This window comes from Salmo salar, chromosome 13 (assembly GCF_965601325.2).
Source record: "Salmo salar chromosome 13, fSalSal1, whole genome shotgun sequence".
Lineage (NCBI taxonomy): Eukaryota > Metazoa > Chordata > Actinopteri > Salmoniformes > Salmonidae > Salmo > Salmo salar.
The window spans coordinates 34,812,743-34,956,921 of NC_138303.1; the positions used below are offsets into that span (position 1 = coordinate 34,812,743).

At 42.6% G+C, this 144,179-nt stretch overlaps 4 protein-coding genes and 1 long non-coding RNA gene across 13 annotated transcripts in view; 4 read left to right on the forward strand and 1 right to left on the reverse strand.

Moving 5' to 3' along the window:
* The first annotated feature begins 8,283 nt into the window (after nucleotides 1-8,283).
* Nucleotides 8,284-38,375, forward strand: LOC106566907 (disks large-associated protein 4). 2 transcript variants are annotated; one of them, XM_014135485.3, is made up of 10 exons: nucleotides 8,284-9,493; nucleotides 9,796-10,037; nucleotides 11,245-11,410; nucleotides 13,459-13,675; nucleotides 31,167-31,600; nucleotides 31,731-31,822; nucleotides 33,306-33,745; nucleotides 34,582-34,673; nucleotides 35,160-35,303; nucleotides 35,400-38,375. In XM_014135485.3, the coding sequence occupies exons 1-10, from the start codon at nucleotides 8,294-8,296 to the stop codon at nucleotides 35,640-35,642; spliced, it is 3,270 nt and encodes a 1,089-aa protein (XP_013990960.1). In that variant the 5' UTR covers nucleotides 8,284-8,293; the 3' UTR covers nucleotides 35,643-38,375. The 2 variants fall into 2 exon arrangements, with proteins under 2 accessions (XP_013990960.1, XP_045549106.1); XM_045693150.2 differs by having other exon boundaries at nucleotides 35,418-38,375.
* LOC123726209 (uncharacterized) lies at nucleotides 12,299-17,640 on the reverse strand. Its single transcript, XR_006758554.2, has 2 exons — nucleotides 17,527-17,640; nucleotides 12,299-14,197 (listed from the first exon to the last, which is right to left on the reverse strand). It is a non-coding gene; the product is annotated as an uncharacterized LOC123726209 (long non-coding RNA).
* Nucleotides 38,376-51,315: 12,940 nt separating the features above from the next.
* On the forward strand, nucleotides 51,316-75,295 carry LOC106566908 (6-phosphofructo-2-kinase/fructose-2,6-bisphosphatase 2-like). Of its 2 annotated transcripts, none has more exons than XM_014135486.3 (16): nucleotides 51,316-51,449; nucleotides 51,860-52,091; nucleotides 58,940-59,065; nucleotides 59,398-59,494; nucleotides 63,055-63,121; nucleotides 63,239-63,313; nucleotides 63,431-63,487; nucleotides 63,617-63,741; nucleotides 68,271-68,478; nucleotides 68,660-68,806; nucleotides 68,914-69,018; nucleotides 69,105-69,234; nucleotides 71,047-71,109; nucleotides 71,238-71,302; nucleotides 71,984-72,184; nucleotides 73,747-75,295. In XM_014135486.3, exons 2-16 carry the CDS (start codon nucleotides 51,995-51,997, stop codon nucleotides 73,798-73,800), a joined length of 1,617 nt encoding a protein of 538 aa, XP_013990961.1. In that variant the 5' UTR covers nucleotides 51,316-51,449; nucleotides 51,860-51,994; the 3' UTR covers nucleotides 73,801-75,295. The 2 variants fall into 2 exon arrangements, with proteins under 2 accessions (XP_013990961.1, XP_013990963.1); XM_014135488.3 differs by having other exon boundaries at nucleotides 51,324-51,449; nucleotides 51,991-52,091.
* A 10,435-nt stretch (nucleotides 75,296-85,730) lies between these two features.
* si:ch73-217n20.1 (complement receptor type 2) lies at nucleotides 85,731-93,779 on the forward strand. 4 transcript variants are annotated; one of them, XM_014135489.3, is made up of 14 exons: nucleotides 85,731-85,891; nucleotides 86,039-86,242; nucleotides 86,595-86,691; nucleotides 86,762-86,850; nucleotides 89,067-89,288; nucleotides 89,631-89,810; nucleotides 89,913-90,086; nucleotides 90,276-90,542; nucleotides 90,632-90,817; nucleotides 92,517-92,613; nucleotides 92,736-92,809; nucleotides 92,993-93,172; nucleotides 93,362-93,541; nucleotides 93,649-93,779. In XM_014135489.3, the coding sequence occupies exons 1-14, from the start codon at nucleotides 85,837-85,839 to the stop codon at nucleotides 93,654-93,656; spliced, it is 2,013 nt and encodes a 670-aa protein (XP_013990964.2). In that variant the 5' UTR covers nucleotides 85,731-85,836; the 3' UTR covers nucleotides 93,657-93,779. The 4 variants fall into 4 exon arrangements, with proteins under 4 accessions (XP_013990964.2, XP_013990966.2, XP_013990965.2 ...); XM_014135491.3 differs by having other exon boundaries at nucleotides 90,276-90,521; XM_014135490.3 differs by having other exon boundaries at nucleotides 86,762-86,835.
* A 21,097-nt stretch (nucleotides 93,780-114,876) lies between these two features.
* Nucleotides 114,877-144,179, forward strand: part of LOC106566910 (signal peptide, CUB and EGF-like domain-containing protein 3) — a 103,492-nt gene continuing 74,189 nt past the window's right edge. For all 4 annotated transcript variants that reach the window (XM_014135494.3, XM_014135495.3, XM_014135496.3 and 1 more), the window contains exons 1-3: nucleotides 114,877-115,346; nucleotides 138,339-138,461; nucleotides 143,180-143,305. In XM_014135494.3, coding sequence (XP_013990969.1) covers nucleotides 115,241-115,346; nucleotides 138,339-138,461; nucleotides 143,180-143,305 — 355 coding nt within the window. In that variant the 5' untranslated portion in view covers nucleotides 114,877-115,240. The remainder of the gene's footprint in view (nucleotides 115,347-138,338; nucleotides 138,462-143,179; nucleotides 143,306-144,179) is intronic.

Below are 144,179 nucleotides of genomic sequence, written 5' to 3' on the forward strand. Positions count from 1 at the left end.
CGATAGTATGTCAAATTGGAAGGCCTGTTGTCCGGACCTCTGGCAGTCTCTATGGGGGTGCCACAGTGTTCAATTCTCGGGCCGACTCTCTTCACTGTATACATCAATGATGTCGCTCTTGCTGCTGGTGATTCTTCGATCCACCTCTACGCAGACGACACCATTCTGTATACCTCTGGCCCTTCTTTGGATACTGCGTTAACTAACCTCCAGATGAGCTTCAATGCCAAATGCAAGTAAAACTAAATGCATGCTCTTCAACCGATCGCTGCCCTCACCTGCCCGTCCGTCCAGCATCACTTCTCTGGATGGTTCTAACTTAGAATATGTGGACAACTACAAATACCTAGGTGTCTGGTTAGACTGTAAACTCTCCTTCCAGACTCACATTAAACATCTCCAATCCAAAATTAAATCTAGAATCGGCTTCCTATTTCGCAACAAAGCATCCTTCACTCATGCTGCCAAACATACCCTCGTAAAACTGACCATCCTACCGATGTCGGTGATGTCATTTACAAAATAGCCTCCAACACTCTACTCAACAACTTGGATGCAGTCTATCACAGTGCCATCCGTTTTGTCACCAAAGCCCCATATACTACCCATCACTGCGACCTGTATGCTCTCGTTGGCTGGCCCTCGCTTCATACTCGTCGCCAAACCCACTGGCTCCAGGTCATCTACAGGTCTCTGCAGGTAAAGCCCTGCCTTATCTCAGCTCACTGGTCACCATAGCAGCACCCACCCGTAGCACGCGCTCCAGCAGGTATATCTCACTGGTCACCCCCAAAGCCAATTCTTCCTTTGGCCGCCTCTCCTTCCAGTTCTCTGCTGCCATTGACTGGAACGAACTGCAAAAATCTCTGAAACTGGAGACTCTTACCTCTCTCACTAGCTTTAAGCACCAGCTGTCAGAGCAGCTCACAGATCACTGCACCTGTACATAGCTCATCTGTAAATAGCCCATCCAATCTACCTCATCCCCATACTGTATTTATTTATTTATTTATCTTGCTCTTTTGCACCCCAGTATCTCAACTTGCACATTCACCTTCTGCACATCCTACCATTCCAGTGTTTAATTGCTATATTGTAATTAATTTGCCATCATAGCCTATTTATTGCCTTACCTCTCTTATCTTACCTCATTTGCACTCACTGTATATAGATTTTTCTACTGTATTATTGATTGTATGTTTGTTTATTCCATGTGTAACTCTGTGTTGTTGTATGTGTCGAACTGCTTTGCTTTATCTTGGCCAGGTCGCAGTTGCAAATGAGAACTTGTTCTCAACTAGCTTACCTGGTTAAATAAAGGTGAAATAAAATAAAATAAATAAAAATAAATGTATGGGCAATGGAGTGCTATGCTGGGTAAGGCAGGCATGCAGTATTAGGCTGTCATACAACGATGCTCTCACTACAATCACCGTGTCAGAGCCAGACTGCGTCAAGTTTGTAACCCTTTTTATTTTCGATTAGTCACATCAACCTGTACATAGCTCTCTCTCAGTGGTGGTTAAGATGTCGGTGAAACACAACACATTGCTTGTTTTGGACACAATGCTTCCTGAGGGTGGAAACGGGATGTTGTTATATAACTCAGTGTCGTTACGTGCCATTTCCATCACCAGCAGCAGCCAGCGACCCTGCCCACGGCCCATTCAGTGACACACAAACAGAAAGAGGCTAGCTTATTTTTTTTCTTGTATCAAATAATGCAGACTCTGTGGAAGATAAACAAGCAAGATTTGACTACAACTTCAGTCTCAGATTCGTCCTTTTCTAACCATAATCATATCTGAGCTAGAAATGGGGCTCTTGAATAAAGAACACAATGCTAATGGTTCGCCTCTTATTAGCCCTGTCATCCTTAGCCTTATCTGGGTCTCTGCCAGTCCCAGGGCATACAGCTGGGACAGGCTCTAACAAAAGGAGGCAGTTGTGACATAACGTTTTTACAGAAACAAGTGACTGGGAGCTACTTGCCTAACAATGGGACTAATGGCGTGTGTGCTCGTATGTAAAGTGTCAATCCTGTGTGAATAGGGGTTTAGTTAATTTTGGAAGGATTATGGATTTTGAAGTGAAATGTGAATGTGTGAATATATTAATGTGTGAATGTGTTAATCCTTCTGATTTGCTATCTTTGAGACCCAAATCTTGGCCAGGAATCGCCTTACAATAAATGACTGATTCACTCGACATAAACAACAATTAGACCACACAATCACAATCCATTAGACCACACGTGACACAATTCCAAAGTATTTGGGTGATTTATATACAAACTTGAAGCCAAGGTCTGAGTGAGAGGGAGCGGATAAGAGTGAGAGAAGGAAAGAGAAAGGGAGGTGATTATTTTGGGAGTGTTTTCTAAAGCCGATGCCCAGCAGGCAGCTGTATATTCACCTCTGAACAAAGACTGTTGCTGGATCAATACCTCTGTCCTCACCAAAGGCTGAAAGGGAAGTGCACTGCCACTGAGCAAATTCATTAAAGGCCTGGTTAGTGGCACAACACAGTGGGGTTTGGCTGGGTAGCCAGTCTCCACTGGCTGACAGGTTCAGGTCTGGAAAATAAAGTTCCCTTTAGACAAATATACTGCTTTGAAAGGATTTGTGTTGATTGAGCTGTGTACTGTATGAACTTGAATAAAACTTGAAAACCAGAGCAAGATTAAATCTTCAGAATGATTAATAAGATAAAAAATCCCATGGTCCTTTTAGTCTGTCACGAGATGTAAGGACCCAATAAGAACTCCAAGGAGAGCAGAGTCTCCACACAGTCAAAACCAGTCCAATGGCCAGTTAGCAGTCTGCTAACCCTGAAGAACTGGTTCTGTTGTTCAGCGCCTACCTTTTATTAGCGTCTCGCTAATAGGCCTAGTTAGTGTGCCTATTTTACAGAGCTAAACTAAGCAGGCTGCTCTGCAGCTGGAAGAATAAACCCACTCTGACTCTTTTGTACTCCTCAGATCAGACGCTTCATCAAAGAAGTCCTACGCTAAGTTTGTTCATTTTTCGCCAACCTGTTCCCGCTCTCTCATCTTATTTGCGCCTAATGAACTCAGTGTGATGCATATTAAAGCTCTTTAATGCCACGCAGAGAGGCAGTCAACAAAAAATGTGCTTCCAAACTAAGCCTTTACAGAATATATGTTGTTTGCTGCAAAGCTTGAATTGTGTAGTGATCAGGCTCAGATTGGGTTTGAAAAGACAGTGTTTGTGTGTGTGTGTGTATGCGTCAATGCGTGTTTAAATGTGTGCGTGTGGCCTTTTCTTAAAATAATCTCCTCCATGCGCTGTCTGTCCATGATTAGTAACAGTCACACTATTCTCAGCCTGCTGAAGGACTAAAGTTACTTGAAATTCAGTGGTCAGAGTTAGAATCTTTTGGACAAAGGAAATCATTTTAAATCTTGTGTGCCTCTGCCTCGTAAACATTAGACTCCAAAATTGCAATGTTGGAATCCATATCAATTCCTATGGACTACATTTCTACCAGATTATAATTTTTCATCAAAGAGTAAATAATAATAATGAATATCTTGATCAGTGACAGGTGTGCAACGTGATTCTGTCAGAGATGGTGGTGGGCAGACCATCAAAGGCCCCTCTGATTGAACTGTCACTTTGACCTGGTTAAATAATTATCGAGGACGTTGAGTCAATGTCGAACTTCAAACAGTGCTAGGCTATATGCAGGAATGTGAATAAAAAGAGATCTCTGTCTCTTTGATTTCATATGTCTCTGTAGATGATGTGGGAGCACACTGCACAGTAGTAATATCATGTCTGAATGCTTTTCTATAGTACATCATATCAATTTGTTATGCCCTTGGTTTACACCACACACTAGTAGTTCACAAACCTGCTGAATTTCAGTCTCCAAACAGCCATAAATGAACCATTACACAATGCATCGACTCCATGTTATACACCAAGAGAAAATATTACATTCTCAGGTGTATCCACTGATGCCACATAGTACTACAGCATGTAGAAGCTTAGTTCAAACTCTTGTCATGTTCAAACTCTTGTCATGGCACCATAGAAGGTAGACATAAGCAGAAGTGTGATGTTCTCTCAGGGTAGAATGGTAAAAACAGTGGTTGACACTGGGTGTCTACTAACAAAAGTAAATGTCAGCCATGTGTTGGTTGAAGGCTGCTGATTAGGCTTGGTGCTGTCTCTGTGCTCTACTCATCATTGGAAACCGCACCAATGAATAGGGCTACATAGGGCTACATAGGGCTGTATACCGACTGAATAGTGATACTCCCCCTACCAATCATTTTCCTCCTCACACACAAGCAGTTCACGTAGTACACTAACAAATATACATGTTTACATATGCACACACACACACACAGGTGAACTGCTGCTGAAATACACCCAGCAGTCCTGTCACTCAGGGGAAGTGTTACATCTCTTTTACCGTTGCAGGCCGGCCACAGCTCCCATGACACTTACGCTAAGCCTGTGCTTCCCCACTGTGTGTGAGAACTGGTGATGGGCATTTAAAGCAGCCTGAGCCCAGGGGGATCTTCCGTCTACTTGATAATTATCTCTGCGCCTGTGGTCCAGGTTCCATACACAGCCAGCCTGACCCTGGGACGGAGATGCACGGGGCTGCAGCACTTCTCACCATCTTTACATAGAGCCTAGAGTGCTGTGATATGTGTGTGTGCGTGCGTGCACATGCTTGTGTGGGTCTGCACATGCATTCACACTGTGTGTGTGTGTGTGTGTGTGTGTGTGTGTGTGTGTGTGTGTGTGTGTGTGTGTGTGTGTGTGTGTGTGTGTGTGTGTGTGTGTGTGTGTGTGTGTGTGTGTGTGTGTGTACGTGTGTGTGTGTACGTGTGTGTGCCTGTGCGTCCGCGTGGCTAAGGCAGATGAATTACAGCAGCCTACAGTATATTGCTGTGAAGCCGGCTGTATTTGTCTAGGCGTTGTTCTGTTTCAGCAAAGAGACAGACTGACATAAGTGAGAGCTCTCATACAGCAGAGGGGGTGTATGAGGTTAGATAAAGGAAACAAACCCCAAACTAATGTTGTGGTAATTAAATGTGAGCAGTACATGCTCAACTCCCAGGCAGGATTTCCAACTGTGCTGTCAGAGGGAGATGCTGAATGACCGTGCAGTTAAGCTGTGTTCAATGACACAATTCCCACTGGGCACACACTGGTTGAATCAACGTTTCCACATAATTTCAATGAAATTACGCTGAACTAACTTGGAATAGACGTTGAATTGATGTCTGTGCCCAGTGGGTTACTACTCCTCTATGCAGCAGCCTGCTTGATAAGCATTAATCTCACATAAATATGGTATTTCTATACTTTTTAATGTCATGTTTACAGGTCTTTCAGAAAGAGCAGGTTAATCTGAAAAAAATGACACTTAAAGCTCAGGCTACAACTAGTTTTCCTGTGCCCACAAAACAGTTCCATTATCAATTTCCTCAGCATGATTTAGGCTTCCAGCTGCATGCGCGTGAGTCATTATGCCAGAGCCTTGTTTGCCAGGTAGGTCTGTGACGTCAGAGGCATCAGGAAGAGAGAACCAATAAACAGACAGACTTGTCTAGACTGACTAGTCTAGCCAGCACTGACTGTTGCTGTGGAAACCGCTATCCGTATTGACAGACAATTCCATGGCAGGAGAATATGGCCATCATTCATCAGCGCTGTGGGACCCCCTGTCTCCTGTCTCAGAGAGGTGATGTCACAACAGCCAACCAGCAGAGAGAGAGGACCCATCAGCTCTGCTTTACACTAATCCCTGATTCCCTGAGCGCTCTACTATCACCTCTGTCTATGGTCAGGTTACGACAGCCAGGAGAGATGACTGAGGTCAGGATACAGAATATCACATCTGCTCCTCTGTTCGTCCCCATTTCAGACACTGTAATAGCTTTGAAGTACTTCAATGGGGTGACAACCTGTGTCTGCCTTACGTCGGTGTTTGTTCTATTCCCCATCTTAACCTCTGTGAGTGTCTGATTCTACTTGTAGTTTACCTTAAATTAGTACAAGGTGATTGTTGCAGCAGAGGCCTATGCACCAAACCCAGTACATCTGGGCAGACAGCCTACACAGTGGAAGACAGGGTTGCATTCTCTGCAGTAAAATGCACAGTTTATATTTGCATTGCTAAATAACCTTAATAAAATCATAAGTTAATAGCCTTTAAAGTTCAGTCAGACAGTCATTTGGTGCTTTAATATGCAGTGACCTTTAAAAGACATACAAGATTAAGCACAGATGGTCAATTTACATTTCTCACTTCATTTAGTCATATAAAGAGAATCATGTCATTTTGATGAGCAGAGCATATACCAGTGTGTACTAAATAATTCTACACCCTGAGCTCAGTTGGGAAGCACTGATGCTTTCAAATCTCTGGCCTAGCCTGTATGCCGTTGGTCTGTTCTGTAGCTCCCCCTGGTGGTTAGTTGGAAAACCGTGCTGACATGGTGATGTGTGTTACAGGAGAAGATAAGTTATGGTCCCCTTCATCTGCTGGTAGAGGGCAACTCCTCTGTCTTTTGCAGTGCAGTTTGGTCTAGCTATATCAATAACATCGCTGTAGAAGTGCTGTGTGACACACAATGTATTTTTAGTTAGTGCTTCACAACAGCATTTAAAAGATCTAAGGACACATTGAAAATACTTAATGAGCTCCAACTCTGTGTTAATTTGCTTAAAAGTGTCTTCAGAAAGTATTCACACTCCTTGACTTTTTCCACATTTTGTTGTGTTACAAGGTGGAATTAAGATGGATTGAATTGTTTTTTTTGTCAACGATCTACACAAAACTGTACTGTCAAAGTGGAAGAAATATTCTAGCATTTGTAAAAGATATATTGAAAAATAAAGCACTAATATGTCTTTATTAGATAAGTATTCATTCCCCTGAGTCAGTACCAGTGGCGGTCGGTGACGTTTAAGATGAGGGAGGACAAAAAATGTTTTATGAGCATGGCCTTATTTCTATTACAGGATATTGGATGACTGTCATTTATATTCCATTCACCCAGCTCAATGTAACAGCGATAGGTTTAGGCTACTTACTACATGATACTCAAATTTTCCCTATACCCAACATGAGATTGCTGCAACCTAGCCTATGAATGAAAGTTTACATCGTAGGTGCACAGGTCGAGAGAAATTTGAGTAATCAAGGTGACAGACATTGACACATTCAATACCACCTTGCACAATCTTGCCTGCATCTAGCTCATCTAGGGTGTAATCATTAGTCCAACAGTTGCAAAGGAGAGTTTCTATTGGAGAAATTCAGTTATGTTTATGTTTTTCAACAGAATCAGCGGAATGAATACACCCCTGATCACACGCAAACAGTTCACTTTCATAGCAGCCAGATCGTTGTATAATTCCTTCTTGCATCTACGTGCATCTTACCTTTTCCCTTCGCTTGTGGACTTCAGTGCACAACACATCAGCAGTCAGTGACCAGGTGAAATAACCTTTCCAAGCCAAACCTTCATATCATTACACACAGTCTACATCATTGTCACCATATTAGCTAATGTCAAGTCAACAACATAGCTAATAGAACTAACGCATTAGTAAACCCACTACAATCATACAGTACAGTTAGCAAGCAGTTTAGCAGTTACGGTGGCAATAAATTAATAAAACCAAATGCTTACCTTGACTTGGAAGAGTTCCAGTGTTGAATAGCCATAGCCAGCTAGGTAACATAGCATCCCTCTCTGTTTTAGGTTATTGTTTGGTGGAAAGCACACTGAACCAGTTTTTCTTACCTTATAGATAATTGTATTTTATGGAGGTACAGAGATGAGGTAGTCATTCAAAAATCATGTTAAACACTATTATTGCACACAGACCGAGTCCATGCAACTTATGTGACTTGTTAAGCACAGTCCTACTCCTGAGGCTTGCCATAAAAATGGGGTTGAATACTTATTGACTCAACACATTTCAACTTTTAATTTTGTATTAATTTGTCCAAAAAAACAACAACAAAAAACATAATTCCAATTTGACATTATGGGGGCTTTGTGTGTAGGCCAGTGACAAAACATCTCAATTTAATCCATTTTAATGAGAAGCAATAAAACTCTTATCAGCCCACTGACTCAAACTCTTACGTTAACTATTGCCTCCTCTTTCTCATACTGTATATTCTAAAAGATATCATATTCCTCTCTGTTCCAGGATGAGCCCTCCAGGGCTGTAAACGCGCCCCAGTTGGAGATATGTTCTAAGGGCAGCAGCAGACCTGCGCTGTGACAACCATGAAAGGGTTAGGAGCCAATCGCAGCCGTCACCTGTCAGACTCCTGTGAGCCATCGGGGGCCCCAAAGAAGCCCCTGTACCCCTTGACCTCTGACGCCCACGGCCCCTTCCTTCTGAGCCCCACCATGAACCACTACGGCACCCTGGACCCCCACCAACTCTACCAGGGCCCCAACCCCCAATCCCTGCCTTCGGAGTGCCTGCTGCCCCTCAACCAGATGTCCAACAGCAGCACCTTCCCCCGCCTCCACTTCACCTCCCAACAAGAGCAGGCTGACTACTCCCCGGACTACTCCCAGGGCTACATGGTCCCTGCCGGAGGTGGGCCTGTGGGCAGCCGGGCGGGCACCCTGTCCACCTCCATGTCCATGGGCCTGGGTCTTAGAGGGGCTCCCATGATCACCAGTGGATCAGTTACCATCTCCTCTGCAGCAGCGGCCAAGATGAACCGGCTGCCATCTAACCTGTTGGACCAGCTGGAGAAGCACCTACCTCTGCAAAGGGATGGCTTCAGTACCCTCCAGTTCCACCGGGGTAGGGTGGCCAAGCAGCGCAGCGAGAGTCCCGGACGCATCCGTCACATCATGCACTCTGTCCAGAAGCTCTTTAACAAGTCCCAGTCCCTGGAGGGCTCGGTGGTCAAGGGCAACATGAACAGCACTACAGGGGGAGGTGAAGAGGGGACCAGGCAGACCCGCAGGAGTAAGAGTAAAGACAGGGCTAAGACTGAGACGCTGAAGCAGCAACCTAGCAGGCCGAATGCACTGGGACTCTGGAGCTCAGACAATGCCCTGGAGAGTGACACCACCACCAAAGCTGGCACTATCGCCGTGGGCTACCGTAACCCACTTAGCATGATGACGTTAGGCAGGGCGGTGTCGGACAGCCAGGCCCCTCCAAGGCACCTCCCACAGGGCTACAACACCATCTCTGCTCACACACTCAAGGCCTCCAAGAGCAGCAGCGACCTCAAGTACCTGGCCTGCCCGCAAGCGCTGGCAGGGACCAGGGGAGGGGAGCTGGTGGGAGGAGGCAGCAGGGAGAGCACCCTGGTGAAGAGAGGCTCCTGGTCCACACTGACCCTCAACCAGGCCAGGCAGGTGCTCCAGAAGGGCTCAGCCACAGTTAACAGGACGCTGCTCAAAACCAAGTCGTGTCACCAGGACCTGACCTGTCAGTACCTCCAGGTAGGAGGCCAAGTGAGTATTATGCAGGCACTAGCATCCACTGCACCCCCTAATTCCCCTCACAGCTTTACTGTTCCCTGAAATTAGGAGATTTGTTTTAAAACCTAATTCATTTGAATCCCTTTCTAGCTACTGCATCTTGACATTTACAGTCTATAATCCCATTATTCAAATACTTTCATTTCAAATACACACACAGTACATTCACATGAAATGACCCATTCAAGGTTTCTCTCATTAAGCTAGTTGAAAGACTGTCTGATAAAGTGGAGTTGAAGGTTTGGTGACTCATTGTGGCCCCATGCTGTCTATAGATTCCCCTGGGGGACTGGAGCGCTACGCTGGGGGGCCGGGGCCGGCCCGGGGGTCTGGAGATCCCCTGCCGGAGAATGCGTAGTGGCAGCTACGTCAAGGCCATGGGGGACGTGGACCACGACAGCGAGGAGTCGGAGGGAAGCCCCAAACCCTCACCCAAAACAGCTGCCCGCCGCCAGAGCTACTTGAAGGCCACCCATCAGTCCCTGAGCGAGCAGCAGCCTCCACCACCTCTGCACAAGTGAGTGAAACAGCCTCAGGAGGAAATATGCATGTAGATCATACTGTAGTTAATACTGTTTAGATATGTCTCGAGTGAGGGGTTTGTTTCTCCTTATCAATCTATGTCATGACAGAACAGATAACATGGGATGTCCGAGGGAACGTATTATTTTATAGAGAAGTAGCTACAGACAACCTGCATGGAAACCTGCCTGCTCTAAAAGAGAGTTGAATATAACAATACAATTCAATTAAAGTGGCTACCACAAATGGACAGCAGGGGGCAGAATCCTGACACTGATGTGGAACAGTTTCTACAGTATATGCAAGGTAAAACCTGCAGGCTGCAACAGACCCTTGTTCATTAGGAGTACATATCAGCTTAACATGTTCTTAGGGGATGTTCATTTATAGGAAAAGGAAATCACCTACCAGCAACAGGTAACCAAAAGTTTCCATTTGAGGTCAAAAAGGTGAAATGTTTTGTCATGTTCCCCACCACCCAAACCGGCAGGCCTCGCTGCTACGCTCTCATGCTGAAGGATAATGGGGTACTGTGGTCTCCGCTACAGAGTGCATGCTCAATGCAGCATTTGGCCAGGTCAGTGTCTTATGGAGGGGGGCAGCACGGCCCTCCACTCACACATGCCCACCGCTGCTGCCGCTTCTCTCTAACCACCCCAGTGCTTTGTGTCGTGCCCCTTCCCACGCCCCATCTATTACCAAGTGCTCCGAGTGGTGTGTTAGTATCCCAGCCACAGCCAATCCAGTCATGTCTCTCATTATAAACCACTGATCCCCCATACAAACCCCTTCCACCCTCACCCCGGCACACACATTCCCACTAACAGGTGCCTTCTTACAGACAAGTCAGAACAGAGGAAACGATCTCCGTCTCAGCAGATTCCATTAATGATTACAAAGCAAAAAATAACTCAAATTTGCTCCCTTTTGTTTTGATGTTTACTGACGACTCAATGTTTCCTCTGTGCTGTCATTTTGATACCCAGCTACACCCCAATATCCTCTCATCTCACTGGTATTTAATCTCACAAAATCACAAGAGGTTTGGAGAAGGTTCAAAGCATCCACTGAAAATGGATGCTCCAGCACCAGCAGTTCTCATCAACCCAAGACGTCACGTTTCCTCCCCACCCTTCATCCAAGTATTTTCCTTACTGTTGAGGGGTAATTTCAGCAGCTAATTCTCCCCCCTTTCCCTGTAGCTGTCTCCCCTCCCTGAGAGAGCTCTCCACCAATCGGAGCCTGGACAACCTGGACTGCTTGGTGAGCCCAGGAGAGCCCCCGATGGCCATGCGGCACTGGGACGATGGCAAAGACTTCCACCAGAGCTACGCTACCCTGGGCAGGAGCATGATGAGCAGTGGGCAGGTATGTAAGTCCACTCTCTCTATTACACAGGACACTCTTCATCAGGGTCTAAAACAGGCCTGTCAGTTTGTGTGGGAATAATACCCCCATACAGCAAATACAACAGAAGTGTGACAGATGTAGGTACTACTGAATAAAATGAATTATTCATAAAGAATGCCCTCAGTCAGTGCAAAGACCTTCAGTGTGGACAAGCTTCAAGCCTGAAACAACAACCAGAAATTAATAGGATGTTGACAGCATGGTGCATTGCAGAGCCAGCAGAATCCTCTGTCTGTGACTGCAGGCAGGGATAGAATATTTCAGATTATGTGTGTGGTGAGATGCTGGTTGGTTAAACATTCAGTAAGCCAGAAGAGACAGGAATAGGAATGATGTTTGAAAGTAATTTTTAGACATGAGCCTAGGTTTTTATCAAGACCACCAGACTACTTTCAGATGGAAGACCCGACGCCACATATGCTCATGGAGTTAAAATAGCATCATATTACAGATGACAGCAGTTAAATTACCCTCTACCTCTTACAGGAATCTTTTGTTATTGTCAAATCATATTTGATTCATTGAATTTGGGAGATGACAAGAAAATCTCTTTGGGATAAAAGCAAGTTTTTTTATGAATGAACTGCAGCGTTTTATCGGGATTGATACCTGATGGATTACAATGGCTGCCTTAGCAGGAGAAGAGGCTTCAAAGGATCTGCATTGTTGTTCATGGCTGTAACTGTGCATAAAATCGAATACAGGAGAGGTTGTAATACATCGATGCCTTTCCATCAAGGCTTTTCATTGGGTAGAAAAAGGAGTACAGACAATATCAGCTTGCGTGCTAAAATTATAGACCATAAAGATGGTTTCAAGATGGTAATAATCATTCCAAAACCATGGTTAAAAGTATTGCAAGATTCTAATGGATCAAATAACAGATAAGCAGCAACCAAGGAAAAATGTGTAAATATCATGAAATGGTGTGAAGTTTCATCATTTGATTTGAATACTGAGCATCCCTGTTTACATCTCCTTTCTTTCTTGGGGGATACAATGATGACCATGTGCCAACTCTGGCACCAGCATCCTCCTCACACTGCAAAAGCAGGACGAACAAACACGGACTCCACCTGCTACCAACATCATTAAAACCTTGAACATCACAGCAGCCTGGTATAGAAGTCTGGGGCGTAATAGGCTATCATTGTTCCTCCTCCTCCACTCTGGCACTGTTTGAACAGTGAAACGAGCCCTTATCGCAGGGTGGACAGGTGAAGTTGACTCAGCTGGTCGGTCTCTCTACAATACCTACTTCCTGTCCAGTCTATACAGTTGTATTATGATATATTTCTGCTGGTGAATCTGCTGTTGTGGAAAAGTGTCATGTTGTCAACGCCAGAGCCTATAGTAAATGTGCTACACAAATAAACAAGTCCTGTAGATCAATAGCGTCGCTGAGCTGAGCAAAATCAGACACCACCACAACCACTACGACTATGATGTGGAGAGAGTGGACAGCTTGTAGTGGGAGGCTGTTGATGCCTCAGTCACAGTGATTGCATTAGCTCCAGGGAAGAGGAAAGGGAAATCTGACGCCGCTGGCTTGTCATCACTGATTAAACATTTTATGTGGTATTTCACAGATGGAATCTGTGTACTCACTGTATTGTATCAGTGAACACAAAGCTCAAACAGAATATTGATATAATGGGATATCTTCAACATGGTTATTGAATTAGCTTACTTTTGATCAATCCGTTTCATTAAGTACAATTTTGACTGTGCATGATAACTCCTGTGCCCATTTTCCTCTGGAGATAGTGATACTGTCCTTAATCAGTGCATGAGTTTCTTTGGTAAATCTAACAGTCCTTTTGATTGGGCTCTTGTGAGCTGAGGGAAACAGGATCCTTCCCACTCTCTCACCATACACCACTACCTTACTCCGAAGCATGCCCTGCCACCCGAGACTTGCACTGCTTTCGCCTCACAGGCGGTGGCGGGCTAGCAGTCGCCTAAGTCCCCGCCCCCAACGTGTCAACCTGCACGTGTCCTTTCAGGTGTGTGGGCAGGGCTGCGGGCGCTCGCTGTACTGCGAGGGGGAGTCCCAGGCGGTGGAGGCTCTGAACCTGCCCACACCGACGTGCTTTCGCTCCCGCAGCCACAGCTACCTGCGGGCTATCCAGGCCGGCTGCTCCCAGGATGAGGACACCGCCTCAGTGGACTCTGATTCATCTCCACCCACCACCACCGGCTGCACCTACACCTCCAGCCCCAGTGAGTGTACTGTAATGCTTAGGATGGGGGGGGTGGGCTGGGCCCTGGGCTCAGGAAGGAGTTGGGCTGGGCGTATGAGGGGGATGGGCCCTGGGCTCAATTCATGAATAATTTAGTATCTGCAAGATAAGGACTATGATGTAAAATTCCCACATGCATTGATGTATATTTTCAAATCCAGCAGAAGGGAAATTAATATGAAGGATGTGAGGGACTGTACTTCTTCCGTTGTAAAGGGTATGTACTCAGTAACGCATGCACTTACACACAAACAGGGTGTGACAGATTCTGTCTCTGGCTGGTGGCACTGAATGGCCTACCAGCCCAGTGTGAAAGTAGACAGTGAGCAGGGGACATATGATGTCTGGTGATTTCACAACATTTCTCCTCTTTAGCCATCCTTATCAAATCATCACTCCATATCAAGCCATTTCAAAGTTTTAGAGGAATTACATGACATGAAGCAATTCATCCATTGCAGCTGTGGGTGGTCTCAGATAGTGGTCTGTCGACTGCTGGAGCCTGTGAACATAAGAACAGATCAAAACATTATTTGATCCCTCAAAAACATGAAGCCCAAAGCACAACAATCGTGTTGAGTATGAATAAAAACACATCAAGGTCTACTTTTCATTGCAATTGTTTCCTCCAAACAATCTCTGTTTACATTCCTGAATCTGATGTATTTCTGTGGCTCAGCTCAGGGCCTTTGATGTCTGTTACCACATCAAGGCCTATGAAAGGGGCACTCAGACAGAGCTTACAGGGGGTGAAAAGTTTATAGGGGTAGAGTCTGAGCAGCATTGAAATCAGCATGGAAATCAAATGTGCCATGCAGTCTCTTTGGAGCACAACAGCGACGCTTGTCCAGATGAACTTTGCCTCAGGGCAGACTGTAGTGGGCTTAGAGCAGGGGCAGTGAAGTTGGTCTAGCTAGGCCTGCTTTGTGCTCTCTTGGTGAATCATCTTGGGTATTTGAAACAGATGCTGAAACAAGGCCTTTACAAGGGCAGGGCACCCCATAATTGACATGTTAGAGACTATTGCTGTTTCCATTAAATTTTTTGGGTACAGACTTAGCTATAGCCAAATATGAAAATTCAAAGTGTCAATCTGAACATTAGACCATAGTGTATAATTTGACTCATAGTTTTCAGCCAATCGAAGTAGCATGTTCCATCAAACATACTGTATCTTGCACTCTCACACATGTGTCTTTTCTTACAAGCACTGATTTTGCTGATAGCTGCTTTATTGAGGAAGGTTTTACTTGCAATGACTGTGTGAAATGTGGTTGTCTTACCTAAGTTGAAAGCAACACTGCAGCGCTCACACAGCCAGCCCAATTTTGATCTTTTTTCCACTAGTTGGTCTTTTGACCAAACATCTTTTTCACAGAACCGATTGGTCAAAAGACCAATTAGTGAAAAAAATATCAGAATTGGTCTACCTGTCTATGGCTGCACAGGCAGACAGATTCTGATATTTTTACACAGGCAGCCAAAATATCTGATGTGATTATTCAAAAGACCAATTAGTGGGGAAAAGATCTGAATTGCGCAGCCTAAATGCAGCCTGACTCCCCTGGATATTGCTGCATTCATAACCCAAGTGTGAAGGTGGCAATTATCAGTTGTGAAGTCGTAAATATCAGTTGAATGCATGCATTCATTCACATGCTTTGAACTCATTGAGAAACGCCGATTGGCCAATGGCCAACAATCTGCTTCAACCATAAACTAAAAGTACAGATATTATGCCTGTAAACAAATTTTAGTAATAAAAAACATATTAATATATAGATTGCTTTTTATAAATAATGTTTTGTTACGTTTAACTGCTTAAAATGCTGTTGTTGAGGTCATTTCCTTAGTAGGTGACATCAGAGGTCAGCATGTGGGAGAATTCAGAGCTCAGGGATTATAGATGAGTTTTCCACTTGTAATTACCAGTTGGAAATACCATTTCCGTAAATAACAAGTGTAGACTAACAGTGAAATGCTTTCTTACAGGTTTTTTTCCCCCAACAACGCAGTGTCAAAGACAAAGATTTAAAAAAATGAACATACAAATAGTGACACAAGGAATAAATACACAAAGAATAACGAATAACAATAACGAGTAAAAATAATATGGCTATATACAGGGAGTACTAGTAATTGAGGTAGCTGTCTACATATAGTAGGGCCGGGGTAAAGTGACTAGGCAACATGATCGATAATAGACAGTAGCAGTGTTGTGTGTTTGGCGTCAGTATGCATGTGTGTATGTACGTATTGTGTGCGTGTGTTGGGGTGTCAGTGTGAATGTGTGGGTAGAGTCCAGTGTGTGTGCATAGGGACGTTCAAGTGGATTTTTCCCAGTCATATGTGGTAAATATACCATCTTCCCAATTGGTTATGAATGCAGGGCAGTTTTTCATTCACCTGATGATACAAGATGTGAAAATGTGTTTTTTTGTTAAAGTATGATTGGGGTCCATGGGAGGGTGTCCATGGGCAAAAAAAGCTTGCCTGTGCGAAAAAATGATAAAACATTTACATTTACAGGCGGGAACGAAGGCTACCAGGGCGGGGGAAAAACGTACCCACAAAAACAGACAGAGATATTATCCAATGGGCGTTTAGAAATCCTCTATCGTATACCAAAACGTCGGGAAAATGTGACGCACTTAGCTGAACCAATCCTGTTCGTCTACGCTAAGATTGATGACCAATGACATCCAATGGTGTTGTAGTGGTCTGTCTTGAAAAGTGGACTCCAAGCCCCATCTTCAAGGGCGTGTCCTATTCGAATCCTTTCTTTAAGGAAAGTACGTTGTGAACAATCAAATGCCACCGTAGCGTATGCCTCTCTCACTATTAAAACAACCATGAATGAATGAACAGAAAATACGGATTTATTGACTCACCTTTATCAAAGTAAGATTCAGTATTTTATAAAGTACTCCTGCCTGCACAGAGTTTTGAACCGATTGGTATTAAACGTCGTAAGCCTAGCTAGCTAACGTTACCTAGCTGGTTAACGTGGATGATGAATCGCCCTGATTCTGGTAACCACGTAGCTAGCCAGCTTGCTAGTAATGGTAGCTAGGCAGCTACATCGCACAGATGCTTGTTTCATTCCACTGCTAACGTTACTAACAGTCATTTGTCACGCTAATACGTGAGCTATTATTATTAGCAGGTGACAGTTTGTGGCGAAAATTAGCTAGCTAGCAGCAATGTATTTGTATTGTTCTTTAGCTCGTTTAGCTAGGCAATGTTAGCGAAAGCAACCGTATTGTTAACCAGCTAGCTGCCAGCACGCCATCGTGATAAAACGGGAAACTAGCTAACGTTAGCTATCAACGCTGTCAACCACTGGTTGAATTATCAAACCAGTTAACTAGATTCCTATTTTGGTGAGTTTGAAGTGAGACATGTAAAATTCAATGACAAGTTCCATGTCATACATTTTCCCACCATGACATTGATGATCATATGATCCAGCTAACGTTAGATCCCGTTGCTAGATCATCCAGCCAAGTTAGCTAAAAAGCTTGTTTAACCATTTTGACATTCTTGTGTTATTGTTTATTCTGCTTCGTCTTAGTTGCACGTTAAAAGGTGTGCGTGTGGTAAGTTAAGTAGTAACACCGCATCCTTGCCAAGGATCTAGCTGCCTCCTTGCCAAATGCTTTAATAATGCATGTATTTGTTTGGTTTTACTGCTATGGTCAAAGCAAATGGATAGCTGACGATTTGTGAGCCAAACAGAAATTAAGCAGGTATTGATTGCTAACAATACTATTTCAAAACATACTGTTATGAATTTATCACTCAGGTCAACTGATGTTCGTTGGAGTTTACCTTGCTTAGAAGTCAGTTGAAGGCCAGTAGCTATTTCAGTAGCAATCCCCTGTCGCTTGCCTTTTTATTGCCTTATAGTCAAAGGCCTTTTATAGTCTGATTAGAGAGTACTGCATATACAATCAATAATTGAGCAGCTTCTGGCACCGTGCTCACTGAAGTGCTTTGCAGTTAGACAGCTGGGCCTTTTCAGAGGGGATTTGATCAGTGCTCTGTGTACCAGGGACCAGCATAGAACCCCTGACTCAAAGTTTTAGCCTGAAAGTTGTTGTAGGGCTGGGATCAGATGGCCGTTCATTCATAGGCTTCGGATAACACATGCTTAGCACACAAATACACAGACATTGAGTTGCATGCGCTGGCTATACACCCACACTGACAACAGACATACTCATTGGTGAGTCAGTGAGTGGTTTGAGAAGTCACTTTTAATGCCTGAAATATGGTACATTTCAGATCAACCTAAAGAATAAAGTAGTAGAGTAGTATGAGTAGTAAAATGACTCATTGGTTGGTTGTGCTAAAGAAAAATTTATCAAAGTAGCACAATGATGCAATCCCGGCCAGGGAGTCTGCAAGCCCCTCCTATTAGGTTTGGCTGAATCTGAATCCCTGTCCAATTGAAGTGACCAATCTGTCAGAATTGGGTCACAAGGAGGATTTCCTGCATCCATGGTGTCATAATTCAATCTCAAAGGCTCAGTCTGAGGAAGTGGGACGGTGTACCACTTGTGTAGCTGGTCACTACACACACTGCTCTAAAAAGAGGGTCGCCCAATCCTACGATATGTGTTGAACACAAGATTACAAGGGGTTGAAAGGGGTTTGAAGTGTGCGTGTGTGTGTGTGTGTGTGTGTGTGTGTGTGTGTGTGTGTGTGTGCGTGCTTGCATGAGCAAAATGGTGTCTGGTCTGTCTGGATTTGGCTTGCTGTAGTAGTCCCTGTCCAGCTTGTCTGCTGCTTTCTCTCATCAGCCCTTTCCGTCCCCTCTGGGTTTGGGCAACCAGCCTAGTTCTCCAGCAGACAGCCAGTCTGCATGTCACCCTGCCACTATAATGCTGTTAATCTGGGGCTAATCCAACCGCCGGCTGTGCCTTGTGCAGATTGGGAACACTCACAGGAGCACCTATTAAAGGTTTCCCAGGCAGCACTAGTCCAACACACAGTGAGGGCATGGATGTTTAGTGTTGCAGACAGGAAGGAATGCAGGAATCAGCTCAGGAGTCACCAGACCACCAAGGTCCCATTCAATGGGTTGCAATGGCAGACATGTTGTAGAATGTTCAGAGAAAGAACATACATGCTGCTTTTTCTATCTGCAGCGTTTAGAACTGTGTTCCCTCAAGGTTTTGAAAACGACCAAATTAGCACTGTCTCATCTCTCCCCGCTGAAGCTAGTTTGCATAATTAACACACATCTCAACTGGCAGGATGAGGAGTGCACAAAAATAAACCCAACAGTAATTAAACTGTCAAAATCCCACAGCAATCTCCAGACACTTGACATCCCAAGAGAGCAGAGAACTAGGGCTGTCCCCGACAACAATTATTGGTTGACCAAGAGTCAGTCGTCTGTTCTTTCACTAATCGATTGGTAGAAATGTTCAAACGTGTATTTTTCCATATATAGACACATCCTATGTGTTTTAATCAAATCAACCATATGCACTGAGCTTGTCTAATGGTTTAAGCACACTGTTTGATGAAATAATTAAGACACAAATGATTAAAGGCAGTCGGATTGCAACTGATTTGGTTGTGCCGGACTAACTTAGACTTATTGCGCTGTGTTGAAAAAAATGACAGTGACACTGACTTGCACCCATTCACTCTCCTCCCTGCTGCAGCGACCACCACAGAACATGTTTATCGCGCTGTCCGTGTTGCTGAAGCTGCAACATAATTACAGCCATTTCTGACCCGAAAAGTTCTGTTATCGAAATCCCTAATTTGTTTAGGAAACACATTCCCTGTTCCCTCAACCCTTGCTCTCTTTACGTGACACGTGGGCATCGCATGCACGTGACCAATAGGGCCTGCCCTATAGCATATCATAATCACATCAATAAATTGGCTATAACAAACTCTGAACACAATAACAGCAAAATGGATGCAGAGGACATGACAAACTCGAAATGGGAATGTTTACTGGTTGCTCAGGAGGTAAAGGGGAAGTCAGATGTGTGGAATAAATTTGACTAGTTGCGGAAAATACTGGAGTTCAAGAAAAAGGTAAGGATAATGTATTCAGCCTTTAAATAAATGTACCAGAGCGTGTTGTAAGTCTTTATTACAGCAAAGACTAAAAACAGTTACATTCATTGGTGAATGCAATTTCCAAAATGGAACGGTTTTATTGTTTATGCTAATTATTCAAGGGACGCTTTATTTTAAAACTAAAATGCTTGATTGCGTTTAAAGTCAGGAATGACTCCTATGCTGTGTGGTGACTTGAATAAATTATTGATTGACACAGTAGCCTATATAAGTATTGAAATATAGTCCTAAGTTAGTTTTGGTATTAAGACTAAACAGGATGTGCTCTTAGGCTTTCAGCTCGATGGTGGTTATACAAGGCTGCTATACTAAGCCTACTACTGATAAAGACATTACTTATTATGAGGATAATGATAATGAGATCAAGAAAAAGGAGGCTTATAGTTTTTCGGACAATTTGGAACAGTGTAAACAACAGTAAATTAATTCTAAAACGAGAGACCTAATTAAGTTGGTTTCCTCTCACTTTTCTTAGACAAGGCAAGGGCTGTTTTTTTTCTTCATCTCATTCTGCTGCTGCCTCCGCCGCATTGTTCTCAACACCATTATGCTGATTAACTTTGCTATTATGCACATAGCAACATGGTCTAGGAAAAGGCGCCAATTCAACAGCGCACTGATGTGTTTCAGAACCGCAGATAGCGACCACTATCCAATGAGGAAGAAAGTGCATTTTTATTAATGTTGCACTGTTGTTCTGACATAATATAACCTTATAGAATTTCAGTAGCACATCTCAGAGTGATGGACTGTGCCATCCCCACGGCCTCCACAATGGATTAGTCCACTCAGACAGGCGTGAATCAGACAGTTGTTTTATGGTGTCTTGCTATTGCTCGACTAAAATCTTGGTCGACCAAAAGCCTATCGACCAAACAATCGATCGATCGACTAAATGGGGTCAGCCCTAAAGAGAACAGAACTGATTTTAAATCTGCGGGTAAAAACGATGAATACAGAGGGTGAAATGAAACTGGGTCACGTCAGTGTAATTTATCTGGTCTTTAACTGTCTGCCGATCCGTTACTGGATATCAGATACGTCTCTCACACGTGCTGGTAGAGCTAGTATTTCCTGGAGCCTTAACTGCAATGCTTTTAACAAGCAATCCAATTTAGGTTAACCAAAATCACCAACTTGTGATGATCCCCAACATGTTGACAGTGCTGTTATGGATGTTAAGTGCTTTCCGAGCAGAAGAAACCCCATGAGCCCCACAGAGAAACAGCCTTTTGCCTACTCTCCTAACACCTTTCCCTTTGATCAGTGCATGATAGACCACTCCCCATCAGTTATAATCAACAACACTGACAGTAAAACAACTTTAGTGCTGATCAAATTCCAGTTCCGTAATCAACTCATGCCTTGTGTATGAACATACAGTAGCTTGGGCAAGACAGGTTTATCCTTGAATGCAAAGTAAAGGTGTGATTCACCGACACATTCACTACTCATGTTATCAGATATCCAAGTGCTCAGTGTTTTTGGAGGTGAACAGGGTACATGTTTTTCTCTACTAGTATCAGATACTTAGGGCTGGCATTATCTGTGGAACCAGTGGTTGAGTAGTAGCATAGCTGGTTGGCACTGCCCCCACAGGAGCAGAGGTTCAAGGCCGCTTAGTTTATCTACCCCATAATCACCTCTGGGCGGGCAGCCCATGATCATGTAGTAGAAGAGGGCAGAGCAAGTGTAGTACAAATCACAGCAGGACTGGACAGAGAGCATTTCTGACAACAGTATGAATAATATGTAGTACTACAGCTTTAGTGAGTGCTTATTTCTGTCATTAGTGTTACTGATGGAATATTACTTTTTTTCTATGACATTTGTTTGAGGGAGTAGGCTCTCTGTCAGTCTGGGCATTATACATGTTTGTGTGTACTGTGTATGGTCCACGCTAGCCTCATAGACATGGGTATCAAGAGGCTTGTGGTACTTAGAACGTGACAACACGTTACATTAATTCACTCGTTTAGTCTTGTCTATGCTGGGCATTTGAGGAATCTGTCTCGTTCTCAGGGAGTAAATGTCCCTTTGTCCTCGGCTGGCGCTGGGCCCAGAGCCGAGGCTGTTGCTGCTATTACAGCAATGTGTGAGACAGCGTTTCTCTCTGTGGCCTCTGGATTCCACAGCCCTGTTTGTGTGCATTGGTGACATTTTAATGATGGATTAAATGGAGCAGCCTGGCGTTTGTTGATGACAGATCTCATGTCTACACTACCCTGTTGATTTAAACAAAGGTTTTTGAAGGAAGTTTGGTCACACCAACATTAGCCTATATAGGACAGGCGTTTCCCTTTGTAACAGTGAATCGACTGTGAAACAGGCCTAGGCAAACCCATGTAATTACCCTGCCCTTGTTTCATTATTTTTTTAACCTTTATTTAACTAGGCAAGTCAGTTAAGAACAAATTCTTATTTGCGCCTCCCTATGGCACTCCCAATCACGGCTGGTTGTGATACAGCCTGGAATCGAACCTGTGTCTGTAGTGACGCCTCTAGCACTGAGATGCAGTGCCTTAGACTGCTGTACCACTCGGGAGCCCTTGTAGTAGTCAAGTATGTAGGTTATTCCCTACAGTTACCGGTAATAGTGCTACCAACATTGTTTTCATTCAGCCTGTGACTGTGTGTGTAGTCATGTGTGGGAGTAGACTTGGAGCCCATATGACTTGGTGAATGTGGTAACTGGACTAGAGGTCAACCGACTATGATTGTTCAACACCGATACCGATTTATTGCAGGACCAAAAAAAGTCGATAACGATTAATCGTCTTTTTTTTCTTCTTTTACAGTTGAAGTCGGAAGTTTACATTCACTTAGGTTGGAGTCATTAAAACTCGTTTTTCAACCACTCCACACATTTCTTGTTAACAAACTGTAGTTTTTGCAAATTGGTTAGGAAATCTACATTGTGCATGACACAAGTAATTTTTCCAACAATTGTTTACAGACAGATTATTTCACTTAGAATTCACTGTATCACAATTCCAGTGGGTCAGAAGTTTACATACACTAAGTTGACTGTGCCTTTAAACAGCTTGAAAAATTACAGAAAATTATGTCATGGCTTTAGAAGATTCTGATAGGCTAATTGACATCATTTGAGTCAATTGGAGGTGTACCTGTGGATGTATTTCAAGGCCTACCTTCAAACTCAGTGCGTCTTTGCTTAACATCAAAAGAAATCGGACAAGACCTCCGAAAATAAATTGTAGACTTCCACAAGTCTGGTTCATCCAATTTCCAAACACCTGAAGGTACCACGTTCATCTGTACAAACAATAGTACGCAAGTATAAACACAATGGGACCACACAGCTGTCATACGGCTCAGGAAGGAGATGTGTTCTGTCTCCTAGAGGTGAACGTACTTTGGTGCGAAAAGTGCAAATCAATCCCAGAACAAAAGCAAAGGACCTTGTGAAGATGTTGGAGGAAACAGGTACAAAAGTATCTATATCCACAGTAAAACGAGTCCTATATCGACATAACCTGAAAGGCCGCTCAGCAAGGAAGAAGCCACTGCTCCAAAACCGCCCAAAAAACCCAGACTATGGTTTGCAACTGCACATGGGGACAAAGATTGTACTTTTTGGAGAAATGTCCTCTGGTCTGATGAAACAAATATAGAACTGTTTGGCCATAAAGACCATTGTTATGTTTGGAGGGAAAAGGGGGAGGTTTGCAAGCCCGAAGAACACCATCTCAACCGTGAAGCACGGGGGTGACAGCATCATGTTGTGGGGGTGCTTTGCTGCAGGAGGGACTGGTGCACATCAAAAAATAGCACCATGAGGGAGGACAATTACGTGGATATATTGAAGCAACATCTCAATACATCAGTCAGGAAGTTAAAGCTTGGTCGCAAATGGGTCTTCCAAATGGACAATGACCCCAAGCATACTTCCAAAGTTGTGGCAAAATGGCTTAAGGACAACAAAGTCAAGGTATTGGAGTGGCCATCACAAAGCCCTGACATCAATCCTATAGAAAATGTGTGGGCAGAACTGAAAAAGCGTGTGTGAGCAAGGAGCCCAACAAACCTGACTCAGTTACATTAGCTCTGTCAGGAGGAATGGGCCAAAATTCACCCAACTTATTGTGGGAAGCTTGTGAAAGGCTACCTGAAACGTTTGACCCAAGTAAACAATTTAAAGGCAATGCTATCAAATACTAATTGAGTGTATGTAAACCCCTGACCCACTGGGAATGTGATGAAAGAAATAGAAGCTGAAATAAATCATTCTCTATTATTATTCTGACATTTCACATTCTTAAAATACAGTGGTGATCCTAACTGAACTAAGACAGGGAATTATTACTAGGATTAAATGTCAAGAATTGTGAAACTAAGTTTAAATCTATTTGGCTAATGTGTACGTAAACTTCTGACTTCAACTGTATATATATTTGTAATAATGACAATTAACACAATACTGAATTAACACTTTTATTTTAACTAAATATAGTACATAAATCTATTTAGTCTCAAATAAATAATGAAACATGCTCAATTTGGTTTAAATAATGCAAAACACAGTGTTGGAGAAAAAAGTAAAAGTGCAATATGTGCCATGTAAAAAAGCTAACGTTTAAGTTCCTTGCCCAGAACATAAGAAAGCTGGTGGTTCAATATTCCCAGTTCTTCAATATTCCAAGTTAAGAAGTTTTAGTTTGTAGTTATTATACCATTTGTATTTCATATACCTTTGACTATTGGCTGTTCTAATAGGCACTTTAGTATTGCCAGCCTAATCTCAGGAGTTGATAGGCTTGAAGTCAAAAACAGCGCTGTGATCAAGCATTGCTAAGAGCTGCTAGCAAATGCAGGAAAGTACTGTTTGAATGAATGCTTATGAGCCCGCTGCTGCCTACCACCGCTCAGTCAGTCTGCTCTATCAAATATCAAATCATAGACTTAATTATAATATAATAAACACAGAAATACAAGCCTTTGGTCATTAATATGGTCAAATCCGGAAACTATCATTTCGAAAACAAAATGTTTATTCTTTCAGTGAAATACGGAACCGTTCCGTATTTTATCCAAGGGGTGGCATCCCTAAGTCTAAATATTGCTGTTACATTGCACAACCTTCAATGTTATGTAATAATTATGTAAAATTCTGGCAAATTAGTTAGTTCACAACGAACCAGGCGGCCCAAACTGTTGCATATACCCTGACTCTGCTTGCACTGAACGCAAGAGAAGTGACACAATTTCCCTAGTTAATATTGCCTGCTAATATGAATTTCTTCACTAAATATGCAGGTTTAAAAATATTTACTTCTGTATTGATTTTAAGAAAGGCATTGATGTTTATGGTTAGGTACATTTGTGCAAAGATTGTGCTTTTTTCAGCAATGCGCTTCTGTTAAATCATCACCCGTTTGGCGAAGTTGAAGTAGGCTGTGATTCGATGATAATCAATGCAGTGGCTGTTAATTTATATGCAATGAAGAACAAGCTAGTTAACCTAGTAATATCATCAACCATGTGTAGTTAACTAGTGATTATGTGAAGATTGATTGTTTTTTTATAAGGTAAGTTTGATGCTAGCTTGCAACTTACCTTGGCTCCTTGCTGCACTCACGTAACAGGTGGTCAGCCTGCCACGCAATTTCCTCGTGGATTGCAATGTAATCGGCCATAATCGGTGTCCAAAAATGCTGTTTACCGATTATGAAAACTTGAAATCGGCCCTAATTAATTGGCAGCTGTTTAAATAGCTAGCCAGCTATGTACAGTGCCTTGCAAAAGTATTCACCCCTTTAGCATTTTGTTGCCTTACAACATGGAATTAAAATTGATTTTTGGGGGAGTTTGTATCATTTGATTTACACAACATGCCTACCACTTTGAAGATGCAAAATATTTTTTCTTGTGAAACAAACAAGAAATAAGACAAAAAAACTGAACTTGAGCGTGCCTAACTATTCACCCCCCCCCCCCCCCCCCCCCCCAAGTCAATACTTTGTAGAGCCACCTGCAATTACAGCTGCAAGTCTTTTGGGATATGTCTCTATAAGCTTGGCACATCTATCCCTTAAACCACTCAAGTGTTGCTTTAGCAGTGTGCTTAGGGTCATTGTCCTGCTGGAAGGTGAACCTCCGTCCCAGTCTCAAATCTCTGGAAGACTGAAACAGGTTTCCCTCAAGAATGTCCCTGTATTTAGCGCCATCCTTCAATTCTGACCAGTTTCCAAGTCCCTGCCAATGAAAAACATCCCCACAGCATGATGCTGCCACCACCATGCTTCACTGTGTGGATGGTGTTCTCGGGGTGATGAGAGTTGTTGGGTTTGTGCCAGACAGGATTTTCCTTGATGGCCAAAAAGCTCAATTTTAGTCTCATCTGACCAGAGTACCTTCTTCCATATGTTTGGGGAGTCTCCCACATGCCTTTTGACGAACACCAAACGTGTTTGCTTATTTCTTTCTTTAAGCAATGGCCACTCTTCCGTATAGCCCAGCTCTGTGGAGTGTACGGCTTAAAGTGGTCCTATTGACAGATACTCCAATCTCCGCTGTGGAGCTGTGCAGCTATCTTTGGTCTCTTTGTTGCCTCTCTGATTAATGCCCTCCTTGCCTGGTCTGAGTTTTGGTGGGCGGCCCTCTCTTGGCAGGTTTGTTGTTGTGCCATATTCTTTCCATTTTTTTAATGGTGCTCTGTGGGATGTTCAAAGTTTCGGATATTTTTTTATAACCCAACCCTCATCTGTACTTCTCCACAACTTTGTTCCTGACCTGTTTGGAGAGCTCATTGGTCTTCATGGTGCCGCTTGCTTGGTGGTGCCCCTTGCTTAATGGTGTTGCAGATTCTGTGGCCTTTCAGAACAGGTGTGTGTATGTATGCATGTATATATATATACTGAGATCATGTGACACTTAGATTGCACACAGGTGTACTTCATTTAATTATGTGACTTCTGAAGGTAATTGGTTGCACCAGATCTTATTTAGGGGCTTCATAGCAAAGGGGTTGAATACATATGCACGCACCACTTTTCCGTTTTTAATTTTTTTACATTTTCTGAAACAAGTCATTTTTTTTCATTTCACTTCATCAATTTGGACTATTTTATGTATGTCCATTACATGAAATTCAAATAAAAATTCATTTAAATTACAGGTTGTAATGCAACAAAATAGGAAAAACGGCAAGCGGGCTGAATACTTTTGCAAGGCACTGTAGTTGGGCGCCATCTTGCCAGCAAGATAGTTAGCAAGCTAGGCTATCTGTGCTACTTAAGTGCAATACTGGACTGGTGCCATAGTGAACACTCGTCCTTGATACAAAAAGAACACAGCTAGTCTGGGCCTATTAGTGGACTTATTTAGTCAGTTTTCCTAAATATGCCATCTGCAAAAAGCAATCTATCATTCAGGCCATGGGCTTGCATTCATGATGAGATTGTTAGCTAGCTAAATTAGAACAAGTGTGACTAAAACCAGTGTGGCAAATGTTTTCAGTCACCAGCGCATGCCATTTTGCAGAAATATATAGCCAATAAATGTTGTATTGAATAACAGTGTAATTTACATTATGGTTTCAGTAAGAAAACAGTAACTGCTAGTGTGTGGTTGTCACACAAGTGTGATAACCACTGAGGTATAATAAGAAATGGAGATGTCCGCCCGTTATTTGTATTTTTTTTACCCCCTTTTCTCCCAATTTTGTGGTATCCAATTGGTAGTGTCTACTGTCTTGTCTCATCGCTGCAACTCCCATACGGACTCGGGAGAGGCGAAGGTCGAGAGCCATGCGTCCGCCGAAATACAACCCAACCTAGCCGCGCTGCTTCTTGACACAACGCACATCCAACCCGGAAGCCAGCCGCACCAATGTATCGGAGGAAACACCGTACACCTAGCGACCTGGTCAGGTTGCACTGCGCCCGGCCCGCCACAGGAGTCGCTAGTGCGCGATGAGACAAGGATATCCCTGCCGGCCAAACCCTCCCTAACCCAGACGATGCTGGGCCAATTGTGCGCCGCCTCACGGTCGGCTGCGGCAGAGCCTGGGCTCGAACCCAGAATCTCTGGTGGCACAGCTAGCACTGCGATGCAGTGCCTTAGACCACTGCGCCACCCGGGAGGCCCCGCCCGTTGTTTTCGCGGTAATTTACTGCGTAAAGGTGTTGACTAAAGTGTCTTATTAGGAATTTTCAAATCTGACTTCTCTGTGGCCATCCATGAACATTTTTCTTTCTGAGTCAGGCATCAATTAAACTGCGGTACCGAAGCAAAACTGTAGGAGCACTCAAACCCGTGCTTCTAGACCGGAACCTTAGCCCCTGGAGCAGGTTGAGCGCTTCAAGTTCCTTGGTGTCCACATCACCAACAAACTAACATGGTCCAAGCACACCAAGACAGTTGTGAAGAGGGCACGACAAAACCTATTCCCCCTCAGGAGACTGAAAAGATTTGGCATTGGTCCTCAGAAGGTTCTACAGCTGCACCATCGAGAGTATCCTGACTGGTTGCATCATTGCCTGGTATGGCAACTGCTCGGCCTCCGACCGCAAGGCACTACAGAGGGTAGTGCATACGGCCCAGTACATCACTGGGGCCAAGCTTCCTGCCATCTAGGACCTCTATACCAGGCGGTGTCAGATGAAGGCCCTAAAAATTGTCAGACTTCAGCCACCCCTGTCATGGACTGTTCTCTCTGCTACCTCACGGCAACCGGTACCGGAGCACCAAGTCTACCCCCAAGCCATAAGACTCCTGAACACCTAATCAAATGGCTACACCCCCACCCCTCTCTCTTTTACACCTTTGCTACTCTGTTATCATCTATGCAAAGGTTTGGGGTCACTTAGAAATGTCCTTGTTTTTGAAAGAAAAGCAACAACAAAAAAATCGATTTAAAATAACATCAAATTAATCAGAAATACAGTGTAGACATTGTTAATATTGCATAGACTGATGAGTTTCAGAAGGTCTTTGTTTCTGCTCATTTTGAGCCTGTAATCAAACCCACAAATTCTGATGCTCCAGATACTCAACTAGTCTAAAGGTCAGTTTTATTGCTTATTTAATCATTACAACAGATTTCAGCTGTGCCAACATAATTGCAAAAGGGTTTTCTAATGATCAATTAGCCTTTTAAAATGATACACTTGGATTTTCTAACACAACGTGCCATTGGAACACAGGAGTGATGGTTGCTGATAATGGGCCTCTGTACGCCTATGTAGATATTCCATATAAAATCAGCCGCTTCCAGCTACAATAGTCATTTACAACATTAACAATGTTTACACTGTATTTCTGATCAATTTGATGTTATTTTAATGGACACCTTATTTTCCCCTAAGTGACCCCAAACGTTTGAACATTAGTGTATGTAAATAAAGTATTTCTGTTTATTTTATACATTTGCAAACATTTCTTAACCTGTCATTACGGGGTATTGTGTATAGGTTGGGAGTGAAAATGTTGTTTAATCAATTTTAGAGTATGGCTAACGTAACAAAGTGGAAAAAGTAATGGGGTCTGAATACTTTCCGAATGCACTGTACATTGGAATTATCGAACGTATGCGTCAAACTGTAGGCGATGACTGCTTAACAGAAATAGTTAATGATGATGATGCTGCGTACCTTTTTGCGCAATGACACTAAGTGTGATCGAGGCGTTATCTACTTCATGTAGCTAACATATTCATGCTTCGCCTATTCATATTTTGATTTGAAAGATGCTGTTGCACAAATGACATGCTAATTTAGTCCTACACCATCACTGTTATCAGGCTGTATAGCTAGCTACATTATCCTGACTCTACATTTATTAGCTAGCGATTAGCATTAGCGGCTAACACAACTTAGCCACAACTTGCTAAGAAAAGACAAACTAGCTCTTTGCAGATGTAAGAAACACAAACTAATAGTAGAACGCTTGTGGATTTATATTAAGAAGTGGAAACTGCATCGTAGTCATCAACATTGTTGCATGTGTGGACGCAAGTGTCTCGTGGTCGAGCAAATGCGCTCCTTTAGTGGTGGGGCTAGGTCTGTGGAAAGCAGCATAATGCGAGAGAGCAGAGAGGGATGACTCAGGTAATGGAGTAAACTATAAAAATGGACGTTACAGACGGCGTGTCACATGAACAAATATTCAAATACCATTTATAGAAGGTAAAGTAAAAACCCAAACCGGTCCGTGCATCAATACTAGTGTTTTTGCACCAAACAAAAATATGAATGCAACATGTAAAGTGCTGATCCCATCTTTCATGAGATGAAATAAAAGATCCCAGAAATGTTCCATATGCACAAAAAGCACAAAGGTTTGTCACGCAACACAATGCCAGAGATGTCTCAGGTCTTTGAGGGAGCGTGCAATTGGCATGCTGACTGTAGGAATACCAACCAGCACTGTTTCCAGAGAATCGAATGTTCAATTCAGTACCATAAGCCACCTCCAATGTCGTTTTAGAGAATTTGGCCATTCGTCCAACCGGCCTCACAACCGCAGACCACGCGTAACCATGCCATCCCTGGACCTCCACATCTGGCTTCACCTGTGGGATCGTCAGAAGGGGGAGGGCGGGGTGCTGAGAAGTGTTTCTGTCTGTAATAAAGGCCTTTTGTGGGGGAAAAACTCATTCTGATTGGCTGGGCCTGGCTCCCCAGTGGGTGGGCTTTGCTCCCAAGTGGGTGGGCCTATGCCCTCACAGGCCCACCTATGGCTGCGCCCCTGCGCAGTAATGTGAAATCCATAGATTTAGGGCCAAATGAATTTATTTCAATTGACTGATTTGTCAGTAAAATCTTAGAAATTGTTACATGTTGCGTTCTACTTTTTGTTCAGTGTAGTAAAATAGTTTACCGCCCAGCCCTAAATTCTCATTGTTCAAATGTATTTGTTTTCAATAAACATTTTGAGAAAAAATATGGTTTACAGGTAGTCAACAATCCTAAGCCAACCCCGTCTGTTTTGCCCCATAGTTGCGCAGTTGACGGTTTTGTTGCTAAACAACCACCCCGTCTATAGTCCCATGAGAATTAACATTATTTGGTAGCTAGGCAGGTAAGGGACTCCCATAGGTATAGACTGACGTCAATGGAACTGAAACAGCAGGATGACAGGAAACATGGAGGGGTGTGTGTTAGGCATAGGAAAATATGTTTAGGAAAATTGGGACAGTTTTTTTTTTTGTTTTTTTTTAACCTTTGAGCATGCTGCTCTTTTTGCAGTGGTTTGACTTCAGCGATAACCCTCTACTCAGGACGCCTTTCTTTTACAGCTCCATGCAGCTGGTGTGGTGGCTCAGTTGGCACTACTGGAACTTCCTGCTTTGTCCTGGTTCAGGTTTCACATAATGGTCCTTCTGTCCCTTCTCTTCCCAGCACTGCCGACGTGTGTAAGCAGCTCCTGTAAGAAGGCTCCCCCGCCGGTCCCTCCACGCACCACCTCCAAGCCCTACATCTCTGTGACGGTGCAGAGCAGCACTGAGTCGGCCCAGGACACATACCTGGACCAACAGGACCACCGCAGCGAGGCCAACAGCCAATCAGGACGCAGCAGCAACTCTTCCGACAGCCTCTGCAGCCTGCGTACAGGCAGCCTGGCCAAGGGCTCAAAGCCCCCAGCCCCCGTCGCCGCCCCTGTCCCTGCCCCGAGGGACTCCCACCCACCACCCTCCTCCACCACCCAGTCTTTGCCCCAGGTCCAGCCCCAGAATGACACTCTAAACCCTGGCCCCAGCCTCACCCCAGACCAGTCCCTGACCCTACCAGAGCCTGTTCCCACCAAAAGGAAGCTTTCATCTATCGGCATCCAGGTGAGCCCAGGAATCAATTTTCTAAATTGGCAAGACCTGGGTATTCGGTTTGAATGTCTGACTTACTGTAATGTGCTGCTACACAGAGGATGTGTAGAATGACTCATTCATTGTAATGGTTGACTTATAGGTGGATTGCGTTCAGCCAATCCAGAGAGAGGATCAACCGCCTCCCTCGACCAAGTTCCAGTCTATTGGAGTGCAGGTGGAGAACGGCAGGCCGTAAGTCAAATCCTTATCAACACAAGATTGTTGCTGTTTAGCTATTATCTCAATCAGCTGTTAAGAGCCACTTAGGTAAGTCATTTATCATTTTCAAATTGGAGACCTTGACTTTTGTTAGTTATATTTCCCGCATAATCTCTAAATTTAGCTACTACACATTTTGTGTTTGCATCTCCTGCTGTATCAGCCATTACTTATCCATCCATCCACACCCTCTGTAATCCCTGTTTCCTCCATCCCTCCTCCTGCCATCCCTCCCTCCTGGCATGGTTTCAGCCTGTTTGCTCCAGGCAGTTGCCAAGGTCACTTAGCGAGCTAGCGCTGGCAGCATTAGTGTAGCGTCTCTTTCTGATTGATGGCCTGTTTCTCCTATTTTGGCCACAGTGGAGGAGGCAGAGGGCTGTGAAGAACTGGCCATTTAAACAGCCTAGTGCAGAGTAATTCCCCATAATCACATGTAAGTCGCTCTGGATAAGAGTGTCTACTAAATGACTGAAATATAAATGTAATTGGTTGGACTTGGCTGTTCTTCTCCCTATCCCTTAAAGCTGTAATCCATCTGCCTTTTCTTGTCTTCTCTCGATCACTCTCTCTCTGCCCTCATCCATCTCTCGCATTTTCTCACACGTCTTGCCATTTCTGCATTTACTGGAAAGGCAAAGAGACGGCAATGTGCTTTGAGCTCCTCTCAGTTTTATTTAGTTTATTTAACTAGGCAAGTCAGTTAAGAACAAATTCATATTTACAATGACGGCCTAGGAACAGTGGGTTAACTGCCTTGTTCAGGGGCAGAACAACAGATTTTTACCTTGTCAGCACGGGGATTCGATCCAGCAACCTTTCGGTTACTGGCCCAACGCTCTAACCACTAGGTTAACCACTAGGCTACCTGCCGCCCCTCATGTCCTATACCTGTCAGTCAAACTCCACTTCATAATGATGGCTTACTGTGTATGCCTGTCATTGGGAGAGGAAGTCTGACCTAGGTATAGGCTTCATAACTGTCCGTGGTCTATTTATTTGGGATACAGAGGAACAGCCTGTTAAATTGTGTGCGTGTGTGACTGAGACCTAGATTCAATGACATCAAGCATTAACAGGCGATAGCCGGCACCCGCATGGCTGATGTTCTGGCGCTGTCGGAGGTGTAACTGCATTGGAGCTGTCAAATTGACGAGCAGCTGCTCTTGTGATCATTGTCACGAAGCCACGTCCAGTAAGAGGTTCAGAAGCAGAAAGTGTAGGCCGCATAGAAATATAGTTCCACCTCAGACACCGGCAAAACAACCACTATGCCAATGTCGGTTAGTGCAGATCTAGTAGAATCAAGCCCTCAGTGTTCCAGTATTCTCTGGAACACCGTGCGGACAGAGGTGGTGCAGTGATGTGTTGGTCGTCAGGCCCCAAGGTCGACCTTTTCTACATCCACAGTGAATGATCTCCGACCTGCACCAATACTAATCCGTGTGTGTCCGTCCAGACTCAGCCGGGCCAGCAGCATGGCCTCCAGACAGGAGACAGAGACAGAGCCTCAAGAATCTAAACAAGACGCCCCTACCTCAGAAAACAACAGTACAGTCCACTGCAACAGCCAGCCGCTAGACCCCGACCCCGCTGCTTCCAACGGTAAGGAGTGTGCGGTGGTGCGGCAGCCCCCTAAACATCCCTCTTTCCCGGCTAGAGCATCCGCCTCCCTCCCAGAGAGCCTGGACCCGACCTTGGATCCCTCCTTCCTGCCCCCTCCGGACCCTAGCTTGGTTAGTGGAAACGGCAGTGCCCAGGGAGATGCGGCCGCACCCAGCACCTGCCTCCGGGACGGCAACTGGTTTCTCAAACTTCTACAGGCTGAGACGGCACGCATGGAAGGCTGGTGTCAACAGATGGAGCAGGAGACCAAAGACAAGGACATCTCAGAGGAGGGTACGATACACACAGTACACCATACTCACTCTAACTAGCTAAATGTATACGAGACATACTATACTCACTCTGATAGGAATACAGGGGCTTTCGGAGAGTAAGAGACAGTCAATCATACGCACTGTATACAGTAGACCAAATCAGTTCAATAGCAGTATTTGACTAAAGGAAATTAGAGAGAATCTATCAGTTCTCTAACGTGGATTTGGCATTGAAAATATGTCCTCCTCGTCTCTGAAACCCTAAGACAACAGACAGTCATTATCAGCTGCTGTTAGCGATTGGAGATGCCAGGGCAGGACATGCTAATGGTTAGCAGCTAACGCTGCTCATTATCTAGTGGATCGGAGCTTCCCTTCAGCATTCTAGAGCTACTGTAGACATTAATTGAATCTCTTTGATCTTCCTATGATCTGTCTCAGGCAGGCAGATAATATTCCTCCACCTGTATTGCAGGGATTTAATGATTGTGTAATGAACACGATTGACTCCCACATCAGATTGTTCATCAGCTCTTTTCTCACTGGACCTGTACTGTATAGACTTACTTTATTATGCAAATGTTAAGACTGAAGTTTAACAGTGTATAAGGTCCTTTAAAAAAGGATGAAGTGTGTCACCAGCAATGTAAATTCCACACTGTAATGCAAATGGTAGCTGAGGACCAGGATTCATGTCAAATGAAGATCACATAACCATACCATTTTAACAGCTTTTTCCTTATCCTCATAACTAGATGAATTCACTAAATATTGGTGTCTTTGCCCATTTGAATAATGTTTAACTACCTGCATGTTGTTGAGGTTGTGATGGCTGACTGGTTGTTATCTGTGTAGTGATGGGCACGGTCCGCAGTGCAGTGGGCAGTGCCCAACTCCTCATAGCCCAGAAGTTCCAGCAGTTCAGAGGACTCTGTGACGAGAACCTTGTGAGTGGCACTAACCCTTCAAAATCCCTAATCTGGCACATTTCAATACGCTGTTTTGAGTGTCGGCATGTAGATGTTGATTTTAAGAGCTCTCCCTGGTGTCACAATACATGCATACCAAAGGGAGGCATTTTTCTGCTAAGCAATGAGGCAACACACCCATCTCTGTAACAAATTACTCATTGGTGCTAAATCTTCCTGAAAGTGAAAAATGTTATGATTCATTTTATATTATTTATTTGTCATACACCTACTGGTGCCTAGCCCACATGTGCTTGCAAGACACCATACCATTTTCCTTGTACTCAAAATATATATTTTTACAAATGATACGCACATACAATGATTATGGAAAGTACAGATACCATCTAGCCACACTACACAAGCGGTACATTTCTCCTCCTGTTATGTAATGTCACTGTGTCTAGACAAGCCAATCAGCCCTTCACATTTTAAACCTGCGCTGTCCTTCTTCCTGTCTGTTAGAATGTGAATGCCAACCCTCAGCCCACAGCTCAGGACCTGGCGGGGTTCTGGGACCTGCTGCAGCTCTCTGTAGAGGACATCAGTGTCAAGTTTGATGAGCTCTGGCAACTCAAGGCCAACAACTGGCAGCTGCCGGAGAAGAAGGTATTGGAATCACACCACATATCACCTCAATAGATCCTGTTTACATCCTAACAGATATTCTTAATGGGTTTGCTTTGCAACATCTCTTCATCCTAGTCTCTCTCTCATCGTCAGGAAGAGAAGAAGCCTGCACCCCCCGTTGTGCCAAAGAAGACATCCAAGCCCAAGCTGAGCCCTGGGAAGGACCGGAGCATAGATTCGGCAGTGGACAAGCAGCGGCAGGAGGCCAGGAAACGCCTGATGGCGGCTAAACGTGCGGCGTCCGTACGACAGAACTCTGCCACGGAAAGCTCAGACAGCATTGAGATCTACGTCCCCGAGGCCCAGACACGCCTCTGAGAATGTACCACCATTGGCACCCTGCTCCCCCCCCCCCATTAAGGAACAGCCACACACACACACCTTGCTCCCCATGAAGGAACAGCCTCAAACACAGTAGAGAAACACCCAGGGGCGCAGAGGTCGATCCCCTAATTGCAGCGCAGCGTCCGATAGGAGGAGAGCACAGGACCTCAAAAAATGCAGATCAATGCAAAACTTTTTCCTTCCTGGCTGCCATGGAGACAGAGACCTGAACAGACATTTAGTACTATTGTTATTAATATTATATTAAGTATTGTTTTCTCCTAAAATATATCAAGACTGTCTTAAATGTGCAAGTATCTCAGATAAAAGGACATCCTTGTGAGCTGAAGAATCTCGGTATCCCAGAAGTTTACTCTCTTCTCACCCCCTCACTGCTTCTGAGTCTGCGAGCTGGGCTGGGCTCTCTCGTTTACGAGCTACGTACCACCACACTCAGGATACACACAGGTGTACTCACTCACGGTCCACACACACAGTCTTCCTCTTCTCACTTTGTATTAGGCTGCCACTGCATTGCTTGTGGACGCTAGGCTTTACTGTGTATGGAATGAAATCTATATGAGATGATGGGGTTGTTGTGTACAGAGGTAGAACACAGTCAGAAGACCAGAGGAGGACCGTAGCATTAGATCTATCTCATACTCTGGTTATTAGTAGGATGGGTCTTTTTTTTAAATGTTCTTTACCAGATTGTTAGACAAGGTCCAGTGTTCAGTACTAAGTTATTTTTTTTTTATAGAACAGGTACATGTACTGTCATGATGATATTTGCACGTGATGCCATCATTAACTCTCACTCATAAACACACACTGTGCTGTCTGTCAGTGTCTGTGCAGACTCATGTTTTAAGTCTTATATGCCCTTTTAGGGAAGAAGAGAGATTACTATGGCCAGTTGATGTGGGCTACAGTAGGAATGTAAAATACATTGAAAATAACTTGATGACTGCACCTTCCACTCCAACTGTTTACCCCAGATCAAGTCAGTGCCCTTCTGTTTCCCTGTTTATTCTGGCTACTTATTTGGTGCAGGGGACCATGTGCATCTCTATTTATTACATTCCCAGTTTCCCATTCAACCTCCTTTACAAGGACTCCAAGCAGCATCGCTCCAATTTGAATCAGAAAGGGGAATCGACTATAAGCTCCCTGTCTTCCCTGATTACAAAGACTGATTTATTTTCACCTGCATAGGCCAGAGCTCTGCAAGTGGTTTCGGGAGACAACTAGTATAATTAAAATGGGACATTTGAGATGGCAACGTAAAAATGATTCTGATGTCCAGTCCAAAAGAACAAACCCTAGCCTCTAAACGTTCCGTTTTTTTTTTTTTCAGATCTGAAGCGATAGGTAATAGCCAAACGATATGTAATGAGTGTACCTAGTCATGCAATGTGCTGTGAGGAGCTTCCACGATACTGCTTCCTCCAGTCTAATTCTTAGACTAAGGGTTGTTTTCTGACTGGGTGGAGTTTTCTCAGGGTGAGCGCTCAGTCACTTAACACAAACAGTCAAACCATAACAGCACTTTGCTCATCATACCCCATTAATAACCACTACTTGATTGGTCAAAGCCTTAACTCAAACTGTCTGAAATGAATAATGATCCAAAAGAATGAATACATACCATATATTATAAAGAAATGTATTTGCATAAGTATCACCCATCTGTGCATTCAAAAGGGGTGAATCAAAGTATTGGTGTCTAGTCAAGTACTACTCCTGTTTGGTTGACGTGTTTCAGACTATGTTCCAGCTGAATTGTTGCAGTCATATTAGTGTCTGGCAGCTTGACACTTCATTCCTGTATACAGAAAAATGCACATTGAGGAGATTCAGGGACTAGGGTACATTATTTTTAAGCATTTTTATTTTGTATGAGACATTTCAGGTGACCTGTTTTGAATTTATGTTTGACCTGTGCCACAATGGTTATTGGTATTTTTCTGGGTTTGGAGAGTTGATGGTGCTGCACAGGATTGACCAGTGTACTGAGATGGTGTGGAATGAAATGCCTTTTCAAGAGAAACATTTCAACATCACTGAAAAACAGGCTTATTCCCACTATCGCAGGACTATAACATGCATGTAAATGAGCTTTCAGCTTTGCATTTCTCGTAACGTGAAAGTTAATTTTCGCAAATGAATCTTAACGTTCCACTCATTCTCTGAATTCCAAATCAAGCCCCTAACCAAGGTACTCCTGTAGATCTGAAACTATTGGACAGGTTGTAGGCCGTCATTGTAAATAAGAATTTGTTCTTAACTGACTTGCCTAGTTAAATAAAAATAAATAAAGCAATATGGTGCAAGAAATTCCACCCAGTCTAACCGAAGCAAATAACCTCTGATCAAAGATAATGTGACGTTATGCATAAACCTATGTGATGGATTGATTTGGAATTTTGAAATGGATCATCTGCAAAATCAGGATCTCAGTACGACTTGTCCCCTTGAAGAGCTGGCTCTCCCCCCAATATGGTCAACACTTTTGTCACATGGCTGCCCCCAATGTGCTGATCTGATCCACAGTCAGTTTTGTATTATTAGCTCATAATGTCAAAGAATAGAGAGAATTAGAAGAACTGGGATAGCAGCTGATGCAGTACCAGGATGTTAATTATTTTGTTTATTTGTAATACATCAACTACGGACATGTACATTTCATTGTCCAAAGAAATCATTAAACATCCCTTTGTTACAGTACATTTCCTTGTCACCATCATTATACTGTTCTATTATACTCATTTCTATATGTAATATTAGCTCAGATGTTAATATTACAGATGATCGCTGTCGTCAACAATAGTTAGCTATATGTTATACCCTAAACGCATGAACCATACCTCTTTGAATGGCCATCCTCATAGGTCAGAGTCATGCAAAGATCCTATTGAGATCACAGTACCAATCACAATCTGTTTTCTGTCGGGATGGAGATGGCTATATTCTGTCTCGTGTCATTCAGGGTTGGTGAATTGGTCTTAGTCAATTGCAAAGATCTTTAACACATGTCACTATATTGATTGGAGATATAAGTGGAAGGGAAATCAGACTAAGATTTCATTGTATCATCTATCTTTAATCATTACAGTGAAATGTGTTAAAGACAGCTCTTTGCAATGCACTGGCACAGCATAGGCTCCAGAATTTAGACCTTGTTTCTAGATTAGATTCCTTCAGAATCGGGAGCCTGGAAGGATCGAACCCTTTAGTCCAACACTATTTCAAGAGAACATGGCCTGATCAGGGATCGTCAGGTAGTTTGTATACTTCTTGAGATATAAAGGGCTATAATGGACACAGGAAGGGCCAACCCCTGATGGCATATATCCTGTTGAGAATGGACAATGCAAAACTCTTCAGTCATCTGGCTTGGATTGTTAGCACTGATTATCTTGATTGTATCCTTAACGTCAATAACATTTTCCCTTGGATCTCTTTCAGGGTAATGATGGGACACTAACAAAATCCCCTACTATATCATCTATTCTACATAGATTAACTTTTCTATGGACAGAAGCACCTTATAATCTCACTTACCTGACTGTAGCTACACCTCCTTAGACTTGTGATTACACTATCCCCATTAACCAACTCCTCTTTGAGAGATGCAAATAGTGAAACATACATAAATAAATTAGATAAAGAGGACCATTTAGATACTACTGGTCATTATTTTACAAATCAAGCACATATTCTATTCTATTGATAAGGGGTTGTTCAGATGGTATACTAGTTAGACACTGTGAGGGTTGTTTCTTTTGAAAGAATAAAGAATTGTGATTACCATTAAAATATGTGGATATGCATTTTCAGTGTGTGAATAGTGTAAATGCAGAGTAGCAAAATGTATCATAGAGCACCCCCTACTGGCGTCTAGATGGTAGGCCTATTGACCTCAGAAAAAACAAACCAATGCCGCGTTCAAGTCATGTCGGAAATTCAGGACCTCCGAGTTAAAAGGAGAATCTCAATTGCATTCTCCCGGAGTCCTTTCTCCTTGCCACCTTCTCAAAACCCATTGGATGTGAAAGCCAGAGGTTCCTCACTTCTGACCTTTTCCAACAGGTGTTGAGAAGGAGACAAGGAGAGAGGACGTGAGGAGTGTGCAATTGAGATTCTCCAAAAAGGAACTTAAGTTATTTGGTAGAGCTTCCTATTAGTTAATTCTGATACGGCTTCACATACTCGTGGGAAATAGGAAACTGGGAAGTCCCACATGATTGTGTTCAAGTGCTTTTGAAGTCGGAACAATTCTTCAACCAATAAACCTGAAGAATATGGTCTGAAAAGCTACATTATCCATATTGTTAAGGTTGTAATTATATATTTGTGGTAATCTTTAGTTTGAAAAGGCAAAAGGTTAGTGGTGAAATGACAACTCGGGTAACAACATTTTCTTTGAGTTTGTCACTTGTAATTCTAACTTGGAGGGTCAATCAAATGAAATTTCCCACTGGGAACTAGGGGCTTCCGATAACTCAGATAGCACTTGAAGGTGGCATCATCTTTCTACAACAAGTAAGTAAGTAGAACATTTTCCAACATGACGTTAGCGCACAACACCAATTTTAGATATACGAATAAATGAATGTGTGACGTAAAACAGGGCGTTAAGCCTAATTTCTAAATAGAGACCATATAACCATTCCTGTAACAGACATTGTTAGAAATGTGTGTAATAGGCAAATCTCTTCCTCTTCTCTGCAACGGCGCACGTGTTTGAGTGACCGACATGTAGAATGAGCAAGAGAGAAATGGTAGGAACTTTACATGACTCACCAAGGGAAGTGCCTGTTGCATCAGGACACAAGGGTTATGCACCTGAAAAAAAAAGGCTCATTAAAATAGGATTTTTTTTGCTTTACAAACGTATATTATTAGAAGCGACACTATTTCAATTGGATCTACTTACACTACATACTTAGAAAAAAGCATTCCAAAAAGGTTCTTCAGATGTTCCCATAAGAGAGCCCTTTTTGATTCTACATCGAACCCAAAAGAGTTCTACCTGGAACCAAAAGGGTTCTTCAAAGGGTTCTCCTATGGGGACAGCCAATGAACCCTTTTGGGGAATCCAGTCTCAGTGAATAGCATGTCTCTTGGGGAATCCAGTCTCAGTGTGACCTGATGCAGAGAAAAAAGTTCATGATGAAATCCAATTGTATTTGTCACATGCACCAAATCTCTCTCTCAACACATTCACACACGCAGCTAGCATGACAACGTTGACATGACAATGTTTTCTAAAGTTATTGTGATCATATCTCACACACACTTACTGTCATTAACTACATAGATATCAAAATGTTAGCAAGCTAGCTACAACTAATGGCTACAACAGGTAAAAATTAGGATTAGCCAGAGAGCTAACATTAGCTATCTTAAATTAGGCAGCTAAGTTTGCTAACGTTAGCTAGCAAGCAAATCTTTTCTTGGCGTTCTTCTCCTCAACAAACCACCATTTTACTTACAAAAGTAAAACAAGAATGCAGGGGAACAGGGACTACCACTAAAACTGTAGTTGTTTTCCAGCTGTGTTGTTGTGTAGCCTACTGGGCACTCTGTCCCAACTGCCATATGAAATGTTGATCAATGTGCTTCAGCAAGCAGACTACCTGCGGGCAGAGACATATTGCTATGCATGACGCACAGATTCAAATCAAAGTTTTAGCTGTAACTAATATGCCTACCTCCTTATTTAGCTACTGAAATTATAATACAATTACTGCATGCATTATGTGAATTGCTGTAAAGTGGCAATCAGCAGTAGAAACAATAACAAAGCGGGCGCCCCAACCCCTAATTCGGTAAAAAGCTGAGGAATGGGGCTGGAGAAATGTAACCTCTTTCAAATTCATAGACAGAGCTATGAATGAAATGATTATAGTTTTAACCATGTTTTGAGGCTATATAGTGTTTGTTTACATTTTATGTTTACAAACATTAGAGTAAAACAAGCTTATATTTTGGGTTCTGATGGGGAAAGACAGTTGAACAAATTTCATGAGGCATTTATAAGTTATATTTTTCAAGTATCAATGAGTACATATCATTCATTTATAAGTCCAAAAATGGTGTAGCAACTGCTGATTGCCACTTTAAGGAAAAATATAATTTTGTACAAATTATTGATGGAAATAAAACCGATGAAAAATAGTGTTTTGTAAATCCTGGTGGATTGTAGTAGGAGATTGATATAAAACAGATTTACATATGTGTTATTTTCTCAATTGTGAAAACAAAATGAGTTAGTCATAAAAGAAAACCAAAACAGCATTCAGTGCAACAGAAGAACAATCTGCAGTACAATAAACAGTGCAATTAGCTAACTCAAAATATTACCATTACAAGCCAACACACACAGTAAGCTACCAGATACCATTAATTAAACAACCATTATTTCACTGTACTGCAGTTTTACTGCATTTAACGGCAGTGAATTGTTGTAAGGGTATCCTGTATTATTGTGCGTGTTTATCTAACATGCTGGTAGCCTAGAAAAAATGTTGTGGAAGTGAGTGTGCACTTTTAAATTAGGTGGACCACAATTAAGAAAAACACTGCCTTTGGTAAACGCAAAAGCATTTATAGCATCAGAGATTCTCTAAATTAGGGACCATCTATGACAGCTATATGACCACAGAGACGGTCACAAATTAGAGCTTTTAATGACCTAGCAAATTCGATGACGTGGAGGTGAAATACAGGGCCATCAGAAAGCATTCACACCCCTTGACTTTTCCACATTTTGTTGTTTGACAGCCTGAATATAAAATTGATCAAATTTAGATTGTGTCACTGATCTACACATACAGTTGAAGTCGGAAGTTTACATACACCTTATTCAAATACATTTAAAACTTTTTCACAATTTCTGACATTTAATCCTAGTAAAAATTCCATGTGTTAGGTTTACATACACTCAATTAGTATTTGGTAGCATTACCTTTAAATTGTTTAACCTGGGTCAAATGTTTCGGGTAGCCTTCCACAAGCTTCCCATAATAAGTTGGGGGAATTTTGGCCCATTCCTCCTGACAGAGCTGGTGTAACTGAGTCAGGTTTGTAGGCCTCCTTGCTTGCACATGCTTTTTCAGTTCTGCCAACAGATTTTCTATAGGATTGATGTCAGGGCTTTGTGATGGCCACTCCAATACCTTGACTTTGTTGTCCTTAAGCCATTTTGCCACAACTTTGGAAGTATGCTTGGGGTCATTGTCCATTTGGAAGACCCAATTGCGACCAAGTTTTAACTTCCTGACTGATGTCTTGAGATATTGCTTCAATATATCCACATAATTTTCCTCCCTCATGATACCATCTATTTTGTGACGTGCACCAGTCTCTCCTGCAGCAAAGCACCTCCACAACATGATGCTGCCACCCTTGTGCTTGACGGTTGGGATGGTGTTCTTCGGCTTGCAAACCTCCCCCTTTTCCCGCCAAATATAACGATGGTCATTGTGGCCAAACAGTTCTATATTTATTTCATCAGACCAGAGGACATTTCTCCAAAAAGTACAATCTTTGTCCCCATGTGCAGTTGCTTTTTTTGGCGGTTTTGGAGCAGTGGCTTCTTCCTTGCTTAGCGGCCTTTCAGGTTATGTCGATATAGGACTCGTTTACTGTGGATATAGATACTTTCGTACCTGTTTCCTCCAGCATCTTCACATGGTCCTTTGCTGTTGATTTGCACTTTTCGCACCAAAGTATGTTCATCTCTAGGAGACAGAACGCGTCTCCTTTGTGATCCCATGGTGTTTATACTTGCGTACTATTGTTTGTACAGATGAACGTGATACCTTCAGACGTTTGGAAATTACTCCTAAGGATGAACCAGACTTGTGGAGGTCTACAATTTTTTCTGAAGTCTTGGCTGATTTCTTTTGGTTTTCCCATGATGTCAAGCAAAGAGGCACTGAGTTTGAAGGTAGACCTTGAAATACATCCACAGGTACATCTCCAATTGACTCAAATGATGTCAATTAGCCTATCAAAAGCTTCTAAAGCCATGACATAATTTTCGGGAATTTTCCAAGCTGTTTAAAGGCACAGTCAACTTAGTGTATGTAAACTTCTGAACCACTGGAATTGTGATACAGTTAAATAATGTAAGGGTTGCGTACTGGCAACAGAGAAGTCAGACGCAGGAGAGCAAAAACTGTGTTTCCAACGGTGCAGTTTAATAATAAAAACCGACCGGAAAACAGAACAATAAATAAATGGGTACAAAACCCGACGCACACCAGACATAACGTGCACAAGCACTTACAATAAACAATTCCGGACAAGGACATGGGGGGAACAGAGGGTTAAATACACAACATGTAATGAATGGAATTGGAACCAGGTGTGTGGGAAGACAAGACAAAACAAATGGAAAATGAAAGGTGGATCGGCGATGGCTAGAAGACCGCTGACGTCGACCGCCGAACGTCGCCCGAACAAGGAGAGGGACCGACTTCGGAGGAAGTCGTGACAAATAATATGTCTGCAAACAATTGTTGGAAAAACAACTTGTTTCATGCATAAAGTAGATGTCCTAACCGACTTGCCAAAACGAGTTTGTTAACAAGAAATTTGTGGAGTGGTTGAAAAACAAGTTTTAATGACTCCAACCTAAGTGTATGTAAACTTCCGACTTCAACTGTATGTAAGATTATGGAACGTATGATTTCTGAGAAGTTAACTTACTTCCTGGTGAGCAGGTTGCTAGTATCATCACATCAGAGTGGGTTCATGAAGGGGATGGGAACTATGGACCCAGTGTTCTGCTTAGAAGGAAGGCTCAGGTGAACAAGAAAACTGTTGTAGCTGTGTTTTTTTTATGTGGAGTAGGTGTATGATATGATGTGGAAGGAGGGGTTGTTAATCAAGCTTAATATTATGGGGGTTGGAGGAAGAATGTACAACTAAATAAAGGATTTCCTGTTTGGAACGTCTATTCAGGTGAGGGTGGTGAAAATCTGTATCAGGCAGTTACCTGGTGGATAACAATACAACGCAGGGGAGCGTGATTAGTCCTCTGTTGTTCTCAATCATGATCAATGATGTTTACTCTCAGGTGCGGCCGGATATTGGGAGGTCGTTATTTACAGATGATGGGGCCTTATGGAAGAAATGTGCCATACGTAGTCAGGAAGGTACAGGAAGCAATTAATGAGATAGAGCGATGGGCATTAATGTGGGGATTCAGACAGTGTTCTTTACCAGGAGGAAGGTGGGAGATGAGGTACACTTGAGGTTATATGGGATAAACTTGGAGAGGGTGGGGGCCTTCAGGTTCCTTGAGGTGCACTTTGACACAAGGCTGACCTGGGCAGAACACATTGAGAGAGTGGTGGGAAAGTGTAAGAAGTGTCACACCCTGATCTGTTTCACCTGTCTTGTGATTGTCTCCACACCCTCCGGGTGTCGCTTATTTCCCTAGTGTAAATATCCTTGTGTTTCCTGTCTCTCTGTGCCAGTTCATCTTCTATGCCTTTCAAGTCAACCAGCGGTTTTCCAGTACTCCTGCTTCTATTCTCTTTTGCTAGTCCTCCCGGTTTTTGACCCTTGCCGGTTTCTGGACTCCGTACCCGCCTGCCTGACCATTCTGCCTGCCCTGACCTCAAACCTGCCTGTCACTCTGTACCTCCTGGACTCTGAACTGGTTTTGACCTTTTGCCTGTCCACGACCATTCTCTTGCCTACCCCTTTTGGAATGTTAAATAAATATCAAGACTCAAACCATCTGCCTCCTGTGTCTGGATCTGTGTCTCGCTTGTGCCCTTATAAGAAAGTGCTAAATGTAATGTGCTGTCTGACATGGAAGGAGTGGGGGGCTGGAGTTCCTCATTGAGGACCATGTAGGTTGCATTAATCTGATGTGTAATAAACTATGGCAGTATTGCATATGGTTCGGCAGCCCAGACCTCATTAGAAGGCTAGATGTCATAAAGGGGCAAGGACTCAGAATATGTATTGGGGCGTTTCAGACCTCCCCAGTGTCTGCACTACAGATGGAGATGGTGGATATTTTTATTTATTTATTTATTCCACCTTTTTTTAACCAGGTAGCATAGTTGAGAACAAGTTCTCATTTACAACTGCGACCTGGCCAAGATAAAGCAAAGCAGTTCGACACATACAATAACACAGAGTTACACATGGAATAAACAAACATACAGTCAATAATACAGTAGAAAAAGTCTATATACAGTGAGTGCAAATGAGGTAGGATAAGGGAGGTAAGGCAATAAATAGGCCATGGTGGCGAAGTAATTACAATATAGCAATTAAACACTGGAATGGTAGATGTGTAGAAGATGAATGTGCAAGTAGAGATACTGGGGTGCAAAGGAGCAAGATAAATAAATAAATACAGTATGGGGATGAGGTAGTTGGATGGGCTATTTACAGATGGGCTATGTACAGGTGCAGTGATCCGTGAGCTGCTCTGACAGCTGGTGCTTAAAGCTAGTGAGGGAGATATGAGTCTTCAGCTTCAGTGATTTTTGCAGTTCGTTCCAGTCATTGGCAGCAGAGAACTAGAAGGAAAGGCAACCAAAGGAAGAATTGGCTTTGGGGGTGACCAGTGAGATATACCTGCTGGAGCGCGTGCTACGGGTGGGTGCTGCTATGGTGACCAGTGAGCTGAGATAAGGCAGGGCTTAACCTAGCAGAGACTTGTAGATGACCTGGAGCCAGTGGGTTTGGCGCCAAGTATGAAGCGAGGGCCAGCCAACGAGAGTGTAAAGGTCGCAGTGGTGGGTAGTATATGGGGCTTTGGTGACAAAACGGATGGCACTGTGATAGACAGCATCCAATTTGTTGAGTAGAGTGTTGGAGGCTATTTTGGAAATGACGTCGCCGAAGTCGAGGATCGGAAGGATGGTCAGTTTTACAAGGGTATGTTTGGCAGCATGAGTGAAAGATGCTTTGTTGTGAAATAGGAAGCCGAATATAGAGTTAATTCTGGATTGGAGATGCTTAATATGAGTCTGGATGGAGAGTTTACGGTCTAACCAGACACCTAGGTATTTGTAGTTGTCCACATATTCTAAGTCGGAACCGTCCAGAGTAATGATGCTGGATGGGCGGGCAGGTGCAGGCAGCGATCGGTTGAAGAGCATGCATTTAATTTTACTTGTATTTAAGAGCAGTTGGAGGCCACGGAAGGAGAGTTGTATGGCATTGAAGCTCGTCTGGAGGTTAGTTAACACAGTGTCCAAAGAAGGGCCAGAGGTATACAGAATGGTGTTGTCTGCGTAGAGGTGGATCAGAGAATCACCAGCAGCAAGAGTGACATCATTGATGTATACTGAGAAGAGAGTCGGCCCGAGAATTGAACCCTGTGGCACCCCCATAGAGACTGCCAGCGGTCCGGACAACAGGCCCTCCAATTTGACACACTGATCTCTATCATAGAAGTAATTGGTGAACCAGGCGAGGCAGTCATTTGAGAAACCAAGGCTGTTGAGTCTGCCGATAAGAATGTGGTGATTGACAGAGTCGAAAGCCTTGGCCAGGTCGATGAATACGGCTGCAAAGTAATGTCTCTTATCGATGGTGGTTATGATATCGTTTAGGACCTTGAGCGTGGCTGAGGTGCACCCATGACCAGCTCTGAAACCAGATTGCATAGCGGAGAAGATACGGCGGGATTCGAAATGGTCGGTAATCTGTTTGTTAACTTGGCTTTCGAAGACCTTAGAAAGGCAGGGTAGAAGAGATATAGGTCTGTAGTCGTTTGGGTCTAGATTGTCTCCCCCTTTGAAGAGGGGGATGACCGCGGCAGCTTTCCAATCTTTGGGAATCTCAGACAATACGAAAGAGAGGTTGAACAGGCTAGTAATAAGGGTTGCAACAATTTCGGCAGATAATTTTAGAAAGAGAGGGTCCAGATTGCCAAACCCGGCTGATTTGTAGGGGTCCAGATTTTGCAGCTCTTTCAGAATATCAGCTATCTGGATTTGGGTGAAGGAGAAATGGGGGAGGCTTGGGCGAGTTGCTGTGGGGGGTGCAGGGCTGTTGACCGGGTTAGGGGTAGCCAGGTGGAAAGCATGGCCAGCCGTAGAAAACGGCTTATTGAAATTCTCAATTATTGTGGATTTATCGGTGGTGACAGTGTTTCCTAGCCTCAGTGCAGTGTGCAGCTGGGAGGAGGTGCTCTTATTCTCCATGGACTTTACAGTGTCCCAGAACTTTTTTGAGTTTGTGCTACAGGATGCAAATTTCTGCTTGAGAAAGCTAGCCTTAGCTTTCCTAACTGCCTGTGTATATTGGCTCCTAACTTCCCTGAAAAGTTGCATATCACAGGGGCTATTCGATGCTAATGCAGAACGCCACAGGATGTTTTTGTGCTTGTCAAGGGCAGTCAAGTCTGAACCAAGGGCTATATCTGTTCCTGGTTCTACATTTTTTGAATGGGGCATGCTTATTTAAGATGGTGAGGAAGGCACATTTAAAGAATAACCAGGCATCCTCTACTGACAGGATGAGGGCAATATCCTTCCAGGATACCCGGGCCAGGTTGTTTAGAAAGGCCTGCTCGCTGAAGTGTTTTAGGGAGTGTTTGACAGTGATGAGGGGTGGTCGTTTGACCGCAGACCCGTTACGGATGCAAGCAATGAGGCAGTGATCGCTGAGATCTTGGTTGAAAACAGCAAAGGTGTATTTGGAGGGAAAGTTGGTTAGGATGATAGCTATGAGGGTGCCTGTGTTTACGGATCTGGGGTTGTACCTGGTGGGTTCATTGATAATTTGTGTGAGATTGAGGGCATCAAGCTTAGATTGTTGGAGGCAGGGGTGTTAAGCATGTCCCAGTTTAGGTCACCCAGCAGCACGAGCTCTGAAGATAGATGGGGGCAATCAATTCACATATGGTGTCCAGGGCACAGCTGGGGGCAGAGGGTGGTCTATAGCAAGTGGCAATGGTGAGAGATTTGTTTCTGGAAAGGTGGATTTTTAAAAGTAGAAGCTCGAATTGTTTGGGTACAGACCTGGATTGTAAGATAGAACTCTGCAGGTTATCTCTGCAGTAGATTGCAACACCGCCCCCTTTGGCAGTTCTATCTTGTCGGAAAATGTTATAGTTAGGGATGGAAATTTCAGGGGTTTTGGTGGTCTTCCTAAGTCAGGATTCAGACATGGCTAGGACATCCGGGTTGGCAGAGTGTGCTAAAGCAGTAGGGAGGAGACTTCTAATGCATGAAACCAAGGCTTTTATGTTTACAGAAGTCAACAAATGAGAGCAACTGGGGAGTAGGAGTGGAGCTAGGCACTGCAGGGCCTGGATTAACCTCTACATCCCCAGAGAAAGAGAGGAGGAGTAGGATAAGGGTACGGCTAAAGGCTATCAGAACTGGTCGTCTAGTACATTCGGAACAGAGGGTAAAAGGAGCAGGTTTCTGGGCGCGATAGAATAGATTCAAGGCATAATGTACAGACAAAGGTATGGTAGGATGTGAGTACATTGGAGATAAAACTAGGCATTGAGTAATGATGAGAGAGATATTGTCTCTAGAGACGTTTAAACCAGGTGATGTCACCGCAAATGTGGGAGGAGGAATTAAATGGTTGGTTAAGGCATATTGAGCAGGGCTAGAGGCTCTACAGTGAAATAAGACAATAATCACTAACCAGGACAGTAATGGACAAGGCATATTGATATTAGGGAGAGGCATGCATAGCCGAGTGATCATAGGGGTGCAGTGAGTGGTTGGGCTGGCTGGAGACATGGCAATTCAGACAGCTAGCAGGCCGGGGCTAGCAAGCTAGCAGAAGGGCCTTAGAGGGATGTTGCGACGGAGGAAAGTCTGTTTTAGCCTCCGCGTGCTGTGACGTCAATAGACCAGTCGTGATGGATTAGTAGGGTTCCGAGTAGCAGAGGGGTCCAAGTCCAATTGGCAAAATAGGTATAGTGGCCCAAGAAATTGGCCGATGTACCTATTCAGCTAACAGTCCAATATGCTCTAGACAGCTAGCGGGCCGCGGCTAGCAGGCTAGCAGATGGGCATTCAGGGAACGTCGCGATGGAGGGGACTGTTGGAAAAAAAAACCTTGGGCAGATTATGTCGGTAATCCAGTCGTGATGGATAAGCAGGGCTTCATTGAGTAAAAGGGGCCCAGGCCAATTGGCAAAATAGGTGCCATTGCCATTGCAGATTTGAGACAGCAGCTGGGAATTAATTATTGCGTGTTGATCCATCTGATTTGTTTAGTAGACGTCTGGATACTGTGTATCAGGATTTTGTGGCCATTTATACAGATGGTTCAAAAGATCCAAGGACAGGACGTACTGGGTCAGCATTTGTAGTGCAGGAATGTGGGGTGGTAGTCAGGAAACGCATTACAGGTCATCTGGCTGTATATACGGCAGAGCTGATGGCCATACTGTTGGCCTTGCAGTGGGTGGAGGAAGTCAGACAGAGTAGTTATTTGCTCTGATTCATGTGCAGAGTTGATGAGTCTGCAGTTCTTTAGCTCACGTAGCAGACAAGATCTGTTTTATGATGTACTACAAACCCATGGCAGGATTAGACATGAGTATACAGATAATATTTACTTGGGTCCCAGCCCATGTGGGGGTGGAGGGGAATGAGGCAGTTGATGTACTGGCTAAACAAACACTTAGAAGTGGGGATGTTGAGGTTGTAGTTTCAATGAGCAAGGCAGTGGCAAAAAGCCTGATATAGACAGTGATGATGCAGAGATGGCAGGAGCAGTGTAATAGAGATACTAAGAGCAGGCATTTGTTTCAAGTACAGAGGAAATACAGGGAGGACGGCAGGAAGGGACAAAGGAGAGGAGGCTCTTTTTACAAATTAAGGGTGGGACACAGCCGATTGAATAAGACTTTAATGTTATAGGAAAGCATCCAATAGGAAAGTGTGATTATTGCCAGGAAACAGAAACAGTGGAGCATGTATTGATACAGTGTGGGCAGCAGGAGAGGAAAAGAGAGGCTGAGATCTAGTATGAGGGAGAAGGTGATACAGGAAATTTGTTTAAAGAGTATATTGAGTCATTAGATACATTCTCAAATATTTCAAATATTTTAAAAATGTTTAAGAGAAACGGGGCTCCCAGGTAGGATTTAGTTTGTCCTTCTCTGGCTCACACTCCAGTACAGTAGGTGGGGGTAATGCGCCATAATGTTGGATGCCAACCGCAGACAAACCCCACCGAAGAAGAAGATTACCAGCAAAGATGTTAATAACTAAACTAAGATGGACCACAGACTGTCGTTTCCAATGGGAACATATGAGTCATAGTGGGCAGAACAAGCAAGGCGGTTGGCAGAGCCAAGCACGAGCTAGTGAGATTCTATTGGCGCGTTCTAGCATACATCTGCATATTTCCGCTAGAGAACGTCTACTCTGTGAAGTGCGTGTGTGCAATAAATCAATTCGCATTTGCACTCCCTCTAAACAACGCTATTTTTTACAACTTTGGCAAAGGGTAAAGTCTACAAAACTTAGCCCACTGTTCATAACATATTGTAGTTTTGGGAACAGAAAACTGTATTGAGATTAAATGTTTAATCGATGAGAACTTGCAGAATGTCTTTTTTTTAATGCTTCACATTCATACATCCGGTGAAATATCTGTCTCATTGTTCTATCTGTGTTACCGGTAAGTCCATCTTTAGTCAGTGCGCAGGTTGATTTCCTTCCCGCAGTGTCCGGGGGGAGGAGCCAAACAATTGAATACCTCGGAGCTCGAGAGTGGTTACAAAGTGACTCACCAAATCGATACATTGTGTCTGTCGACTCACTTGTTGTCATTTTGGTAAGTGCTTCTGTAAACTATCCGTCGTGCTGAGGATAATCTGTTTTTGTTGCATAGTATGACGTTGCAGTAAAAATCATGCTAAAGTTGTAGCTGAACCGGGTTTATGTCTTCACGTTGTTTTAGATAGAACAAGCGACACGCTTGTGACCGGTTGGTTCATATATGACACATATGAACGTGTGAAAATATAAACCAACCGGTCACTTTCTTCAGATGTAAAGGGGATGTAACGTTATTATGCTTAGCTAGCTAGACATATTTTTGCATTGTAACAATAGCTATGCGTATTTCTAGGCTAACTAGCTAAACTAATTGTGAAAAATATTTACTCAGCTAGCTATGATTATTTGAAAGTAAACAATTTAAGCAATCTGGGAAGACAGACTAAACAACTATGTTATCTGCAGAATCCTCTGCAGAGATGACCCTTAGCTAGTGTCCTGACCTCCCAGTCCCAGAGAGAGTCCCCAGCCAGGCTACCCTGCCGTGAAAGGACCAGTCATTGGACAGTATAGTGACAGTGTGCTGTGTCTACTAGCATCATGGCTGCCAGCCAGCAGAAAGGCACTGCAGTGCTGGGAAGTTCAGCAGAGGGAAAGAGAACGGAACTCAGGGCTAATGAAGTACTGAAGAAATGCTGTAAGTACTAGTGTCTTGTCTGCTAGCCTCATATGCTCCCTTCTATTCTGGTCCCTTTCCTCTATTAACCCAATTAGGTTAAATGTCAACCTGATCTTTGGGTGTTCATTGCAAGCTGCTGCATAACCAATGTGAGCTATGTTCCTCACGACAATAGGCAATTACATTGATTAAATGTAATTGCGGTGCAGAATCTAACATTTAGACATGTAGATAAAGTAATCAGCCCTATTATTATTTTTTGCCTCGCTGGCAAACTTTCCTTTCCTGTCATGCAACGTGAAACTAGGCATATTTTGTCTCTCTACCTGCATACAGCATGTGAAAGGTGCTCTGATAGTTTACTATAGGCATAGCGCCTTTTTTCACACTTCAGTTCAAACTAGATTAGATGTGATGTGTGCAGTCATCAGTGCATGCGTTTTTGCGATCACTCCCAGTTAAATAAGTCTAGCATATAAGTCTAGCAATAAGTCTAGCAAGGCACAGTACAGTCAAAACTAGATTTTCGTTTGTCATATATATTTCCACACTATGAGGTTAGAATAATACTGTGAAATTGTGAAAATTATGATAATGCCCTTTTAGTGTAAGAGCTGTTTGAAAAGACCACCTAAAATCTCTGCCTGTTTTGGTGGGATGGAGTTTCGGCCTTCCATGGTGACTAGAGGTCGACCAATTAATCGGAATCGGCAATTAATTAGGGCCGATTTCAAGTTTTCATAACAATCGGAAATCGGTATTTTTGGACACCGATTTGGCCGATTTTTATATTTTTATTTATTTCTATATCAATTTTTTTCTTCTTATTTCTTTAAAAAACAATGTACACCTTTATTTAACTGGGCAAGTCAGTTAAGAACACATTCTTATTTTCAATGAAGGCCTAGGAACGGTGGGTTAACTGCCTTGTTCTGGGGCAGAACAACAGATTTTTACCTTGTCAGCTTGGGGATTCGTTTTTCAACCTTCCGGTTACTAGTCCAACGCTCTAACCACCTGCCTTACATTGCACTCCACGAGGAGCCTGCATGGCAGGCTGACTACCGGTTACGTGAGGGCAGCAAGAAGCCAAGGTAAGTTGCTAGCTAGCATGAAACTTATCTTATAAATAACAATCAATCTAAACATAATCACTAGTTAACTACACATGGTTGATATTACTAGTTTATCTAGCGTGTCCTGCGTTGCATATAATCGATGCGGTGCCTGTTAATTTCTCATCGAATCACAGCCTACTTCCCCAAATGGGTGATGATTTAGCACTGTCATTGCACCAACCATAAACATCAATGCCTTTCTTTAAAATGGATACACAAGTATATATTTTTAAACCTGCATATTTAGTTAACATTGCCTGCTAACATAAATTTCTTATAATTAGGGAAATTGTGTCACTTCTCTTGCGTTCCGTGCAAGCAGTCAGGGTATATGCAGCAGTTTGGGCCGCCTGGCTCGTTGCGAACTGTGTTAAGTCCATTTATTCTTAACAAAGACCGTAATTAATTTGCCAGAATTGTACATAATTATGACATAACATTGAAGGTTGTGCAATGTAACAGCAATATTTAGACTTAGGGATGCCACCCGTTAGATAAAATACGGAACTGTTCCGTATTTCACTGAAAGAAGAAACGTTTTGTTTTCGAAATGATAGTTTCCGGATTCGACCATATCAATGACCAAAGGCTCGCATTTCTGTGTGTTACTATGTTATAGTTAAGTCTATGATTTGATATTTGATAGAGCAGTCTGACTGTGAGATGGTAGACAGCAGTAGGCTCCTAATCATTCATTCAAACAGCACTTTTGTGCGTTTGCCAGCAGCTCTTCGCAATGCTTCAAGCATTGAGCTGTTTATGACTTCAAGCTTATCAACTCCCGAGATTAGGCTGGTGTAACCGATGTGAAATGGCTAGCTAGTTAGCGGGGTGCGTGCTAATAGCGTTTCGAACGTCACTCGCTCTGAGACTTGGAGTAGTTGTTCCCCTTGCTCTGCAAGGGCCGCGGCTTTTGTGGAGCGATGGGTAACGATGCTTCGAGGGTGGCTGTTGTCGATGTGTTCCTGGTTCGAGCCCAGGTAGGGGTGAGGAGAGGGACGGAAGCTATACTGTTACACTGGCAATACTAAAGTGTCTATAAGAACATCCAATAGTCAAAGGTATATGAAATACAAATGGTATAGAGAGAAATAGTCCTATAATTCCTATAATAACTACAACCTAAAACTTCTTACCTGGGAATATTGAAGACTCATGTTAAAAGGAGCCACCAGCTTTCATATGTTCTCATGTTCTGAGCAAGGAACTTACACATTTACGTCATTTAGCAGACGCTGTTATCCAGAGCGACTTACAAATTGCTGCATTCACCTTATGATATCCAGTGGAACAACCACTTTACAAGTAATCCTTTAGAAGGATTACTTTATCCTATCCCAGGTATTCCTTAAAGAGGTGGGGTTTCAGGTGTCTCCGGAAGGTGGTGATTGACTCCGCTGTCCTGGCGTCGTGAGGGAGCTTGTTCCACCATTGGGGTGCCAGAGCAGCGAACAGTTTTGACTGGGCTGAGCGGGAACTGTGCTTCCGCAGAGGTAGGGAGGCGAGCAGGCCAGAGGTGGATGAACGCAGTGCCCTTCTTTGGGTGTAGGGACTGATCAGAGCCTGAAGGTACGGAGGTGCCGTTCCCCTCACAGCTCCGTAGGCAAGCACCATGGTCTTGTAGCAGATGCGAGCTTCAACTGGAAGCCAGTGGAGTGTGCGGAGGAGGGGGGGTGACGTGAGAGAACTCGGGAAGGTTGCAAACCAGATGGGCTGTGGTGATCTGGATGAGTTGTAGGGGTTTAATGGCACAGGCAGGGAGCCCCGCTAGCAGCGAGTTGCAGTAATCCAGACGGGAGATGACAAGTGCCTGGATTAGGACCTACGCCGCTTCCTGTGTGAGGCAGGGTCGTACTCTGCAAATGTTGTAGAGCATGAACCTACAGGATCGGGTCACCGCCTTGATGTTAGCGGAGAACGACAGGGTGTTGTCCAGGGTCACGCCAAGGCTCTTAGCACTCTGGGAGGATGACACAATGGAGTTGTCAACCTTGATGGTGAGATCATGGAACGGGCAGTCCTTCCCCGGGAGGAAGAGCAGCTCCGTCTTGCCGAGGTTCAGCTTGAGGTGGTGATCCGTCATCCACACTGATATGTCTGCCAGACATGCAGAGATGCGATTCGCCACCTGGTTATCAGAAGGGGGAAAGGAGAAGATTAATTGTGTGTCGTCTGCGTAGCAATGATAGGAGAGACCATGTGAGGATATGACAGAGCCAAGGGACTTGGTGTATAGCGAGAATAGGAGAGGGCCTAGAACTGAGCCCTGGGGGACACCAGTGGTGAGAGTACGTGGTGCGGAGATGGATTCTCGCCACGCCACCTGGTAGGAGCGACCTGTCAGGTAGGACGCAATCCAAGAGTGAGCCGTGCCGGAGATGCCCAACTCGGAGAGGGTGGAGAGGAGGATCTGATGGTTCACAGTATCAAAGGCAGTAGATAGGTCTAGAAGGATGAGAGCAGAGGAGAGTTAGCTAGCTTTAGCAGTGCGGAGAGCCTCCGTGACACAGAGAAGAGCAGTCTCAGTTGAATGACCAGTCTTGAAACCTGACTGATTTGGATCAAGAAGGTCATTCTGAGAGAGATAGCAAGAGAGCTGGCCAAGGACGGCACGCTCAAGAGTTTTGGAGAGAAAAGAAAGAAGGGATACTGGTCTGTAGTTGTTGACATCGGAGGGATCGAGTATAGGTTTTTTGAGAAGGGGTGCAACTCTCGCTCTCTTGAAAACGGAAGGGACGTCGCCAGCGGTCAAGGATGAGTTGATGAGCGAGGTGAGGTAGGGGAGAAGGTCTCCGGAAATGGTCTGGAGAAGAGAGGGTCAAGCGGGCAGGTTGTTGGGCGGCCGGCCGTCACAAGTCGCAAGATTTCATCTGGAGAGAAAGGGGAGAAAGAGGTCAAAGTATAGGGTAGGGCAATGTGAGCAGGACCAGCGGTGTCGTTTGACTTAACAAACGAGGATCGGATGTCGTCAACCTTCTTTTCAAAATGGTTGATGATGTCATCCACAGAGAGGGAGGGAGGGGGGGGAGGATTCAGGAGGGAGGAGAAGGTGGCAAAGAGCTTCCTAGGGTTAGAGGCAGATGCTTGGAATTTAGAGTGGTAGAAAGTGACTTTAGCAGCAGAAACAGAGGAAGAAAATGTAGAGAGGAGGGAGTGAAAAGATGCCAGGTCCGCAGGGAGGCTAGTTTTCCTCCATTTCCGCTCGGCTGCCCGGAGCCCTGTTCTGTGAGCTCGCAATGAGTCGTCAAGCCACGGAGCAGGAGGGGAGGACCGAGCCGGCCGGGAGGATAGGGGACATAGAGAGTCAAAGGATGCAGAAAGGGAGGAGAGGAGGGTTGAGGAACCAGAATCAGGAGATTGGTTGGAGAAGGATTGAGCAGAGGGAAGAGATGATACGATGGAAGTGGAGAGGGTAGCAGGAGAGAGAGCGAAGGTTGCGACGGCACAATACCATCTGAGTAGGGGCAGAGTGAGTAGTGTTGGAGGAGAGCGAGAGGGAAAAGGATACGGTACTGGTCGGAGACTTGGAGGGGAGTTGCAGTGAGATTAGTAGAAGAACATCATCTAGTAAAGATGAGGTCAAGCGTATTGCCTGCCTTGTGAGTAGGGAGGGACGGTGAGAGGGTGAGGTCAAAAGAGGAGATGAGTGGAAAGAAGGAGGCAGAGAGAAATGAGTCAAAGGTAGACGTAGGGAGGTTAAAGTCACCCAGAACTGTGAGGGGTGAGCCATCCTCAGTATAAGGAACTTATCAAGGCGTCAAGCTCATTGATGAACTCTCCAATTGAACCTGGAGGGCAATAAATGATAAGGATGTTAAGCTTGAATGGGCTAGTGACTGTGACAGCATGGAAGGAGGAGATAGACAGATGGGTCAGGGGAGAAAGAGAGAATGTCCACTTGGGAGAGATGAGGATTCCAGTGCCACCACCCCGCTGACCAGATGCTCTCGGGGTATGCGAGAACACGTGGTCAGACGAGGAGAGAGCAGTAGGAGTAGCAGTGTTTTCTGTGGTAATCCATGTTTCCGTCAGCGCCAAGAAGTCGAGGGACTGGAGGGTAGCATAGACTGAGATGAACTCTGCCTTGTTGGCAGCAGACCGGCAGTTCCAGAGGCTGCCGGAGACCTGGAACTCCACATGGGTCGTGCGCGCTGGGACCACCACGTTAGAGTGGCAGTGGCCACATGGTGTGAAGCGTTTGTGTGGCCTGTGCAGAGAGGAGAGAACAGGCATAGACAGACACATAATTGACAGGCTACAGGAGAGGCTACGCTAATGCAAAGGAGATTGGAATGAAAATTAACTAAACAACTGGGGAAGCGAGAGAGCAGGACCTCCCTCACTAACCATTCACTGAAACACTCAAATATAACTTTTCCAACTTCCACTTTAGAAATTATAATTGATTTAAACTACAGTGGTTCAATGTTTCCAGGAATAGGCTCAATCTTAGTTTATTCAGCTAGATAACTTGGTACAGTATTCTTCCGTGAAACCCACCCAGTGCACCGTATCCTATGACACCGTAGCTAACTAGCATGCTAGCATCCAATAACACACGGTTAGCACCAATACTTGGTTACAACAAACTTAAACATTAGCATTTTTACATGGCACATATTGCACTTTTACTTTCTTCTCCATCACTTAGTTTTTGCATTATTTAAACCACATTGAACATGTTTCATTATTTATTTGAGGCTAAATTGATTTTATTGATGTATTATATTAAGGTAAAAGAAAAGTGTTCATTCAGTATTGTTGTAATTGTCATTATTACAAGTACATCTGGGGGGAAAAAAGCGGCCGATTAATCGGTATCGGCATTTTTGGCCCTCCAAAAATCGGTATCGGCGTCGAAAAATCATAATCGGTCGACCTCTAATGGTGACATCACCATGTGGAAAACATGTTAAATACCAATAAGAAAGAGTTCCAAACTCTCTGCCAATAACAGCTAATTTTCAGTGTTCCCACTCAGATCACACAGACAGTCCTAGTAAAATTCATGCTTGAGAAATCGCCCTTTTTCTACAACGCTATTTTTGTTTATTTTTGACAATCACAGTAAGGTACTTAATTGTTACCAAGAAATTGTTGGATTTTGAGATAAAAGTAGCTGCATTGGACCTTTAACTAGCTGTCCAGTCCACTCTGAGGAATCTGTAATCAGGAACTGGAGATGGTTCCAAGATATCCCAAACACACTCATATCTCAAACTCACATTCACACACACAAATCTTTTGCGGGTGGCTGCTTGGTAACCACTGCATTTTTAAGCCACAGGGCTGGTTTAAGGAATGTGTAGCATGTAAATGTAATGCCTGGGCTTGTTAAGCATAGCAAGGGTTTGTGTGCAAAGGACTGAGGATGGGTGTTGGTGAATCTTCTATCTGCCGTAACAGACTAAATAAGAGAGAGCGACAATAACAATAACCTTCTTCAGAACACCAGACTTCATTTTTACATTTCTGGGCATGGACTTAACAGTGTCTGTGGACAATCAGTAGCTAAGCAGCTGCTGTTTGAAAAACATTAACCACTACCAGTGAGAAGATCTGGATGAAAAAATTAACCCCGAAGGAATAATTGAAAATAGATCAACTCTCTAAACATATTGGCCTTTTTTTGAAACAATTATAAAATATAATGGAGTTACTGTGTCATGGTAAAATACTTAGCCTACGTTCTATTGACATTTCAAAGTAAGTTGTTTGGTTGTGATTGCTGTTTCTCTGTGTGAACAGCATGGGCCTCTTACATGACCAACTCCCCCACTGTGATTGTGATGATTGGTCTTCCTGCCAGAGGGAAAACCTACATGTCCAAGAAGCTGACCCGCTACCTCAACTGGATAGGAGTGCCAACCAAGGGTTAGTATAGAGGCCTCACTGTATGTACTATACTGTATTTTCATTAAAACAATTACAGACCCACACTACCGGAAGATAAACATTGAAGCCACACTTTCCTCATTATTCATGTTATTGTATTCACTCTATACGATGTGTAAATTAATTCCTTTGTGCAGACTAGCAATCATAGGGATCTTTTTGTGTTGATATATTTACAATATAGTGAATTATGTAATTGAACTGAGATTCTGCAGAACCCATGACTTCCCTCCACAGTTCAGTAAAATGTCACATGACATTCTACTGATTTACAAGAACATGTGCATTTCATCACCTGCATTGTGTTGCAGTATTCAACCTGGGTGTCTACAGGCGAGAGGCTGTGAAAGCCTACAAGTCCTATGACTTCTTCAGACACGACAACGAGGAGGCCATGGAAATCAGGAAGTGAGTGCTCCGCCTCCCTTCATAGTATTTTTGAACCTGTAGCAGAAGAATGAGGTTGTTTTGATGAGTTATACAGTATTACAGTAACCCTTTTATTTCTAGACTATGCCCTCCATGTTTTCCCAAGCAGGTGTTATCTGTATTGAAAACCTTGCTGAGGTTTATAAGGCCTCCTACTGGATTTAGACAATTCATGTAATTTGTTTTTTAGTGAGCAACTCAATTGTAGTAAGTCACCTGGCCGCCCGCCATTTTCTTTTTTCTCGGTTTAATGCTAGCTGCTAGACCAACAGGTACATTTGGGCAAAAAAGTATTTAGTCAGCCACCAATTGTGCAAGTTCTCCCACTTAAAAAGATGAGAGGCCTGTAATTTTCATCATAGGTACACTTCAACTATGACAGACAAAATGAGAAAGAAAAATCCAGAAAATCACATTGTAGGATTTTTAATGAATTTATTTGCAAATTATGGTGGAAAATAAGTATTTGGTCAATAACAAAAGTTTATCTCAAAACTTTTATATACCCTTTGTTGGCAATGACACAGGTCAAACGTTTTCTGTAAGTCTTCACAAGGTTTTCACACACTGTTGCTGGTATTTTGGCCCATTCCTCCATGCAGGTCTCCTCTAGAGCAGTGATGTTTTGGGGCTGTTGCTGGGCAACACGGACTTTCAACTCCCTCCAAAGATTTTCTATGGGGTTGAGATCTGGATACTGGCTAGGCCACTCCAGGACCTTGAAATGCTTCTTACGAAGCCACTCCTTCGTTGCCCGGGTGGTGTGTTTGGGATCATTGTCATGCTGAAAGACCCAGCCACGTTTCATCTTCAATGCCCTTGCTGATGGAAGGAGGTTTTCACTCAATCTCACGATACATGGCCCCATTCATTCTTCCCTTACACGGATCAGTCGTCCTGGTCCCTTTGCAGAAAAACACCCCCATGCTTCACAGTAGGTATGGTGTTCTTTGGATGCAACTCATCATTCTTTGTCCTCCAAACACGACGAGTTGAGTTTTTACCAAAAAGTTATATTTTGGTTTCATCTGACCATATGACATTCTCCCAATCCTCTTCTGGATCATCCAAATGCTCTCTAGCAAACTTCAGACGGGCCTGGACATGTACTGGCTTAAGCAGGGGGACACGTCTGGCACTGCAGGATTTGAGTCCCTGGCGGCGTAGTTTGTTACTGATGGTAGGCTTTGTTACTTTGGTCCCAGCTCTCTGCAGGTCATTCACTAGGTCCCCCCGTGTGGTTCTGGGATTTTTGCTCACTGTTCTTGTGATTATTTTGACCCCACGGGGTGAGATCTTGCGTGGAGCCCCAGATCGAGGGAGATTATCAGTGGTCTTGTATGTCTTCCATTTCCTAATAATTGCTCCCACAGTTGATTTCTTCAAACCAAGCTGCTTACCTATTGCAGATTCAGTCTTCCCAGCCTGGTGCAGGTCTACAATTTTGTTTCTGGTGTCCTTTGACAGCTCTTTGGTCTTGGCCATAGTGGAGTTTGGAGTGTGACTGTGACTGTTTGAGGTTGTGGACAGGTGTCTTTTATACTGATAACAAGTTCAAACAGGTGCCATTAATACAGGTAACGAGTGGAGGACAGAGAAGCCTCTTAAAGAAGAAGTTACAGGTCTGTGAGAGCCAGAAATCTTGCTTGTTTGTAGGTGACCAAATACTTATTTTCCACCATAATTTGCAAATAAATTCATTAAAAATCCTACAATGTGATTTTCTGGATTTTTTTTCTCATTTTGTCTGTCATAGTTGACGTGTACCTATGATGAAAATTACAGGCCTCTCTCATCTTTTTAACCTCTCTCGGGTATGTGGGACGAAATTGTCCCACCTAGTCAACAGCCAGTGGAATCGAGTGGCGCGATATTCAAAGACCTTAAAAATGCTATAACTTCAATTTCTCAAACATATGACTATTTTACACCATTTTAAAGATAAGACTCTCGTTAATCTAACCACACTGTCCGATTTCAAAAAGGCTTTACAACGAAAGCAAAACATTAGATTATGTCAGGAGAGTACCCAGGCAGAAATAATCACACACCCATTTTTCAAGCTAGCATATGTCACAAAAACCAAAACCACAGCTAAATGCAGCACTAACCTTTGATCTTCATCAGATGACACTCCTAGGACATTATGTTATACAATACATGCATGTTTTGTTCAATCAAGTTCATATTTATATCAAAAACCAGCTTTTTACATTAGCATGTGACGTTCAGAACTAGCAAACATACCAAAAACTTCCAGTGAATTTACTAAATTACTCACGATAAACGTTCACAAAAAACATAACAATTATTTTAAGAATTATAGATACAGAACTCCTTTATGCAATCGCGGTGTCAGATTTTAAAATAGCTTTTCGGCAAAAGCACGTTTTGCAATATTCTGAGTAGATAGCTCGCCATCACGGGCTAGCTAATTTGACACCCACCAAGTTTGGCGTTCACTAAACTCAGAATTACTATAAGAAAATTTGGATTACCTTTGCTGTTCTTCGTCAGAATGCACTCCCAGGACTTCTACTTCAACCACAAATGTTGTTTTGGTTCAAAATAATCCATAGTTATGTTCAAATATCCTCTGTTTTGTCCGTGCGTTCAGGTCCCTATCCGAACGGTGACGCGCGGACGCATGTCGTGACAAAATTCTAAATATTCCATTACCGTACTTCGAACCATGTCAAACGCTGTTTAAAATCAATTTTTATGCGATTTTTCTCGTAAAATAGCGATAATATTCCGACCGGGAGACGTCGTTTTCGTTCAAAGACTCAAAGAATAACATGGACTCTTCACGTGCATGCGCGCCCCCGTTTCATTGTTCTCAGATCGACCACTTTCCAAATGCGCTACTGTTTTTCAGCCAGGGACTGCAGAGTCATCATTCCCCGTTCTGGCGCCTTCTGAGAGCCTATGGGAGCCTTAGAAAATGTCACGTTACAGCAGAGATCCTCTGTTTTCGATAAAGAGGCTATAGAAGGCCAAGAAATGGTCAGAGAGGGCACTTCCTGTATAGAATCTTCTCAGGTTTTGGCCTGCCATATGAGTTCTGTTATACACAGACACCATTCAAACAGTTTTAGAAACTTTAGGGTGTTTTCTATCCAAATCAAACAATTATATGCATATTCTAGTTTCTGGGCAGGAGTAATAGCCAGATTAAATCGGGTATGTTTTTTATCCGGATGTGAAAATACTGCCCCCTACCCTAGAGAGGTTAAGTGGGAGAACTTGCACAATTGGTGGCTGACTAAATACTTTTTTGCCCCACTGTATAATACTTGTTATAAGCATTATATAAACCCTATAATCTATTATTATAAGGCTTGTAATATATTGTGTATTTCTAGGCTATAATTCTTCAACAGATTGAACATAAATATTACTAAGACATAATGGGGTTGTCATACATGGTCTTACAATGCATTATAGCAACATAATGCATTATGTCTGTCAGATTTAAGTGATGTGTTACTGATTTTTCATTTCAATTGTTATTGATGTGGTTCACTGTGTCCCTACAGGCAGTGTGCTCTGGTGGCTCTGCAGGATGTCAAAGCTTATCTGACTGAAGAGGGGGGCCAGATCGCTGTGAGTATCTACTCTCTGCTCTCTCTGCTGTTTGGAGTAATTAGAGGCAAAATAGTGATATCAAACTGGAAAGATGAGCTTAATTTTAGATATCAGTGAGATGTGATTGTCTTTCAGGTCTTTGATGCCACAAACACCACCCGAGAGAGGAGAGAATTACTCCTTAGTTTTGCAAAGGAACATGCTTACAAGGTCAGTGTTATTATTTGTTTCTATACCTAACACTGGTTAGGTTTAGAAACTATTCTCAATTATTGGTGTCAAAATGGTTTGGTAAAGTGTGTCTTCAAAGATTGGTCTCTTTCGCAGGTGTTTTTTGTGGAGTCATTGTGTGATGACCCTGATGTCATTGCTGCTAATATTATGGTAAATTAACTTGCATGTTTAAAAATGTAACTACATTATGAGTTTTACTTCTCATTAAAACATTCTATGGTTATCTTCTTAAGGATTTCCACACTTTAAGTCTTGTGCACCTCCCTCTCTCCTCCCCAGGATGTGAAGGTATCCAGCCCAGACTACCCAGAAAGAGACAGAGAAAGTGTGATGGAGGACTTCCTGAAGAGAATAGAATGTTATAAAGTCATGTACCAACCATTAGACCCAGATGAACACGACAAGTAAGACGTTCTCTATTTTAAATGGTTAATGCTGCATTATGTACATTTTTGTATTTGTTTTCATGTTCAAAAGCTCTGAGTCGCTAGTGCTCATCCAATGTGCTTCAACAGTAGCAATATTGCGCCTCCAGCCTGCCTGAAAACCACTGTATTCGATTTCCCTGTCGGGTCTGATTTACCTGCCAGATTTAGTGATGCGCATAGTGAAGGACGAGTTTCCGGAGGCGGTGCCAGCTCAGACTGAGATTTGAATGGATATGAATGGGACATCGATATTCACATTTCACTAGCGGCGATCGCTTACAGATATGACAGGTGCAGGTAGCACACAACCTGTCCAAGCAGCTCCCCGATCTAACCCAAAGAAACAGGGGAATTATTTTCTTGCTAGATATAAAGTGATATGTTGTGTTTGCTATTTAGTTGTAAATATTTATTAAAGTGTTATAGCTACTATGAGTTACTTGTTTTGATTGTTGTTTTCTAACCACAGCAGCAGCTAGCTAGCTTGTTAGCAAGCTGACTGCGCCATTGCATTGGTTTGTTTCATTTTAATATATAATGTTACTTAGCTATTTAGTTGTAACTAGTTATAACCATATGTATCCTTGACTGTGTTATATTTCTGATGTCTGTGATCTGAAAGCCATGCATCTGATTTAGGTGTGTGTGTGTGTGTGTGTGTGTGTGTGTGTGTCTATTTGTATGTATATTATATATGTATTTTTAATAGAATATCTACATAGGCGTACAGAGGCCCATTATCAGCAACCATCACTCTGTGTTCCAATGGCACATTGTGTTAGCTAATCCAAGTTTATCATTTTAAAAGGCTAATTGATCATTAGAAAACCCTTTTGCAATTATGTTAGCACAGCTGAAAACTGTTGTGCTGATTTAAAGAAGCAATAAAACTGGCCTTCTTTAGACTGGTTGAGTATCTGGAGCATCAGCATTTGTGGGTTTGATTACAGGCTCAATATTGATGCAAGAAACCACTATACAAAATAAAATGCATCATTATTCCCATACCATTATTACAGAGAATAAAACAAATTATGCTACCCTCTGCCTATTGGCTACTTAGCTTATTCAAGCCGGTCTCAAAATACAACACTGCCCCTTTTAAGGCAAAAAAAAGTTCTATGTGCACAGGTCAGTACATGTAGCTCTCGCTTTGATCTCAAAACAAGCGCATCTAATCATGACTGCTGATGCTGTAAAAACAGTCCAGTTCAAAGTGAAAGGCACAGATCCATATATGGCAATGGTCTATTTGCATATAGGCCTACTGCAGCTCTGATTTGGTTATGGCGCACTGGTCTGTGTAGAGTATGTGCCTGAGTAGTGCTTGTCAATGCAATAAAATCCTACTCCGATGCATTCTGCCTACGATAAAATCTCTTGTATAGTTAGTTTTGCATAGTTCATTTTGTTTTGGTATGTTGCATTGAAATTGGCTAATATTGTGTTGATTCGATCACAATTCCCACAGTAAAGGGATACGTTGATAGTGTTAACTAATGGGCAAAACTCTAGAAAGTTGAGTGAAGTTCAATCTGGTGCTTCTCTGTGCATTCTGATATTTCTTCTGCGCGGCAGTCCCTGGGAGCTGTGCACCCGCATGCAGTTTAGAGTTAACATTGGTCGCGATAACTCAATTCAGTAAGAATAAGCCCTTAGACTTGTGCTGTAGGTTGGTTATCTTTGAATGCAGCAGGTAATCATTCTAAAGGTCATTACTTAATGTATTGAGTTCATATACCAACTCTGGTGTCAATTTGACTAATGGTTAGAAATATTGTCAAAGAAAATCAGCGTTAGTGTATTGGTATATTGCGGTCATCTTTGAATTCTGGTACTTTATATTGTTGAAATGTGTTTGTGTAAATGATTTAATCTCAGTTGGTACACATTAGTTTTCCAAAATACTTCAATACACTCTCACAGCTGTAATATGCAGACTGCGCAAGCAGCAGAACCTCCGTTTTCAAATATTCATGAATAAAATATCCAGTTTTCACTAGTTCAGACCACATAATAGGGCAACAATATGTGATTATACAGATATACTAATCACGATATTTCACATTGTTCATCTGCATAATTTAAACCTAACATTCATTTGCATGAGATAAAGTTCACTTGATCAGTAGATATGTTCTAGTATCCTATGGTGCCAAGGACATCTATTGTGCCACCAACTTGTCTGGTGCAGCCATCAGGGTTAAAGGGATTTTATATTCACACAGCTTCTAAGGACATATTCATAAGGTTTACATACCAAATTTCATGGCCCCATGTCCATCGGTTCAGTTCTTCTAGCCCTGGAGTGATATGGTGCCATCTAGTGCTGTAGCGTGGCCAACATTGAATGCAGCAATTAATCATTCTCAAATTCATTGGAGGCTAGTTTATTGAGTCTATACAGTGTACCAAAACTGGAGTGAATCTGATTTATAGTTCATGACAAGGAGATTTAAAAATAAATAAAATCATTAGCATATGTGCTAACGTACACCTGTAGGTACAGTGCGGCCATATATGAATGCAGCAACAATTTCTTCGCAAAACCATTAAAGATTTATGTAATGAGTCTAAATACAAAATCTGGAGAAAATCTGACATGTTTCATCAGGAGCATATGATTTTGAGCGTTAACGTTACATATGGAAATAATTAGTTTCCTTGTTTTTTTTTTTTTTTAGATATATCAAATTTAGTGTGGATCATCTTAGGGACGTCAAAGATAGTGTTGACAAATTTTAAGTTGATAGGCCACTGTAGAGTGGATTTACAGCGGTTTAAATGGACATATAAAATCTGATTGGTCAAAAGATGGTTGAGTTATTGACAAATCTCAGCTTTTCTCAAACTTGCTGTCCATAAGAAGATTTTTCTGTGATTATTTTAAGCATTAGTGTTACATAGTCAAAAAAGTGAATTGTTAAGTTTCCTTATTTTTTTTTTAAGATCTCAATGCCAAACTTGCCATGGTTCATCATTGTCATGTCTTTCATGATCCTATCTAAGTTGAAAGGCCATTGTGGGGTAGATTTACATAGGAATTAAATAGGCACGTAAAATGTCCCTATTGTGAGACTTGGTGGCTCCCAGGAAGTGTGAAAACGTACAGTACCAGTCAAAAGAATGCCAAGAGTGTGCAAAGCTGTCATCAAGGCAAAGGGTGGCAACTTTGAAGAATCTCAAATATAAAATACATTTTGATTTGTTTAACACTTTTTTGGTTACTACATGATTCCATATGTGTTATTTCATAGTTTTGATGTCTTCACTATTATTCTACAGTGTAGAAAATAGTCAAAATAAAGAAAAACCCTTGAATGAGTAGGTGTGTCTGAACTTTTGACTGGTGCTGTACATAGTACTCAGAAGTCTTTACCAAGTTAGCCATCTTCAGATAGCGATCTAATCTTTTACCAGGCAGAGACATTCATGTTAGCTATAACATTATTACAATGTACCAATAGCTGCAGGAAGTAGCGGTGTTGAGGGTGCTGCAGCACCCCGTGATAAATCACCCCCCAAAAATAATTCATATATTAAAAATGTGATTTTTGGGAAAATGTGGTTTTTCCACCAAATTAGTGCACTAGGCCTTTATGACTCATATGAGCTGAGAAAAATACTTGTCAACAGAGCAGGGAGAAATCGAACTATACTCTTGAGAGGATGTCATTCTAAAGACGACCGATGAGAGCGGGGTTTCTGTGGAATTGTGTTCAACTCTTGACCTTTTTTTTCATTCTTGCCAGAGGGGTCTCCAAAAACACCAGTACATACAAAGTTCCACAATGTAGCTTTAATTGATACCATTTGTATTTACAAACCTTTATCAAGAGTTCCATAGTTTGTCCAGTAGTTGGAGACAACACACAAGATTGACAAAGGTATTTTTCAGATTATAGCCTGCTTTGTCACCATGTTGACTCCTCATCATAACATCATTGGTCTGATTTCCAATTCTAAATCTCCTGACAGAAAACCACTTCTGGTTCGTTGGTCATTATTCCTAATTCACCATAGTATTATTAGATGTAGAACCTCATATGATAAGCCTTATAAAACAACACACTGATTTCACACTGTTTATCTTCAAGAAATGTACAAAGTACAATCTTATTTCAAGCCTGAGCTCTCCTAAAGCCTGGGCCTCCAAGTCATATTAGTAAATTCCTCTGGACATTGTCCCAGTTAGAGAAGAGCATTCCCTCTTACTGGCCCAGCTAGGGCCTTGCGAAAGACTTTGTTTTCAACAGTTCGGGCCATTTAATACATACAGAAAGCAGGTGCTGAATAGCTATTAAAAGTATTATTTTATTATTAAAAGTTCTTGTCAATTTCTTTGATTTCTCAGAACTATTGTATTGAGAATTAATTTAGCTAATGACTAGATCTTCATGATGATCATTATTAGTGTCTTTAGCAATCAGTCTGTTTCGGATCGAGACGCTATCAGGTCACTGATAAATTCCATCTTGACCTCCATTCTAACCTCTGACCCCTAGGGACCTGTCCTTCATCCAGGTCATCAACGTGGGCCGGAGCTTCCTGGTAAACAAGGTGCAGGACTACATCCAGAGCAAGATCGTGTACTACCTGATGAACATCCACGTGCACTCTCACTCTATCTACCTGTGTCGGCACGGAGAGAGCGACCACAACGTGGAGGGACGCATCGGGGGCGATGCAATGCTGTCTGTTCAAGGGAAAAAGGTATACCTCGACTTCTCCTTTAGTATACCATTACAAGTACAGAAACTATTGCGCCACTTCATGCTATGTTGCTCTGTGTTCTATATATAATAGTCTTGCACACACAATCACTGTATGACATCATCTTTCTTACATTCTGTATACAAATAAACCTACTATGCCTATTCTAATCCTCTCTCAGTTTGCTGGAGCGCTGAAGGGTTTTGTGGAGCAGCATGGTCTGCCAGACCTCAAGGTGTGGACCAGCCAGCTGGGACGGACTATTCAGACTGCTGAAGAGCTCGGGGTGCCCTACGAGCAGTGGAAGATACTCAACGAGATCGATGCCGTCAGTACCACAGCACCACGGTTCAATTGTGACCCACAGACGAAACATGGTAGGGGTTAAATTTAATAATGATTGTCTATAAAAAAAAAAACATTTATGTTTCTCAGGGTGTGTGTGAGGAGATGACCTATGAGATGATTGAGGAAACCTTCCCTGCAGAGTTTGCCTTAAGAGATCAGGACAAGTACCACTACCGCTACCCAGGAGGAGAGGTACAGTTACTCCTTATCTCTCTACAGAGATCTGTCCCATTCATCTGAAGCACTGAGCTCAGTTTGTCCCTCTCCTCTCTCCGTAGTCCTACCAGGACCTGGTGCAGAGGTTAGAGCCGGTCATCATGGAGCTGGAAAGACAGGGCAACGTGCTGGTCATCTGTCACCAGGCTGTCATGCGCTGCCTGCTCGCTTACTTCCTGGATAAGAGTGCTGGTACAAACACACAAACTCACTTAGTGCCTTTGGAAAGTATTCAGCCCCTTGACTTTTTCCACATTTTGTTACGTTACAGCCTTATTCTAAAATTGGTTAAAATAAGATATTTTCCTCAGCAATCTATACACAATACCCCATAATAATGTTGCTAATTTATTACAAATAAAAAAACTGAAATATTCAGACTCTTTGCTATGAGACCCGAAATTGAGCTCAGGTGCATCCTGTTTCCATTGATCATCCTTGATATTTCTACAACTTAATTTGAGTCCACCTGTGGTAAATTCAATTGATTGGACATGATTTGGAAAGGCACACACCTGTCTATTTAAGGTCCCACAGTTGACAGTGGAAAAGGCCTTTGTCAGGGAGGTGACCAAGAACCGATGGTCACTCTGATAGAGCTCTAGAGTTCCTCTGTGGAGATGGGAGAACCTTCCAGAAGGACAACCATCTCTGCAGCACTTCACCAATCTGCCTTTATGGTAGAGTGGCCAGAGGGAAGCCACTCCTCAGTAAAAGGTACATGACAGCCCGCTTGGAGTTTGCCAAAAGGCACCAAAAGACTCTCAGACCATGAGAAACAAGATTCTCTGATCTGAAACCAAGATTTAACTTTTTGGCCTGAATATCAAGCGTCACGTCTGGAGGACACCTGGCACATGGTGGTGGCAGCATCATGCTGTGGGGACTGCGAGACTAGTCAGGATCGAGAGAAAGATGAATGGAGCAAAGTACAGAGAGATCCTTGATGAAACCTGCTCAGGACCTCAGACTGGGGCGAAGGTTCACATTCCAACAGGACAACGACTCTAAGCACACAGCCAAGACAATGCAGGAGTGGCTTCAGGACAAGTCTCTGAATGTTCTTGAGTGGCCCAGCCAGAGTCCGGACTTGAAACCGATCGAACGTCTCTGGAGAGACCTGAAAACAGCTGTACAACGATACTCCCCATCCAACCTGACAGAGCTTGAGAGGATCTGCAGAGAAGAATGGGAGAAACTCCCCAAATACTGGTGTGTCTGGCTTGTAGCGTCATACCCAAGAAGACTTGAGGCTGTAATCTCTGCCAAAGGTGCTTCAACAAAGTAAAGTACTGAGTAAAGGGTCTGAATACTTATGTAAATGTGATATTTCTTTCTAAAAATGTCTAAAAACCACTTTTGCTTTGTCGTTATGGGGCATAGTGTGTAGATTGATGAGGGAATAAAACAATTTAATCAATTTTAGAATAAGGCTGTAACATAACAAATTGTGGAAAAGTCAAGGGGTCTGAATACTTTCCGAAGGCACTGTATATACAGACAAGCACATTCAGAGATACACACAGCACCTTGTTCGGAAACTCAATTACTTTAGCCAGGATACAAGCATACAAACACACACATCTTGACTTCTGTTTGAGTGGAAAAGTTTGCCTTTGCTCATGTTCATCCTGGATGAAGGACAGAAATAGATGTTGAGGTTAAAAAGAATGTCACATGGCCCTCTTAAAGGTCTGCCAATTCAGTTGCGAAAGTGTTTTGTGCCTTAAGGGGCATTTTAAAGGCTAGTAAAGCCACCCACACTGTGACTGTGCAGTGGGCACCTCTAACTGTCATTGCCAGATGTCAGGAAAGAGAAGTAATGAAATCTATTGAGTAATTATGTTGGCTAATCTAAATATAATCCCTAAAAATATATGTATGTATTGTTAACTCTACCACGTGTCATTAACTATAAGAGATTGAGTCCTTTTGAGATGCCACATTGATCTCACATGCAATGTTCTAAATAAAGTAATTGTGTCTTTGTTTCTGTTGACACAGATGACCTGCCCTACTTGAAGTGTCCCCTCCACACAGTTCTAAAGCTCACCCCCATGGCTTATGGTAGGATATCTCATCCAAGACTACCCTGTGTCAGTCTCAGACACAACATATTTCTCTCTCATTCCTCTCTCTCAGGTTAACATTGACTGTTATTTTTTCTCTCTGTTTAAAAAAAAAATCTCGGCCAGGTTGTAAAGTGGACATGTTTGACCTCAAAGTGGAGGCTGTGAACACTCACCGGGACAGGCCATTAGTGAGTTGTTCTCCTTGACAAATCTCTGTTCAATCTACTGTGCGTTCTACTTAATTTCATTGCTTCGTATACTGTATCCCTCTTTTAACAGGTGTGGCCCGTTCTGACCACTGATCCAACAACTTTCTCTCAAGAGTCAGTTGGATGATTAACTACAATAAATAGTCGAGTAATAATAAACTGGCTGATCTGGGAAGTTGTAGTTTGAAGAGTTCTAGATAGTAGTGAGACAATCCTCAGAATATGCAGTTATATACAAAATAGTGTGAGAAATTGCACCAAAAACAAGACCAGAGTACAGTTTCCACCCTCAACCATACAAAGGGCCTATTTTATGTCATTTCTTCTAATTTGGAGATCTGCTCTGCTTATACAGTATAGTATGTCTAACTGGAATGAACAGGCCACACTGTCTCAGTGCTGTCCTCGGTACAGTGTGTTTACCAGATGTTCCATGTGGTGTGGGGGTTACACTCATAAACATGACCAGTGGCCACACTGCCTTTTACTGAGCGTAACCCTGCTAACATGTCTGGGAAAGGAACCGCAACACCTCTTCAATATTCTGTTGTTTGTTTCAGCTGTAATGTTTTCACAAGATGTGTAGCATGCAAGACACGCGCACACACACAGTGAAACTTTATTTCTCTCTGATTCTGATGCTCCATCCTCTCTAACCAGGATAAAGTTTGTAATGACGTTGTTCCCACCACATTCCTCCGGAGGAACAGTTTCACTCCCCTGTCCAGTCACGACCAGGTGAAGCGTCCGCGCCTCTACAGCGCTGGCAACCCACCTCAATCTCGACGGCCCCTGGCCCCCTTTATACCCAGCATGCAGTCCTTCGAGGACCCTGAGGGAGCAGAGTTGACACGAAGCCAAGTTAGTTGTCTTTCTGCATGAATGATGTCTCTCTTCACGTGTTTTTATGGTGTTACTTATGTCCTTAAACTACAGTAAACTTATTTTTTTAAACTAGGGATGCACGATATATCGATGAGCATATCGGAATCGGACGATATCAGTTAAAAATGCCAACATTGGCATCAGCCTGATGTCTAGTTTAACGCCGATGTGCAAAACCGATGTCAAAGCTGACGTGCATACGTATATAACGTAGGTAGATGACGTAATAACGCCACGAAAAATACAGCGCTACACAGAACAAAAGCAGAGAAATAGTAAGCCAACAACTAAACAAGTTCAGCAGTGATTTGAAAGAGTAAGTACATTTCAGAGAGACAACTCAAAGGCGAAATCCATTAACACCAAGATAATGGAATTCATTATGCTACTTGCTATGGGCGTCACGACCGACATTTGGACCAGCGATGTCAGCCCTTTGAGCATGCTGAGTCTGACAGCACAGTGGGTTGACGAGGATTTTGTACTGAGGAAAGCCATATTGCATGCTCAAGAATGTGCTGGTTCTCATACCGCTGGTGCCATTTCAATGGCATTTGAGAACATGTTTGAAACTTGGAAACATGAACACACTCCTAGCACCATTCGAACAACTGACTAGAGAAATAAGCCAATCAACTGTGTCTGTAGCAAACGTGATACCCTCTGTCATGGCAGTGAAACGCCTACTGAACAAAACAGCTGACACAGACCATGGGGTTAAAACTTACAAAAGTATTCGAGACTGTGAACAAGCAATTCGGTGGTGCCACCATGCTCGATGCTAGGTACAAGGACCGCTACTTCGATGCAGACAATAAACAGGGTTTATGTGAAATGTTACATACACAGCTGGACAAGATGGAAATGGACACAGTGACAGTGTGCACCGAGGAAGAGAGGCCACGGACAGACAGAACTGAAACACTGCTTGACATGTATGATGAAATCCTGGTTGAGAATGAAACGACTGAACAAATGACCAACGAAACAGCACAGTAAGGAAGTGAAAGAAATAGGTTTTGATTATGTTTTACTGGTAATGGGAACATACGTAAATGCCAACAAAATAACTTTTTGGTCAATGTGGTGTGTGTGTGTAACCTTTATTTCACTAGGCAAGTCCGTTAAGAACAAATTCTTATTTACAATGACTGGACTCCCAATCCGGCTGGATGTGATACGGCCTGGATTCGAACCAGTGACTTAGACCGCTGCGTCCGTGTGTGTGTGTTAACTATATAACTGTACTAGAATGCTTAAAAGGACGCAACATTTTTTTAAATATTGGTTATCGGTATCAGTGTCGTTTTTTTTTTTTGGCAAGGAAAATATTGGATATCGGTATCGGCCAAAAATGTAATATCGGTGCATCCCTAAAAAAACAGCATGTTGTGTCTTGTGATTGACCTTACCCTCCTCTTTCTGAGCTCAAGTGTAGCAGAGACCAGTCAAAACAAACTGTATGATGACGCCACCCGGCCTTGGCACAGCTTAGCATGTGAGATAACGCTGTCTCTCCCTCCTTCTGCCTCCTAAAGGAGTCTCTCAACTGCTTCAGCCCAGGGGACTCAGAAGATGCTGTTTGCAGTTGAAGAGGACAGAGACGGGGGTTTCCACTCCCCAACATCCTCTCTGCCATCAGATCTGGGTTCAAATACTATTTTAAATGTTTGTATATACCTTGAATGTTTGCTTTAGCCTGCCAGGAGTGCCAGATGGGCAGTGTTTGCACTTTGGGGGCTTTTCTATTGATTCCATTTCAACATGCAAGCACAGCTAAAGTATTTCACATGATTTCAAATAGTATTTGAACACAGGTGCCCTCTGTCTGTACCTACTGTAGTCCCTCCACTCCAGGAGGGACCATCACCTAACGCTCAGGCCTGCTACATGCCATGCCAGCCTTACCATTTTGATTGTCAAGCAGTGGTTCAAGCACACCACCTCAGCCACAAATGGTCACAGCGTGTGGTTGTTGTAGTGGCCAGAATTTGTTCTACAGCTGTTTAGTTTCTGTTGACTTCTGTTAGATAGATATTGTGGTTGTGTGAGGGTGAAGAGCGAGATGATTTGAGAAAAACATGGCCTTGCTTGCACACACACTTATCAACATTCAAAGTTGAATTTACTCTAAACAGAACTTTGGGGTGTTAAATAGAGGATATCTTTGAGGATATTTGTCTTAGTAGATTTTAGAGTCATTAAGTTATTTGTCTATTGCAATTTTATTTTACACATAAGTCCCTTATGGAAGGGGTTGCCACATGGTAACACTGAACATTTTATAAAAAACAAAGCACTTACTACACTGTCTTATCCTTTGTCTATAATGTACAATTACTTAAGCTCTTATGAATAATATATGTACCTCTTAAATTGGATAGTTGAATATCATAGTTTTTGAACAGCCTTGTGACCAGCTTTGTTTTTCCTCAGTTAGGCTGAAAGACCACCATACAGGATTTAACATTTCAGCTCAGGGATTCATGTTATTAGTTAGTCACATGTTACTGTCACAGGTTACATTTCTGTGTGTGTGTATAGTTCACGTTTTACTCTGCAATTCGGTTACATATTTATCGTCATGTTATGAAATACCAATTTATTTGCATTATAGATGCATCCATTACATGTCTTCAGCTAAAATGGCAACTACTACTGTAGTTCCAGTTAATGCCAGAATTTATTCTTAAATTTGTTAAAAGGACATTGTGTTTTTACTTTTCCTAACGTTATCTGCATGATTTTGCATTCTGAAAAAGCACAGCATAAGGAAAGATACTGAAGGTACTTTAATACTTAAACTTCACTGATCTTGCCCACCCATGTGTATCTTATTGTTAATTACTGCCATAGTTATATATGTTAAATGTAATGCTGCTCTAAAGTGCCTCTGTGACTGTGTTTAGTAGCATTACTTTTGTGGCTCTTGCAAGGCTATGTTATTATATAAATAGGCAGACAGTAGCCTGTAAGACTACAGTATACTGATCTGTATACTAGCACTATGCTGTAAAATGTTTTAAATCACTGGAATATTAATCTTATGAGTGTAAATGATTCAATAAATGAATGTATCTGTCAGAATGTCTTGCTCATGGCAGTTAGACTTGACTCTGTCCTCTGGTACACAGTGTAGGCTTTGTCAGATTTAGTGAGCTCATTGGGTGGCATCTTCCTATTTTGATGTTTCCAGCAATTCTTCCTGTCTTATCTAAAGCCAGGGCAAACCTGTGGCAGAACCCTGGATATAGGGCAAGATTCTGAGGGATGCTTCCTGGGAATAATAACCTACGGTGCATTTGGAAAGTATTCAGACCCCTTTTTTCGCTTTGTTATTAAGGGGTATTGTGTGAAGATTGATGAGTAAAAAAAATGATCTAATCAATTTTAGAATAAGGCTGTAACTTAACAATGTGGAAAAAGGGAAGGGGTCTGAATACTTTCTGAATGCACTGCATGTCCAATAAATCACTCAACCTTCTTATTAAACCTAGGATATGACCTGTGACACGTCGAGGACTAATATAAGTAGCGTCTGTCAAAGACGTAAAGGACAGGTGGTGGGGATTGGGACCGTTAACTGATTGCAACCATAAACTTTTTCCAGTCTGGTCTGTCATAGGGGAAATGGGTTGGGTCAATGGGGTGGGTGTGACACCTACTCCTGTTACCTGCTGCACTGCTGCTTGGATTTTACCTGCCGATCTGTTTATCGTCTGCCATGGCCTGTCTCCCCACCTCACTCCCCCCTCTCTCCCGAGCTTTCAATCGCCTCCAGCACACACACACTGTTGGGGAGAGTGACTCTGAACTTACAATGGCTAGCCCCAAGTCGTTATATTTTTCTCTTGTGCTTTATGCTATTTGCCTCGACTCCTGCGTGCTTTGTTCCTACACTCGGGACTCTGACTCTCTATTGGTTACACGGACTCTTGGCCTCCCATCCTATTCTAACCACCTCTTGCCGGCTGATGAAATTGCTGTACAATATGATATTGTTGCCATCTAATGCACATTCAAATGTTATAAATAAACACTGCAGAGCTCTCCCTGTCCTCTGCCGTGCCCTGATTGTTTTACTGCTGATTATATCTGGGAATGTGCATGTAATGTACACTCTGGCCCATCAACTGTTGCTAGCCCCAATTCTGTTTTGTGCTCTGACATCTGCTTCACTGATTTCTGCTCTTGTAAAAGCCTGGGTTTTCTGCACCTTAACAATAGAAGCTTATTACCTAAAATGGATCAATTGAAAGAGTGGGTTCACAGCTCCAATCCAGATGTGTTGGTCATTACTGAGACGTGGTTAAGAAAGTGTTTTGAACATTGATAACATTTCTGGTTATAATCTTTTTCGGCAAGACAGATCTTCCAAAGGTGGTGGAGTGGCAATCTTTACCAAGGAACACCTTCAGTGCTCGGTTGTCTCCACCAAGTCTGTCCCAAAATAATTTGATTTGCTGGTTTTATGCATTAAACTTTCAAATAACTCGCTGTTGACTGTTGCTGGGTATTATCGGCCACCATCAGCACCGGCCTGTACCCTACATGCCATGCCCTAAGCTCTCTCCTGGCCCTTTACACCAAGTCTGAATTTGTCCTGCTAGGTGAGCTAAACTGGAACATGATTAAACCACCTGACCAAGACCTAAAGCAACGAGTCTCCCTAAATCTTTCTCAGATTATTACCAATCCCACAAGATATGACTCCAAACACCCAGAAAAGGCTACTGTCCTTGATGTTATCCTTACAAATAATCCTGATAGGTATCAGTCTGGTGTTTTCTGTAATGATCTTAGTGATCAGTGTTTTAGAGCCTGTGTTCGTAATAGCTGCTCAGTGAAATGACCTGTCTTGATTTGTCATATACGCTTGCTAAATAAAATGAATGCGCAACCCTTCCTTCATGACCTGGCCTCTATAAATTGGTATACAGTCGTGGCCAAAAGTTTTGAGAATGACACAAATATTAATTTTCACAAAGTCTGCTGCCTCAGTTTGTATGATGGCAATTTGCATATACTCCAGAATGTTATGAAGAGTGATCAGATGAATTGCAATTAATTACAAAGTCCCTCTTTGCCATGCAAATGAACTGAATCCCCCCCAAAAAAATTCCACTGCATTTCAGCCCTGCCACAAAAGGACCAGCTGACATGTCAGTGATTCTCTCGTTAACACAGGTGTGAGTGTTGACGAGGACAAGGCTGGAGATCACTCTGTCATGTTGACTGAGTTCGAATAACAGACTGGAAGCTTCAAAAGGAGGGTGGTGCTTGGAATCATTGTTCTTCCTCTGTCAACCATGGTTAACTGCAAGGCAACACGTGCTGTCATCATTGCTTTGCACAAAAAGGGCTGCACAGGCAAGGATATTGCTGCCAGTAAGCACCTAAATCAACCATTTATCGGATCATCAAGAACTTCAAGGAGAGCGGTTCAGTTGTTGTGAAGAAGGCTTCAGGGCGCCCAAGAAAATCCAGGACCGTCTCCTAAAGTTGATTCAGCTGCGGGATTGGGGCACCACCAGTACAGAGCTTGCTCAGGAATGGCAGCAGGCAGGTGTGAGTACATCTGCACACACAATGAGGCGAAGACTTTTGGAGGATGGCCTGGTGTCAAGAAGGGCAGCAAAGAGGCCACTTCTCTCCAGGATAAACATCAGGGACAGACTGATATTCTGCAAAAGGTACAGGGATTGGACTGCTGAGGACTGGGGTAAAGTCATTTTCTCTTATGAATCCCCTTTCCGATTGTCTCGTCCGGATGCCCCAAACAATGTGAGCGCTACCATCAGTCCTGTGTCATGCCAACAGTAAAGCATCCTGAGACCATTCATGTGTGGGGTTGCTTCTCAGCCAAGGGAGTGGGCTCACTCACAATGTTGCCTAAGAACACAGCCATGAATAAAGAATGGTACCAACACATCCTCCAAGAGCAACTTCTCCCAACCATCCAGGAACAGTTTGGTGACTAACAATGCCCTTTTCAGCATGTTGGCGCACCTTGCCATAAGGCAAAAGTGATAACTAAGTGGCTCGGGGAAAAAAACATTGATAGTTTGGGTCCATGGCCAGGAAACTTCCCAGACCTTAATCCCATTGAGAACTTATGTGGTCAATCCTCAAGAGGCAGGTAGACAAACAAAACCCCACAAATTCTGACAAACTCCAAGCATTGATTATGCAAGAATGGGCTGCCATCAGTTAGGATGTGGCCCAGAAGTTAATTGACAGCATGCCAGGGCGGATTGCAGAGGTCTTGAAAAAGAAGGGTCAACACCGCAAATATTGACTCTTTGTATCAATTTCATGTAATTGTCAATAAAAGCCTTTGACACTTTTATGAAATGCTTGTAATTATTCCATAGTAACATCTGACAAAGATATCTAAAGACACTGAAGCAGCAAACTTTGTGGAAATTAATATTTGTGTCATTCTCAACTTTTGGCCGTGACTGTAGAATCAGCTTGATCCCCTCTGTCGAAGATGCATGGACCTTCTTTTTTGATATTGTCATTGGTATCGTTAACAAATACGCGCCCATAAAGAAAATGAGATCTGGCAGTGTTACTCCAACTCAATAATTCCATTTGGCAAATCGCTTGGCACACGCATACTCAGGCTGACTGGCTCTCATTCAGGCAAATTAGAAATAAGTGTACTCAGGCTATCTGGAAGGCTAAAGTTACTTTAAGGAGCAGTTCTCTCTCTGTGGGTCTAACCCCAAGAAGTTCTGGAAAATGGTTAAAGACCTGGAGAATAAACCCTCCTCACAGCTGCCCATGTCCCTTAATGTTGATGATGTGGTTGTTACTGACAAGGAGCATATGGCTGAGCGCTTTAATCACCACTTCAGTCAGGATTCCTATTAGACTCTGCCATGCCTCCTTGCCCATCCAACATTTCCTCATCTCACACCCCTTCTAATGCAACTATTCCCCATGCTCCTCCCTTTTTTCCCCCTGCCCCGCTACAAAGTTTCTCCCTGCAGGCGTTCACTGAGCCCGAGGTGCTAAAGAAGCTCCTTAAACTTGACCTAAAAAAAACATCTGGGTCAGATGGTTTAGACCCTTTCTTCTTTAAGGTTGCTGCCCCTATCATCGCCAAGCCTATCTCTGAGCTTTTTTACCCCATCTCTCTTCTCTGGGGAGGTTCCCATTGCTTGGAAGGCAGCCACAGTGCATCCTTTATTTAAAAGGGGAGATCAAGCTGATCCTAACTGTTTTAGGCCTATTTCTATTTTGCCCTGTTTATCAAAAGTGTTGGAAAAACATTTCAATAATTAACTGACTGGCTTTCTTGACATCTATAGTATTCTCTCGGGTATGCAATCTGGTTTCTGCTCAGGTTATGGATGTGTCACTGCAACCTTAAAGGTCCTCAATGATGTCACCATTGCTCTTGATTCCAAGCAATGTTGTGCTGCTATTTTTATTGACTTGGCCAAAGCTTTTGATACGGTAGACCATTCCATTCTTGTGGGCCGGCTAAGGAGTATTGGTGTCTCTGAGGGGTCTTTGGCCTGGTTTGCTAACTACCTCAGAGTGCAGTGTATAAAGTAGGGCTGGGCGATATGGCAAATAAATTATCACGATATCTATATATTTTTTTCATTTGATAACGATAATTATCACGATATTAATCCAATATTGTTTAAAAGGTGCATATCTGCTTCAAACTCAAGAATGCCTGAACAAACCGTGGTTAGAGCATTGGGCCAGTAACCGAAAGGTTGCTAGATCGAATCCCCGAGCTGACAAGGTAAAAATCTGTCATTCTACCCCTGGACAAGGCAGTTAACACACTGTTCCCCGATAGGCCGTCATTGTAAATAAGAAGTAAAACTGACTTGCCTAGTTAAATAAAATTATACTTGAAGGAAAATTGTTCCTTGTTTGCAGCCAGGGAGCACGTACCTGGGGGTCAATTAAATTGATAAGCCTCTTGAAACCTTCCTTTTCGACTATGTTAATTGGTAGCATGTCCTTAGCAATGCATAATAGCATTTGTGATTGTCTTTTTGATGTTTGCTTGTAGGGCATAAACGCTGTCAGTGTTGACTGCTTCGGGCAAACATCACTAGATTGTCTGGTGCTTGAAGGGCGTTTATCAATACTGTGGCGCAAACTCAAACTTCCTGCATGTTCCAAAGAGTGATTTTGCTTCAGATGTTGAAAAAGGTTTGTCGTATTACCAGACTTCGTAGCCACCTGTCTACGGCACAATTTGCACCGAACATTGCTCTGCTCTTTGTCGGACTTCAAAAAACCAAACCACTTCCAAATTACTGAAACAGTTTAACCCTTTTTATCAATAATTTCTTTGTTGGAAGCTGCTGGTTAATAGTGTCTACTCCATCACTCAAGATGCTAAGTGGTTTTTAGTGGGCGTATACCTCTCCACGTGCATATTGTCACTTCTCCGCACGTTCCTGCTGCGTCACAGAGGTGAAATGGACTGTTGTACCTAACTATTCTATATCGACATTATCGAAAATGAATCTAAACGTTTTTATATCGTTATTGAGGGAAGTAATTACCTCTAATTATTGATTTAGCCCTAGTATAAAGTCAGAACATCTGCTGTCTCAGCCACTGCCGGTCACCAAGGGAGTACCCCAAGACTTGATCCTAGGCCCCACGCTCTTCTCAACAACATGGCTCAAGCAGTAGGAAGCTCTCTCATCCATTTATATGCAGATGATAGTCTTACACTCAGCCGAACTCTCCCCGGATTTAGTGTTAAACGCTCAAACACAAAGCTTTCTTAGTGTCCAATAAGCTTTCTCTGCCCTTAACCTTGTTCTGAACATCTCCAAAACAAAAATCATGTGGTTTGGTAAGAAGAATGCCTAGGTTTTGTCTATCGTAATCGCTCCTCTTTCACCCCAGCTGCCAAACTAACCCTGATTCAGATGACCATCCTACCCATGCTAGACTACGGAGATGTAATTTATGGATTGGCAGGTAAGGGTGCTCTTGAGTGGCTAGATGTGCTTTACCATTTGGCCACCAGACTTGCCACCAATGCTCCTTGTAGGACACATCACTGCACTCTATACTACTCTGTAGTATACTGGTTGATGCTTATTTATAAAACCCTCTTGGATCTCAATCTGAGATACCTACTGCAGCCCTCATCCTCCACATACAACACCTGTTCTGCCAGTCACATTCTGTTAAAGGTCCCAAAAGCACACACATCCCTGGGTCGATGTTCGCTGCAACTAGCGACTGGAACGAGCTGTAGAAAACACTGAAACTGGACCTTAATCTCCATCTCTTCATTCAAAGACTCGATCAGGAAACACTTTTACTGACAGTTGTGGGTGCTTCGTGTGATGTATTGTTGTCTCTACCTTCTTGCCCTTTGCACTGTTTTCTGTGCCCAATAATGTTTGTACCATGTTGTGCTGCTGCCATGTTGTTTTGCTATCATGTTGTCATGTTGTGTTGCTACCATGCTGTGTTTTCATGTGTTGCTTCCATGCTATGTTGTCTTAGGTCTCTCTTTATGTAGTGTTGTGGCGTCTCTCTTGTGATGTGTATTTTCTCCTATATTTGTTTTTGATTTTTAATCCCAGCCCCTGTCCCCGCAGGAGGCCTTTTGGTAGGCCGTCATTGTAAATACGAATTTGTTCTTTACTGACTTGCCTATTTAAATAAAGGTTAAATAAATAAATATAGATATATTTTAAGTGCCCTTGTACAGTAAACAAAATCATTCTTAGAAATATTTAATTGGTTCAGTCAGCTAGGGGTTTCTAACAGTGCTTTGATTTAATGTATTACTGATTCACATTTGAATAGGTACAGCCAGGGAAGAGAGAACCACTAAAGGCTGAAATTAAAGTAGCTGCTTTGTGGTGCACTGTAACATAGTTGTCATGCTATACCCACCCCTTTCACATCCTTGTTGTTGTTTGTGTATCAGTGTAGGCATCTTCCAAAAGACTGTAAAATACTTAATTGTACCACAACAGGAGCTACCCTTTATCTAAAGTCCTAAACCAACAACACTTTAAGGTGTGGAGAAGGTGTTGTGCAATGTCATGAGTCGCATAGAAACTTGTATTACTCTATTTGTAATTGAGGAAAATTCTGATACTCATTTTTGAATAGTGAAAGTACAAAATGTTGTGTTTTCTTAATAGTGATAGTGTAGTTAGTAGATGGACACTGAAATTGTGAGCTGCTCATCATCAAATTCTGATACGGGCATGGCTCCATGAGGGGGCTACAGGAGGCTTAGCCCCCTCAGTTCAAACTTTAGCCCCCTCAGTTTTAGTTTTATGTCCCTATATAAAAATAGCAAAAAAGTTAAAATGACTGAGTGACAGGTTGGCCCAAAACAAATCTGTATCTCCCCTGCGCACAATGGACAGGGAGCGCTGCTGTGTTTTTAAGGGGGCTATGGAAAGCCACTGGGCAGTTAGGTATGAGTCGTATGACTCCTTTGTTTTCCATAAAAAGTGGGAAAAATCGCTTCTCATCTCTGTGGTAGGCTAAGTGAATAACATGAGCTGTAATATATTTCATTTTGAATTGTAAGGGCAAGATTACAGTTGAAGCTGTTTCACTCTTAGCTATCTACAGTTGAAGTTGGAGGTTTACATACACCTTAGCCAAATACATTTAAACTCAGTTTTTCACAATTCCTGACATCTAATCCTAGTAGAGAGAATTACTTATTTCAGCTTTTATTTCTTTCATCACATTCCCAGTGGGTCAGATGTTTACATACACTCAATTAGTATTTGGTAGCATTTCCTTTAAATTGTTTTACTTGGGTCAAACGTTTTGGGTTGCCTTCCACAAGCTTCGGCAATACGTTGGGTGAATTGTGGCCCATTTCTCCTGAAAGAGCTGGTGTAACTGAGTCAGGTTTGTAGGCCTCCTTGCTCGCACACACTTTTTCAGTTCTGCCCACAAATCTTCTCTAGGATTGAGGTCAGGGCTTTGTGATGGCCACTCCAATACCTTGACGTTGTTTTTTTTAAGCCATTTTGCCACAACTTTGGAAGTATACTTGGGGTCATTGTCCATTTGGAAGACCCATTTGCGACCAAGCTTTAACTTCCTGACTGATGTCTTGATGTTGCTTCAATATATCCACATCATTTTCCTCCCTCATGATGCCATTCATTTTGTGAAGTGCGCCAGTCTCTCCTGCAGCAAAGCACCTCCACCTCACGATGCTGTCACCCACGTGCTTCACGGTTGGATGGTGTTCTTCTCTTTGCTAGCCTCCCCCTTTTTTTCTCCAAACATAATGATGGTAATTATGGCCAAACAGTTCTATTTTTGTCTCATTAGACCAGAGGACATTTCTCCAAAAAGTACGTTCTTTGTCCCCATGTGCAGTTGCAAACCGTAGTCTGGCTTTTTTATGGCGGTTTTGGAGCAGTGGCTTTCTTGCTGAGCGGCCTTTCAGGTTATGTCGATTTATAGGACTTGTTTTACTGTGGATATAGATACTTTGTACCTGTTTCCTCCAGCATCTTCACAAGGTCCGTTGCTGTTGTTCTGGGATTGATTTACACTTTTCTCACCAAAGTACGTTCACCTCTAGGAGACAGAACGCGTCTCCTTTGTGATCCCATGGTGTTTATACTTGCGTACTATTGTTTGTGCAGATGAACGTGGTACCTTCAGGCATTTGGAATTTGCTCCCAAGGATGAACCAGACTTGTGGAGGTCCACAATTCTTTTTTTGAAGTCTTGGCTGATTTCTTTTGATTTTCCCAAGATGTCAAGCAAAGAGGCACTGAGTTTGAAGGTAGGCCTTGAAATACATCCACGGGTACACCTCCAATTAATTCAAATGATGTCAATTAGCCTATCAGAAGCTTCTAAAGCCATGACATCCTTTTCTGGAATTTTCCAAGCTGTTTAAAGGCACAGTCAACTTAGTGTATGTAAACTTCTGACCCACTCGAATTGTGATTAAGTGAAATAATCTGTCTGTAAACAATTGGAAAAATTACTTGTGTCATGCACAAAGTAGATGACCTAACTGACTTGCCAAAACTATAGTTTGTTAACTAGAAATTTGTGGAGTGGTTGAAAAATGAGATTTAATGACTCCAACCTAAGTGTATGTAAACTTCTGACTTCAACTGTAGCTGTAAAAAGCATTAGCGTTATTAGCCTTGGCATATTATCTGGTTTGAGCTAGCTAAATAGGCTAAGATTGGCTTTGCCAAAGTACCCAAACAAAGGAGAGCGATAAGCAGTAGTAGCATTAAACCACTGAGGCTGTCACCAAGACATCGATGATGCTGCTAAACTCCAGCAAGCTTGGTGTTCAGAGCCCCACCCTTCCACAAGCGCTGCCAGGATAATGGCTCCACAGCCGCCTCCACCTTCGACTGTTCCTGATGATCTTGGAACAGAAGACCCAGCCCACTTTAGCCTAGATTCCCACCCTAAAATTGTTTTATTTAATAGCAACTGGTTCATAGGAAGAGAGTGGCTGGAATACTTGGTTACTGCAGATGCTGTTATGGGGTTGTAAGACATACAACCCACTCGGAACAGACGTAAATTCTATGTCTAGTTTTGATTTACATTTGAATTCAATGTGAAGTAAAAAATAAAACAAATTAAAAAAAAGAATATGCACCATGTCATTGGATTTAGAATCCAATTAGTTTTCCATATTGATTCAACATCATCACGTAGATTTTGGCGGTTGAAATGACTTGGAAATAATGTTGATTCAACCATTTTTTGGCCAGTGGTGAAGAAAGTCTACACTTGTCATGGTTGAGTAAAAGTAAAGATACCTTAAAATAAAATGACTCGAGTGAAAGTAAGTCACTCAGTAAAATACTACTTGAGTAAAAGTCTAAAAGTATTTGGTTTTCAAAATACTTGACTATCAAAATAAAATGTAATTGCTAAAATATACTTAAGTATCAAAAGTAAAAGTATAAATCATTTCAAATTCCTTATATTTAAGCAAACCAGACAGCACCATTTTTTACGGATAGCCAGGGCCACACTTCAACGCTTAGACATAATTTACAACGAAGCATTTGTGTTTAGTGAGTCCACCAGATCTCTTGATAACTGAATTGCACAATTTTCCTGTCCTGCTAAGCGTTCCAAATGTAATGAGTACTTTTTGGTTGTCAGGGAAAATGTATGAAGTAAAAGTACATTATTTTCTTTAGGAATGTAGTGGAGTAAACGTAAAAGTTGTCAAATATGAATAGTAATGTACAGATACCACAACAAAAATACTTAAGTAGCACCTTAAAGTATTTTTACTTAAGTACTTTACACCACTGGTTTTTGCCCTGTGGGAAACTTTGACTCACTCCATTGTTGGAGTGTTTCTTGAACCACTTATCATACATGATTGTGAAAATCATGTTTGATAAATTGATCAAGAAACACTCCAACATAGGAGTGAGTCTAAGTATTACCAATGGAAAAACTCAGATTACTTGACGTAAATAAATCTGAATAGCCTAGATACGTAGGCCTACAAGGCTACTCGTCATTTTACGTCACCTCCCCTCCAACTATAAAATATAACGCAGTCGACATACCATTTTATTAAGCTCAATAACGTTTAAACTGGTGAGCGTACAGACCCGAATGCACATGAAACGATGAATCTGGTTTATAATGTCGTGTTCTTCTTATCACTTGCCCTACATGCCTCAGGTGAGATTGTTGTATTCGTAAAATTAACAAGGCAAAGTCCACTTTAACACTGGCAATGTCATTTGTTGCATTTTTACATATTCATCGGATGAACGCAGTGATTTGAATTGCCACTGTTGCTGATGTGGCTCATTTGTTTCTAAACAGCTCAAGTTCCATCGAAATGTGATGCGCCGTTGTCCTATCCACACACGCAAATCGAGGACATGTACATGAAACCGAAAAAGGGTATATTCAGCAATGGAGAAAAAGTCCGCTACAGATGCGCGGAGGGCTACACTCCGAACAGTGGCAGTCGCATTATCAAGTGTCAAAATGGAAAATGGACACAGTTAACCATGACATGTGAAAGTAAGTAATTGCCTACAGCTAAGCATTTAGATCAGTATATATTGTTGTTGTGCATAACACTGGTTCAATGAATGTCATTATGGTTATAACTGTCTCTGGGATGAGGTTGTTGTGGCAAGTAGTTGTCATTTGACACTTACATTTACTGGGGCCCTCTGGTGGTTGCAAAGAGAACATTTGGGAATAACGTTTCTATTCAATTCAGTCCTTGAGGACTGCAGTGTGTCTGTCTTAGTGCTGTTTGGCACAAACAGTTCCCTGTGGTTATTTATGTTGAGTTTGGCACAGTATCTCACCCTGGATTCACCCTGACTGCTCTGCTGTTTTCTAATGTGTCCCATCCTCTCTTCAGAGAAGAACTGTGGATCTGCTGGGGAGTTATTCAATGGATACTTTCATTATACGGGGTCTTTGTTGGGGGACAAGGCATATGCAGTGTGCAATGAGGGGTAAGTGTCTTGAATGTAATGAAATAGGCCTATAACTTGAGCTTTTTCTTAATCTGTGATATTTGCACAGGTTTACACTGAAGGGGATGGAATACAGAATATGTAAGGACTCTGGCTGGAGTGGAGAGATTCCCACGTGTGAAGGTATGCAGCAATCAGGTCTGTCCCTTTCTAAGTAGGACATATAACATGCATCCTAATCAATTTAGTAGGTTCTGCTGTATGAAGTACCAGACTGCATGCCCTGTACTTGTCTAGTTGATTGTAGGCATGACACACCAAGATCCTGTTGTTGAGACTTGACCATGTTGGCCTTGGACATTCAGTCCGTAATTGTCCCATTGTTACAAAAGCATTAGAATATAATGTAAACCAATGTTCCTTTAGGCTACCACAGCATGGGTAATAATGTCCTAGCTAATGTCCTGTAAGGGTGATTCATCACCAAACTAGAACAAAAAAAAGACCATAATTTTTATTTATATTTTTTCACAAAAGTGAATCCATTGAAGGTTCCTTTGGGGGAAGGATTGTTGACATATTTTCCATTTGTATCTTAAAGCATAATTGACAAATAATCAATTGAAGTTGGACTATTTGTGACATTTTGGCCTAACCCATGCCTCATTTAAAGGGGAAATCTGATGCTACATAAAAAAAATTTGACTTACAAATTAATTATATGTACCCAGTGATTCTTGTAGAATATAACTTATAAATGCCTCATGAGCTTAGTTCAACTCTCGTGCCCCATCAGAACCCAAAATATAAGCTTGTTTTACTCCAATGTTTGTAAACAAGGTAAACGTAAAAAACAAACACTATGTAGCCTTATTACATGGTTAAAACTATATATCTTGGATGGTCAGTCCATGCATCCATAGCACTGTCTATGAATTTGAGAGTGCTTACATATCTCCAGCCCTACCTTCAGCTTTTTACCAAAACAGGGGCGGGAAAAACGCTTTGTTATTGCTTCAACTGCTTATTGCCGCTTTAAGACTCCACAATGTTTTATCTGTAGGTACTACAAAGCAAACAATGGTGTCATATGAATATCTTAATATTGTTGAACATAATATACTCTATGGGCATATCACAGTTTAAAATGAGAACTCTGCTACTTTTAGAGTTATGACCAAGGGGCCAGGGTTTCGGTCTAGAAGTACGGTTTCGACTGCTCCTACAGTTTTGCTTCGGTACTGCAGTTTAACTGCCACCTGGCCCAGAAAGACAGTTTCTATAGACGGCCACATAGAGTAGTCAGATTTGAAAATTCCTAATAAGAGACTTTAGTCATCACCTTTGTGCACAAAACATTCATTTAATTATTCAAATTATTTTCACGTCAGCAGATTTTTTAAAATATATATATTTTTTGCATCACTCTTAGATGTTGATATTAACATTTTATATTCATCCAAGGTCTGCTATGTTTTTGGATGATGCGATAATGTCGCCTGTGCTCACTAAGTGCTGGTGCGCACGTGATGTTGGTCCGTATAAACCGGATCCAACCCGGATATAGACGGTTCATGAATCGGAACTTGAGTAGATTTCCTTGAAAAAAGGTCGGAACATCTTGGACGCAGTTTCTAGTTCTTATTATACCTCAGTGGTTATGATCCAATTTGTAAGCATTACCAACATTGTGAATGTGAAATTGGATTCAAAATGGTTGCCCTCTGCTGGTAATTTACAGGATTTGCATTGATACAAGTAAAACGAGGGCTTCAATCGGTTACATTGCCTAATATGCCAATTTCTCTGTATAAAATGGACCTTAACTTTCAAACTAGCAGAGATCCCACTCTGGAACTTTGATATGCCTGTAGAGTATATTATGTTCAACAATATGAAACAAATGTAGCCAAATCAAAAATTGTATATCTTCAATATTTATGTTTATATTTAAAAAACCAAAACAAATTAATGCATGGAAACTATTATTGAAATGAAATTACTACTCATATTACAAAGCGAACAGTAAAGCTTCATATGACGTCAATTTTTAGCATTTACAGATGAAACATTATGGAATCTTAAAGGAGGTCTGGGTAAGGCCAAAAACTCACAAATGTTCCAACTTCAATTAGTTATTTATCAATTATGCTTTAAGATAAAAATGTGAAATATATGTCAACAATCCTTACTCCAAAGGACCCTTCTATGGATGACATTTTGTGAAAATCGCCCAAATCACAGGCACCCATAATGTTGTGGTGCTTTTTACCAAAGCATGAGTTCATTGTCTCGATGGAGGCATCTGTTTTTCCTCTTAATCTCCAAGATGAGGCACATATTTTTTTTGTCATTATAGATACAAGAATGAATGAAACAAAACCACAATAACATTTGAAATGTCATCATTCTAGAGGGAGGTGAACCACAAGTGGTTCCAGCAGAAGTGACCTGCCCTGCTCCTTCAGTGGCCAATAGTGTGAAGCTGAGTGAGACTGGCTCAGTGTACAGGGTCAGAGACTCAGTGACCTTGGCCTGCTCCAAGGGCTTCCTCCTGACTGGAGCCCAGCAGCTCACCTGTGGACCAGACGGCCAGTGGCAGCCCGAGCTCCCACTTTGTCTGCCCTCTGTCGGAGGTGAGGTCCATCCTGGCTTGAATAACACATTGACTCAGTAGGGGTGCCCAACATCACTTAAGGGTGCCCAAAGTTGAAATCTTTTAACTTTTTTGGGGTGTCTGGCCCATATTCATTGCTGGAGGAGCCTTGATTTTTTTATGGCGGTGCTTAGCTCTTGTAATTCCAACTCCCACTCTATGGAGACATTGCTGTGTCTGTTTTGTTGCATAGTTTTTTGAAACTCTAATTATCATTCTTCAGTGATGATTTGTTAGGAGTGCTCTGTAATGATAGGGCATGGCCATCTGCCACAGAGAGACACCAAACTTGTATGAGCTTTTTCTGCTTCTTTTTTTCTAGAGATCACTTGCAATGCCCCCAAGGCAAAGGGGCAGACGTTGATCAATGGGTTGAAGCCAGTTTATATATCTGGAGATTCTTTGTCTTTTTCCTGCAAGGACCTTTATTATTTGAATGGATCAAACACTGTCACATGTGGGGTTAAAGGAAAATGGACTCCTTCTCTTCCACAGTGCATACGTAAGTATCCTGACATGATTAGGACAACTGCTATACAGACTCTGTGTCAAATGTGTTGTAACTCCGTTTTAACCTGCTTCTATCTTTTTTTTACTCATGTAGTGATTAAGTGCCCTATATTAAACATAACAAATGGTAGCCCATCCATCAAGCATAGAAGACCTGGATCAGATGTAACCATTTCCTGCTCTAAAGGAAACCTGCTAAAAGGTGCTGCCCGCATAAAATGTTCAAGATCTGGGAAATGGATGGAGGAGATTCCACAATGTGTGCCAGGTAAAGGATCTCTTGTTTTCAAAGGATTGAATGTACTGTAAGTCTAGTCTCAATGTTGTGCTTTTTACTAAAGTACGAGGTCATTTTTCCTCTTATCTCCAAGATGAGGCACACTTTTTTAAATGAAATTATAGATACAAGAATGAATGAAACAAAACCACAATAACATTTGAAATGTCATCATTCTAGAGGGAGGTGAACCACAAGTGGTTCCAGCAGAAGTGACCTGCCCTGCTCCTTCAGTGGCCAATAGTGTGAAGCTGAGTGAGACTGGCTCAGTGTACAGGGTCAGAGACTCAGTGACCTTGGCCTGCTCCAAGGGCTTCCTCCTGACTGGAGCCCAGCAGCTCACCTGTGGACCAGACGGCCAGTGGCAGCCCGATCTCCCACTTTGTCTGCCCTCTAATGATATAATTAAAAGCCCAAAGCCTAATGGTAAACACAACACCAGCCAAGGTCTGTCACTTTGATCATTGAAATATATAATACATGTTATGATGCATTGGTTTTATACCAGATCTGATTTCTATCTCCCTTTCCTGTAGGCAGATGTGGAGTGCCACCGTACCTCTCCAACACACACCTTTCTGACTGCTGTAGAGCACAGGCAGATTTTAGTCCTGGTCACCGGGTCAGGTACAGTTGTGCCATGGGATACATTAGAGTAAGAGGCACTTACTATAGTACCTGTGTCAGTGGGAGGTGGACACCAGTAACTCTGAGATGTGAACGTAAGAAACCATATGAAATTATGTGCCAGAATAGATGAAAGTACAGTACCAATCAAAAGTTTGGACACACCTACTCATTCAAGGGTTATTTATTTATTTTTACTATTTTCTACATTGTAGAATAATAATGAAGACATCAAAACTATGAAATAACACACATGGAATCATGTAGTAACCAAAAAAAAAAGTTAAACAAATCAAAATATATTTTATATTTGAGGTTCTTCAAAGTAGACACCCTTTGCCTTGATGACAGATTTGCACACTTGGCATTCTCTCAACCAGCTTCATGTGGTAGTCATCTGGAATGCATTTGAATTAACAGTTAATTTGGGGAATTGATTTCCTTCTTAATGCGTTTGAGCCAATCAGTTGTGTTGTGACAAGGTAGGGGTGGTTTACAGAAGATAGACCTTTTTGCTAAAATATCAAGTCCATATTATAGCAAGAACAGCTCAAATAAGCAAAGAGAAACAACAGTCCATTACTTTACAGTCAATACGGAACATTTCAAGAACTTTGAAAGTTTCTTCAAGTGCAGTTGCAAAAACCATCAAGCGCTATGATGAAACTGGCTCTCATGAGGTCCGCCACAGGAAAGGAAGACCCAGAGTTACCTCTACCGCAGAGGATAAGTTCATTAGAGTTACCAGCCCAAATAAATGCTTCACAGAATTCAAGTAACTGACACATCTCAACATCAACTGTTCAGAGTAGACTGCATGAATCAGGCCTTCATGTTCAAGTTGCTGCAAAGAAACCACTACTAAAGAACACCAATAAGAAGAAGAGACTTGCTTGGGCCAAGAAACATGAGCAATGGACATTAGACCGGTGGAAATCTGTCCTTTTGGTCTGATGAGTCCAACTGGGATTTTTGGTTCCAACCGCTGTCTTTGTGAGACGCAGAGTAGGTGATCGGATTATCTCCGCATGTGTGGTTCCCACCGTGAAGCCTGGAGGAGGAGGTGTGATGGTGTGGGGGGGCTTTGCTGGTGACAAAGTCAGTGATTTATTTAGAATTCAAGGCACACTTAACCAACATGGCTACCACAGCATTCTGCAGCGATACACAATCCCATCTAGTTTGGGCTTAGTGGGACTATCATTTGTTTTTCAACAGGACAGTGACGCAACACAAATCCAGGCTGTGTAAGGGCTATTTGACCAAGAAGCAGAGTGACGGAGTGCTGCATCAGATGACCTGGCCTCCACAATCACCCGACCTCAACCCAATTGATATGGTTTGGGATGATTTGGACCGCAGAGTGAAGGAAAAGCAGCCAACAAGTGCTCAGAATATGTGGGAACTCATTCAAGACTGTTGAAAAAGCATACCAGGTGAAGCTGTTTGAGAGAATGCCAAGAGTATGCAAAGCTGTCATTAAGGCAAAGGGTGGCTACTAATATATTTGTTTAACACTTTTTTGGTTACTACATGATTACATATGTGTTATTTCATAGTTTTGATGTCTTCACTATTATTCTACAATGTAGAAAATAGTAAAAAAAAATTACTTGAATGAGTAGGTGTGTCCAAACTTTAGACTGGTACTGTATATGTACAGTTAGTTACTCTACATATACTTTTCATATACTCTGGCACATCATTAATACTTCTTAGTATTAATACACACTAATGTTTGTGTGTTTTGTGCCTTCTAAAAAATGTAATTTGTTGACATTTTCTTGTCCAAAGGCAAATCATGTGGATCAGCTGGAGAGATGTCTTTTGGTCATTTCGTCTATACCGGTGTAGAGTTTGGAGATACAGCCACAGGGGTTTGTGATGAGGGGTAAGTTCTATTCTGCTAGTATGTCTTTTTGCTCTTGAGGCTACTCTCATAATTGTTGCAGTGTACAAATAAAATTATGCGTTGTCATATTAAATCACTTTTTGTACCCATTATTACACCAGGTATCAGCTGGTTGGACAGGATGTAAGAAATTGCATGAATGATGGCTGGGATGGGCGTGTTCCTGTCTGTGAAGGTGTCTCATTTATTTTTTAGATGGTCTACTGCACGACACAGTATTACACCTGGGTCATAGGTCAATTGCTTTAGGTAACTTTGCTTTAGTTTAGAACATCCCTGAACTTCAGTTCTGTCCCCATAATCTTAAAAAAAGGGTAATGTAAATCATGTAAATGTACATTGTGTGTGTGACTTTCAGCTGTGCAGTGTGCTAAACTTCCTGAGGTGGTAAATGGAGAGATAAATGGCCATTTGGAACCACCTTACGTTTACAACACTGTGATAGGCTATCGGTGTCGCGTAGGGAAACTGATTGGAACGAGTGAGCTCTACTGTACCAAAGATGGGACATGGAGTGCGCCACCTCCAGAGTGCAAAGGTGCCATTTCCTGTTTAACTCTATAGCTTCTATAGCTGCACTATTTTTGCTATGTTTTTGTTCCCTTTAGCAAACTAGGAACATCCCTTAAGTGTTGAGAACTTGGCACTGAGAGTAATATTAAGGAACCAACCCCCTTAAAACCAATAGAATAAAAGCTTATGTTGACTCTTTAATCTCTGTTCACAGACATTACATGTCCCTATCCCAGAGTACAATATGCCCGAAGGACAGGAGGAATTAGAATGCCACTTGAGTTTGGCGACTCTGTGACATTTGTCTGCTCTAGGGGCATGGTGAGGCATGGACCAAGCACCGTCACATGCAGCCTGGATGGGACATGGACTCCTGCCCTTCCCACATGTGAATGTGAGTAATTCTGAAGGGTCTATTTACTGACAATTTTAACCATTTGTAGGCTGATACATAACTGGAGTGCATTGTATAAAATTGTCCCTTTTTTCTTTTTTTTACAGATCGGTAGTAATGAAGGTCTAATACCATTGATCATTATACTGAATGTCACCAACTCAACCATTTTACCATAACTTTTACCATAATTATCAAACTCAATACATTTTATAATAATAAATGAATATCCTAATGACTGTTGTCTTTAAATACCCCTTCTGTCTTCTGGAATCATGTTATCGTGAATTTACAGCACTTTTGGTACATATACCCCCATTTTAGGGTACCAAAAGTATTGGGGAAAATTCACTTGTGTATTAAAGTAGTATTTGGTCCCATATTCATAGCACACAATGACTGCATCAAACGTGTGACTCTACAAATGTGTTAGCTGCATTTGCTGTTTGTTTTGTTTGTTTCCGATTATTTGTCATTTTGGAGTCACTTTTATTGTAAGGAAGAATAGAATATGTTTCTAAACACTTCTACAGATGCAAAAATATCAGTATCATAGTGTTCTGTGTAGCTTAGTTGGTAGAGCATGGCGGTTGCAATTCCAGGGTTGTGGGTTCAATTCCCACGACCGGTATGACATTTTTTTTTTTTATGAAAATGTATTCACTCACTACTGTAAGTCGCTCTGGATAAGAGCTTCTGCTAAATGATTTTTTTTTTATCATCATACCAAATATATAAATATTCTAATCTCCACTGTTATTGTAATGGTGAGAGGGTAGCATGTCTTGGTATGATTCTTGTGCATCTAATTTTCTCACTAAACGGTTCACCCAATATGGATGACAATACCCTCAAATGAATTTCACTTTAACATAGTCATTGTATCATTTCAAATCCAAAGTGCTGGGGTACAGATCCAAAACAATAACAACAATTGTCACTGTCACTACTTTTGGAGCTCACTGAATATGTACAGTATCAGTCAAAAGTTTGGACACACCTACTCATTCAAGGGTTTTACTTTATTTTGACTATTTGCTACATTGTAGAATAGTGAAGACATCAAAACTATGAAATAACATATGGAATCATGAAGTAACCAAAAAAGTGTTAAACAAATCTAAATATATTTTAGATTCTTCAAAGTAGTCACACTTTGCCTTGATGACAGCTTTGCACACTCTTGGCATTCTCTCAACCAGCTTCACCTGGAATGCTTGTCCAACAGTCTTGAAGGAGTTCCCACATATGCTGAGCACTTGTTAGCTGCTTCAATGTAAAATAGTAAAAATAAAGAAAAACGGAATGAGTAGGTGTTCCCACATATGATGAGCACTTGTTGGCTGGTACAATGTAGAAAATAGTAAAAATAAAGAAAAACCCTTGAATGAGTAGGTGTGTCCAAACGTTTGACTGGTACTGTATATAATGGTGTGTAAGACAGTATTAAATCAAATTTTATTTGTCACATGTGCCGAATACAACAGGTGTAGACCTTAGCGTGAAATGCTTACTGATGGTATGGACAGTATATGAATAGAAAAAGTGTGTACAGCAGTAGTTACAGTGCATTTGGAACGTTTTTCAGAACCCTTCCCTTTTTCCACATTTTGTTACGTTACAGCCTTATTCCAAAACTGATTAAATTCATTGTTTTCCTCATCAATCTACACACAATACCCCATATTGACAAAGAGAAAACAGTTTTTGTGAATTTTTTTGCAAATGTATAAGAAATAGAAACAGAAATACCTTATTTACATAAGTATTCAGACCCTTTGCTATGAGACTCGAAATTGAGCTCAGGTGCATCCTGCTATACGACGGAAGAAATGGCAGCAGTTTTACGGCACCCAACCAATTGTGCTATTATGTGGGGTTTTTTCGCGTTATTTGTAACTTATTTTGTACATAATGTTTCTGCCACCGTATCTTACGGAAAAAAGAGCTTCTGGATATCAGGACAGCAATCACTCACCTCAGCCTAGATGGACTAGACAAAGATTTTTTCTTCAACAAGCAGGACATTCTCCGAACACCCACAAGGCCAACATTCCAGTTATTTGCAAGAGGAAGAGACGCAGGTACACAGGACACAGAGCGTGGTGCCTCGTAAGGATCCGCAGAAGGCGAGTGGGAAAGCTGCCATTACCGTCAATATTACTCGCCAACGTGCAATCATTGGACAATAAATTAGACGAGGTACGATCACAAATATCCTACCAAAAGGACATCAAAAACTGTAATATCTTATGTTTCACGGAATCGTGGCTGAATGATGACATGGATATTCAGCTAACGGGATATACGCTGTAAGACGGGGGGGGGGGGGGGGGGGGCGCGGTCTGTGCATATTTGTAAACAATAGTTTCAATAATTCTAGATCACCTGTACACCACACACAAAAACGCGTACAAAGCTCTCCCTCGCCCTCCATTTGGTAAATCCGACCACAATTCTATCCTCCTGATTCCTGCTTACAAGCAAAAATTAAAGCAGGGAGCACCAGTGACTCTGTCTATAAAAAAGTGGTCAGATGAAGCAGATGCTAAACTACAGGACTGTTTTGCTATCACAGACTGGAACATGTTCCGGGATTCTTCCGATGGCAATGAGGAGTACACCACATCAGTCACTGGCTTTCTCAATAAGTGCATCGAGGACGTGGTCCCCACAGTGACTGTACGTACATACCCCAAACAGAAGCCATGGATTACAGGCAACATTCGTACTGAGCTAAAGGGTAGAGCTGCCGCTTTCAAGGTGCAGGACTCTAACCCGGAAGCTTATAAGAAATCCTGCTATGCCCTCCGACGAACCATCAAACAGGCAAAGCGTCAAATACAAGGCTAAGGTTGAATCGTACTACACTGGCTCTGACGCTCATCTTATGTGGCAGGGCTTGCAAACTATTACAGACTACAAAGGGAAGCACAGCCGCGAGCTACCCATTGACACGAGCCTACCAGACGAGCTAAATCAGTTCTATGCTCGCTTCGAGGCAAGCAACACAGGCATGCATGAGAGCATCAGCTGTTCCGGATGACTGTGTGATCACGCTCTCCATAGCCGACGTGAGTAAGACCTTTAAACAGGTCAACATTCACAAGGCTGCGGAGCCAGACGGAATACCAGGACGTGTGCTCCGGCATGTGCTGACCAACTGGCAGGTGCCTTCACTGACATTTTCAACATGTCCTTGATTGAGTCTGTAATACCAACATGTTTCAAGAAGACCACCATAGTCCCTGTGCCCAAGAACACGAAGGCAACCTGCCTAAATGACTACAGACCCGTAGCACTCACGTCCATAGCCATGAAGTGCTTTGAAAACCTGGTAATGGCTCACATCAACACCATTATCCCAGAAACCCTAGACTCACTCCAATTTGCATACCACTCAAACAGATCCACAGATGATGCAATCTCTATTGCACTCCACACTGCCCTTTCCCCGTGGACAAAAGGAACACCTACGTGAGAATGCTATTCATTGACTACAGCTCATAGTTTAAAACCATAGTGCCCTCAAAGCTCATCACTAACTTAAGGATCCTGGGACTAAACACCTCCCTCTGCAACTGGATCCTGGACTTCCTGACGGGCCATCCCCAGGTGGTGAGGGTAGGTAGCAAAACATCTGGCACGCAGATCCTCAACACTGGAGCCCTTCAGGGGTGCTTGCTCAGTCCCCTCCTGTACTCCCTGTTCACCCACGACTGCATGGCCAGGCACACCTCCAACACCATCATTAAGTTTGCACACGACACAACAGTGGTAGGCCTGATCGCCGACAACGACGATATAGCCTATAGGGAGGAGGTCAGAGACCTGGCCGGGTGGTGGCAGAATAACAACCTATCCCTCAACGTAACCAAGACTAAGGAGATGATTGTGGACTGCAGGAAAAGGAGGACCGAGCACGCCCCCATTCCCATCGACGGGGCTGTATTGGAGCAGGTTGAGAGCCTCAAGTTCCTTGGTGTCCACATCAACAACAAACTAGAATGGTCCAAACACACCAAGACAGTCGTGAAGAGGGCACGACAAAGCCTATTCCCCCTCAGGAAACTAAAAATATTTCGCATGGGTCCTCAGATCCTCAAAAGGTTCTACAGCTGCAACATCGAGAGCATCCTGACTGGTTGCATCACTGCCTGTTACGGCAATTGCTCGGCCTCCGACCGCAAGTCACCACTAAGGGGAGTGCGTACGGGCCAGTACATCACTGGGGCTAAGCTTCCTGCCATCCAGTACCTCTACACCAGGCGGTGTCAGAGGAAGGCCCTAAAAATTGTCAAAGACCCCAGCCGCCGATGTCATAGACTGTTCTCTCTACTACCGCATGGCAAGCGGTACCGGAGTGCCAAGTCTAGGACAAAAAGGCTTCTCAACAGTTTTTACCCCCAAGCCATAAGACTCCTGAACAGGTAATCAAATACTACCTGGACTATTTGCATTGTGTGCCCCCCCAACCCCTCTTTTACGCTGCTGCTTTTCTCTGTTTATCATATATGCATAGTCACTTTAACTATACATTCATGTACATACAACCTCAATTGGCTTGACCAACCAGTGCCCCTGCACAGTGGCTAACCGGGCTATCTGCATTGTGTCCTGCCACCCACCACTTCCAACCCCTCTTTTACGCTACTGCTACTCTCTGATTATCATATATGCATAGTCACTTTAACCATATCTACATGTACATACTACTCCTCGCATCTGTTATAGCCTCGCTACTGTTATTTTCCATTGTCTTTTTACTGTTGTTTTTAATTTCTTTACTTACAGTGGAGGAAAAAAGTATTTGATCCCCTGCTGATTTTGTACGTTTGCCCACTTACAAAGAAATGATCAGTCCATAATTGTAATAGTAGGTTTATTTGAACAGTGAGAGACAGAATAACAACAAAAACATCCAGAAAAACGCATGTCAAAAATTTTATAAAATGATTTGCATTTTAGTGAGGGAAATAAGTATTTGACCCCTCTGCAAAACATGACTTAGTACTTGGTGGCAAAACCCTTGTTGGCAATCACAGAGGTCAGATGTTTCTTGTAGTTGGCCACCAGGTTTGCACACATCTCAGGAGGGATTTTGTCCCACTCCTCTTTGCAGATCTTCTCCAAGTCATTAAGGTTTCAAGGCTGACGTTTGGCAACTCGAACCTTCATCTCCCTCCACAGATTTTCTATGGGATTAAGGTCTGGAGACTGGCTATGCCACTCCAGGACCTTAATGTGCTTCTTCTTGAGCCACTCCTTTGTTGCATTGGCCGTGTGTTTTGGGTCATTGTCATGCTAGAATACCCATCCACGACCGATTTTCAATGGGAAGGAGGTTCTCACACAAGATTTGACGGTACATGGCCCCGTCCATCTTCCCTTTGATGTGGTGAAGTTGTCCTGTCCCCTTAGCAGAAAAACACCCCCAGAGCATAATGTTTCCACCACCATGTTTGACGGTGGAGATGGTGTTCTTGGAGTCATAGGCAGCATTCCTCCTCCTCCAAACACGGCGAGTTGAGTTGATGTCAAAGAGCTCCATTTTGGTCTCATCTGACCACAACACTTTCACCAGTTGTCTTCTGAGTCATTCAGATGTTCATTGGCAAACTTCAGATGGGCATATATATGTACTCTTGAGCAGGGGGACCTTGCGGGCGCTGCAGGATTTCAGTCCTTCACGGTGTAGTGTGTTACCAATTGTTTTCTTGGTGACTATGGTCCCAGCTGCCTTGAGATCATTGACAAGATCCTCCCGTGTAGTTCTGGGCTGATTCCTCACCATTCTCATGATCATTGCAACTCCACGAGGTGAGATCTTGCATGGAGCCCCAGGCCGAGGGATATTGACAGTTCTTTTGTGTTTCTTCCATTTGTGAATAATCGCACCAAATGTTGTCACCTTCTCACCAAGCTGCTTGGCGATGGTCTTGTAGCCCATTCCAGCCTTGTGTAGGTCTACAATCTTGTCCCTGACATCCTTGGAGAGCTCTTTGGTCTTGGCTATGGTGGAGAGTTTGGAATCTGATTGATTAATTGCTTCTGTGGACAGGTGTCTTTGTTACAGGTAACAAGCTACTCCCTTTACGAGTGTGCTCCTAATCTCAGCTCGTTACCTGTATAAAAGACACCTGGGAGCCAGAAATCTTTCTGATTGAGAGGGGGTCAAATACTTATTTCCCTCAATAAAATGCTAATCAATTTATAACATTTCTGGCATGCATTTTTCTGGATTATTTTGTTGTTATTCTGTCTCTGTTCAAATAAACCTACCATTAAAATTATAGACTGATCCTTTCTTTGTCAGTGGGCAAACGTACAAAATCAGCAGGGGATCAAATACTTTTCCCCCCCACTATACCTATTGTTCACCTAATACCTTTTTTGCACTGTTGGTGTAAGTAAGCATTTCACTGTAAGGTCTACACCTGTTGTATTCAGCGCACGTGACAAATAAACTTTGATTTGATTCCATTGATTATCATTGACATGTTTCTACAACTTGATTGGAGTCCACCTGTGGTAAATTCAATTGATTGTAAATTATTTGGAAAGGCACACACCTGTCTATATAAGGTCACACAGATGACAGTGCATGTCAGAGCAAAAACCAAGCCATGAGGTCGAAGGGATTGGCCGTAGAGCTCCGAGACAGGATTGTGGCGAGTTAGAGATCTGGGGAAGGGTACCAAAACAGCATTGAAGGTCCCCAAGAACACAGTGGCCTCCATCATCCTTAAATGGAAGAAGTTTGGAACCACCAAGACTCTTCCTAGAGCTGGCCGCCCGGCCAAACTGAGCAATCGGTGGAGAAGGACCTTGGTCAGGTAGGTGAACAAGAACCCGATGGTCACTCTGAGAGAGCTCCAGAGTTCCTCTGTGGAGATGGGAGATCCTTCCAGAAGGATAACCATCTTTGCAGCACTACACCAATCAGGCTTTTATGGTAGAGTGGCCAGACAGAAGCCATTCCTCAGTTAAAGGCACATGACAGCCCACTTGGAGTTTGCCAAAAGGTACCTGAAGGACCCAAATACCATGAGAAACAAGATTCTCTGGTCTGATGAAACCAAGATGGAACTCTTTGGCCTGAATGCCAAGCGTCACATCTGGAAGAAACCTGGCACCATCCCTATGGTGAAGCATGGGGGTGGCAGCATCATGCTGTGGGGATGTTTTTTCAGCGGTAGGGACTGGGAGACTAGTCAGTATCGATGGAAAGATGAATGGAGCAAAGTACAGAGAGATCCTTGATGAAAACCTGCTCCAGAGCGCACAGGACCTCACACTGGGGTGAAAATTAACCTTCCAACAGGACAATGACCCTAAGCACACAGCCAAGACAATGAATGAGTGGCTTCGTGACAAGTCTTTGAATGTCCTTGAGTGGCCCAGCCAGAGCCCAGACTTGAACCCGATCGAACATCTCTGAAGAGACCTGAAAATAGCTTTGCAGCGATGCTCCCCATCCAACCTGACAGAGCTTGAGAGGATCTGCAGAGTATAATTGGAGAATCTTCCCAAATACAGGTGTGCGAAGCTCATACCCAAGAAGACTCAAGGCTGTAATCGCTGCCAAAGGTGCTTCAACAAAGTACTGAGTAAAGGGTATCAATACTTATGTAAATGTGATATTTCTGTTTTTATATTTAAAACACTATAAAAAAATCCAGAAACCTGTTTTTGCTTTGTTATTATGGGGTGTTGTGTGAAGATTTATGAGGAAAAAAACAATTGAATCAATTTTAGAATAAGGCTGTAACGTAACAAAATGTGGAAAATGTCAAGGCGTCTGAATACTTTCCGAATGCACTGTATGTAAGATGAGCCTTGACTAGAATACACTATATACATATGAAGTGGGTAAAACAGTATGTAAACTTTTAAAAAAGTCACCAGTGTTCAATGACTATATGTAACCGATGTGAAATGGCTAGCTAGTTAGTGGGGTGCGCGCTAATAGCGTTTCAATCGGTGACGTCACTCGCTCTGAGACCTTGAAGTAGTTGTTCCCCTACGCAAGAGCTGCGGCTTTTGTGGAGCGATGGGTAACGATGATTCGTGTCAGTTGTTGATGTGTGGCGAGGGTCCCTGGTTCGAGCCCAGGTAGGGGCGAGGAGAGGGAAAGAAGCAAAACTGTTACATATGTACATAGGGCAGCAATCTCTAAGGTGAAGGTTATCGTACTGGGTGGTAACCGGCTAGTAACTGTGACTAATTTCAGGGCAGGGTACTGGGCGGTGGCCGGCTAGTGGTGACTATTTAACAGTCTGATTGCCTGGGGATAGTTGTTATTTTTCAGTCTCTCAGTCCCAGCTTTGATGCTCAGTGGTGGAAAGATACCTTAATAGAAAATGACTCAAGTAAAAGTGGAAGTCACTAAGCAGAATACTACTTGAGTAAAAGTCTAAAAGTATTTGGTTTGAAATATACTTAGGTATCAAAAGTCAATGTAATTGCTAAAATATACACGAGTATCAAAAGTAAAAGTATAAATCATTTCACATTCCTTATATTAATCAAACCAGACGGCACGATTTTCTAGTTTTTATTTTATTTACGGCTAGCCAGGGGCCGGCCCACTCCAACACTCTGACTTAATTTACAAACAAAGCATTTGTGTTTAGTGAGCCCGCCAGATCAGAGGCAGTAGGGATGACCAGGGATGTTCTCTTGATAAGTGCGTGAATTAGACTATTTTCCTGTCCTGCTAAGCATTCAAAATGTAACGACTACTTTTGGGTGTCAGGGAAAATGTATGAAGTAAAAAGTACATTAATTTCTTTAGGAATGTAGTGAAGTAAAAGTTGTAAAAAATATAAATAGTTAAGTAAAGTACAGATACCCCAAAAAACACTTAAGTAGTACTTTTTACTTTATTTTTACTTAAGTACAGTTAAAGTCAGAAGTTTACATACATCTCAGCCAAATACATTTAAACTCAGTTTTTCACAATTCCTGACATTTAATCCGTATAAAAATTCCCTGTTTTAGGTCAGTTAGGATCACCACTTTATTTTAAGAATGTGAAATGTCAGAATAATAGTAGAGAAAATTATTTATTTCAGCTTTTATTTCTTTCATCACATTCCCAGTGGGTCAGAAGTTTACATACACTCAATTAGTATTTGGTATCATTGCCTTTAAATTGTTTATCTTGGGTCAAACGTTTCGGGTAGACTTCCACAAGCTTCCCACAATAAGTTGGGGGAATTTTGGCCCATTCTTCCTGACAGAGCTGGTGTAACTGAGTCAGGTTTGTGGACCTCCTTGCTCGCACATGCTTGTTCTGTTCTGACCCACACATTTTCTATAGAATTGAGGTCAGGGCTTTGTGATGGCCACTCCAATACCTTGACTTTGTTGTCCTTAAGTCATTTTGTCACAACTTTGGAAGTACGCTTGGTGATGATGCTGCCACCCCTGTGTTTCACGGTTGGGATGGTGTTCTTCGGCTGGCAAGCCTCCCCCTTTTTCCTCCAAACATAACGATGGTCATTATGGCCAAACAGTTCTATTTTTGTTTCATCAGACCAGAGGACATTTCTACAAAAATTACGATCTTTGTCCCCATGTGCATTTGCAAACCATAGTCTGGATTTTTTATTGCGGTTTTGGAGCAGTGGCTTCTTCCTTGCTGAGTGGCCTTTCAAGTTATGTCGATATAGGACTTGTTTTACTGTGGATATAGATACTTTTGTACCTGTTTCCTCCAGCATCTTCACAAGGTCCTTTGCTGTTGTTCTGGGATTGATTTGCACTTTTCGCACCAAAGTACGTTCATCTCTAGGAGACAGAACGTGTCTCCTTCCTGAGCGGTATGACGGCTGCGTGGTCCCATTATGTTTATACTTGCGTACTATTGTTTGTACAGATGAACGTGGTACCTTCAGGCGTTTGGAAATGCTCCCAAGGATGAACCAGACTTGTGGAGGTCTAAAAAAAAAATCTGAGGTCTTGGCTGATTTCTTTTAATATTCCCAAGATGTCAAGCAAGAGTCACTGAGTTTGAAGGTAGGCCTTGAAATACATCCACAGGTACTCCTCCAATTAACTCAAATTATGTAAATTAGCCTATCAGAAGCTTCTAAAGCCATGACATCATTTTCTGGAATTTTCCACGCTGTTTAAAGGCTACCATAAAAGCCTGATTGTATGTAAACTTAGTGTATGTAAAATTCTGATCCACTGGAATTGTGATACTGTGAATTATAAGTGAAATAATCTGTCTGTAAACAATTGTTGGAAAAAATACTTGTGTCATGCACAAAGTAGATGTCCTAACCTACTTGCAGAAAACTATAGTTTGTTAACAAGAAATTTGTGGAGTCGTTGAAAAACAAGTTTTAATGACTCCAACCTAAGAGCATGTAAACTTCCGACTTCAACTGTACATGTATGAGTAATGCAAGATATGTAAACATTATTAAGTGAAGAGATACCATAGAATAGCATAGAAAACAGTATATACACATGAAATGAGTAATGCCAGATATGTAAACATTAAGTGACTAAGATACCGTAAAATAGTATAGAATACAGTATATACATATGAGATGAGTAATGCCAGATATGTAAACATTATTAAAGTGACTAGTATTCCATTCCTTAAAGTGGCCAGTGATTCCTAGCCTATGCCTATAGGGAGCAGCCTCTAATGTGCTAGTGATGGCTGGTTAACAGTCTGATGGCCTTGAGATAGAAGCTGTTTTTCAGTCTCTCGTTCCCAGCTTTGATGCACCTATTCTGACCTCGCCTTCTGGATGATAGCGGGGTGAACAGGCAGTGGCTCGGGTGGTTGATGTCCTTGATTACCTTTTTGTCCTTCCTGTGACATTGGGTGCTGTAGGTGTCCTGGAGGGCAGGTAGTTTGCCCTTGGTAATGCGTTGGGCAGACTGCCCCACCCTCTGGAGAGCCTTGCGGTTGCGGGCGGTGCAGTTGCCATACCAGGTAATGATACAGCCCGACAGAATGCTTTCAAGTGACAAGCCAAATTTCTTTAGCCTCCTGAGGTTGGAGGCTCTTTTGCAAGAAGAAGCACATTAAGGTCCTGGAGTGGCCTAGCCAGTCTCCAGACCTTAATCCCATAGAAAATCTGTGGAGGGAGCTGAAGGTTCGAGTTGCCAAACGTCAGCCTCGAAACCTTAATGACTTGGAGAAGATCTGCAAAGAGGAGTGGGACAAAATCCCTCCTGAGATGTGTGCAAACCTGGTGGCCAACTACAAGAAACATCTGACCTCTGTGATTGCCAACAAGGGTTTTGCCACCAAGTACTAAGTCATGTTTTGCAGAGGGGTCAAATACTTGTTTCCCTCATTAAAATGCAAATCAATTTATAACATTTTTGACATGCGTTTTTCTGGATTTTTTTGTTGTTATTCTGTCTCTCACTGTTCAAATAAACCTACCATTAAAATTATAGACTGATCATTTCTTTGTCAGTGGGCAAACGTACAAAATCAGCAGGGGATCAAATACTTTTTTCCCTCACTGTAGGTATTCCTCTTGTCCAGATGGGATAGGGCAGTGTGCAGAGTGATGCCGATTGCATTGTCTGTGGATCTATTGGGGCGGTAAGCAAATTGAAGCTGGTCAATTTGGCCTACCACTGTTGTGTTGTCAACAAACTTGATGATTGAGTTGGAGACATGTGTGGCCACGCAGTCATGGGTGAACAGGGAGTACAGGAGGGGGGCGATTACTTCATTTGTGGATCTGTTAAGGTAATATGCAAATTGAAGTGGGTCTAGGGTGTCGGGTAAGAGGGAGGTGATATGATCCTTAACTAGCCTCTCAAAGCACTTCATGATGATAAGTGAGTGCAATGGGGTGATAGTCATTTAGTTAAGTTACCTTCGCTTTCCTGTGTACAGGAACAATGGTGGACATCTTGAAGCAAGTGGGGACAACAGACTGGGATAGGGAAGGTAACTTAACTAAATGAATATGTCCCTGAAAACTCCAGCAAGCTGGTTTGCAACGGTTTGTGTCAAGAACTGCAATGCTGCTGGGTTTTTCACGCTGAACAGTTTCCCGTGTGTATCAAGAATGGTCCACCACCTAAAGGACATCCAGCCAACTAGACACAACTGTGGGAATGCTTTCAACACCTTGTAGAGTCCACGCCCTGACAAATTTAGGCTGTTCTGAGGGCAAAAAAGGGGGTGGGTGCTACTTAATATTAGGAAAGTGTTCTTAATATTTGTACACTCAGTGTATAAATTCATAAGGTATTGTTTTTCATTTGTTTGACATGTTTTCTAAATGGCTACTGCGATTGAGAGAGCCAATGAGAAGAGCACTGACATTTGTCATAGGGCATGTTCAGCAGGACGCAACATTTTGGAACGTTCAGATAGAAATATACTATCAATGTAGAATATGCATCTCTGACATGTAGAAGAAGGAATCACATCGGCTCTATTTGTGGTATTTCTATCTGCAACGTTCAAGAACGTTTAGCAGTGAACATGATCATGAACAAGTGGTCAACCTTCAGAGCTTGTGTGAGCACCATGTTGCCACTAGAGGGCAGTCCAGTGTTGTGCTGGATAGGTGTGTAGTTCGGCAGGCGTCTGTGTGAGCCTATGCAGACTTGTCTCTCCTCAGAGCTGCTGTATATGCAGACAGGCACGGTGAGAGACTACAGAGCGGTGTGGTAATTGCAGTCATGATTGAGGCTGTAACCTATTGTTCTACTTTTTGATTATTATTTGTGTACTTGTTCAACATTTTTGCGAGAATGTTAGGAGCTAGTAACACAAGCATTTTGCTGCACTCGCTATAATATCTGCTGAACTGTGTACACGTCCAGTAAACTTTGATTTGATTTGTGTTATATTATTATGCATCATGTGATGATGGAAGACAACATACTGTTTACAGACCACTTTCATTGGACTGCTGGTGTTGCCCTTACTTTGATGTGCAGTCTGGTTAGGACCATTGGAATAAAGTGTTAGGAAGGCCTCCAAAGGTTTCCACTGCAGTGTGATCCACTATGATCTTTTAAGTGTGGAAGATCATGATTAGTCCAGCCACAGCCTACCACTCACTTAACAACTGTTGCGTTTAGCGGGACCATGTCTATGTTCCTTCAGACCTACAGGTGGCAAAAAAAATGTGAACCCTTTGGAAATACCTGGATTTCTGCATAAATTGGTCATAAAATTTGGTCTGATATTCATCTAAGTCACAGCAATAGACAAACACAGTCTGCTTAAACTAATAAAACACAAAGAATTATACGCTTTCGTGTCTTTATTGAACACACCGTGTAAACATTCACAGTGCAGGGTGGGAAAAGTATGTGAACCCTTGAATGTAATAACTGGTTGACCCTCCTTGGCAGCAATAAACTCAACCAAACGTTTTCTGTAGTTGTGGATCAGACCTGCACAATGGTCAGGAGGAATTTTGGACCATTCCTCTTTACAAAACTGTTTCAGTTCAGCAATATTCTTGGGATGTCTGGTGTGAACTGCTCTTTTGAGGTCATATCACAGCATCTCAATCGGGTTGAGGTCAGGACTCTGACTGGGCCACTCCAGAAGGCGTATTTTCTTCTGTTGAAGCCATTCTGTTGTTGATTTACTTCTGTGTTTTGGGTCATTGTCCTGTTGCCTCCTCCCAACTTCTGTTGAGCTTCAATTGGCAGATAGCCTAACATTCTACTGCAAAATGTCTTGATAAACTTGAGAATTCATTTTCCCGTCGATGATAGCAAGCTGTCCAGGCCCTGAGGCAGCAAAGCAGTCCCAAACATGATGCTCCTTCCACCATACTTTACAGTTGGGATGAGGTTTTGATGTTGGTGTGCTGTGCCTTTTTTCCTCCACACATAATGTTGTGTGTTCCTTCCAAACAACTCAACTGTAGTTTCATCTGTCCACAGAATATTTTGCCAGTAGCGCTGTGGAACATCCAGGTGCACTTTTGCAAACTTCAGACTTGCAGCAATGTTTTTTTGGGACAGCAGTGGCTTCTTCCTTGGTGTCCTCCCATGAACACTATTCTTGTTTAGTATCGTAGGCTCGTCAACAGAAATGTTAGCACGTTCCAGAGATTTCTGGAAGTCTTTAGCTGACACTCTAGGATTCTTCTTAACCCCATTGAGCATTCTGCGCTGTGCTCTTGCAGTCATCTTTGCAGGACGGCCACACCTAGGGAGAATTAACTTTCTCCATTTATAGACAATTTGTCTTACCGTAGACTGATGAACATCAAGGCTTTTAGAGATAATTTTGTAACCCTTTCCAGCTTTATGCAAGTAGACAATTCTTAATCTTAAGTCTTCTGAGATCTCTTTAGTTCGAGACATGGTTCACATCATGCAATGTTTCTTGTGAATAGCAAACTCAAATTTTGTGAGTTTTTTTTATAGGGCAAGGCAGCACTAACCAACACCTCCAATCTCGTCTCATTGATTGGACTCCAGGTTAGCTGACTCCTGACTCCAATTAGCTTTTGGAGAAGTCATTAGCCTAGGGGTTCACATACTTTTTCCAACCTACACTGTGAATGTTTAAATGATGTATTGAATATAGACAAGAAAAATACAATACTTTGTGTGCTATTACTTTAAGCACACTATGTTTGTCTATTGTTGTGACTTAGATGAAGATCAGATCAAATTTGATGACCAATTTATGCAGAAATCCAGGTAATTCCAAAGGGCTCACATACTTTTTCTTGCCACTGTATGTTCTCTGGGCCCCATGTTCCCTCAGCCCTATGTTCCCTCAACCTATGTTTACATTGCCCTATGATCCCTGGGCCCTATGTTCCATCAACCTATGTTCCCTCAACCTATGTTGCTTCAGCTCTATGTGCCCTCTGCCTTATGTTCCATCAACCTTATATTTTTTACACCCTTGATGTTGTTTGGTTTTGGTAAGTTGATCCACTGTTGCATGATGGAACAGAGACGAGCAGAATTTCTGTTCCCTGTTTTTGAAATACGTATTTCAATTACTTTTGAGTATTTTTAATTTGTATGTCACTGGCCTGAACTCAAATGCAATGTATTTTCTAATAACGCAATTTAAAAATACCAACTACTTTTCTATACTGTTTTTTATTAGCGGCTCACAATTTTGTGGCCCCCTATCACCCCAAATTTACTGCATGGTGTCAGAAGTGTGATGGCAATATGGTGTGATAAAAGCGTCTGCTAAATGACGAAAATGTTATGTGAAAATGAACTCTTTCAAAGCATACTGGGTATTATTTGAATGTTCTCCGTCCACAAAAAAGGCCACATTTGATTACAATACAAATTATTTGGACAATAAGCAGTTGTGCCAATTTTGACTGAAATGTATTAAGTTGATACTGAGGGAACATAGGGCCCAGGGAACATAGGGCCCAGGGAACATAGGGCCCAGGGAACAAAGGTCCCAGAGAACATAAGGTGGACCCCCATTTAGCTGCCTGTTGTCATCTGTATTAATTTCAGGCAGGCAGACCAAACAGACTTCAAAACAAACTGATGGGCTTTACCGTCATCCTCTTTCATAACCCCCTGTAAGATGATCATAATGACCTAATTGCTTCGTTTCAGACAGGATTATGCTGCATATGGTGTGGATTTAATGAGGATTTATTTTTGTATTTTCTATTGTTGCCAAGGAATGACGTGATGTGAGCACCTTCATCCAAAAGCAAAAACTACGGGAGGAGAAACAGTCTGCAACGTTGCTCTCTCATAGGAAAGAATGCTCCTAGTTAGTGTCAGACTTATATTTATATAATATCATTAGAATTCTCCGTTTGCGAGAGGGAAATAATTACGTTTTAACAGCTTTCTCTTTGGCGATAACACAGAGCAATAAATGAGCAATGAATGACTAATGCAGACTAATGCAATTTCCATTTTGTGTTTTATGTATTTCATATTCCATACCGTTCATCATGAGCCATTAAGTAATTCATTTTGTACAAAATGTTGGTAATTTGTAACTCACTAATAAGAGGAATTGCCTCCAGTTAACAGTATGAATGTTGACCTGTTGAATTGTGTTTTCTTCCCCTTGTATCAAATTGAACCTGCTTCCACTGGAGGTTTGAAATGAAGTATTTTGCTTGGGCCCTGGCAACAGTGCAGCGAGGCAGGCTGGATAACAATAACCAATTTGTTTTGCCCTGAAAAGTGTAACCTTGGCTGACCCAGGGTGACCCGAGAGCTCAGAGTGGCGTGGTCGTTTTGATCTCTTTCAGAGGAAATCATTTATTTTCTCCAGAGTAAAAAAAAAAGTGTTAGGACTGGTCCTGGCCTGTGGCACTTAGTCTGAATGTTTTGTAAACTATTACTCAACAAAGCATCAACTGTGCAGTCATCTTTGATCTAGTCTGTTTGCTTGTCAAAGTAAAGTTATAGGAATCAGACAGATTTATTTTCACATAACATTTTTTTAAAGGATCGAACATGTGTCTAGTCTACAAGTTCTATGTTAATCTATCATAAGTATCCTTTTCAAACCTCCAGGTTTATGACGCTCCTCTAGACCTTGTCAGATGCTGACTGGGATAAAGGCATAAACCATGTTGGCGTACGGCTACACATTAAGGTCATGGTCTTCTATGTCGGTTGCTGTCTTGGGCGGTCGGTCGTCCTTTGACTATACCTGTGTGGGAGGTTGCCAGATCTCATCTTCTGACTGTACCTGTGTGGGAGGTTGCCAGATCTCATCTTCTGACTGTACCTGTGTGGGAGGTTGCCAGATCTCATCTTCTGACTGTACCTGTGTGGGAGGTTGCCAGATCTCATCTTCTGACTGTACCTGTGTGGGAGGTTGCCAGATCTCATCTTCTGACTGTACCTGTGTGGGAGGTTGCCAGATCTCATCTTCTGACTGTACCTGTGTGGGAGGTTGCCAGATCTCATCTTCTGACTGTACCTGTGTGGGAGGTTGCCAGATCTCATCTTCTGACTGTACCTGTGTGGGAGGTTGCCAGATCTCATCTTCTGACTGTACCTGTGTGGGAGGTTGCCAGGTCTGTCTCAGGCTGGATCTTAGATGATCATAGGGGGATTAGTGCAGATGCTCTGTACACTGCTGAGTGTGCAGCTACCCAGCCCAGTTAGCTCATTCAAACAGGTCACCATCTGAACATGTGGGAGGCATCTCCATTGTCCTACCTGCCTAGTCATCTACAGACTTGTGATTGTATGTGCGCAGACAGATAATAGTTAAGTACAACTGTAAAAGTTGATGACATAATAGCATGATATGACGATAATGGCTTTAGTAATGTGAGCACTCATACATTTAAGAAGGATTTAGCAGGATTAGGCATATCCTTTGGTTTTCCTGTCTGCAGTTACCTGTCCCTTATTGCGCATGCACGAACACACACACACACACACACACACACACACACACACACACACACACACACACACACACACACACACACACACACGTCAATCCTGATGCACATTTTATCCACCCCTCCCCTCCACTCTCATCTACATGATAAGACTCTAGCTCACACACTATCTACTCTGCACTGGAAAACAAGAACCTCATCAGCCATAGCCTTAGAGCATAGCCATTCACTCATGCTGACGTTCCAACTCATCTAACCCTCTAACCCTCATCTAACCCTCATCTAACACACATCTCTGAGAAAACAACAGGAGTGTGTTTTATTTCAGCTAGTCTCATAATGTTCCTTAGATTACAACCATTCACGTTCTTGCATGCATAGTAATACTGTATCTTTGCCTACCTGCTGACCAACCAGAGAAGGCCGGGTCTCTCTCTCTCTTTCTCTTGTGGTGCCAGCGCCTGGGGCTGTGGTCAGGTGAATTCCTGGGGCCAGCCCACAATGTTCTCTGGGTTGCCAGTGCTGAAATGTGGTGTGAAACTCCCCCATCTGATCCCCTGTGGAGTTGGCATGGTCAATGCCCAGAGACCCTGCTGGGCCTGTGGTGGTGACTGAAACCTAGCCGGTGTTGCCTGGAGGGGAAAAGAGGGGGAATGAGCTGGGCACCATCTCGGTCCTGTGTGGCTCAAGCACTTGCAACATCAGGTTTGTGGGTTCGTTTTCCACTGGGGCCACCCACACGAAATGTATGTTGCTTTGGATACATGTAAAATGGTGTGGTAGAGTCCCATTGCCGAAGTATATGATGCCATTTGGTTGCATAGTGGGGCTGTGTGCTTATCTAATAGGAGAAGCCTGTATTGCAGCCTGCAGCTGTATTTTCTCACTCTCTTTCTTTACCCTTTCCTTTTCCTCCGGATTCACAGTTTAACTGAAGTCCTTTCATGACGACTAGGGTCATAAATTAAACATTACCTGGGCTTCCCCTATGTGTCTGTTCAAGTAAAAATAGCCCAGTTTGTGTGTAGAGTGATGCCCATGCACACCGCTAGGCCCTTAATGAAGTAAGTGTTACTGCCGTACCCATTTGAAAAACTATGCTGATGCTTATGCAACTCTTACAGCTCCCAGGCTCCCCTGCCACGGTGGCCTGACTTTCTCTGGCTCCCCAGTGACTCTCAGTTCATCTGGCTGTATAAGAGCTCACAATTACCTGGAGATTTGGGTTTGGGACATTTCCATATTTCTTCTGAAGGATGTTATTATAATTACACAGGCCAGGCTGAAAGACTTCACAGTTTGGATATAAATGGTCATTAATATGAATCCTTTCAAATGATGTCTGTTACAAGCCAGGAGGGATTTCTTTTAAAGGGCATTTTTATACTTTGTCTGATTATTCCCGGTTATAAATACAACTCATTAAGATTCATGAAATGAAGGTTCACGACTGAAGAGTAGTGCCCATGGTGATTCTTTATTCTAAATGACATGAAATTCCAACTCATCCTCAGATTTAAGAAAAAGTGTATGATCAGGCTTGATTTTACCACCCCAATGTTAATAAGGAGCATTAGACATTCCCAGAAAGTGGCTTCCACCCTGCAAGGTAAAAACACTTCAAAGATTAAACCTGGGTAAACCTCTGTTTCTCTGTACCTTTGAACTCTTGAAGGTTTCAATTCTATCAGCCACAGAGATATCCATCTTTATGGACAAGCTTTTATCAGATTGCCTTCTAAATGTTCATCATTATCTGACTCAGCCTGTAGTAGAATGATTTGGAGATAACAATTCAATCTTAATGCGAGACCATAATTGCACTTTTGATTGAAGAGAAATAACACAGAGCAGCTATGGAACATAATTATAGAGCATTATCTGTCTCAAAACATACATCTAAACATAAATGCATCAGCACAGTAGATTAAATCCTAGAGGAAAGAGAATATAATACGCATTTCTTCTGTCTGATACTGATGCCGTGCTGAATCTAATCACCATGTTCCAAAAGCCAAGGTGTGAAAAAGTGGCTCAGTTTTTAGGCTTTTGTTCCAGGTAACATGGGAAGGAAGGAACAGATAGTTAGTGCTTTGATTCAAGCACATTTCATGTCTCATTCCCAGTAGGCCCTCACTGCTAATGGTGTATAAAGCACATGATCAGCGATACAGTGTTCTGGAGGAGAGTGGAAAAGCAAACTGTCTTCTTTACTCTCTTTCAAGTTGAAAAGCAGCCATGGTATAATGAAAGAACAGGAACATGCTGATTCTTGTTTGTGTTTCCTTTTGTTCGGCTTTTATTGATTCTTGAAAAGAGAAAAGGAGGAAGTAGAGGCTGTAACACAAATACATATTAAATATGGGACAATATCCTCTGGAGGAGGAAAACAATAGAGTCCTGCTGTGAATTGAAAGTAAATGTATCGTTTGAGGGATTTTACATTCAGGTGACATGAAGTTCAGACTGCTTGGCGATATCCCTTTGTCACGACTTCCGCCGAAGTCGGTCCCTCTCCTTGTTCGGGCGGCGTTCGGCGGTCGACGTCACCGGCCTTCTAGCCATCGCCGATCCACTTTTCATTTTCCATTTGTTTTGTCTTTGTTTTACACACCTGGTTTCAATTCCCCAATAACTTGTTCATTATTTAACCCTCTGTTCCCCCATGGTTTTTTGTGAGTGATTGTTTGTATGTAATATGGTCCGTTATTGTGGGCTAGTTTATTGTGTTGTATTTATTGATTCCTTGAGTAAATTACGTTCCTTACTCATATCTGCTGTCCTGCGCCTGACTCCTCCACACCAGCTACACACAGGCTTTCACACCCTTGCTGTCTCTCAGAAGATGTGAAAACCTTTTTGTGAGCTGGGGCCAGGGCAATCTAATCATTTTTCTGTGTCTATGCCTTGTGTACTTTGGCCGTCCCCATCGGAAAACCCTTTTCCGTTCCAGGTAGAACCCTTTTTGATCTAGGTATAACTCTTTTGGGTTCCATGTAGAACTCTCTAGGGAAAAGGTTATACATGGAACCCAATAGGGTTCTACTTGGAACCCTAAGGGTTCTAAACAGAACTAAAATGGTTCTTCAAAGGGTTCTCCTATGAGGACAGCCGAAGAACCCTTTAGGGTTCTAGATAGCACGTTTTCTTCTAAGATTGTACACATGAGTATAGCAATAGGCACATCCAGACAGTGGTGCAGACAAATTGGACAGGGTACAAACTCATTTCAAAAAGCGGTATGTATAGGCTTGAATAATAATATCTAGATCAAGAAGGTCATGATAATAGCGATAATGTTACACCAGACTTGTGGGGGCACAAAGATATGGATAAGATGTGACAATTAAACTGAATTTTCTAAAGGCTATTGCTCAATAGCATGGTGTTTGCAAAGCAGTGCGCTATGATTGTTCTCTGGATCTCTTAGCATGTGATTGGCTCATGGCTTTTTCTTTGGAGCTTGTGTTGGATTGACAGCCTACAACAACTACATTAAACTATTAGATGTCATCAAATCAAATTCTGATGACTGCTGGAGAAAATAATAGTTCCGAATAATTGACTTGGCAAAAAGGATGATACTTTAGTAGACCTATGAGAGCCAATCATGGGAGACGGTGCAAGCGCAGTGGCTACAAGTCGCTATAACGAACTACTACTGTACAGTGGCTACAACCTGTGCAATGTGAATGGAGTGCTACAGTATAAAATGCACTCCTTTATTTGTAAATCACTGTATCTCTCTCTTGGACGTTTAGAGTATTTTTCCCTCGCACAACGCTCATTTCCCTTGTCAATGAATGAGAAAAGTGGCCTACTTGATGGTGGTGGTGTGGCGCGCAGTCCATTGTTTGCACATGGTCCTCGAGTCTGACCTCTCAACCACGGAAGCCGTCTCCATGGCAACCCCCGACTACGGTCCAACCAGCAGCTGATTGTAAATTCCTGCAGAATAAGAAATCCTTGCAAGTAGTTGGAGAAAGAGAGAGAGCGCGTGAGGGAGAGCAGGAGCAATGCGCGGATCGTAATCTCTCCTCCCCCTTCTCCTCTCCGCTCCGCTCCATCTCTCTCAACCCTCTCTCTCTCGCTCTCTCTTATATTGAAATTGGCCAGGGTAGAACATGATCACAGAACACCGCTTCAGTATTGCTGCACATTGTCGGGCATTTCGCAAAACCCGATCACTTGAAACAGAATAAGCAGACATAAAGGAAAGGACTTCAAAGTCCCACATTATATTTTTAAAGGTGGACCAACACTTTAAAAAAAAGACCGTCCGTTTGCGCGTGTTGAGCGTTGCAACCTAGCTAGGTGTTTAATAACTATAACAGTCTAACTACAGTATCAAGTAGCTATGCATATGCACGTTATAATGCGCGCGAGCATTGGATTAGTCGGTTTCTGTCTGGTCGCCTTTGTCCAACAGCCAGCTCGCGCTTCAGGAAGCAAATCCACTCAAGGTACGTTTTCCCATCAAAATACCTTTATTCCTTCAAGCTTTATTTTTCTGGAGCGTAGTAGCCTAACCCTAGCCTATGCTATGGTGATTTAGTGCAGATATCACTACCTCAATTTGCAGTGCATGGTGAATATGTATGCTAATACCTGACCAATTTCTAATTAAATTGCAAATTAGTTAGCCGTTAAAGATTACACACGCACACAGACACACACTAATAACTTCAACATAAAAAAAACAAGTATGACTCATTAATCCTACTGAAAATGATATGAAGGTTATGATTTAAAAGAAGAGGCACACTGGTGAAGAACATTTAAAACTATTTTAGTAGGCTATTGCAAAAAAAAGTGTTCTAAGTATTCTAAGTTCTACCTAGGAAATTCCACTCTGTTTAAATATTGTTTTTGCACTGGCATTTGTCAATGCTGTTACAGAGATATAAAGTATTCTGGGAATTTCACCAACTACAGTACTCAATTATTCTCACATTGCATGCCCAGACTATATTTGTCTCACCACAATGGTTAAGCTACTGCTGCACTTTTCTGAGACTTTGGCACAACATTGTCAAATTAACCTGTTTTATAGGTCTGATTTAAAACTGTTAATAAATGTTAAAATCCCCCTGACACTCCTATTCTCTAACTGGTGACACTTCAAACCGCAACAACAACAACAGTGTGAACAGAACAGGTTTGTTGTGAACTTCATGAGCAGAGGAGTGGTTAATGAAAGAAAGACCATCGGGAGGTATTTGACACTACCAGGGCAAGTATTTGACACTACTCTGTAACACTCACATGGAGCGATCGGGCTCTCTCTCAAAGCCTCCACTGAGCTAGGCTACAGTACTGCACCCAGTTTGGTTCCATGACTTGCCTTCTCTTTCTGATTTATCACACACTGTGCCTGAAGAGTTTAAGGTGATACAACTCTAAATCCGCATCGAGTGTTCAGACTCCAAATATGACGATGGTTATCAGAATTAGGGCATTGAAAGCCAATGAAAATGCATGCATGATGCATGTCATTAGACAACATTTTACTTGCAGTAATAAAAGTAATCCATTCACACAATAAAAGGACTGAAATATGTTGCTGCCTGGGTGCCGTTTTCTTATCCATGTACTATTTCCCCTATTCTGCCTGTTTCTTGAAAAAATTAAAATAATAATAAGGACAATAAGTTTACGTGTCAATCTGTAGCAACATTTTGTTACGTTACATCCTTATTCTAAAATTTATTAAATACAACTTTTTCCTCTTCAATCTACACACAATACCCCATCATGACGAAACTAAAACAGGTTTAGATGTTTTTTTTTAATGTATTACAAATAAAAAAAGAAATACCTTATTTACATTAGTATTCAGACCCTTTGCCAAGAGAATCGAAATTGAGCTCAGGTGCATCCTGTTTCCATTGATCATCCTTGAGATGTTTCTACAACTTGATTGGAGTCCACCTGTGGTAAATCCAATTGATTGGACATTATTTGGAAAGGCACACACCTGTCTATATAACGTCCCACAGTTGACAGTGCATGTCAGAGAAAAAACCAAGCCATGAGGTCGAAGGAATTATCCATAGAGCGCCAAAACAGGATTGTGTCAAGGCACAGGTCTGGGGAAGTGTACCAAAAAAATTATGCAGCATTGAAGGTCCCCAAGAACACAGTGGCCTCCATCATTTTTAAAGTTTGGAACCACCAAGACTCTTCCTCGAGCTGGCCGCCCAGCCAAACTGAGCAATCGGGGGAGGAGGTCCTTGGTCAGGGAGGTGACCAAGAACACAATGGTCACTCTGACAGAGCTCCAGAGTTCCTCTGTGGAGATGGGAGAACCTTCCAGAAGGACAACCATCTCTGCAGCACTCCACCAATCAAGTCTTTATGGTAGAGTGGCCGTAAGAAAGCCATTCCGCAGTAAAAGGCACATGACAGCCCGCTTGGAGTTTGCCAAAAGACACGAAAAGGACTCTCAGACCATGGGAAACAAGATTCTCTGGTCTGATGAAACCAAGATTGAACTATTTGGTCTGAATGCCAAGTGTCACATCTGGAGGAAACCTGGCACCATCCCTATGGTGAAGCATGGTTGTGGCAGCAACATGCAGTGGGGATGTTCTTCAGCAGTAGGGACTGGAACAATAGTCAGTATCGAGGGAAAGATGAACGGAGCAAAGTACAGAGAGATCCTTGATGAAAACCTGCTCCAGACCGCTCAGGACCTAAAGGTTCACCTTCCAAAAGGACAATGACACTAAGCACACAGCCAAGACAACGCATGAGTGGCTTCGGGACAAGCCAGAGCCCAACATCTCTGGAGAGACCTGAAAATAGCGTGCAGCGACGCTCCCCATCCAACCTGACAGAGCTTGAGAGGATCTGCAGAGAAGAATTGGAGAAACTCCCCAAATACAAGTGTGCTAAGCTTGTAGCGTCATACCCAAGAAGATTCGAGGCTGTAATCGTTGTTAAAGGTGCTTCAACAAAGCACTGAGTAAAGGGTCTGAATACTTATGTAAATATGATATTTCCGTTTTTTATTTTTGATACATTTGCAAACATTTCTAAAAACCTGTTTTTGCTTTGTCATTATGGGGTATTGTATGTAGATTGATGAGGAAAAAAAACAATTGAATCCATTTTAGAATAAAGCTGTAACATAATAAAATGTGGAAAAAGTCAAGGGGTCTGAACACTTTCCGAATGCACTGTATATATGCAAGGGACAGAGCACAGCACAGTGTGTGTGGGCAAGCCTCAGCAGTTTTGATTGTTTTTGGTGATGTTTCACACGCAGAGAGACACAAAAAGACATCCCTCAGCCTATAGGCAAGGAGTGAAGGGGGAGGGGGGAGGGGGAGTGACTATTTTGCATCCTGGGTGGTCTGCCCCCACTTGTGGGAAAGCCCAATATTTACATTTTGCAATTAGAACGACTTTTTTCTCACTTAATTTTCCACAACATCGATTACACACTCCCTTATCTTGTGGAATGTTACCAGAACAGTGTTGTCACTAAGTAATGGCATGCACCTGTTTGTAGCCTAGGTGACAAGCAGCACCACCATCATAGCCTGGCATTGGTTCTAGAAATGCGCAGGTCGAAATGTGTTAGTATAGTATGTGCCAAACTAACCATGGCCTGATAATGATCATGTGTTGTTCATGTTCATGGACATATCTTTTTGATGGACCCTGGTTGTTGAGAGTAATATTTAATGCAGTGGACTGAAAAATAAAAATGCAGTAATGAGAATGGACTCTGTGAAAACAGAAATCTTAAAACTGTGAAGATAGTCTAAGAATAATGTGCAGTTAGTAATATTTTAATATTATGGCTTTTTATCTTTAGACATTTAGAAGAGAGAGTGAGAGAGAGAGAGATGCTGATCAAAAATAAGCACAATTTGTCAGCTCAATATTTATTTAACACAGATGTTGGCGACAAGCCTCTTTGTCCTTCATCAATGTCAGCTTAATTACAGGTCTGCCTTCAGGCCAGGCCATCAATCGTTATCTCATCTAAAAAGAGAAATGGAACAAAGGAGTGATGCGGAGGATGTGGTGAAGAAGAGGTAGAAAAAGAGGGAGATGAAGAAGGGAAATTGGATAGATTAGAGGGGCAGGCTGAGAGCGAGAGAGAGAAAGAAAAAAAAAGGGAAAGAGTGAAGGGCCTTGGACGACAAGGCTAATCACTGAGCCTTTGAGCTGAGCTCAAGTCGAAAGCTCCTGGCTAGCTAATACAGTGCCAAGGCAACTGTTGGTGAGGTTCTGACATGCTGTGGTGCGGTGCAGAGCGGGGACTTTGTTGGTTGTAACCTCTGCTGGTGTAATCTGGGGGTCTCTCTGGCAGGCAGGGGCAGCAGCCCTCAGCCGTGAGCCCTGGGTCTGGCCACAATGTGGGAACCAACCAGCCCTAGCCTGGAGGGAACGACTCAGCAAAATGAGGCCCGAGGGAGGGAGGCCTACCTAGAAGTGGTGTGTCTTCCACAAAGAAGGGGATGGAAGGAAGGCCAGAGTCCCCCCCCCCCCCCCCACCTTTTATTTTTCTCGCTCCACTTCTTTGTTTGCTTTGTCTTCTTTTTCTTTCCTTTATACTTAATGAAGTAGCCATGTCTTTTTCAACCGTCTGTCATAGGCTATGTCTGTGTGTGTTAAAGGCATCCACAAACTCTTGTAAATCGGGATCCTATTCCTCACTTTGTTATCCTCTGGTTTAAAATATTTAAACCTGTCCATTCCTCATACATTCGCTGTTGTGGAAGATCAAGATGTTGATAGGTTTGCTTTGCTTTTTGTCAGCAAAGGTTGCAGGCATTTACCTGTGAAAGTCAAAGCTGTACAATTAATGAAGATGTTAAATACCGACATCTCTTGTGATCTATTAGTAATGGTTCCTGGTAACCACATTTGAAGCCACATGAAAAGATCTGCAAACATATTTTCTTCCTGCTCATCTTTCTGAGCTTAGACCACCCTAAGAACACCACAGAAGAAGAATGTAACTCTTGTGGAGACAGCATTCTGTTCTCTGTGAATGTGATCATCGTGGACCATGGTTTCTCACCACTTCCCTAAGTGACAACACTTCGACACACTTTTCTCATCACGTTCACTCTGTTAGGTGCTGTTTCTGTGCTTCATGCATTGCACTAGACAGCAGTGGTATTTGTTGTGTTATTACATTACTGTTATCTACTCACAGGGTGAATATGTGCCTTAAATCATACTGATGCAAAAGTTCCTTTCTGTTTGCCAACTCAGGGGTTTTGGCATATGGATTTGACACACAGAACACTTTGTCTTTATTATTTACTCAATATAGCTCCAGGTCACATGGTTGAATTGAGGTTGAATAGATGTTCTCTTGAGATACTGTCCTTTTCTTCTTGTTAATCTATACATCACCGTGCCCGTGGAAGTCTGTCAGGGTCATTGATCTTCATGAGTGTAGAGCAGACAAACAATTAAGCCGTGCTTTCCCACCCAGAGAATGGATACTCCGATACAATCTTCCTGAGAAGTGGTGCTCCAATACCACTGTACATGTTGTTACAGAGCAGTTGTGTGAAAGGAGGGAGATCATAATCTTTGCAGTGCAGTTAAGTAGTTGAAACCATTGATGACAGTTCCGTCCAAGACAAATATACTTAATGAATAGTGAAAATAGCTTTGATCTTTAAGGTGGTGAGGTTAAGACAAGCATAGACCTGATACTAGTTTAGTTTGCATTTTGATATACTGTATTTACCCACTAAGTGTATTTACAGGAAATTGTGCTTTCCCCACTTGACTGCCTTTTACAGTATTGTGCCTGATGTATAGTAATGAGAAAGTTTTCAGTATTCAGAGGTGTAGATTGGCCTATTTATTCTTAATGAATAAGTGAAGAGGTATGCATGCAACTAATTGAACACAATCTTATATTGAGTGATTCCATATGAAACCAGGAAGGATTGTTGACATATATTTAACAGCTGTATCTAAAAGCATAATTGAGAAATAATTAATCACAATTGGCATATTTATGACATTTTGGCCTTACCCAGGGCTCCTTTAAGAGTCCTAAATGTTTCAAATGTAGGTGCTACAAAGCTAAAATTGGTGCCATATGAAGCTTCACCATATGCTGTGTAATATGAGTAGAATTTTAATAAAAAATTATGATAATAATAAATACATGTATGAATATTGATTTAAAAAAAATAATAATATTGAAAAACGTACTTTTTTGATTTATGAAATTGATCATAATATACTCTACGGGCATATCAAAGTTCCAGATTTAGATTGTTGCTTTGTAGCACCGACAGATGAAACGTTATGGAGTCTTAAAGGAGTCCTGGGTAAATGACCTAAATAAGCCAAATTTGATATATTATTTCTCAATTATACTTTTAGATTCAAATATATGTCAACAATCCTTCCTCCAAAGGAATGTGAAAATCCCCCAAATCATGGTATTTTTTGTCCTGTTTTCATATGGAATCAATTTTCTATGTTTATTGCCTATTGTGTTATTGTTTATAAGTTGCTGTTTGACAGAGGTTCTAAAGGGGTATACTGTAGTCAGAGCATGGTAGAGATCCACATAGTCAGCCAGTTATCATGCATGCATGTTTACAGCCATGTGTAAAAGCTGGGATGTCTGGTACAGGCCATGACCCAGAGCAGTTCAGTAGCCCCAGCACTGGTCAATCACTCACTTTCATCCTGGCTACTGGAATTTAAAACCAATACATTTTATTTTGCCAACAGTGTGTCAAAGATTCAGAGTCAGGCCAAGGAAAATACTTTAAGGCATCCCTATTCTTTCTCTGTAACGGACCCACTCTTGGTTACTAAAGAGTTCATGTCCGAAGCGTTTGTGGCAAATGAATAGATCTGGCCTGGGTGGTGGATCTGGCCTGGGTGGTGGGTCTGGCCTGGGTAGTGGGTCTGCCTAGGTGGTGGGTCTGGCCTGGGTAGTGGGTCTGGCCTGGGTAGTGGGTCTGGCCTGGGTGGTGGGTCTGGCCTGGGTAGTGGGTCTGGCCTGGGTAGTGGGTCTGGCCTGGGTAGTGGGTCTGGCCTGGGTGGTGGGTCTGGCCTGGGTGGTGGGTCTGGCCTGGGTGGTGGGTCTGGCCTGGGTGATGGGGAGTTTTATTAGTCTGATCCTCATGGTAAAATATTTTGTTGTTGAGTTCAAGAATAACACAGGCTCTGTTTGCTTGAAGGTGTTTGTTACACTATAGATTGTTTAAAAAAAACGTATTGGGGTAGCCAGAGAAAACGGTTTTCCATTTGACAGTGCTGTCAGACACGGGTTGAATTATACTGCAGAATATGGTGCTCTGAAAAATAAATATATATCTGAAGTTATTTAACTTTAATTTTTGAAAAGCCTTCTGGAGTCGATTTGGGGGTTTGACTGAAGTAGTGGAATTTCTGGCTCCTGCCTTAGTAACTAAGCATTGTTTTGACATGTCCGATTGAGTCTGCAGGTTTGGGTCGTCATGGGGCATTCAGAACCTGCCTATGGCTGCAGACATCATACGTACCTGCTGAGTGCACAGGGGAAGCAATCAGTATTTTTTTTTTTTACACGCCTCTTAAAAATTCTGTCATGGCACCTTTTCTTCTCCCCTGGAGCAGAGAAACCTCTATATCAGCACCCAGCAGATAAACCCCGCAGTGACCAGCGTTCCAGCACTCGTAGTCTCAATTAGATGTTCTTAATGCTGACAGAGGAGGTAGCTTCCACATGGACAGGATAGGAGGAGTGAATCTCCTCTTGAAACAGACTGAAATCTTGGACCAATGATGTCTCACTCTCAGAAAACCTACATGATATTTTACCTTTCCCTTCCTACACACATAGACAAACACATGAAAACACCAACATTAACTGACAAGATTACACACAACACATACATGAAGACACACGAGTCCAAACAATGAGGCCAGACTCAGGCTGTTCCTCCGCACGCTTCCTGACTGAGACCCCTAGCTCTTAGAAGCCCATTTATTTATTGGGCCGTAATGTAAACAGTGTGCTCCAAATGAGGCATGTAATACATTTCCTTTGCACTTTGGTGGGACGTCTGATAGCTCTCTCTCTCTCTCTCTCTCTCTCTCTCTCTCTCTCTCTCTCTCTCTCACCCTCTCTCTATCACCCTCTCTCTCTCTCTCTCTTTATTTCTCTATCTCTCTGTACCCTTTGTTCTCTGTGCGGATGCGGAGGCGCTGCGTCCCCATTGGTTAGTGGGAGGATAAAGAGCAGAGTTGATGGTACACTGAACCCGAGCCACTCTACAACTCCCTCTCAAAGTGCTGAGAGCTCCAGCATGGACAGGGGAGAGCTTCCAAGGCACTGGAGGGCCGGCCTGTCCATCCCCAGTTAGGAGCCGACAGCTGGGGCTGCTCTCAGATCATTAATCCCACCATTTGTTTTTCTGTTCCATGACTCACTGATTGGCAATGGTGTGATCCAGGACCAGAAGTAAGTGTCTGCTCTGTGGGATTGTCTGCTTTAGTTCTCTGTTCTCTCCACTGCTGAGGCTCAACATGGTTTGAGTGGAGAGGAGTGGAGAGGAGAGGAGAGCCTAGCTGCCATTGTCCCAGACCGTTCCTCCTCCTCCTCCTCCTCACACCACTCCCTCTTGAGACCCCTTTGGCCTGGCCTAATAATGCAACTGCGCCTCTTTTTGAGTTTTGGGGTCAGTGAGGGACGTCTATAGACTGGTCTGTGATGGTCAGTGTTGTTGGAGGGGGGTTGGGGGGCCAGAAAGAGCCTTGTTTACAGACTGCTTGTGTTTACATTCCTTGAGGCTAGAGCCAGCTTTGGGGACTGCTGTAAATGAAAGGAAATGCTCTTATTCTGCTTAGTAATGGAAAAACCCAACACATCAAGGAATGTTTTGAACAAAAAAAACTCATTTATTTGGTGCAGTACATGGGCTTTAGCTGAAGCTTTTTGGGGCTGAAATGACCGGGGTGATGTCACTGATGAAACAGATACTCCTTGGTGAGTAATGCTGAGCGATTAACCAACATTTCTTTTTTGGGGAGGTTATCAAACAACTAATTGACCAATGTCGGTTCAATTACTTTAATGTTTTTTTTTGTGTGACCCCAACGCTGTTTATCTAGAGAGAAATCAAATCATTCACGGGAGAAATCAACTCAAGAACTATGTGGGACGCTGTGCTGAAGGGAGTTGTAGTTTTCATTAAGCAAATATTCAACCCAGTTCAGTGCAGAAACGTTATAATTCCTCTCTCTAGCAAAGAGGGATACACTTTTAAGCCTGCTACGTAAGGTTAGATACACACAGACCGCGTGAGAGAGGAATGTACACAACACAATGTCGAGATAGAGGGATAGAGACAGTTTGTGAAAGTATGCCTTATCTTCTTTGAATAACTAGTAAAAGGATTTCGTCAGACAGCTCTGCAGCTAGGCTAGTTAAATAGGATGACTAAAGAGAGAGCAGTATGGGAAGTACAGAGATAACGTTGTCTGGCTGTTTGACTGCTACTACCTGAGCAGAGATGATATGATAACCTTAAGGAATTAAAAATAATAAAGTCATCATATAAAAACTAAGTAATATACACATCTGAAATATTTGATTATTTCATAGTAATGTTAATCCAATGTGGACCTGACAGAGACAATGGAATATTTTCAATATTTTGGTAGTTGAATGTTCACTATTTTTGGCTTTGGAATTTCCATTAAAAATGGCAAAAATTATTTTTATGCTATTATTTCATAATGCTTTTAATTTTTTTTTTTAATGATTGAAACCAAAATTGAAAACCGTGCTTTAAAAAAATATATATAACCAAAACCAAACCGACCTAGAAAAGCACTAATCGCTCAGGACAATTGGTGAGAGGAGTCATAGGAAAAGCTGTGATCTTCTCAAATTGAGGATGATTGTAGAAAGGTATCCCAGAATGTTAACACTTGATATACACTGAGTGTACAAAACATTAGAAACACCTACTCTTTCCATGACATAGACTGGCCAGGTGAAAGCTATGATCTCTTATTGATGTCACCTGTTAAATCCACTTCAGTCAGTATAGATGAAGGGGAGGAGACAGGTTAAAGAAGGATTTTTGAGCCTTTAGACAATTGATAGATGGATTGTGTGTGTGCTATTCAGAGGGTGAATGGGCATGACGACGATTTAAGTGCCTTTGAACGGGGTATGGGGGTAGGTGCCAGGCGTACCAGTTTGAGTGTGTCAAGAACTGTAACACTGCTGGGTTTATCACGCTAAACAGTTTCCCATGTGTATAAAAAATGGTCCACCACCCAAAGGACATCCAGGCAACTTGACACAATTCTGGGAAGCATTGGAGTCAACATGGGCCAGCATCCTTGTGGAACGCTTTCGACACCTTGTAGAGTCCATGCCCCAACGAATTGAGACTGTTCTGAGGCCAAAAGGGGGTGCAACTCAATATTAGGAAGGTGTTTCTAATGTTTTGCACACTCAGTGTATAAAACCTATAACTACAAGTCTAAATGTGATAACATGCTCTTTGTTTGACTCCTATCCGGTAAGAGCATAATCTTGTTAGGAGGTGCCAGACGTTGCACTACCAGACGTTAGGAGGTGCCAGACGTTTGGAAACCAATATCTTACCCATACTACTCTAAGATTGCCATTTTTCTATTTACCTTTTATTTTATCCTTAGTAGTTTGAAGTGTGTTTGAGTTCTAATAGGATGAGCCGAATGGACTGCCTCCCATTGCAATTCTGTTCTTGTGAAACAGAGATATCTAATGAATGTAACATGTCAAAATGAACTCTTGTTCCTTATAGTGTTTGTCTCTAATGACACTCTTATGATGCCATTAGAACAAGTATTTCACTCCTCTGCTATTACCTCCTTGAGCTGTATATTTCAGATAAGAACTGCCATGCTCGTACTGCATCTCACTCACACACAGAGAGCCATTCACTTTATGCCTAATAGTTTCACAGGAAGCAGCTAAAAATATCGGACTAACACTTCTGCTGTAATTGCTATGTTTCCCTCTTTATAGTAGGTGCTGTATCTTGCTAAAGCAGCCGCCAATGAATGTAATTGCTGTGTGCACAGGGGAGAGTGTCATGTCATTTAGCTCTAGCTGTATAAATAATAAGGTATATAACAGCACTAAGTACCACCCTCCTCCTATATACAATGAAATGTTATAGAGCTAGAGGCCAAGAAAACATGAAGAGTTTGTAAATTGAGGACATATGCCACAATCAAAGAAACGGTGCTTAAACCTCGTGAATGAATTACTTGTATCCTTCAAAAAGTTGGATGCATTGTTATCATGTATGCAAATTTCTAGGAAATATGTATGCGATATTTTTTACTTTTTTTATTTCACCTTTATTTAACCAGGTAGGCTAGTTGAGAACAAGTTCTCATTTACAACTGCGACCTGGCCAAGAAAAAGCAAAGCAGTGCTACACAAACAACAACACAGAGTTACACATGGAATAAACAAGCGTACAGTCAATAACACAATAGAAAAAAGAAAGTGTGCAAATGGCATGAGGAGTTAAGGCAATAAATAGGCCATAGTAGCGAAGTAATTACAATTTAGTAAATTAACACTGGAGTGATAGATGTGCAGATGATGATGTGCAAATAGAAATACTGGTGTGCAAAAGAGCAGCAAAGTAAATAAAAACAATATGGGGATGAGGTAGGTAGATTGGATGGGCTATTTACAGATGGGCTATGTACAGCTGCAGCGATCGGTTAGCTGCTCAGATAGCTGATGTTTAAAGTTAGTGAGGGAAATATAAGTCTCCAGCTTCAGCGATTTTTGCAATTTGTTCCAGTCATTGGCAGTAGAGAACAGGAAGGAAAGGCGGCCAAAGGTGGTGTTGGCTTTGGTGATGACCAGTGAGATATACCTGCTGGAGCGCGTGCTACGGGTGGGTGTTGTAATTGTGACCAGTGAGCTGAGATAAGGCAGAGCTTTACCTAGCAAAAACGTATAGATGACCTGGAACCAGTGGGTCTGGCGACGAATATGTAGCGAGGGCCAGCTGACGAGAGCATACAGGTCGCAGTGGTGGGTGGTATATGGGGCTTTGGTGACAAAACGGATGGCACTGTGATAGACTGCATCCAGTTTACAGAGTAGAGGGTTGGAGGCTATTTTGTAGATGACATCGCCAAAGTCGAGGATCGGTAGGATAGTCAGTTTTACGAGGGTATGTTTGGCGGTGTGAGTGTAGGAGGCTTTGTTGCGAAATAGGAAGCCGATTCTAGATTTAATTTTGGATTGGAGATGTTTAATATGAGTCTGGAAGGAGAGTTTACAGACTAGCCAGACACCTAGGTATTTGTAGTTGTCCACATATTCTAGGTCAGAACCGTCCAGAGTAGTGATGCTAGTCGGGCTGGCGGGTGCGGGCAGCGAATAGTTGAAAAGCATGCATTTAGTTTTACTAGCGTTTAAGAGCAGTTGGAGGCCACGGAAGGACTGTTGTATGGCATTGAATCTCGTTTGGAGGTTTGTTAACACAGTGTCCAAAGAAGGGCCAGATGTATACAGAATGGTATCGTCTGCGTAGAGGTGGTTCAGGGAATCACCCGCAGCAAGAGCGACATCGTTGATGTATACAGAGAAAAGAGTCGGCCCGAGAATTGAACCCTGTGGTACCCCCATAAAGACTGCCAGAGGTCCGGACAACAGGCCCTCCGATTTGACACACTGAACTCTGTCTGGGAAGTAGCTGGTGAACCAGGCAAGGCAGTCATTTGAGAAACCAAGGCTGTTGAGTCTGCCGATAAGAATACGGTGATTGACAGAGTCGAAAGCCTTGGCCAGGTCGATGAAGACGGCTGCACAGTACTGTGTTTTATCGATGGTGGTTATGATATTGTTTAGTACCTTGAGCATGGCAGAGGTGCACCCATGACCAGCTCGGAAACCGGATTGCACAGCGGAGAAGGTACGGTGGGATTCGAAATGGTCGGTGATCTGTTTATTGAGGCAGTGCAGGATGGATATAGGTCTGTAACAGTTTGGGTTTAGAGTGTCACTCCCTTTGAAGAGGGGGATGACCGCGGCAGCTTTCCAATGTTTAGGGATCTCGGACAATACGAAAGAGAGGTTGAACAGACTGGTAATAGGGGTTGCAATAATGGCGGCGGATAATTTTAGAAGAGAGTGTCCAGATTGTCTAGCCCAGCTGATATTCTAGGAATATATGCAGTGGCAAAGAATGGACCAAAAATATTCCACTCTGGCCTTTCTGAATGAGAATGGGTCAATTAATTACTGTAATACGTGTTTTCTGCAGTATAGGATGGTCTATGAGTCATAGACCAGTATGGCCACCCATGGCACAGCCATTCATCCTAATTCTATAGGCACAGCACAGCATGGTGCCGCACACGCCGGATGCAGCCCATCAAAGTTACAGAGCATTGTCCAGAAAGGTTGAGCTGAAGCTATAGGGTAGTTTCTCATTCAAAAATGTAAAAATAGAATGTTCTCTCAATGCATCTCCAAGCACTGATGTCTCTAAGCAACACATGCTGAGCAAGGACATTATATCTATTCAGACTTTTAATGATCTTAGTTCTTCAGTAGAGAGGCACACATTAATGCACTCCCAGGCCTTATGAGAGCTATACTGTTCTAGTATAACATTTACATTTTAGTCATTTAGCAGACATTGTTATCCAGAGCGACAGCCAGGAGTAATTAGGGTTAAATGCCTTGCTCAATGACATATCGACAGATTTTTCACCTAGTCGGACTCAAGAATTCAAACCAGCAACCTTTTGTTTACAGGACCAATGCTCTTAACCAGTACCTGCAGCCCATAACATGAGCTTGAGTTGCCCTGCATGTCACAATGTAAGCTCCAAGTGATGAGTCCTATTGGGGTTAATTCTGAATTTCTGAATTTAGTTCAATTCAAACCATTAATTGAAATTAACATTTGTATTGGCCGCACCCCGCAGGAAGTAGAAGGGAAAAGGAAGTAGAATTGAATTCATACCAATTCAATGACGTTCAACTGAGACAATAAACATATGAGTCTCATTCCTTTGGCAAATATTTTGCCAAAAGCATCTGCCACCTTACACTAAAGAATACAGATACTATTTCAAATATTAGCTTGATTATAACTCAAATATGTCAAACAGTATTTTGTTTGTATTTTTGTCATGAGATGTTAGGTTGTTCTGTGCCCTCTGAGTCTATTACAAATCTATTACATTCTGAGATATGTATTTTCTGTTTAATATTTAAGTGTATAAATCATTAATCATTATAAACAACCTAGAAAATGATCTAACAATATTTCCAGACCACTGTACTTCATTGTTTTAGAAATTAGATTGTTGGTAACCATACATGATGACAAAATAAATATATGCATAATGATTTATGGAATAAATTATCCATTTGAATTTCAAAGAATTCCACTGAATTAAGTTCTCCATTCTTTAGTTCAAATTTAATTAAAATTCTACTTCCTACGTGTGTGGCCAATTCCATTCAAATTCAAGATTTGAATTTAAGACAAATTCTCAACTCAATAATTGACCCCAACCCTGCTACACAGCCTAATTTACTGTCTACTGTGGACCCAGTAGAATTGTAGCTAGAGATGGGCACCTTTCCTACTGTTTAAAGCGAGACATGGAGGAGAGCTCTACTGCCAGATGAGACCTGGCCAGGGGAGTACTTTTCTCTACTCTATTCTAGGGTTACAGTTGGAAGATACTTCCTAAGCCAGATGTAGATTTATTTTATTTTACCCTTATTTTACCAGGTAAGTTGACTGAGAACACATTCTCATTTACAGCAACAACCTGGGGAATAGTTACAGGGGAGAGGAGGGGGATGAATGCGCCAATTGGAAGCTGGGGATGATTAGGTGACCGTGATGGTATGAAGGGCAGATTGGCAATTTAGCCAGGGGACCGGGGTTAACACTCCTACTCCTACGATAAGTGCCATGGGATCTTTAGTGACCACAGAAAGTCAGGACACCCGTTTAACGTCCCATCCAAAAGACAGCACCCTACACAGGGCAATGTCCCCAATCACATCCCTGGGTCATTGGGATATTTTTTTTAGACCAGAGGAAAGGGGGCCTCCTACTCGCCGTCCAACAATACTTCCAGCAGCATCTGGTCTCTGATCCAGGACCAACCCTGCTTAGCTTCAGAAGCAGGCCATCAGTGGGATGCAGGGTGGTATGCTGCTGGTTAAGGAGGAAGGAGGAAGAGGTGGGGTCTGGCAAATTTGCTCACATAATCTACCTACAGTACCAAAGAATGAGATTCTATTTCTATGGTACCTACTCACTCTCTGACTCATCCAGGTCCCATGATTAGATTGCCACTGCATCTATATTATAGAAAAGCTTACATTTGAAATCTTCATAAAAGCCCCTTTGCTGTTATTTGATTTTGGGCTCTTGGGGTTTTAGCTAATGTTATGAAGCGGACTTGCACAACCTCCCACAGCCCATTGTCTTACGTCAGATAGTGCAACGAAACCTTCTACTCTCATACAGCACTTACAATTATCTTACTTACAATTATCTTACCTGAAGATCCAAAGTGGATTCTATTTATAAAAGGTTTTAAAAAATGAAATCTACCTACAGAGGTGGTGATTTGAAATGTATCAGAAACTACCACCTACAAACAGTGCTAGGTGTTATTGACTGTGGTGTATACAAGATTTACTATAACTGTCACTGAATAATCATTTTATAGTTGCTTCTACAGCTCTTATTTACAGTACATTTTGAACAATTTGTTTTGTTCTTTCTGTTTTGTTCCATTTTGTTTTTTACCATACAGTAAGATCCATCTACAGTAGACTCTCGCTGCGTGGTTGGTGGACCCAGCTAGGGAGGGGTCCATACAGTAAGATCCATCTACAGTGGACTCTCGCTGCGTGGTTGGTGGACCCAGCTAGGGAGGGGTTCATACAGTAAGATCCCAGCTAGGGAGGGGTCCATACAGTAAGATCCCAGCTAGGGAGGGTCCATACAGTAAGATCCCAGCTAGGGAGGGGTCCATACAGTAAGATCCCAGCTAGGGAGGGGTCCATACAGTAAGATCCCAGCTAGGGAGGGGTCCATACAGTAAGATCCCAGCTAGGGAGGGGTCCATACAGTAAGATCCCAGCTAGGGAGGGGTCCATACAGTAAGATCCCAGCTAGGGAGGGGTCCATACAGTAAGATCCCAGCTAGGGAGGGGTCCAGCCAGGTTTGAAGTTGGTATCATTGTTTTTAGAAGACCAGGATCAAGTCAGTGGTCATGATTCCTAAACATTTAGAGTGTGTGAAGCATGAGTGTAAATAGCCCAAATGGAAGCAGTTTATATTTTTATTCACAACTTTTAAAAGCTTTGCCGGACGTCAAACAGTGTATCCCTTCATTAGCTGGGGAGGATTTGGGTGGGGGCGGGGGAGGATGCTAAAATTTGCACTAATGTTGACGTCTGCATTTCATCAAACCCTTTTTTGGACCACCAGTCTCCTGCCCTAGTCGGCCTAATAACCCATGAGACGTTCACTGTGTGCTGTGAGCTGCTATGAGCTGTGTGCTGTGAGGGGCTGTGAGCTGTGTGCTGTGAGCTGCTATGAGCTGTGTGCTGTGAGGGGCTGTGAGCTGTGTGCTGTGAGGGGCTGTGAGCTGTGAGCTGCTATGAGCTGTGTGCTGTGAGGGGCTGTGAGCTGTGTGCTGTGAGCTGCTATGAGCTGTGTGCTGTGAGCTGCTATGAGCAGTGTGCTGTGAGCTGCTATGAGCTGTGTGCTGTGAGGGGCTGTGACATTCTGCCATGGCTCACACTCACACCCTCCCCTCCTCTTCACCCTCCACTTCCGCTGCCTAGCTCCATGAAGGAAGGCAAGGCTAGCAGCTCTTTGTAGACCTGACCCCTGCTTCTTCTCCTCCTCTCTCATCAGGGGTCATGGGTCAACTGCTAGTGCAGCTCAGAGGTCGTGTTGATGTACTGATGGTGTTGGCCCCCGAAGCTCCATCAATACAGCCACTGATATTCTTTTGTTGTTGTTGTTAAGAGCGATGATGGACTGGCCATCCTGTGTAAGTTTATCTCAAACTATTATGACTGTTAGTCTATTACTGTATGACTCAGAAATTATCTGCATTCTTGTCTGGATTTGGGATTACTCATTTCTGTCTCAGACTCTTGACATTCCTGTTGGACTGATAAAAATCTATTTTGTTTTGCATTGATGAGCCACAACAACCCCGGCCTGGCCTCATCACTGCTCTGTTTGCCTTAGTCCAGTGGTATTCAAACTTTTTCCACTGGGACCCCATTTATTCCACTAGAATTTCTGGGGAACCCATTTTTTTCTCAATAAATTCTTGCAACCCCAACCCACCCCAAATCTAATGACACAACCTTAAAATTGGTCAATTTAGATTTTTACATCTACAAATAACGTTAAACTCATTACATTTTCATCTCTAATCAAAGTGAAAAGACACCAATAAATATATTTACTCAATAAAATTGTATTTTTCTAATGATCTTTATCAAAAACATTTGTATATTGTCCCATACAATAATCTGTACTCTTTTTGTTCTGAAATGTTGTATTATTATTTTTTTAAACGACCCCGCTGCAGTTCCAGGGTCGCGACCCCGACTTTGAATACCACTGCCTTAGTCCTAGCATGCCGTTCTGTTCTGGTCTACCCTATAGGGTGTCCCAGCGTTATTCACTCTATTTCTGTGGTAGGAGGAGGAAGGGGGATGGGCCGGGACAGGGCAGGGGGCAGTCTGGGGGGCTTGAGCAAACAGTGAGGGTCTCAACACACAAAGTAAACATTGCCCTGTGTTTGAACTGTACACCTTGGGTCCAGCAAGTCTCCCACACACTCACTCTCCCCTCAGCCCTATTCCCGACCGGCCCAGCTAAATACACCGCTTATCCCTGGACCTGCCCATAAATAAGAGGGAAAAAGTACCCCCCCGCTGAAAAAATCTGCATAGACCAGCATAGGCTAGTCATGCTGGTCACCAGTGCTCATTTTGCTGGTGACAGGCCTTTCGCTGTGTTCTTGCTGGTGACTAGCTTTTCGCTGTGTTTTTGCTGGTGACTAGCCTTTCGCTGTGTTTTTGCTGGTGACTAGCCTTTCGCTGTGTTTTTGCTGGTGACTAGCCTTTCGCTGTGTTTTTGCTGGTGACAGGCCTTTCGCTGTGTTTTTGCTGGTGACCAGCCTTTCGCTGTGTTTTTGCTGGTGACCAGCCTTTGCTGTGTTTTTGCTGGTGACCAGCCTTTCACTGTGTTTTTGCTGGTGACCAGCCTTTGCTGTGTTTTTTCTGGTGACCAGCCTTTGCAGTGTTTTTTCTGGTGACCAGCCTTTGCTGTGTTTTTTCTGGTGACCAGCCTTTGCTGTGTTTTTTCTGGTGACCAGCCTTTCACTGTGTTTTTGCTGGTGACCAGCCTTTGCTGTGTTTTTTCTGGTGACCAGCCTTTGCAGTGTTTTTGCTGGTGGCCAGCCTTTTCTGTGTTTTTGCTGGTGATCAGCCTTCGGTGTATTTTGAACAATGGTGACCAGCCTTTCGCTGTGTTTTTGCTGGTGACCAGCCTTTGCTGTGTTTTTGCTGGTGACCAGCCTTTCACTGTGTTTTTGCTGGTGACCAGCCTTTGCTGTGTTTTTTCTGGTGACCAGCCTTTGCAGTGTTTTTTCTGGTGACCAGCCTTTGCTGTGTTTTTTCTGGTGACCAGCCTTTGCTGTGTTTTTTCTGGTGACCAGCCTTTCACTGTGTTTTTGCTGGTGACCAGCCTTTGCTGTGTTTTTTCTGGTGACCAGCCTTTGCAGTGTTTTTGCTGGTGGCCAGCCTTTTCTGTGTTTTTGCTGGTGATCAGCCTTCGGTGTATTTTGAACAATGGTGACCAGCCTTTCGCTGTGTGCAGGGGGGGCGCGGGATGTTCCCCAATGCTGGAAGGCGGGCCTCGAGTGAAAAGGTTTGGGAACCCCTGAGCTAGACCATGCTGGTCAGACCAGCTTGAACAGCTAGACCATGCTGGTCAGACCAGCTTGAACAGCTAGACCATGCTGGTCAGACCAGCTTGAACAGCTAGACCATGCTGGTCAGACCAGCTTGAACAGCTAGACCATGCTGGTCAGACCAGCTTGACCATCATCCAGCCAGCACTGACCAGCATAGACCAGCAAGGACCAACTTCAAATTTAAGCTGGTCTATGTTGTTTTTCTTTCAGCAGGGCCTGTCAACGTCTCACCTCCATGACCAACAGCCCTGGCCTAGTAGCCTCTCTGGCTCGCATGTGGGGGGTGCATTGGAACATGGCTGCACAGCAGTGGACTCAGAGAGTTGTACGGTTGTTCTTCTCTCAATATCAGAAAATAATCTTTGACTTATATCTGAGTACTATGATGCTGAGGATGGAACCACATTTGTCTGCAGGTCTTTGTTAAACCAAGGTACTAATCAACTTGATGATATAAATGAGCTATCCCCTCTCCGGAACTTTAGAGAAGACTAGAGCATGTGCTGTCACAGCGTCTTACAGGCTGACGATAGCAAAACCCTGGAGACACAGCAGCTCTTTTCGATTTGGGTTTGATAAACCAGGGCTTAGTGCATGACATGCTCTTATTTCACTTAATGTGGTATTAAGAGCAGCCAACTATCCCGTCCCAGTTATGAAGGGAAGAGACTTTGAATGATGTGCCCCATTACAGGGCTACTACTCAGACAAAGTGCACTGACCTACTTCTTCCTAGGACATCCAACCGTGGGTTCAACCAAAGCGTTGAGCAGAAAGGGTAACTAGCGTACATACGGTATGTAATTCTGGGCTCCTAAACTCTAAACTTCATGTCTAAATGCACAGAACTACAGCAACGTTTTTTCGTTTTGTTGTTTTGACTTTGTTTATTCATCCCTGTCTCAAATCACGGCATTCAACCTCTGCTGCCTAAACTTGTTCCCAACAACTTTGATACATCAGTGCCAAAGAAAAAAAGCCACATACACGTACAGCCTGAAAAAGCAAAGCTTTTCATGTGTTGCATGAGTCAATTAGGAGGGCAGCGTTACTGAACACGTTCAGCAACTTTGTTTCTGAAGTGTTCAGAGGAATGTCCTCGGGACTGTACTGTAGGACCTATTGATTCTGACATGTTTATTTTCACGGCAAAGGCCTGTTCTATTTGTAACAGATCCGGCATATTTTCAGCTTTTGTTGTGCATGTGTTGGAGGGAAGGCTCCCAATTCCCCAGACCGGTGCCTTTTTATTTAAACCCCCAACTCGGCATCTGACGTGTTCTTTTTACATGGCCAACATTCTATTTTCTTCAAAGAGACACTTTATTGAACTACTCCTGAAGTTTGAGTGAGTGACTAACTGGCCGTCTTTGTGAGCCGTCTAAAAAATGTCAGTTTCTGTAAACGGGAGATGAACTCAAGAGATTTAAAAAAAGAAATCTCTTACTCAATTTTATATTTTTGTTCCCTGACCTAAGCTGACAGCTCATGAAAAGATCTTGATTAAGCTCTTCTCAAAGTTCAGAATTATTTCTTAAAGACAAAGTGTTGGCATAATTACCCACTTTCCCCTCTATTGTTTGGCTAATGAGGGGACACAAATTGCTGTCGTCTTCAAGAACACTCAGCACTAGCAGAGTTGTGCTCGGTCCATGCTAGTTAGAAATGAATTAGTTATAGGGGTTTATCAAACTGAAAGCACTCTCCTATATAATGCTATATAATTGTAGCATATCATGTGCATTGCAGAGATGTTGAAGTTGGAGAGCCTTGGTCTTACACAGCGAACACTGAGCTTTGCTCTGTTCTTTAGTGTTAACGAGAGGGAGGTTCAGTGTTAATGAATGTTGTTGTCCAGATCTGGGGAAATATACAAGGCTGTATAAAGTATGGCAGTGCTTGTTGAAATGTTGAGCTTGGCTTCAGCCAATGTAGTCAAAAGATTAGTTTGTGTAGGCTTGGCTTAAAAGTTAGTTCCTTACATACTCTTGTGCGATGGGAGTGAAGTGCTTGCTTGTGATGGTTGGGTCTGCTGTTACATTTACGGTTGAGGAGGTTGATCTCTGCTGGCACTGGCAGTAAGATTGGCGATACAAGAACAAATAGAAAATTGAGAACAGTGCCACTGCTCAGTGAAGTTGTGTTCTAGATTTTGATTTTGATAGTATAATACAGCTATTATTATGGTTTATAAAGTCAAAGAAACAGGAGAAGGTGAGAAAACACCTATTATTTTTTCCAGGAACACAATTCAATCATTTGCAGGTCATAGAGATCATAATTAAACTGCACTGTCTTTTTTGAAGTCTATGTGAAGGGGTTTTTGTTTTATTGATTTAGTATGTCTGTTACCAACAGTGAGATTTGTTGAGGGAATATGTTATATTGTCAACAGCTCAGAGATGCAAATCAAGCATGATATATTGAATACAGTGAGACCTTGGTGCTACACTCTGTCCTCTCTAATACTGTAGTATAGTGTCTGAATCACTTCAGACATACACAAAAACATACTCAGAAATGGTTGAACATAAAATAAATGCTTGATTTTTCAAAGCATAATACCACAGTTTATCTTGTGTAAAGTGTTGTATTGCATCTTGTTTGAGTCGTAACTAGATATTTTTTACAACAATGTTTCTGTGAAAGGCAATATTTAGCAGTAAATCCAAGTGCACCTTTTCCAGACTGTTAATTGTAAATGATCTGGAGTTGATGACCCGGATAGGAGCATTAATGTAGGCTAAAGTGGACATGTGAGATTCTTTAGTTTTAGTTTTTAATGAATATTAATCACCAAAGAGCCTTAGAATCCTTAAACCTGACTAAAAGATTAATCTGTTTTTATGTGGAATCTTGCTTGCTCGACTATCAAAGGAACATTGTCCTATTCATCCTTGAGGATAATCAGTGAGGAGAAAAGATCCAGCTTGTGTTTCTATCCCTGAGGATTCCCATTGTTACCACTTCATATAAATCAATATGGAGAAATTAACTACTTTGAGCCTTTGGGACTTCTGGTATTGCAAATGCTTGTGTGAGACTGAGAAAAGTCATCTACTAAACTCCTGTAGTCAACATGACTTGGGATGGGGACAGATTTACAGATTGCGCAATATAAATTGAAAGGTAATTCCCGATTGAGCCGACACATGCAGCGTCTACCATGAATGCAGTCTCCAATGACGCGGGAGCCTTTACATTTCAATATGTAACGGTGAACTTCTGCGATACAATTTTAAATAGAGCCAGATGAAAACATTATTTTCTAATTCAACCTCAAAAGGTCAAACGTGTGTGTAGTTGGCCCTACAGACTTCCCTTGGACAGGAAAAAGGAAAAGCTTCTCCAAGGATTATTGAGACCTGACCTCTCCAAAGAACAGCATGGGTTTTTAATGTCATTGTCCTCTCTGGTCAGGTCCATGGAAGTGATGGCCTATGGCTCCCAAGGTAGATGCTAAACTAACAGGTCTCAGATTGCAGACCGTGTACCCCTGGGATCAGTCCTCCGGGCCCCTGCAGAGAGAGGACTTGTGATAAGGGTCGATATTGGAAGCTGTGTAAACCTTGTTAAGCTTTTCCCCCCTGCAAGCGGGGGTAATCCCAAACACCTGGGCTGGTTAACCAGGATCAGGTGGGATTAGAGAGGAGGGGACCATAGAACCCACTCTGCCCCCACTTCACTCCCCAGTTCCCTGTTTTAATCAAGCCCATCATTTCACTTTTATGCAAATATTTTATCAAAGATTGGGATTTTTACATGGTCCTTTATTCATAAAATATTGAAATTGATCTCAAACTAATATCCTATTTTGCCTGAGTTTATATGATTTCCTGATCACATCCCTGTTTATACATTTTTGGACTTCATCCTTCCCTCTAACTCTGGTCCATGACCATGGCAGAGGGCTATCTATCCTACCATCCCAATGAAAACATTGACTTTTTACTCCATTTCTTGACCCGTGTATCAGAGGTACAGATTGTCCAAGCCAGCAGGCAGTCAAACAGAGGTTCATCACAGGTCAATCAATGATAGACTGTTTATTTACATGTTGTAGTAATTACTCAACTGCTTGTTTATTGTTATGAAGCAATAGGTTCTTCAAAAACGCATGAATTAACTGTTTATTTGTACAAGGGTTTCCGAGAACTATTAAACTGTCAAACATACCACAGTGTAGCAGGGTTTATTGAGCTGAGTTGTTTTGTCTTTATCAAGTGTGACTGCTTGTATTCTCATGGTGGCCTGTCTGTCTGACCAAGTACTTTACAGGGGTTGTGTATCCACAGTAAACATCCTATAGTGAATACCTTGTCAGATTGACGATTGACCCTCCTCCCCTAATGTACAGTACATTAGCCACTTGGGGATATGAAACATTATTTGTAGTTATTGTCCTTAGATGTCACTGTTCCCTCTATCTCTCCCTCCCTGTCAGATGTGGACGAGTGTGCAGAGCAAATTGACAACTGCAGCATCGATGCCATCTGCCAGAATACACTCAAGTCATACAAATGTATCTGCAAGTCGGGCTACAAGGGGGATGGCAAGCACTGCGAAGGTAAGGTGTCAGAGACGCGCGCACACACACACACACACACACACACACACACACACACACACACACACACACACACACACACACACACACACACACACACACACACACACACACACACACACACACACACACACACACACACACACACACACACACAATTGTATGCTTTACATGTCTTATTGGCTTTAAAACTTTAAAGCTGGAATCCTTCATGGGGAAACGGCTTCTTCCATTTGGGATATTCCAGAAACAAAGAAGCTAATGCGAACAACCAACACGGTTTCCCCTCTGACATCATTGCATCTCCCAATAGAACAGCAGAATATGTAGTGCAACTTTTTTTTTACCACACGGCTGAAGAGAGAGGATCGAGATGTTGCGTAAAAGGACAGAGAGAAAAAGACAGGTGCAGCCGACTGCTCTTTTGTGTCAAAGATTAAATGAAGCTGTACATTTCGTGCACATGTTAGAGAAGAGAGTTAAGATAGTGGATGAAAAAGCAATCAGAGGCTTCTGTCTGCCAAGAAGTCAGGGATGTTTCCACAGCCCAGGGCTGCCCGTGACTGTCTATAGCCTGTCAGACACAACCCTGTTTTTGTAGTAGGGAGCGTTCAAAGCCTCTGGATCGTTCTTTCCCCCCGTTTTTATTAGTATTACTGCAGAACCATATTTCACAATGTCAACCCCCCACCCACTCCTAAGATTATTCTAGAATTTATTTGACTGTGTTTTTCATGGCTGTTTGCCTTCAGGTTATAAAAGTTTGCTTTTAAATAAATAAAATAAAAAAAGTGGCCAGTAGAGCTCTGATACCTGAAAGAGTCTTCGCCTCTCTCTTCATCAGCAGTATGTCTGCATAGACTCCTCAAGGCCGATAAACACCATACTGGAAGTGTAGTTGATGGCCGTGAGCTGCCTGTCTCCCCTATACTGGCTGTGGTAAATAATCATAGAAGGTAGAAGGCAATGCAGTACAGCACAAGGCTTTTAATACATAATTCATTTTCAAAGACTGCTGTTTTCTGCTAAGGGCAACAAACCTGATCAAATTGAACAAGTGTGCGTTTCAAACTCATTCAAAAGTTGTGCACGCAGAGCAGTAGATGTGATACTGTAGTGGTGTAGATCTGGTGTTACTGAAACAAACACCTTAAACCCTGGCAAAACATGGGCCAATGGGTTCAGCCGCTTGTATATGCTGAGGTGGAATTACAGCCTTTGCTATCATAACATTTGCCTTGTGATTGTGGAAGAAGAAGTGTGGAAATGGAGATATTAGGATAGCTGTACAAATATACTCTTCTGTGTTGCTTTTCAGTTAATTCTGAAACCGTACACATGAGAGGATTACTCAAATCAAATCAAATGTATTTGTCACATGCGCTGAATACAACAGGTGTAGACTTTATCATGAAATGCTTACTTATGAGCCCTTTCCAAACAATGCAGAGTTAAAAAGTAAGAAACATTAGCACATTGTTTTTTTAAACAAGTAACACAATAAAATAACATTAAAGAGGCCATATACAAGGAATACCAGTGCCACGTCAATGTGCAGGGGTACAAGGTACTTCAGGTAGTTGAGGTAGTATGTGCATGTAGGTAAGTTGTAAAAGTGACTAGGCAATCAAGATGTGAAAGTGTGTCTATGTGTGAGTGTGTGCATGCGTGTGTATTTTGTGTTTGTGAGCGTAGGTAGTGTACGAGTGTGTGTGTGTATGTGTGTGTTGTTGTGTCAGTGTAGTATGTGTGAGTGTGTGGGTAGAGTCCTAACTGGAGCACCCAGTCCAGCTAGCTGATGTGTCTGCCTATCAGCTACTCTATATCCCACGTCAGGAACTGGATGAGGAGGCTTTGTCTTGGAGGCTAAAGGCAATGTTTTCCCTCGTACGGTAAAGGAGGCTAAAGGCAATGTTTTCCCTCGTACGGTAAAGGAGGCTAAAGGCAATGTTTTCCCTCGTACGGTAAAGGGATTATCATCAGCAGAGGCCTCATTATGATCGTAATGATGCGGAAACAATATGATTTTAATGACTGACTCACTCACATGCCAGACGCTCCTTTTCTCTCTTTCTCTCATACACACACTCTCATACACACATACTACACATAGGCCAAGTGCACCCAAACACACAGCCCAGAGCGTCCTGCAGGTGATGCTTGGATATACTGCATTGCATTTTCTAAACTCGTTGGTTCGAGCCCTGATTGCTGATTGCCTGACAGCCATGGTATATCAGGCCGTATACCACGGGTATGATATTTTAAAAATGTCTTTACTGCTCTAATTATGTTGGTAGCCAGTTTATAATAGCAAAAAGGAACCACGGGGGTTTGTGATATATGGCCAGTATACAACAGCTAAGGGCTGTGTCCAGGCACTCTGTGGTGCGCCGTGCATAAGAACCGCCCTTAGCCGTGGTATATTGGCCATATACCACTCCCCTTCAGGCCTTATTGCTTAATTATACTGTATGTTTTTGCCTATGTCTCTGCAGGTCTACCCATACAATAACACTAAGGTTGAGCATTCTGTATTCGTCATTAGAATTCCATCGAAATATAGAAACATGTATAGGTAAAGACAGCTAGTGTTTTTACCCTGCCAATAGAGGTCCTTAGAGTCCTGCTGAGAGAGGAGGAGATAAATAAACCATAATAGAGATACAGGATAATAATACATATTGATATACTAGTTATAGACGTGGTACTTGTTCCTCTATTGCTGATGAGTCATGACTCATGGTGTGTGGAGGGAACTTTGGTCCTTAGTGTGGTCTCAGGTGACATGCTGCTCTTAGACACCCGTTGGCAGGCTGGCACACACACCTTGGCAGTGGCACAGCCTCTGTCTGAGGATGCCAAGGAGGTTGTCTGGGAGAGCAGGGAACAGGGAACATGACAGGCTGGTTCAGAACCATTCTATCCACTCAATCTAGTCCATCAGCATGGGAACCACTGCACTGCAGCATCATGCGTCAGTGCCTGTTAGCAAAGTCCCCTGTCCAAGTCATTACAGAAACCTCTCTCTCTTTTTCTCTCTCTCTCTCTCTCTCTCTTTCTCTCGCTCCCCTCTCTCTCCCCCCTCTCTCACTCTCTTTCTCTCTCGCTCTTATTGTCTCTCCTTCTCTCTCTTGATCTCTCTTTATTTTAACCCCTAGAACAGTACTTTGTTTTTATCTCATTGGTATTGCCCATGGAGTAAATCCACCTGTTTGATAGGAATTTGATGCTGCTCCATTCAATGTGAATGAGTCAAATAGGTCTGTAACAGACTGAATACTGAACAGACTGAACAATGGTGTTGGATAGAATCATGTTGATCTTGAGAAATGTCAGTGTTGTGAACAAGAGGGAGGAAGCCTCCTCTCGTTGAGGGGATGAGATTCTCTTAGCCCGGGGTAGATGAGAGTGAGACTGGCATTAGTGTGTCTCCTGTGTGACATCATGGGATGGAGCAGCAGAAACTTGTGGTGGCAGGCAGCTCTGGGAGTTAGAGGGAGAGTGCACTGGTCCAGGCTCAGCCCATTGCTGTCGAGTCAAATCAAGCACTGAGGCATCTGTACCAGGCAGCTACAAAGACGTGCCGAACCACCCAGATCATTGGCCCTAAATGGGTCAGAAAATAAAAGATGGGGTGCATCTCCAACTCTGCCTCAGCTCCATGTCTTCCTCAGCTCCCTGCCTGCATCCCTGCATGCCTCCCTGACTGCTTCCCTATCTCCCTGCCTATCTGCCTAACTACCTGCTTGTCTCCCTGCCTGTCTGCCTCCCTGTCTCTCTGCCTGTCTGCCTACCTCCCTGTCTGTCTCCCTGCCTGTCTGCCTCCCTGTCTCCCTGCCTGTCTGCCTACCTCCCTGTCTGTCTCCCTGCCTGTCTGCCTGTCTGCCTACCTCCCTGTCATCCTCCCTATCTGCCTCCCTGCCTGCCTCCCTGCCTGCCAGCGCATCATCAGAGCCTCTTCAGCCACCTCCACAACAGGCCACTCTATTCCTCTGTCATCTTTATGCTGCTCACTGACTGGAGTGTTGGTTCAGCTGCACGTCTGCCTCTCCTCAGTATTACTCATGTCCTTTGCTTTCTTTCTTTCTCTCGCTCTCTCCCTCTCCCTCTCTCTCCCCTCTCCCTCTCCCTCTCTCCCCCTCTCTCTCTCTCTCTGTCTCTCCCTCTCTCTCTATCTCTCTCTCTATCGCTTTCTCTCTCTCTATCCTACCATCCATGGTCTCATCTGTAATATCACCTTGTGTTCAATGCCACATTCACATTCTCCACACACTGTACGCCTAATAAACGTAATGTACTGTACCCTCTCTGCCTGCTTCTAAATTTGTCTGCCATTATTTATAGAACATTGCATATATCATACTCTCTTTGCACGTCTGCTTTTGTTTCACACCCATTCACTGATTTATTATATTCTGATTCATCTTTAGTGTTCCTGTATATTTCCCTTTTTATCTTCTGCTCTTGGATTTGTACTACTTATGCAGATTTCATGAGGGATACATGCACCAATGTTTCGGACTAAAATTATTATAATTTTTTTTTTAAACATACTCCTTGAACATCTCACAAGTACCTAAGTTTGTCATATCGATCTCTGTTTCATTTGAACAAGAACACCCTCTCAGGCTGTATGTCCACACATTGGGTGGTGGGGTGAAGGTCAAACATGAAAATACCATAGTCCTAACCCATCCCCCTGTCTCTTCCTGCAGATTTAGACGAGTGTGCGAGTGAATACAACGGCGGCTGTGTCCATGACTGCATCAACATCCCGGGGAACTACAGGTGCACATGCTATGACGGATTCCGCCTTGCACACGACGGACACAACTGCCTCGGTGAGTGTGTCAGCTGATGATCAGCTTTATGACATTTACAGTCATTTAGCAGATGCTCTTATACAGAGCAACTAACAGTAATGAGTGGATACATTTACATACTGATCCCCCATGGGAATCAAACCCACAACCCTGGCATTGTAAGCTGTACCATGCTTTACCAACTGAGCTCCACGGGATCTTGTGTCCGTTCAGTCACTTTGTTTAGGATAGCCCAAGGAGAGAACTAAAATACTGCCTACAGAAGGTCCCTGAGTAGGAAATGCCTGGTTTCCATTCAACTGCACATGTGCAAGTCCTAAACATTGAACTTGACATAATTCATGATGTTGCATTAATTAATCTTCCAGACTGGATGTCTATTATACTTCAGAGAAGGGCTTTGGGGGAGGGATCATTTATTTGTCAGGGCTAATGTGTTATGTTTAGACTACTACTGTAGTTCACTTCTGGCAGACGTTTCCTGGTCCCACATAGCAGGATGAAACTCTCACGCCTTCTGTATTCCACGTGCAAAAAAAGACCCCCCTTTTTTTCAACAAGTCTGGGTCAAAAGAGTGAATTGATGAAGAGCTTGACCCTGGGTTCAGGGCTCTGAGTGAGCTGTCAGTGGACCATACTTTCTCATGGTTTAATATTACACCAGTGTGCCATTCATATTAGCCCCTTGGAGCACACATTCAACTTAAAAGGCTACAACATTAAGGGAAAGTAATTCTGCTCTGCTGCTTAGCATAGCCACCCTCTCTCCTCTCCCTTCTCCCCTCTCTCCCTTCTCCCCCTCTCTCCCACAGTCTCTCTCGCCCTGCTCCAAAACCTCAAGTCAAACCTGGCTTCTCAGACAGAAACGTTTTATTTGAACCTCATCATCAAA

Excerpts from the sequence above, each read along its gene's own strand:
- LOC106566907 (XM_014135485.3), top strand. The coding sequence starts at position 8,294 with ATGAAAGGGTTAGGAGCCAATCGCAGCCGTCACCTGTCAGACTCCTGT. Across the intron at positions 10,038-11,244 it reads CCTCCACCACCTCTGCACAA|CTGTCTCCCCTCCCTGAGAG; the intron begins GTGAGTGAAACA and ends CTTTCCCTGTAG. Across the intron at positions 13,676-31,166 it reads CACCTACACCTCCAGCCCCA|CACTGCCGACGTGTGTAAGC; the intron begins GTGAGTGTACTG and ends TTCTCTTCCCAG.
- LOC106566908 (XM_014135486.3), top strand. The coding sequence starts at position 51,995 with ATGGCTGCCAGCCAGCAGAAAGGCACTGCAGTGCTGGGAAGTTCAGCA. Across the intron at positions 69,235-71,046 it reads CTTCCTGGATAAGAGTGCTG|ATGACCTGCCCTACTTGAAG; the intron begins GTACAAACACAC and ends CTGTTGACACAG. Across the intron at positions 71,110-71,237 it reads GCTCACCCCCATGGCTTATG|GTTGTAAAGTGGACATGTTT; the intron begins GTAGGATATCTC and ends AATCTCGGCCAG.
- si:ch73-217n20.1 (XM_014135489.3), top strand. The coding sequence starts at position 85,837 with ATGAATCTGGTTTATAATGTCGTGTTCTTCTTATCACTTGCCCTACAT. Across the intron at positions 90,087-90,275 it reads GATTCCACAATGTGTGCCAG|AGGGAGGTGAACCACAAGTG; the intron begins GTAAAGGATCTC and ends TCATCATTCTAG. Across the intron at positions 93,173-93,361 it reads GCCACCTCCAGAGTGCAAAG|ACATTACATGTCCCTATCCC; the intron begins GTGCCATTTCCT and ends CTCTGTTCACAG.